General features: G+C 39.0%; 2 protein-coding genes and 2 long non-coding RNA genes across 5 annotated transcripts; 1 reads left to right on the top strand and 3 right to left on the bottom strand.

Annotated features, from left to right (window-relative positions):
- Nucleotides 1-16888: 16888 nt before the first annotated feature.
- LOC135146084 (uncharacterized) lies at nt 16889-17879 on the bottom strand. Its single transcript, XR_010283669.1, has 3 exons — nt 17673-17879; nt 17556-17614; nt 16889-17507 (listed from the first exon to the last, which is right to left on the bottom strand). It is a non-coding gene; the product is annotated as an uncharacterized LOC135146084 (long non-coding RNA).
- Nucleotides 17880-62195: 44316 nt separating this feature from the next.
- LOC135120642 (uncharacterized) lies at nt 62196-63134 on the bottom strand. Its single transcript, XM_064044981.1, has one exon. It carries the CDS (start codon nt 63132-63134, stop codon nt 62196-62198), a length of 939 nt encoding a protein of 312 aa, XP_063901051.1.
- Nucleotides 63135-68405: 5271 nt separating this feature from the next.
- LOC135121318 (ADP-ribosylation factor-like protein 5B) lies at nt 68406-143962 on the bottom strand. Of its 2 annotated transcripts, XM_064045637.1 has the most exons (7): nt 143564-143950; nt 143304-143512; nt 143019-143254; nt 75965-76644; nt 69593-69662; nt 69039-69546; nt 68406-68733 (listed from the first exon to the last, which is right to left on the bottom strand). In XM_064045637.1, the coding sequence occupies exons 1-4, from the start codon at nt 143607-143609 to the stop codon at nt 76596-76598; spliced, it is 540 nt and encodes a 179-aa protein (XP_063901707.1). In that variant the 5' UTR covers nt 143610-143950; the 3' UTR covers nt 68406-68733; nt 69039-69546; nt 69593-69662; nt 75965-76595. The 2 variants fall into 2 exon arrangements, with proteins under 2 accessions (XP_063901707.1, XP_063901711.1); XM_064045641.1 differs by lacking the exons at nt 69593-69662; nt 75965-76644 and having other exon boundaries at nt 143564-143962.
- Nucleotides 70578-71568, top strand: LOC135121367 (uncharacterized). The gene is made up of 3 exons (XR_010278946.1): nt 70578-70784; nt 70843-70901; nt 70950-71568. It is a non-coding gene; the product is annotated as an uncharacterized LOC135121367 (long non-coding RNA).
- Nucleotides 143963-144179: the final 217 nt, after the last annotated feature.

Raw genomic sequence — 144179 nt, 5'->3', positions numbered from 1 at the left:
ATTTTGTTTATGGGGAGTGTGGAGGCAATGCTAGAGCTGCAGCAAGACGGTATGCTGAACGTTTTCCTGAGCGTCGACAACCGTATCGCGAAACCTTTTCAGCCGTGGATAGAAGGTTGCGGGAGACAGGATCAGTTTTACCTAAAAATCAGGAGATTGGACGAGGTCGAGATCCAGATATGGTCAACATTGAAGAGCACATTATCAATCGTGTTGAAGAAGACCCGTCAGCTAGTACGCGTGAAATTGCTCGAGAAGTAGGTGTTAGTCACTGGACTGTGTGGAGAACGCTACGAGAATCTCTTTTGTACCCGTACCACCTCCAGCGGGTCCAGAGTTTAAGTCCGAACGATTTCATTCCTAGACAAAACTTTTGCCGATGGGTAGTGAACAGCAATAATGAAACTCCCGGATTTCTTTCTTCCATACTGATGACAGATGAATGCTGTTTTACTAGGGATGGAATACTAAATTTTCATAATACTCACCGCTGGGCAGATGCCAATCCTCACGCGATTTACGAGACGCACTTTCAACAACGTTTTTCATTAAACATTTGGGCCGGAATAATAGGAAATCAAATGATAGGACCATATGTTCTACCGGAAAGACTGAACGGAGACAATTACTTTCATTTTTTGGAAACACATTTGCCATTGTTATTGGAAGATGTACCTTTAGACATTCGACGAAGGATGTACATTATGCACGATGGTGCCCCTGCGCATTTTAGTTTACAAGTGCGACAATTCCTGACGAATGTTTATGGTGAGAGATGGATTGGAAGAGGTGGACCCATCGCTTGGCCACCCCGTTCTCCCGATCTTAACAGTTGTGATTACTACTTATGGGGTTATATGAAATCAATTGTTTATCGAACTCCAGTTAATAATTTAGAAGATTTAGAAGCAAGAGTTATGATGGCCGCAGAACGGATTCGAAACGATCCTGAAGAATTAAATAGAGTCAGTAACTCATTACTCAGGAGAGCAGAAGCTTGTATTCGTGCAAATGGTGCTCACTTCCAACATCTGCTTTAATTTGCTTGTTTTGTTTTTGCGTTTTTTGTTTTTTATTTTCGCTTATTCGTTTTGTTTGTTTATTATAATTAAAGGTTATTTTTCTTTGTGTTGAAAATTATATTTAACAAATTGGCTTAAATTTTAAAATCGTTGGAAGATTTTGAACAAAGTTTTTAACTTATACAATACATTTCTTGTATTTGTTTTTCCGCAAAGCAAAAGTAGAATATAAATTTATTAAGAAAAGATAACTGCTGGACAATCGAAAAATAAAAAGATAATGTTGGACGTTGGAGTGCTAAGCTGTGTTTAACACCAATTTTTACCTGATTTTTGAGAATATTTCAACTGCTTAGACTATTTCTAGGATCTTTTTTTATTTCCTAATATTAAAAAAATTCTTAAAAACAAGAACAATTAGTATATGGTTAACCATTAAGAAGTAACAAAGAAAATACCTTAAGCGTTCTATGATTTCGGTACTCTAAGGGTACCTTTTTATTATCAATAATGAAATCACTTCCATTGCAAAGAGGATACTAAACGCAGTTTAAGATGAGGGAATTGGCAGGAAACCCGACAGTTATCGTACAAAGGGCAAATGCGTATAAAATGAGTTTTTCTGTCATTTCAGTAGTAAGTGTTCCTTGCTACGGTTCACTTTCGCGTACACGGCTTGCGCCGGGATTGTTTGCTGATCTTGTTCGTACGCAGGAGCCTCATGTACATTGTGTAAGTTCGGATTTTTACCTACAAGCGGCAAATTATTTTGTTGCAATTTTCATAACGAGTAGTATACGAACGATCAACAAGCGGAGTTAGTTGTCCTACATTCCCAACCGTTCCGCTGCTACATTAATGGACCACATTAGGCGAGTGATCAGACCGGACTCGGAAATATGGACCGACGAACTTACGTCCTACAGACTCCTCCGAATCTTGGGTGGAGCGTCCTTATTTGTTCATCAAACAGTTAACCATAGTCGCTTTTTTCAAGATCGAGCAACAGGGGTCTGTACTAATCAAGTCGAAGGGTAGTGAGGAGGATGAAAAGTTTTATCACGAGGTTGGGTGCCATGAGTTGTCCCTTTTTGCCGTAGTATTAGATCAACTGGGAGCGCTATTGCGCTGAGTTGACGAACTATTTCAACATTTCATTTACCACACTGCTGAATAGATAGATTTTCCTAATCTTTCTAGTGTTTTCCTTCGGGATTTTTTTCAGGGGAAAAACGCAAAACCCCTTCTTTCTGGTATCACTGCAAGTTTTCAGAGGCCGTTTGTGGTGTTTTCTGAAATTTCCGTTAACAACCGCGTTGGTACCCTTATTAGCGTGTCGGAACGGCGTCTATTTCGTTAAACGTCCGAATAAAACATTTTAAAACTCAAGGTGTTTATTGTATTGATGTAAATGTGACATTTTTGTCAATTTTTGACAAATTAGATTTAATCGTTTCTAAGGAAATAATCATTTTAGTTCCAGAATTTTCACAACTACCTTAGAAAAAAAAAGACAACGTCGGCAGTTCTCAAAATGTGGGGACTGATTTTTCGATACGCTTTTTAGAAAAAACTATTAACCTTTGAAAAAAGTGTTATTAGCATTTTTTGTTGTTCTCTTCTTCAGGAGCCTACCTTCAAATTTTGTTGCAAGCATTCCCTAACACCCTGTATAGTCATGGGTTGCGAATTCTCAGGGTTTTATCCCCGCTTTTATCTAAAGATTTAACTGTTAATTTAAGACTAGTCAACTATAAAATAGCGTATGATACTGGTTTATAATGCGGGGTTCGTGAAATTTTTTACTCATGCTATATAATCCCTATTACGTAAGCCTATTTTTTACCAAACAAATAAATTTATTTTTATTAAATGGTTCTGTATTCTATTGTAGAAATTGGTCTATTTTTCATTGTTTTCGAAAGAAATATAACTCATCGGAAGCTGAGCCTCCCTTCTTAATATATCGATGTTACGCCACTGCTAGCCCGACTACAAGTCGCTCAACTTAAGCCCCGCCCCTGTACCCTTTCGTGGTGAAATTACTTCTAACAAATTCAATTTAGTAGAAACAACAACTAATAATAGGTGTAATAATTTAATTAACCACTATTAAAATAAAAAGCTATTACCTTCGTTTTGAACTGTTTGAAACTGAGTGAAAAGATATCCAAAGCCTTAAAGTTCTTATTAAAAAGGAAACACATTATATTTAAAGGCGATTTTATTAAAATATTTATACGAGCTAAAGGCACATAAAAAGGCAAATCACTTCTGCAATTTAAGCGTGGAACATGAAAGCAAATTTTTCCCAATAACTCGGCACAATCAATCCTTGAATGAATTAATTTAAAGAAAAATAAAGTAATGGCAACTTCTCTTCTGCTAACTAATGATAACATGTTGAATTCACTTAGCAGCAAAACATTATCAATTCCTCTATCAGGATAAGTACCATATTTTCTAAACCATACGTATTTCATGAATTTTCTTTGAATGGACTCAATGACATTATTTATGTAGCATTGATATAATGGATTCCAAATAAGACAACCATACATCAGACATGAGATAACACATGATACAAAGACTTTAGGTATGCTACTCCGGTGGACGAGTTTGTGCAATATACCCCGCCACATATCGAAGTCCTTCTGTTGAAATTTTATTGTCTTGTACATCAACTTCGACTTCGACTTCAGAAAAATGATGAGTATCAGTATCAATAAACTGCAATTTGACCAAGTGGCTATCTTCATTGCTTGGAAGTACACATTTGGTGTCAATTATTGATGAGAAAAGAGATTCCGTTAGACAAATTTCTTTCTCTTCCAAGGGAGTAAGCAATGATTCATCATCATCTTTCTCACAGTTCTTATTTATGGATATGGCAGCTGAGGAGTGTCTACCCAGTATGTACCACCTCAGCCGATATTTAAAATCAATGGGGTTGGGATGATCATTACTGTCTCCCATTCCCCGAATCAATGAAAAAAAATTTTCGAGTACATCTTGATTTAAACGTCGGGTTAAAATGTAACTGATATTGTAGAATTTACTCATATACTCAAACAACGCTTGTAATGATTTGTTACTGATGATGACACCTTTTTGAAATGGTAATAATGTTGACTTTCCGATGGCTCGAACATTTTTCATTGTCTCTGTCATCATATTGTAAGGAACACGCTTTAATTAAATCACACACACAGATTACGCTAACTATACTTTATTTAACTAATTCACAAATACACCCTAATCACTAATACACTTAACTAACTCTCCTATCTCTACGCACTCTACGTACTACCCTCGGTGGTTCCTACCCATGGTAGAAGGAGACATGGTATAGGCATCCGATGTACCAATTTAAAAATGGTCTGCGCATCCATTTGTGACGTTAGGTGGCATCAACGACCTTGTGACTCTTGTGAGCTTCTCTAGGGAAGTCTAGGGAATTTCAGCTTGAGTTGTCATTGCTCTGTCCAATACGTCAATTAGTTGTCGGATAACGAAAGTTTGTATTTTAAATTTCGCGCTAATTTCACCCCACCTGACGTCACACCCGATGCGTATGCCTATACCATGTCTCCTTCTACCATGGTTCCTACCCGCGAACTCCCCTAAAATCCTCTTGCTCACCCGTAGCGTCACCCCCACCCTGTTGGCTTACCCAGATTCTCCCTCAATTATGGGTTGCCTACCTATAGGTCAACGACATTACAGGTCTAACCCTTACATCGCGTATTATGGGTTGCCTGCCTACAGGTCAACGACACGTACTACAGATCTAACCCTTACAATATTTATTACTAAATTTTGCTTGTCAAGTTCAATGCCATAAGCACTTACTCCCGATGGTGAAAATTTTAGGTAGGTGTTGAAAATGTCAAACCACTCATTGACAAGTTGAATAAATTTCGATGTTTCTGAGCAGTTCCCATCAATTATTTTGTTATCGCCACACCACTGTATGGCTTTTGCAACAGTATGTGATAACCCAATCTTCCCGCCTTTGAAATTGACCTTGAACCAGTTCGAAAGGCCCGCGAAAAATTCAAAAATTCAAAGTTTGGCCTTGGCTGTGATCGTCTAACAAATGAGAACCTACGTTGTGTGTTTTTTTTTTGTGTTTTTGAAAAATGGCGGGAAGAAGTTCTTTCATACAAGTGCATACACTGTCGAGAGCGCAAGAAATAATAGACAAAATTAGGAGCCTTCCTAAGGAGGAAAAAGAAACGAAGAGCGACAGACGCTCGATTTGCCCTCCTGGCGAGTCCGCAGGGCCAAGGTGTCATCGGTCTTCATTCCCCAAAACCCCCTGGGGTTTTATTCACCGACATATTACATGTCAAACACCTTAAGATATGTGAAAGGAAAAACACTCGCGAATTGACAGACATACACATATGAAAACCGAACAAACACAAGACCTACACATATGTAAATTGGATGGCAGAACCCGAATCATTATGAGAGTGTGGCGATCGAACAAACATAGAACAAAATATAGCAATTTCATTTGTGAGCACAGCAAAATACCCAGAGGGGGTGTCGTAGCGTGAGCGAAGTTTGGAGCTCCCGGTCTGGGCTGGTTTCCCCCGCGACGGTGATTCTATCTACACCAAGCCTGCCAGACAGCACCCCTCCATGACGAACATGCCGTCCAAGCAGGCCGTTTCGGCCTAAAACTAGCGGTGAAGTCTGGTCAACTACTACCTCGTCGTCAAGACCGTTCCCACTGAAATCTAGTTCAAAAAAATATTGACTGTTCTGTGGTTCAAAGCCTGCACATATGTGCAGAGAGCGCGACACATTCCGCTACCTCAACTAGGAACTGCGCCCATCGCCGACACTACGTGTTATCGTGTTATTTACCTCCAATTCTATTTAAATGTTCAATCTCTATGACTCTAATATTAAATGACAACCGAACAAGTGTTAAAGTTTCAACAAAGAGCAATACACAACATTTAAATTCGCCACACACTCTTACGAAAATTCAACAACAAATGATTCTTAATTGAGATTAAATTTGGACATCAGATAATTTACATGATAGAAATATTCATCAACAAAACATTTACATGATCAAAACTTAGCAAGGATTTATAAAACAAAGATCTGGTGTGAAATAAACTTGTGCAAATAAAATATCATGTTAGGTCAGAACTGCAGAGCATGGAAATTTACGTTCACTTCAAATTATACAGCAAGGAAAATTACTGAGGCTAAAATTGTGAGACAAAGAAAAATTGCATGAGGTGAAAAATTGCATAGTTAACAAATTTACATGAGATTAATAATAATTCGTGTCCAGTCAAGTTATTGGTTAAAATTCAAAACGTGAAATTATTCAGCTACATTGTGGGCCATTATTACACATACATTTCCCCAAACAAAACACATAAACAAACATGGCAGACAATCTGCAGTTGCAAAATGGCGTTGGACGAATTCGTCATTCCAAATAATAGGCGTCGAAAATATGCGATGCAAAAATACGATGAATCCTGTGGCGTTGTATAAACGATGGGCTAAATAAAAGGAATAAAGGCACGTCCCCCCATGACCCACAATGTTGTTAATTTGTTCAATAGATTTAACAGTTCAAACATGTGCTCGTTTAAAAGAAAGAAAATGGACGCTTCAAAATGGCTGCTGCCTGAACAAAGAACGGTGAAAATAACAACTCGTTTGCCGCCATCCAAAATACAGACTTCACAAATATAGCTAAATAAAGCATGGCCCGAACTAGAAATCACTTCCTGTAAAGCCCTACTGCGATGGATTTTAAATGAAAGATAAAAAAAACGAGATTAGTGGAAAAAAGCGCACGCGTCGCTGTGTCACGAGGTCAGAAGTATCGTCGGGACTTGAAACTCGCCGCGAAACAGGTGTTCAAAACATACCTCTCCAAAGATGCGAAGATTTCGACACGGCTTACCGCCAAAAGGAACACAAAAACCTCGTCGTAAGAACGATGAGAAATCAGGAACACCCAATGGCTCAACGGGGGCTGCTAGGTTTTCCAATGGAACGGATCAACACTGGAAAAACAAAACAACAGCAAAAGGCACAGAATAATTCACAATTAAAAATACAACCTGTTGCTCGAAGCGCTCGAACGGAAGTCGTCTGTTTGCTCGAAGCGGTCAGAACGAAGTGCTCTGTTTTACAAGAAACAAAATCACCCTCGCTTTGCGCATGTCTGTTTCTTTGGGGTGGTTGGTTGCCAACCTCTCCTTCTTCTCACTAACCGTTTCTTGTGCGCGCGGAATTCGTTTGAAATTTAAAAATTCGAATTGGATCCTTACAAGTATTTGAAAAGAGTTGTGCAGCAGGTTTGACCTTCTGCCTCTGACTGCCTTTAACATCAAGGTGATACCAGAGAACATAGAGAAGCGACATAGAGGCTGATTTTACAAAACCACCCTTATTGACATTGGAGTCCTCAACCGCCAAAGGCAAGCGCCAAATTTAAATAGTCGATGCCAATAAAAACCTTGGTTCACTATAATTAATTGTAATTCGTGTGACTTGCATGAAAATGAAGGAAACTGTAAGCAGCTTGTAATATTCTGGTAAATCTAGTGTCATTTTGTCGAAAGTAAAACGCGTCGTTAAAAATATTGTGACATTTCTTCTAGTTAATTTTATTCCTTGTTAGAACCAAACACTGCTGCCAACATAAATTTCGGAGTCCTCAACGGTCATTTAATTTAAACTATGGCCACAGTAGATCAGTAACGAAACTTCAGCAATATTTGCGGAACGGGTGTGACCTTGGGAGCCCGTTCCCGGGAAACACGAAGATTCAAATATTTCGTAGCATTCGTATGTGATTCATAGTTATAATACTAATAATTGTACACAAAAACAAAAATGGTTGGCATGTACTAGTGACATTGGTCATTTTTTTCTTTCTTATAAATTGTTAATATACTCAAGCAAAACATTTTTATGCAATTTTGACGTTTTAAACTGCGTTTATTAAAGCCTTAACAAGTCTGACAAATAAGTTGTTATCCACAAGTGAATTGCAAAATTTTTAATTCACTCTTAATATTTTTAAATCACTCACAAAAAATAAAAAACAACTTCAGGAACATAAACATTTTGCTTATTATTTTTAATAGTTTTCACAGAATACAATTTGTTTGGCTCTGTGAGGCGTCAATTTGGGAATTGTATAAATCCCACACCAATAGAATTCCAAAGAACGTTTCGGAAAGTATTTACTACAGATTATTTCGATACAAGTGCAAGAACCAACTGTGAAACACTATTTTATTTGAAATGAAAAATTTGCCAAGGTGTTCTTTTAAACAAACTTCCACAACACACCTTCCCTGTATTCCGGCCTCTTCAACAATCATTAAGTGATGTGAGTTACCGGAAACTCACCTTGAAAGAACACAACTGTTTATGGTATGTTTGTGGATACTCATTAATACGAAAATTCTTACACCACCATTTCTGCGAAGTTTGTGTGAACTTTGCACATTCTTACGAAGTGGTATATACATCCTGTTTTAATTGTGTGACATTTTAAAGTTTTCAATGAAGATGTGATTTTTGGCGATTTAATGATGCCATCTGAACATTTTGCAGTTTATACTCCAGTAGTGGGTAATATATTTTGTGAGTTTTTCCCAATTTATGCACTGTATTCGTTAACTGGTTTGCGGCTAAAAAACGAACCATACAAAAATACTATTCCACCAGCCCTGCAAAGACTTTCCTCTTGATTACCTCGTCTCAGCTTTTATTAGAGTTAGAATTTTTTACACACTAAAATTTAAAAATAAATCTTGGACCGCTCAAACACGCACACAGCGAAAATTAAACTATTTCGTTTAACCTGCAGTTTGTTGACCTCTTTAGCCTGGAATTTTCTAGTATTTTTTACATGTATCGTAAGACTGTGTCGTAAGTATGTTATCTCTGGTAAGTATCTATTACTTTGTTAAAATAAATTTTACGTTTGTTTTTAACCCCATAACCCAACATTCCGTATGATTCCGTAAATAATATGACATTTCTTGTTGACAAAACCAGACAAAACGTTCACCGAAAACCTTAAAATGAAAAAGAAACTATGTTCTTCAAGGTCGGAGCACCTTTAGAACGCTAGTGACCTCTTTATGTCGTTCCGTAAGCTCCCCATGTATTTCTTATGGAATCAGCTGAGACTTTCATAGTCCTGCTATGGCGCTTCTCTATGTTCTCTGGTAATACTGAGTAATTTTATGTGCAATTTTTAAGTCAGATGATTGTGACGTTTTCAATAATGATTCAACATATGTTTTAGTGATGATTTCTCCATTAATTTCAAAACCTTTGTAATAACCCAAACCTCCCGCCTTTTATTTGACATTGAACAAAATTTGAAAAAGCCCGCTAAAATTTGAAATTTGGCCTTGGCTGTGATCGTCTACAAAAGTGGGACCCTACATTGTGTTTTGAAAACTGGCGGGAGGCGTTCGTTCATACAAATTGGCGCACTGCGGAGCGGGAAGAGTGACGGATTTAAAAAAACTTATATTTGAAAAAAAAAACTATGAAAAATAAATCCAATAAGAGCTCAAGAGACCTTGGCCAAGGGCCCCAGAAGAGCCTAAAGAATTTATTCTTCAGAGAAAAAAAACCCTTATTTTCACTCGAACCTGAGAACATAGAATAAATATTAACAACCTTACAAGTACAACAAGCAGCAAAATAAAAGGTCGCGGAATTCTCAGAAAGTAAATGGATGGCAACGTTCCAGATATTATGGCAGTGTGGCCTCTATAAACAAAATGGGGGCGCACAACGGGTGCAGGGCGACGGCCACACTCCCCGTGGAGGTCCACATAGTCCTACCTCACCACTTCACGCGCGCGGTCTTACGCACCCGCATGACATAGGTTGACCTTCCTGTTTCCCGCAAATAAGGTAGCTGTGTAAACTCCGAGTCCGCTAGGGCCGGAAGTCTAGCAAGACCCGCAGACACTCGCACGGAGACGCCGACGCCACTGCGTCCACGCCACACGACCCCCGAGTTAACTAGCGTTATTAAAATGAGTATTTGGATTTCAGACAAGCAATAAACAAAATTTAATTGGCCACACTCCATCAACACTTGTTTAAATAACAAAGAAATTTAAATGAGATTAAATTATGCACGTGTGATCAACAATCTTATACAATAAGGAAAATGAAATGAGGAATTATTCATGTTTTATCAATGACTTTAAAGAACAAGAATTTTGAAAGAGATTAAATTATTCACATTTTGGCAATGATTTTATTAAATTAAGCTACATTTACGTCGCTGATTCTTATCAAAGAAAATAAAGAAGCTATGGATTTTATTGAAATATTTATCTGACATTAAACAAAGAAGTTACGACTGCATTAAAATGATCTGGGCAAAGTTACGTTGTTGACCAAATTAAACACGTCATTGACCGAATTAAACAACCCCCCCCCCCAACACATCCCCAAACAAAATACACATAAATAAAAACACATACGAAATAAACAAAACAACACAAAAAATATACCACACATAAAATATGCAAAATAAATAAAATATAGGCAATCGTGGGTGCAACATTCGCTTTGAATTGTGCCTTTCTTTCAATAACATTCATTTTCAAATTCATCAACAGTTTTCGGTCAACAACAAATCCCCAATGACTAATACAAAAATTCACAAAGGTTGCCCTTGAAATTCCCCGGTCAACACCCCGTACTTGCACCCTACCACTTTCTCTTTCTATTTTGAACGGCTGAATATTTGAAAACTACATGAAATTTTCCAGCATTAGAGTTTACAACAAACGAATAATAAATCGAGGAAAAGCCATTCAAATATCTCAGATCTTATAATGTCAGTCAAATTGATGTGCCTAATTAATTGATGTTACTAACACAAAGAAAATCCCCCGCCCCCACAGACTATGATATTATTAATTTTCTGATGACGTTCTCAACGTTATTTTTTTATTTTTGTTAAAGATTCACTTGTTCAGATTACGTTTGAATTTACTTTACTCACACGTGCTCAAATTATGCAACGCAAAATAATACCTCGAAAATTGCCATCCAACTTTCCGCATAACATTCGCTAAATAAAACTGCCCTAGCTAACGTAATTCCCTGAAAAGCCCTACTAAAACGGATTGAAATTATGTTGAAAAGGTTAGTACGAAAATTAACGCCCATTGCGTCATCCGGAAGCGCCGCCGTTTTGTGGCGTCCGTCCACACATGAATCACACACGCGAAGCTCACATATGTGTGATTCCCGCGTCTCACATACTCCGTAACCATCGAGAAGTAACGCCGCTTCTTCCACCAGCACACACGGAATCACGTGGAAAACATACCTCTCGGATCTTCAAACCAAATACGTGCTCACCACCGAAATAACCTCTCTGTGTTCGAACGTAGCAGAGAATTCTTACGTTCGCTGGTTCGTCAGGGGGGTGGAACTCCGTTAGAAGAAATCAGCACTAGAACAGGAAACAAACAGCGCACAGACATTTGAGAAAACCACAGAGAGCACCAACCTGACGTCTTACTCGAAAGAAAGACCAAGTCGAACTGGCTGCGACTCACCCTGCTCAAACACACCCTTCTGCGCATCTCCCTCTTAGTGGTTTTCGTTTCTTTCCATTCCTACACCTTTTCTTACCAAAAGTTCGGCGCGCGGAAATTTGGTTCGAAACGGCTTACTACACCTTGGTCACGAAAATGATTTCGCAATAATTTTAGCAGATGTGGAATGTCAGCGAAAACAAAAATTAACTTTTCTGAATCAGATGGATGTGGAAACCAAACACTGTCTATATTTATTTGGAGCTGTTTCCACAGTGCCATATTTCCTGACCCCATATCACTAACAATTGCTACAACGGTATATTGGCATTCATAAAGGTGACTGACAATGTTCAATAATATTTCTTTTTACTTCCCGAGCGTAAGCAAAGGAAGTATTGTAATCGAGTCCGTCGGCCGACTCTCTACTTTTACGTTTTCTCGATCTTTAATGACCCCTAGAAGACGAAGAAATAGGTCTCCCATTTCCGTCTCCCATTTCCGTCTGTCTGTCCGTCTGTCCGTCCGTCTGTCCGTCTGTCCGTCTGCCGTCCCGGATTTTTTTTAGACAGATAATCTCCGAAAGTACTCGACCGATTGTTGTGAAATTTTGTACTTATATTAAGAATATCATGTACATGGTAAAACGCTAACCAAAATTTGTCTAATCATCCCCACCACTAATGCGATGACGTCACTTCAAAATTGTACATAGTAAATGGGTTTTCAATTGTATAAAATAACATAGTCCTACACATGTAGTTTACAACTCTGAATCGACTTTTCACCCGAAACGTCCAGATTTTTGGAAAAAAAATCAAAATTATAAAACAACATTTTGAAATTTAATTTTTAATCTGCTAACCAGAATGCTTTGAAATGTTGCAGATGTTTTAAGGCTATAAAGAGCATCATAAATCTTTAGTCAAAAAATATTTGCTTATCCCCTCCAAAAACTTGATGACGTCAGCTCAAAAGTTTGTGGAATAAATCATATCTTTAGATATGATTTATTCCACAGACTCATCATATTTTGTACATTTTAATGTACAAAATATGACGAGTCTGTACTTGTGATCTATCACTCCATTCATATTTTTTGGATTTGCATATACAGGTGACTCAAAAAAATTAATGAATGCGTAAATTTATTTTACTGATTTACTCAGAAACAACAAAACCGAATGCTTTGAAATCTTGCAGATGTTTTAAGGTTATAAAGAGCATAATAAATATTTAGTCAAAATATATTTGCTTATCCCCTCCAAAAAATTGATGACGTCAGCTCGAAAGTTTGCCTAATAAATCCTATCTAAACTGTAAAAATATGATGAGTCTGTACTTGTAATTTATCACTCCATTCATATTTTTTGGATTTGCATATACAGGCTGACTCAAAAAAATTAATGAATGCGTAAATATATTTTATTGATTTAATCAGGAACTACAAAACCGAATGCTCTGAAATCTTGCAGATGTTTTAAGTTCATAAAGAGCATAATAAATGTTTAGTCAAAATATATTTGCTTATCCCCTCCAAAAACTTGATGACGTCAGCTCGAAATTTTGCCGAATAAATCATATCTAAAATGTACAAAATATGATGAGTCTGTACTTGTCATTTATCACTCCATTCATATTTTTTGGATTTGCATATACAGAGTGACTCAAAAAAATTAATGAATGCGTAAATATATTTTATTGATTTAATCAGGAACTACAAAACGGAATGCTCTGACATCTTGCAGATGTTTTAAGGTTATAAAGAGCATAATAAATGTTTAGTCAAAATATATTTGCTTATCCCCTCCAAAAACTTGATGACGTCAGCTCGAAAATTTGCCGAATAAATCATATCTAAAATGTACAAAATATGATCAGTCTGTACTTGTGATCTATCACTCCATTCATATTTTTTTGATTTGCATATACAGGGTGATTCAAGAAAATAAATGAAAGCGTAAATTTATTTTACTGATTTACTCAGGAACTACAAAACCGAATGCTTCGAAATCTTGAAGATATTTTAAAATTATCATAAGCATGGTAAATTTTTGATCAAAATGTATTTGGTCGTCCCCCCTAAAAAATTTATGACGTCACCACAAAATTTTGCTGAATAAATCCTATCTAAAATGTACAAAATATGGTGAGTCTCTTCTTGTGATTTATCATTCCATTCAAATTTTTTCGATTTGCATATACAGGGTGACTAAAAAAATTAATGAATGCGTAAATTTATTTTATTGATTTAATCAGGAACTACAAAACCGAATGCTTTGAAATCTTGCAGATGTTTTAAGGTTATAAAGAGCATAATAAATTTTTAGTCAAAATATATTTGGTTATCTTCTACAAAAAACTGATGACGTCAGCTCAAAAGTTTGCCGAATAAATCGTATCTAAAATGTACAAAATATGATGAGTCTGTACTTGTGATTTATCATTCCATTCATATTTTTGGATTTGCATATGCAGGGTGACTCAAAAAAATTAATGAAGGCGTGAATTTATTTTGTCGATTTAATCAGGAATTACAAAACCGAATGCTTTGAAATCTTGGGAATATTTTAAAGTTATTATAAGCATGGTAAACTTTTGTTCAAAATGTATTTGTTCATCCCTCCTAAAAAAATTGATGACGTCACCCTTACATTTTGCTGAATAAATCCCATCTAAAATGCAAAAAATATGATGAGTTTGTACTTGTGATTTATCATTCCATTCATATTTTTTAGATTTTCTTAAGAGGTGGTTCAAAAAAATTAATGAAGTCAATTTATTTTATTGATTAAATTAAAGGGAACACTTATTATTAGTATTACACCCCAACCAACCCAATTTGGTAGACACAAAATTTGTTAAAGGAAAAACTCGGTTGAAACATAAGGGTAGCACGCTTATTTACATCGACTTTAACATTACAGACCTGCATTTGTTTTATGCGCTCACTTGGTTCCGCGAATGTGGAATAGACATGTTTATAATCAACCAATTGTGAATTTCACCGTCAAGAATTAAAATAAAACCCAATGTTTTATATAATAAGCGGAAGTCGAAGCAATAAAACCGATGGTCGTTTTGTTTACAGTTTCTCTGTTTGACTCTCACGTATGCTGTTACGCTTGTCATCTTAAATTAAGAATGTTTATACATAAACGATTTTCAGTTGCCTTTCATATTACTAGACAGCGGATTTTTGTCGGGCTACGTCACGGTTATAGGTGGGGACGCGCTGGATCGCCGGGACTCAGTAGCGGGTGATAGATAATCATTGGATTTAATCGGTACTAATTCCATAAATATAATTAACGATTTATTAATCAAACGGCTAAGTAAATGAGAACGGGAATTAACAGCAGAGTGCAACGAAACAGCGTTCTTCTAATCTCAAATAAACGAAGTGCAGTCCGCAACCGCAATGAATTCGCATCCCGTACGAGCCATACCGAGTTTGGCCTTGCCTAGCCCGACAGAAATCCGCTCTCTAGATATTACACACCGGCGCCGTATACGTGAGTAAATTGTTTCGTTATTTTATTGATTATATAGTTGGATTCATGTATCTTTTTACACACGTGACCAAAAGCTAACGTCCGAACTAATAACTGTTACTTTGTAGTAATTAGTCAAAAAGATGACAATGTTCATAACGTCAACATGACACAAATGTGTAAGCTCAGGCAGGTCTTTTGGTTTCGGTGCTTTCCGATTGGGTCGTGATTTTGCCGGACTGGGAAGGACGCCGAGTCTTTCTTTTCGAGTTTTAATCTTCGAAACCGTTCGGCGAGTAACGCCTAGAGCATCTGCAACTAGCTAAAAATTTGAGCGAAATTATTAACCATGAACCTTGTGGTGGTGGTTTTTACTTACTTACTCGTTCTGTACCATTTAATGAGATTAAAGGACCACCGTTTTCCTTCTCAAGAGCAAAATACTCTATAAAGTTGGACACGATGTCCTGGGCACGGGAACTCAAACGTTTGTCCGTCATGTTGTAGACCAAACACGAACAAGAAATAAGATAACAAAACATAAAAAATAGGACAACGAAACAAGAATCCTAACAACCAACGAACTTTACGAAAAACTGAATAGAACGAAAAACTGCGATTAATCACTCTGAGTAAAACCAAAAATGACAGTGACGTTTGATGAAAAATCGATAAATTATTATCAGTCACTAGCACGGTGGTAGAAGTAAGGTGTGGAAACAAGCCGCTCCAATTTGTTGAATAAAACACGCATCCAGTAGGCTTATTTACTACGAAATAGTATGCACAAGGCCAACTAGATTCATATCGCATAGCGCTGTATAAGACCTCGTCACTCCACTGAAAATTGGGTTCCAGGATAGCAAGCCATGGAATCCCGAAAGTGGTGTCATCTATTCTCAAATTACGATACTGTATTTGAAATGAAAACAAGAATCATGTTCGTCAAGATCATTATAATTATTTGTGATAATTACTATCACCGGTTCCACGCTGTCACAATTGTCATATCGAATCAATCTTTTGCTACTTTTGTGTGTTTTGGGTTTCTTGGTCGTTTGTTCTCGTTCTGTATTTATATTGTTATTGTTAAGGTTCTCTTGGCATTTTGAATGGAACAAACAATTTAATAAAAGAACGCTTGTATGCAGAACTACAAAATTTAAAGCACCCTGCACAAAGATTGTGTTCCTTGATTATTGACGACATGTCAATAAAAGAGAAGATGATTTATAGTAGAGCAGAAGACCACATTTATGGACTGGATAGTAATTCAAATTCTATCGGTAGTTAACCAAAAATTGCAAACAAAATGGCATGTTTTGTAATTAATGGCTTATCAGCACGATTTGTTATTCCAGCTGGGTATTTTTTTCATTCCACATTACAAGCTGCAGATTTCCATTCATTAACTTTGCAAGTTCTCAAACTTCTGACAGACTGTGGATTTCTAGTTTTACGCATTGTTACGGACAATCATCCCTCTAATGTAGGACTGTTCAGAAATTTATGTGGAGGAACACTCAGATATTACATTGAGCATCCATTTCTTCCACCAATGCCTTTATTTCTTTCTTTTGATTTTTGTCATGCGATGAAAAATGCAAGAAACCTTTTTTTGCACCATAATATGAACTCCTCAGCTGGCATCATTTCTTCGTCCTATTTGAAATACTTATATGGCCTACAAAAGGAATGGCCTGTGAAACCTGTCAGGTACCTTACCAAAAAACACCTATTTCCAACAAATCTGGAGAAGATGAATGTGTTGCGAGCTGTACAGGTTTTTTCACCGCCAGTTACTTCAGCGCTTAAATTATTAAAAGAAGATGGATATGATAATTTTATTGATGCTGATGGGACTATCTTATACATGGAAAACATGTATCATTTCTTTCAAGTGCACAATGTTTCAACTCGCAGGCACTACATTCATGCCCTCGATAGCACTGTTGCACCATATGTGAACGTTTCGGACGAACGCCTTCACTGGTTGAATGTGACTTTCCAACATTAAGTCAAGGATATTTAGTCTACTTCAAGCAGGACTGGTTATTCAGGCTTAAGCGACGAAACGGCACATGCTTTGTGTTTCACAGCAAAAAGCACATTTTTGTGCATTCAGTTTCTTCTTAAACAATCTGGATTTTATTATGTATTAACTAGATCATTTAGCTCGGACGCAGTTGAAGCAACATTTTCCCATATTCGCCTAAAAGGAGGCTCAAATGACACCACTGATGCTCGTGCTGCAGAATATGCTTTACGGCAAATTCTACGAAGTGGCATTTTAAAATCATCTTTATTTGCTAACACCGCAAGTACTGTTAGTCATGTATCTTTGAATCAACTGTCTCATCAGAGAAATCAAACAGCAGAGGACCAACTTGAAGAACTACTTCTGCCTGCAGATTTACGTTACAAAATTGATAGTTTAAAACGGAATCAAGTACCTGAAAGTAACCTCTACTCTGCATCCATAGCTTTCTTAGCTGGATATGTAATTCTTAAGCTGCAACAAAAAATTCGATGTGATAATTGTATTGCACCATTAGTATCAAGTACAATACCTGGACCTCTGCTAAAATTAATAACCCTTCAAGACCATGGTGGCTTAATACACCCAAGTGAACTATTTGTGGGACTTGTAAAGCAAATAGCCGATGTCATCCAAGAAATTTTACCACACTTAAGTTTTAACAAAACATGTGACCACCTGATTAAGCTCTTACAACCAAAATTACTAAAAAATCCATTACTACCTTGCGTTGAACACCAACAAGACCTCAGCGTGATCATTATACTAAAGTAGCAAAACCGGTCTTGTCGAATATATGTCTAGAAAAAACAGATTCTTTAAAAAGAAAAATAATAGACAACAAACCCCAAAGCAGGAAACTATTGAAGCTTTAATAAATGGTTTATTCTTATTATGGTATTATTTCTTGCTTGTTTTGAGTTTCTATTTAACACTGACATCAACCACTTCTGGCAGTGACACTTGGTCACATCACAGTGACAGTGACACTTGGTGTTTGGTGGCATATCAAAGTTGTTTAAAATCCCACAAGGTTGCTCCACTTTCGGTACGTTTGATAGGAACTTTAAAAAGCGCGAGTGACGAGGCCTTATACAGCGTTTAAGCAGTATGAATCTAGTTGGCCTTGAGTATGCAGCACAGAATGTCCATCTATGTATTAACATTTCAACTTGTCAGTGTATTTATCGTCGTCTTCGTTGATTCACTATTAAAGTCTCTCCAATTGATTACAATCGTCCGACTTGTCAAAAGGGAAAATATCAAAAGATGTCACTCCCTTCGGGAGTTACAGGAATCTGTAATTAATCCGTTTTGTTACGCGCCAAAACAGTTTGTGCTTGAATTGATATTATCAAAATGTCCAAAAAATATTGCTCTGTGCCTGCTTGTGAGGTAATCAAGGATCCTAGAGACCACAAAATAATGCACAGATTCCCTTCAAACACTGTGAACAAAAGGTTGTGGTGCAAAAAGGTTTTTAATGCTACAAGTAGGTACCCCCACATGAGTCTTTTACCTAAGGGAATGTATAGCCATTAAAACCATTTCAGGTGATAATATTGCAAATAATTTATACATTTGTGGTAAACACTTTGAGAGAAGTTGTTATTACGCAAATAAAAGACTTAAACCCGGCTCTGTTCCTACTTTGTTCCTCCATGGTTCCAAGTCACCACTACCTACTTCTTCAAGCTCCCCAGCAAGTACTAAACGTGATCCAGAATGCAGCTTCATAATTCCTGAGACACATTCCGATAACAATGTAAACACCTCAAAGAAAAACTTTCCTACTGCATATCCCTTTGCAGACCATCCACGCCCATGGCGTTGTGACTTTGGTGCCGGTACCGAAATTTTGCCTCTTTTTCAAGTAAAAACTGAAATACATGATGTCAAATTGTGTCAAAAAGTCAGACCACGACAGCATTTAGCCGACATTACAGATTCCTTTCCCTCCCGACGTATGCGCCCTCACATGTCACATTTAAGGGATTGGAGAGACTTTAATAGTGAATCAACGAAGACGACGGTATTTATGAATGAATTAAGTGACAGATTCGTTGGAGGGAAAATAAATCACAGCACTACGGTTTGTGGTTGGTCTTTGGTGTGAATCGTGTGATTGGTGGATGATTCGACATTCGTGATTGGGTAATAAATGACATTGGCATAAATGTCAAAGATTTAATGCAGTTTTCTATTACTTAATTTCAACTGATCTCTCTAGACGTCGCTGCGGTGTGGACAGCTAATGACATATAATCCAAACCACGCGATTTGTGTTTTCCATCAATGATTTTGAGGAAAGTTATGAATGAGGTTTCCACACCTTACTTCTACCACCGTGGTCACTAGATTGACTACATCAGTGCCTGTCGCACTATGTGGACGCATTTATTACGTATTTTATCTTTTTCTAATTCAAGGAACTTTGTGGAAGAGAATAACTGACGTAGAGCGTAATTTGGCCTAATTTCGGTAGACATACTTGTTAGGTCATAAATGGGTGACCTGACGGAAATTGTGACGATCCGGCTCGAAGGACCAAAAGTTTGGTCATAAATGGGTGACCTAACGGTAGTTGTGACGATCCGGCTCGTAGTACCAAATGTTAGGTCATAAGTGGGTGACCTAACGGAAGGTTTTTGTATTTGCTCGAAGGACCAGCGATCACAAATAGGTGACCACAAATGTTGGTCACAATGGATGACCAAAAATGATGGGGTCACAATGGATGACCAAAATGATGTTGTTGAAACTATAAATATAGTTTCAATGAGACACGACCTTTTCACTTGACGATTTATTCGAATCTGCTACTATTTTAATGTACATATTTACAAGTGGTGGTGGTGGGTGAGAGGGTGGAGTCTGCTGCACCCCTTCTCCTTCGGTCTACCTGCCTGGACCGAACATCCCGGCCCGCATTGAACCGCAGGATCAATCTACCTAAATTAATTACTATATGAACATGTGAATATGTAATTAATTTCCTAACATAATAACATCGCTAATTATAATACATGTTAATCTTGAAATGATAATACGATATGAATTGATCAAGATAAAAAACAACCGCGAAAGTGTCTCTAATGGTTAAACGTTTGATCACTCGGACGGCAACAAGCATAATGTTCGTAACGCTCGCCTCACAATAGCATCTCCCGTTCGTACGGATACCACTCTGATGTGTCCGTCGGCCCCTGGGTGTAGCTCCACTATGCGGCCGCGCCGCCAGGTCAAGGGTGGAGTTGGCTCCTTGAGAACCACTAGCATCCCTGGTCTTGCTGCCGTTGTTCCCTGTAGCTGCCACTTGGTCCGCTGCTGCAAATGGTGTAAATAATCGCGGGACCACCGGTTCCAGAAATGTTGTCGAATCTGTTCGGTGTGCTGCCACCGTGACAATCGATTTACGCGTAGGTGTGTAACTTCTGGTTCAGGAATTGCAGTTAACGGTGTTCCAATTAAAAAGTGACCCGGGGTTAGCACCTCTTCGTCGTTAGGGTCTTCGCTAAGAGGACACAAAGGCCGCGAATTCAAGCAAGCCTCTATACCCGTCAACAAAGTATACATTTCCTCGTACGTCAACCTAGTCTCCCCTACTACGCGTTTCAAGTGGTACTTCACGGATTTTATCCCCGCTTCCCAAATACCGCCAAAATGCGAAGCCCTGGCCGGTATAAAATGCCAATTGATCTCCCTTTTACTAAGATGCTGTTCAATTAGTGCAAAATTAGTATGTTTAAAAATATCTTTCAGTTCATTCCTGGCTCCTACAAAATTAGTCGCATTATCCGAATAAATATTTTTAACAATACCTTGTAATAACCCAAACCTGCCGCCGAATTTTTCACATGCGCACTCTGAACACAAGAAAACCGCGCAAATTCAAAAGAATAATTTGGCCAATGATCGTGAACGTCTAGCAAGGTTAGGACCTACGTTGTGTTACTTTAATATGGCGGCAGGCGGTTCAGATCTATAGCGAGTGAGCAAACAAACGAGTGAGGGAAGAACACAGGTATAAAGACACATAAATTTTTAACGGGAGGGCGCCTTTAATGTTTAATGATTACACAATAAACGAGTTAAACACATTGCAGTTTGCAATTACAATTATTTTGCGACACATTTCTTCTTGTTTACTAAATTTAATATCATTGTGTTTACAAATTGAAAAAAAAAAACAAGGTTCGGGTCCAAACCTCCCAGAAAGACACCGAACAGGCCCATTAAATTACATCTTTTCTAACAATAAATTTTACTTATAATTTTTGTACGCGGAACAATGACTCCCATTCGCACCTTCGCCGTGAAAAACAAAAAAAAAACGTAGCGCTTCGCCAGTGGAAGAACAGGAAGGTTATTTGACGTGCAAGGATATACAAGTGTCACATTCGAGAGAGAGATATAGGGGGGAGAGGGAGAAAGATAGATAGTTAGGGCCGGGGGGACGCCCCCCCGTCCAAAAGTTTCCTGTCCGGGCCCGCCGGCTTCGTGGCGCGATGTACCATTGACTACCGGCCGTTCCACGAGAAGCTGCTGTCCCCGAATACAACTGCCACCCCGTCTACAAGGTCCGATGGCCCCGCAGTAACCAGGTCGCTGCTCAGTAGTATCGTGTACCGTCCGATCAACGACGGGATTAAAGTCGGCGGTACATCACGCATCGATCACCCGCGGAACGGAAAAGAAAAGGGAACCGGACCTATCAATCATGCCTTGTACTAACGTGAAAAGAAGAGAAGTCAACTACAAAAGACACATAAAAAAACACCCGCGTTCAGGGCAGACGATAAACACACAAATTTAAAAATAATGGGTGGGGGATTTCCCCTGGGGTGCTTCCCCTATTGCCGTTTTGGCTTTTTGGCGAGTACATATTGGAAATTCAGCTGTAGGAACTAATAGTCACGTGCGCATACATTAATTATTAGTTACCTTTACACAAAAAAAAACAAAGAAAGAGAGAGAACGAAAAATGAGAGAGAGGAGGAGAGAAAGCTCTGCGCCACGGGTCGTAGTTGAGTGCAAGCGAATCAGATTACGAACAGAGGAGTCATTATTTTCACAGGTTCTAATTTACGTGTTACGACAACACTTCAATAAATAAAGAAGCCAATAACAAAGCGTCACCGTCGCGTCGGTCGCCATTTTGTTCTACGTGAAGCGTCACATGTTACCTCTTTCTAAAGAATACAAATAACAAAGATAGACAAACGCCACCATCGCGTCGGTCGCGATTTTCGCTTGTGCGCAGCGTCACTCGGTTTCTCTTTCTAGCTAACAAAACGACAAAGACAGCAAAACGCCGGCACCGCGTCGGTCGCCATGTTACTTTTCGTGAAGCGTCACAGGCTGTCTCTTTCTAACTAACGCAATTAACAATTACCCGGTATCCACCACCTAGCTACGCTAACCCAAAACAAAACAATGCTATTTACCCACGTTCTATGTCCGTCTTAAATTTAACCCTTCCCTTCCTAGCCCACTTTGATACAACTTTCCGACACCTGACCGCGCGAACAACAAATTTATTATTCTTATACCAACACCGCTTCCGCATGCATGCACACTTCTTACAATAATTCGCCTCTAACATCATATGTGATAATCGAGCCTACCAATAAGCCACCGAGTTGGGAAAGGGTTAATCCAATCGGCGTCCTTTCAGCTTCGGCACTTAAGTCGCAGTCGCCGTGCGGGCGTCGCACTAAATTTCACCTCACTGGGTAGGAAATAGTTTATTGGTACACCGCACCCGTCCCAAATGTCTCGGAGGAGTCGGTGGTTTCCTATTTCCAGACGAAAAACTCCAGAAAATCACAAAAATTGAAGCCAGTAATTTGTTCGATCTCGCACCCTTGAAGGTAGTACTCTGACTGACTTCTCTCCCTTCCTTTTCGCCTCGTATCTCCGCATCCCCCGGTACGTCCCGTACCACCCAACAGATGGCGTAACAAGTATCGTTCTGGCATAGATAAATAATACTACGTAAATAGAATGCGAACTCCCACTTGATTTTTGGTCTCAATAAACGCCCCCTGGTGCCTTGTGGCCGGTGCTAAAGCATGAACTACTAGATGCGTCATTGCTGCATATTTTATAATTAATATTTTATTTTTATTATCACTAATAATATCAAAAACACAAAGTAGAATAATATACAATTTATTAGTATTGTCTACGATTTTTTGACTTTAATTTTTTTTGGTACATTATACAAGCGTTTTGATATAATGCATTTTTATGTGTGGAAACTCTTGTATCGCGACCGCTTAAAATTAAATTCAAACCTTTTACAAACGTAAAAATTGTTAAATATATAATTTTATTACATATTTCACTTTCAATTAATTCCTTATGTTCACAATGAAACGAAAATTTGACATGATGAGATACTATAAACGAAATTTTGTTTTTGATGTTGTCGAAAGATGTACAATTGTTTAAAACGATTCTTGAAATATTATAAATTCTGTTAATGTTTTTTATAAAATCTAACTTACAATATTGCAATTTTCTGTTATTACAATTGTATTCTCTTATACGTATTAATTTGTAACATTGTTCGTGTTCCGAAAAATTGTTTAAAATTTGGGTTTTACAATATTCACACTTCAAATTTCTTAATGTTTTCGCAACCCAGCCAGACACATAACCAACAATACTTTTATGAAGATCTTTTTCTAAATTATATGGAGACAGTTTTGAAATGTACATATTCACGTTTAAAATTTCGTAACTCGTTTCATTTACTGAAGGTTGATTTATGTTTTTATCCACAAGTCTTTTAATATGAAATAAATCCGGTATGTTCGTTTTCTCACAGTTTGCGCCCACTGAATTTGAACTATAAAAATTGCGTAATAATAGAGATTTGAAACTTTCCTTAAATTGGGCTGCCGTTAGATTAGTTGCTCGATTTCTTTGACTTCTGATTTTGCCAAAATAGTTTTCAATAACATCTTGATTTAAACATCTAGGTAAAAAATATTTGCACCTGCCCTGTTCTACTAAAATTGTATGTAAATCCACAAAACCTTCTAACGTTGCAATCCAGTTTTTTATACACGGAGGTACTACCATTTTTCCGGCCTCATCGACGAAATACATATCACCCAAAATTTTGATAGCTTCCTTCCAAAAATGTTTATGACCAGAAGATTTAAATACGCCCCCAGAAAATGGTTTTCCGCACCGTGGTTGAAAAGTACTGCCATTTACACTGTCGAAGAGCTTGTCAAAAAATTTTATAATTCGTGCTGTTCCCATTGCCTCGTGTGTTAAACTGCATTCGGCTGTAAAATTAAATTGTAAATGAATCTGTTAATTATTTTTAAATTTGTATTTACTAGATTTAACCAATAGCGTAATAGTCGATGCCACTGAGTGACTCAAAACTTGTGTCGCATAGCACACCTTCATCTTTTGAATTTTTTCCGGAATTACATGGAGATCCGTAATTTTGTGTAGAGCCCGTAATTCTCCACATGTTTGATCACTGTAGTACGCATCGATTATATGTTTCCAATTTGCAACCAAAATTTCCTCGCTTGTTTTCCACACTAAATTTTTAGTAAGCAGATTGTTCCTAATACATTTAATTAAATGAGGCGTGTCATATAAGGGAATAATTTCTTGATCCCCTAATAAAATTCTTCTTTTAGGTTCCATCCCTTTATGTATATAACGTTGTTTCGACTCCTTTAGCAGAGAATTTATAGCTGCTTGGTTTGGTTGGCCTTGATCACAAATTGTAACCAGAATTTTGAATCCACAATTTTGTATTTTTTCAACCAGAGTTTTTATAATAGTTGTCAATATGTAAGATTTTGTAGACGAAAAAGAAAATGCAAAGTATATTGGCTGTTGCCATTTTTTAAACACTCCGCGAATGAAAAAAACAAGAACATGATCTGCTATCTGTAAATTTTGTTCAAATCCAAAATTTTGAAATCCGAAAAATGTATCCGTATATTTGTCATAGTCTATGTGGGGCATTATGGACATTTCATCAAAAATTAATGCACATATTCTATCTTGGTTATTTAATTTTGAAGCAGATTCTTTAAGATTGTCGAAAATTATTTTGTTTATACCAACGTCTACTGGAATTTTGTTCAACATAGACATAATTGTTTGACGTGAAGGCAGTGCAAAAATCTGTCTCATTTTTCTATAACATCTCCCAGACTGTTTATAAAACATTAATGCAAATAATTTATCTTCAGTGGTAAACCTGCGACCCTTTGGTTTGACATTTCGTCTTTTTAATTGTGATAAACAAAAATTTATAGCATCCTGACTTAAAATTTTGCTTTCTAATTTTACTTCAAATTTGGAGTATAATTTCAATCGTTGGCGATACGAAGCTACCTTAATTTTGTTTCTACGGGCTGTACGCGAAATATTCCTAGAATTTGAATGTAAATTTAGTATTCGAGAAGATTCTTGGTTTAAAGTTTCGTTTAGGGTTTCTCTGGAATTTCGAGATACTTCAGTACAAAATTTTTGAGAATCCAGTATAGAAATGGGGTTTACGGGATCATGGGTGTGTCTTTCGGGGTCGTTCATATTATCTGAAATTATTGTAAAAATTATCTATGGCATTCACTTGCACACTAATATTTACCATGCATAATTTGAATTGTAGGAATGGCAGTATTTTTAAGTTTTTGATTGGGGCCAAAATCCGTTTCTTTAAAATGTACATCGCAAAGAAAATATCCATTTTTATATATTTTCGTGGGATCTAATTTGCCTAAATTTGGATTTCCTGTCCGTTCCAACCAAATTTTCAAACGCTCGTTGTATTTGTAGGGGTTGGGAAAACGATGGCGTTTAATAATTTTAGTGTTTAGACATTTCAAAACACTGCATAGTTTCATATTTTACGCTTTGTTATCACGTATAATCACACAAATGACACTTTTATACTAATCATAAATGACATTAGTTTTTTTATTGTTTCTTAAAATTGGCTGTGGAAGTTGTTGCCAAGTAATTTTTGGAAAAAAATACTTTACTGCTATCAGTGCTATCTCTTATTATGTGGCCGGTACATAAGCCTAGACACAAACCTGGGACACGCATTACAGCCGAGTTTGCATTCTATTTTACGTAGTATTATTTATCTATGCGTTCTGGGATAAATTCGGATGTTGCTTTGGCGCTGATCTTGTTTCGATTTAAATTTAAAGCGGGATATTACAACCTCGTCGAGCAATGAATCTCTTCAACGCACTCAAGAAAGCTGATGCCGTTAGATCGCCGACTAATTCCAAATGAATAGCTTTTGTTGACAAGCAGATAAAAAGTGCTACATATGCCTTAACTGTTCGCTTATTACGTGTTTTACCATCTTTAATAAGCATAGGTCCTGCAAAATCGATTCCCGTGTTACCGAACGGTCGGTCTGGAACTACCCGAACTGATGGTAGTTCTCCCATTATCGGATTAAATTCTATAGGTTTTACCCGAGCGCAATTAAAGCATTTATGGATTACTTGTCTTACCTGGTTTCTACCTGCTAATGGCCAGAACCTAAGGCGTATCGATGAAAGGGTCGCTGTTGGACCAGCATGTAATTGAGCGACATGTATTTCCTTAATAATGAGATTTGTTATGTGATGTTTCGGTAATACCATAGGGTGTTTTTGATCGTACCTTAAGTTAGCATTACGTAAACGCCCTCCTATGCGTATGATACCATTCGTATCAATAAAAGGATTGAGTCTCCTTAGTTTGCTGTTGTTGTTAACTGATTTATTAACGCTGAGGTTTTTAATTTCATCGGCAAATTCTACCCCTTGTAATAATTTAACAATTGCATTAGTGGCTCGTGTGTATTCATCAGGTGTACATTCTCCAGTCTTTTTATTAGCTTTATTTTTACAATTATGAACAAATCGGAAACAATTGATAATGACACGTTGCAACTTAAGAAATGATGAGAACCTGAGAAGAAACTCTAATTCTGATATATTAACTGTTACTAATGAGGCGGTTTTTAATTCCAGCACTTCCGATTTAAGTGATTCAGTTTGAGGCCAGTGTGCTTCGTTGTGTTTTAGCCAACCAGGGCCTGAAAACTACAACTTACAAGAAATCAATTCGCTTGGAAACATACCTCGCGAAATTATATCTGCTGGATTATCTTTTGTACATACATGCCGCCATGCATCAATATTAGATAATCGCTGAATTTCGCTTACTCTGTTCGCAACAAAGGTGTTTAACATAGACGGAGATGTGGCCAACCATGCTAACACTATCGTAGAATCTGTCCAATAAACAATGGTGTCTATCGAAATTCTTAAATTTTTGACTACAGCACTTATTAACCTTGATAATAGCAATGCTGCACATAATTCTAACCTCGGGACAGTTATTGTACGCAATGGTGCAACTCTTGATTTACTACATAGCAACCGTACCATTCATGCTTATGGTACGTATATAGACAGACGCTCCATACGCCCGTTGTGACGCGTCGCAGAAACCGTGTATTTCAATTTGCTGATATGGATAATTGTCAATTACAGTACGCTGAATTAAGATATTATTTAAGATCGGTAATTCTCTTAATAATTGTAGCCAAACAGTTAAACTTGCATCGGGAATTGTTTCATCCCAGCCTAACCTTAACTCCCATAGTTTTTGAACAATTAATTTTGCCTTGATAGAAACTGGACCAACCAGGTTTAGAGGATCGAATATTTTCGAAACTATGGACAGAATTTTTCGTTTAGTGTACTTTTCATCTGACCTATAATCGCAATTAATGTTGTATTTTAATGAATCCTGTTTACAATTCCAATAAAGTCCCAATGTTTTAGCTTTCCCATTTTTATCAAAATTAATTAAACCTGATTCTTGTTGATCAGAACTTGCATTGGTTACATTAGTAATAAGTGATTCGTTATTGCTGGCCCATTTTCTAAGTTCAAAACATCCCTGACTTAAGACTTCTACTAAACCATCGCGTATATTTATTAACTCTTTAGTGGTATTTGCTCCACTTAATACATCGTCCATGTACATATCGTGAATAATAATTGGATAAACATTTGCATGATTCGTCTTATTTTCAATTGCTAGTTGTTGTAAACACCGGACTGCTAAAAAAGGTGCGCACGCTGTGCCATAGGTAACCGTGTTTAATTGATACGTCTGTATTGGTTGTTGCGGGTTGTCGCGCCATAATATCATTTGATACTTACGTTCTTCCGGAGTGATAAGTATCTGCCGGTACATTTTATTGATATCGGCAGTCAGCACAAATTTGTATAACCTGAATCTTAAAATTGTTGCGCAAAGATCGTCTTGAATTTTTGGACCAACTGCTAAACACTCATTTAGACTAACTCCGGAAGAAGTTTTTGCACTCGCATCAAACACCACACGTAACTTTGTAGTACTACTCGTCTCTTTCATAACTGCATGATGAGGTAAAAAGACGCATTCATCTTCCAATGGGTTTGATACTAATTGCATATGATTAAGTTCATTGTATTCGTGTACAAATTCATGATAACTGGATTTTAAAGACGGATGTCGTTTGAATTTGTTTTCTACTGCCATAAATCGTTTTATGGCCCGGTCTTTGGATTTACCCAAAATTGTGGGATTAGTCTTAAATGGCAAAGACACCTGAAACCGCCCAGCCGGGTCTCGTTTATGACCCTTTAGAAATTTTTCCTCGCATAGTATTTCCTCTGGAGTTCGACAAACTTTATTTGTAGTTGGCCATTGTTCGATATCCCAAAATGCCTCTACCTGCTTACTTAAACTAATTAGGGTTAAATTGCATACTGGTTTAGTGATGTTTTTATGTTTATTTAAAATACTTCCGCCCAGAAGGTACCCAAATACAGATTCTTGCAGGTGTACCGAATTATTACTTATTTTAAGCTGACCTGTTCTAATGGATTTCCAGAACAGCTCAGCCCCCAATAAAATATCTATTGGACCACTTTTGTGAAAGTGGTCATCCGCAAGTTGGATCCCAGATGGTAATTGTAAAGAGTTTTTGTCAATGGATATTGCCGGTAAATTTTGTGTTATGTGATTTAAGACCAAACATTTTACATTAAAATTGTAATTATTGTACCTTGATTTTACCTTGATTTGCACCAATTTTTGTGATTGTACACTCGTGCCATTGATTCCTATTATCTCACCATGGAGATGTTTGGGAGACAATCCTAATTTATTACATAATTGTTCCGTAATAAAGTTGGACTGCGACCCCATGTCTAATAGCGCCCTACATACGATCCACTCATTAAAATGATTTTGAATTAAAACTTGCACTGTAGCAGAGCTGTTCAAAGTACTCAAAAAAAGTACTTGAAGTACCAAGTACAAAGTACTACTTGAAATAGTGTTCAAGTAAAGTACCAAGTACTTACTTGCAGCAAGAGTATTTCAAGTATCAAGTACTTTTCAGATGTACTTGAAGTACAAGCCAAGTACATTACTTCAAGTACTTACGAGTACTTGAAGTACTGGAGGTATACTTCAAGTACTTACAAATACTTGAAGTACTGAAAATGCTTCAAGTACTTTCTAATGATTTGAAATACTGTAGAATTAGATAACTTTTCCTGTTTTTTTTAAAAAAGTTTAATATATTTTAGAACTGAATTCTTTAATACTCAGAATTTAAGTATACAATAATACATATTTCGCCACATAAAAAATTGCATAAGCATCAACTTAAATGCAGAATGGTAGCTCACTTATTAATAATACTATGTTATTTATAAACAATATTCTTTTGAAATACTTTTACATCTTTCTGTTGACACAATGCCTTCGACAAAATTAACGTCTACTTCTAATTTAAAATTTAAAATAAAATACATGACGGCGTTGTCTATGTATACTTTTATTAATTTATAACAAAAACATCGGCGCTGTATGGTATTTTCTCAGGCTTCTGTTGCCTTTTTTTAATATTTTGAATTTTGGTTAACCACCAAAACGTTCTGATTTTTTAATAAAGTTGTGTTAAAAATATATGAATTTTATGAACCGGTTCCGTGTTTAAGTTGTGCATACATATACATGCTCGTGACATAAAAATGTTTAAGTCACTATGTTGCATCTTCAAAAAAAAAGTATGAATTTTTTAAATAAAAAATAAAATGCCTAAAACGACAGTCCATTTTCAGCGAAAACTATAACTCTTGAAAAATATCAAGGTGATCAAAGTAATTAGTCGTTTTTTACTTTTGCGGTTAGCAACAATGCTGAGAATTTTCTTGGAATGAATGCCCCATATTCCTGAATATATCTGTCTACCACTTACTTATTCTAAAAATTATTAAATTAACCTAAATACTACAGTGACTAAATAGTAAACACTAATCACTACAATGTTTGTCTAACTAAGTATGTAACTTTACACTGACAAATCACAAATAATAGGTTCGTAATGCTGTTCTGTCCATTTATACAAAATTTTGTTCCTCTAATGCCACAATACTTTCAAAATTTTCCTTTACATTTTCGATTGGCTTATTTTTTATTTTTACCTGAAAACCCAAAGAAGATGACATTAGTAACTGATAACCACAATGACTTCAAGGAATGCCTAACAACGGCTTTTGCGAAAATTCAGGTAAATATGTACTAAATTTATTATTGTTAAAATATTTCGTAGGGGTGTATTTATCTAGGCAATTATACTAACTAATCGCGAATTTCATTAACTTTGTATTTTTTTATAATGTGAATATGTATTTTGTTCCATTTACGGAAGCGGCCACTGACCCTTTTGGGTATCTTTACCTGATATTGTAAATACAAATGTAAATTCAGTACTTCTGTAACCGTCCTGTATTTAAATATCGAAACCGAACGCTGTCTATTATTTCGCACACAACAAAACAGAGGTCCTTCGAGCAATATCAAAGTACAATTCGGTACTCATCAAAACCGTACAATCATGGTCGTATCAACTGGATTACAAAAAACATTGGTACTACGGGCCGAGTTTCACAAAATATATTTCATTTTAAACAATATTGGGTTTATGTAATAAGCGATGCAATGTAATACGTAAAGTTGTTGTACGGTAATAAATAAAATCCGCACAGGAAAGATAAATGACACTAATTAGTGTGACTTTTAAAATCATTGTTTTTCTGCATTACGTCTTTTTAAATTGTTGGTGTTCAAATGATTCATACAATTTAACAGATTATTTGAAACTGTAATGTGAGAAAATATAAGTAGTAATAACAAACTAAGTTTATATGGCTGAACCATGTATAAACAAAAAAAGAAAATTTAGTAAAAAACGAGTGTCTAACATGATAAAGAAAATTCAACTGCAAAATATTTAACATAAAATTGTGTTTAAATTCTACGAGGAAGAGGCGAATATGAAAGTCTGTACCTGCCATCAGCTATTGCTATTATAATAAAAGGGATAATCCCCTGCCGAGTTCTCCGCCCTGACCAGGCTTCTTACTGACAAATACACGGCGGGGTTAAGAAACTAATGAAAGAATAAATATCTTTTTGAACGAGTACTGAATCATTTCTCAAATATTTTCAAATCCGACCTTGCACTTTACCAGGTACGTCAACAAACCCGATTCCCTTTGGGGCACCGGGAAGGTACTGAAAAACTACCCGCAAAATTAAGTTCCAGACCAAAATACAAAAAAAACAAAATTCATATATTCACAAGTTTACATCGCTGAAAATTTTACACAGATCTCCGACCCTTCTGCTGTCGTCATCCACTCTCTAAAATGACATATTTATGACATTAATTTTCTTACCTACCTATCTATCGGCATTATGCAAGTACCTATGAAATGTACGTCATATTGTGGATAAGATATTGTTACGATTGACGGACGAATAATAAATCGGGTGTTGGTAAAACTCAAAAAATTTATTTCTTCAGGTCGAATTACAACACTATCTATTGCGACGAATATGTACAGAAATTATTCCGGCGCTCTCGACTGTCTTCACTGGATGAATGAATCCATTACCTACGGTCGCCTCTATTTAAACTCATATTCTTTGATCGAGATCCTTCACGAACATCCATCGCGACTCCGCTTCGCGATTCCCCTGGACGCCGCTTCGAGACGGCTCCAGATCTGTCTTTATGCGCCCGCCTCTCGGCCGTCAACAGCGATGATTCACCCATCAGCGCCGTGCGTACGTCCAGAAGGCTCTCGACCGCCATAGGCGTCGTACTGGGGCGGCGTAAGGGTGTATTTCGTAACACTGCCCCCCTCTTCAAATCCGATCGTCCCGATCGGAAGCGTCTTCGTTGTTTCCTTCGTACCGTTTTAGTCGATCGAGATGAACGATCTTCATCCTCGTCTTTGGTCCACGTTGGATCCGATAAACTACGTCATTTATTCTAGTGACGATAGTGTATGGACCTTCCCAGTCAGGAGCCAGTTTTGGGCAACGTCCCTTCTTCCGTCGGGGGTTATACAGCCATACTAAGTCATCTTCCTGGAATCCGCCACAGTTGGCCTTCACATCATAACGGGTCTTCATTCGGTCACTGGCAATCTTGATCCGGCCCCTCACTAGTTCATGCACGTTGACCAACTTCTCTTTCAGTTCGTCCACGTAGTCACGTACTTCCATTGGTTCTTCGGATGGCAATCCAAAGACTAGGTCACAGGGCAGCCGCAGTTCCTTCCCAAATACAACGTGAGCAGGTGTTTGGCCCGTGGTGTCGTGGATAGCTGCGCGGTAGGCCAGCAGGAATAGTGGAAGGTGCTGGTCCCAATCCCTTTGGTGCTCTTCTACCACTTTCGAAAGGTGTTGCTCCATAGTCCGATTGAACCTTTCCACCATGCCGTCGGACTGTGGGTGTAGTGGCGTTGTCCTTGTCTTACGTATTCCCAGTAGCTGCATCACTCTTTGGAAGACGTTGGATTCGAAATTGCGTCCTTGGTCTGAGTGAAGTTCCAAGGGGACGCCAAACCTACTGATCCAATTGTCAACCAGTACTTTCGCGACCGTGACGGCTTCCTGATTTGGAATGGCATAGGCATCTGGCCACTTGCTGAAGTAGTCGCTAGCCACCAGGATAAACTTGTTGCCGTCGTTTGTTACAGGGAACGGACCGGCCACATCGATGGCGATTCTTTCGAAAGGTGCCCCAACATTATATTTCTTCATCTTTCCCCTCGCCCTGGTATGAGGACCTTGGCTGGCCGCACACGTCGTACACTTGCGACACCAACTTTCGACATCGTCACGATAACCTACCCAATAAAACCTCTCCCGGATTTTCGACAAAGTTTTGTTCACTCCGAAGTGGGCTCCAGATGTTCCGGCATGAACTTCCTCTAAGACCTTGGAAACCTTTACCTTGGGGAGTACCAGCATCGTCTTAGAGGTACGCCCATCAGGACTCTCCCACTTTCGCTTCAAGAGCCCATTTTCCATGACCAGGGAATCCCATTGGGCCCATAACGCCTTCAAACTGGGGGATTGGTCGGACAATTCTGCCCAGCCGGGTCGTTCGACTCCTTCCTCCTTCCACTTTAGTATTGGTCCGATTATGTCGTCTGCTTCTTGCTCACGCTTTAACCGCGCCGTTGTCCATTCTTCATCTTGCTCAAAAATCGTCCGACGAACGGGCAGGTTCCCTTCTTCCGCGTCGATCCTGTCGCAGTGCTTGCACTCTCCACACGGACGCCTTGACAAAGCGTCAGCGTTGTTGTGAAGTCGACCCGCTCGGTGTTTGATCCTAAAGTGGTACTGCTGTAGTCGTTCCAGCCAACGCGCTACTTGGCCCTCGGGATTCTTTATCCGCAGTAGCCACGAGAGGGCAGCGTGGTCGGTCCTGATCAGAAACTCCTGTCCGTATAGATACTTGTGGAAGTGGTTGACGGCTTTGACAATGGCTAGTAGTTCCTTCCTTGTGGCACAGTAATTTCTCTCTGGTTTGGAATGTAATTTGCTAAAATATTCGATAACCCTTTCCTCCCCATCTTGTATCTGCGACAATACGGCCCCAATTCCCGAGTTACTCGCATCGGTATCGAGGACGAACATTCCTTTGTCCCTGGGGTAAGCCAAAATGGGGCTGGTGCACAAAGCCGTCTTCAGTCTCTTAAAGGCCATCTCACATGTACTGCTCCACTTGAAAGTCGCCTTCTGCTCCGTCAGTTGGTGTAACGGTGCTGCGATGTCGGCATACCCTTCTACAAATCGTCGGTAATATGTGCAGAGTCCCAAGAAGCTTCGTAGTTCATGCTTGTCTCTTGGTATGGGCCAATCCCGGATAGCAAGAACTTTCGTCGGGTTGGTTTCTATTCCTTTCTCCGACACGATATGGCCCAGGAATTCGACTCTTTTCTGGAAGAGCGAGCATTTCTTGGGATTTAGTTTCAAACGAGCCTTCTCCATTCGTTCTAGCACCTCCTCGAGATTCTTCAGATGGTCGTCAAACGTTTTGCCCATAATCATGACGTCGTCGAGGTATACCAGACAGGTCTTCCATGTCAATCCTTTCAGCACCATCTCCATCAGCCGCTCGAATGTTGCTGGCGCATTACATAATCCGAAGGGCATAACGGTGAAGTGATAGAGGCCACTTCCGGTGGAGAACGCAGTCTTTTCTTTGTCGTCCGGGTGCAAACCTACTTGCCAGTAGCCACTCTTCAAGTCCAAGGTCGAAAACCACGCCGAGCCGGATAAGGTCGTCAAGGTATCGTCTATTCGAGGAAGGGGGTAACTGTCTTTCTTCGTGACGTCGTTCAGTTTCCTGTAATCGACGCAAAATCGGGTAGTCCCGTCCTTCTTGGTAACCAAGACTACTGGAGATGACCACGCGCTGTTGGATTCTTCAATTACCCCATCTCTCAACATGTTGTCCACGAGTCTTGTAGCTTCTTCTTGTTTGGCTAGGGGTAGTCTTCGAGGAGCCTGACGGATCGGTTGCGTGTCACCAGTGTTTATTCGGTGTTCTACGATGTTGGTCTTCCCGAATGGTTCCTCCTCTGAGGCGAAGACATTACGGTGCCTACGAATGAGTCCTTTGGCCAGTTTTCTCTCACGAGCAGACAGCTGGTCCCAGTTGACCTCCAAGCCTTTGGTATCCCCTTCCTTAGACTCATTCTCAACGTCTTCTTCCTCGCAGTTCAATACTCGGGCGACTGGCTCACACATTCCGATAATCTCCCCTTTTCTAATATTGACTGCATTGGGAAACACGTTTGCCACACGTAAGGGTATGTCACGATCGGTTTTGACTAGGGTGCTCGCGATCAGGAGCTTGTGGGTCGAGTCATGTGCCGGCTGCACCATCCCCAAACTGTATCCGGGGTTCGTCTCTACTCTGGCGGGGACGATGACTTCTGCATTACCATCTACCTTCGTTGTCTGACAGACCACTAGTCTGACCGTTGCAGCTTCCACATTCGGACGTCCCAACACAAATTCTTCGGCTCCGAAACGCAGAATTTTCTGTTCTGGGTCGATCATTAAACCATACCGGCTGATTAGGTCCATACCCAGAATGAAATCGTCAGCGATTTCCGCCACCAGAACTTCATGCTTTATTCGGAGTCGACCGAGCTCTACATTCACCACCGCTGTACCCAGAACCGGTGTTGTTTCTCCCGTGACCGTCTTCACATTCGTGGCGGTACGTACTGATTTAATTTGGCAATTTTGTAACCTGGATCTGCGTGCAAGGGACACTTCGGCTCCTGTGTCGATGATGATCTTCGATTCCCGTCCATTGATTTTTCCGCTGATTGTCGGACTGTCGACGCTCCCCGCGATACTTCTAACCATTACAGTTGTTGGGGCTTCTCTTTTAGCAGCCAGTACGCGCCCCGAGATACCGACTGCCTTTAGTTTTCCTGCTCCTGATGTAGAGGAGGTCGCGGCTGCGATCTCCTCATCGGCGCTGGCGATCTAACACGGCAATCCCTCCTAACATGCCCTTGACGCCCACACCTGTAACATTCTAGGCGCCCTCCATGTTGTCTAGAACTGCCCGTCTTGATTTCGGCAATTATTTCGCGGGCGAGTTTCTCAAAGTTCTCGCTCATTTTGTCGAGACTCTCTTGAATAGGGTTTACTTCGCCCTCAACCCCAATGCCTCGTATCTTAACGTTGGAACGAGGTGAGCTGTTGTATGCGGCGTCCACTTCTAACGCTCGAATCAGCGCCTCGGATGGTTTCTTGAACCCGGAGATTTGCAGGACTCTTCTTACCTCACTATCTCTTACGCCGTTTACGAAGGTTTCTGCTGCCAGTCTGTCTTGGAAGTCTTGCGGAGCTTCAGGATAGGCGAGGTGTACCAAACGTTTAACATCAGCCGCAAACTCCTGAAGAGATTCACTACTCTTCTGAATCCTAGATTTAAGCTGCGCTACGAAAACTTGCCGGAGGTCTCATTCGTAGGCACCGTAATGTCTTCGCCTCAGAGGAGGAACCATTCGGGAAGACCAACATCGTAGAACACCGAATAAACACTGGTGACACGCAACCGATCCGTCAGGCTCCTCGAAGACTACCCCTAGCCAAACAAGAAGAAGCTACAAGACTCGTGGACAACATGTTGAGAGATGGGGTAATTGAAGAATCCAACAGCGCGTGGTCATCTCCAGTAGTCTTGGTTACCAAGAAGGACGGGACTACCCGATTTTGCGTCGATTACAGGAAACTGAACGACGTCACGAAGAAAGACAGTTACCCCCTTCCTCGAATAGACGATACCTTGACGACCTTATCCGGCTCGGCGTGGTTTTCGACCTTGGACTTGAAGAGTGGCTACTGGCAAGTAGGCTTGCACCCGGACGACAAAGAAAAGACTGCGTTCTCCACCGGAAGTGGCCTCTATCACTTCACCGTTATGCCCTTCGGATTATGTAATGCGCCAGCAACATTCGAGCGGCTGATGGAGATGGTGCTGAAAGGATTGACATGGAAGACCTGTCTGGTATACCTCGACGACGTCATGATTATGGGCAAAACGTTTGACGACCATCTGAAGAATCTCGAGGAGGTGCTAGAACGAATGGAAAAGGCTCGTTTGAAACTAAATCCCAAGAAATGCTCGCTCTTCCAGAAAAGAGTCGAATTCCTGGGCCATATCGTGTCGGAGAAAGGAATAGAAACCAACCCGACGAAAGTTCTTGCTATCCGGGATTGGCCCATACCAAGAGACAAGCATGAACTACGAAGCTTCTTGGGACTCTGCACATATTACCGACGATTTGTAGAAGGGTATGCCGACATCGCAGCACCGTTACACCAACTGACGGAGCAGAAGGCGACTTTCAAGTGGAGCAGTACATGTGAGATGGCCTTTAAGAGACTGAAGACGGCTTTGTGCACCAGCCCCATTTTGGCTTACCCCAGGGACAAAGGAATGTTCGTCCTCGATACCGATGCGAGTAACTCGGGAATTGGGGCCGTATTGTCGCAGATACAAGATGGGGAGGAAAGGGTTATCGAATATTTTAGCAAATTACATTCCAAACCAGAGAGAAATTACTGTGCCACAAGGAAGGAACTACTAGCCATTGTCAAAGCCGTCAACCACTTCCACAAGTATCTATACGGACAGGAGTTTCTGATCAGGACCGACCACGCCGCCCTCTCGTGGCTACTGCGGATAAAGAATCCCGAGGGCCAAGTAGCGCGTTGGCTGGAAAGACTACAGCAGTACCACTTTAGGATCAAACACCGAGCGGGTCGACTACACAACAACGCTGACGCTTTGTCAAGACGTCCGTGTGGAGAGTGCAAGCACTGCGACAGGATCGACGCGGAAGAAGGGAACCTGCCCGTTCGTCGGACGATTTTTGAGCAAGATGAAGAATGGACAACGGCGCGGTTAAAGCGTGAGCAAGAAGCAGACGACATAATCGGACCAATACTAAAGTGGAAGGAGGAAGGAGTCGAACGACCCGGCTGGGCAGAATTGTCCGACCAATCCCCCAGTTTGAAGGCATTATGGGCCCAATGGGATTCCTTGGTCATGGAAAATGGGCTCTTGAAGCGAAAGTGGGAGAGTCCTGATGGGCGTACCTCTAAGACGATGCTGGTCCTCCCCAAGGTAAAGGTTTCCAAGGTCTTAGAGGAAGTTCATGCCGGAACATCTGGAGCCCACTTCGGAGTGAACAAAACTTTGTCGAAAATCCGGGAGAGGTTTTATTGGGTAGGTCATCGTGACGATGTCGAAAGTTGGTGTCGCAAGTGTACGACGTGTGCGGCCAGCCAAGGTCCTCATACCAGGGCGAGGGGAAAGATGAAGAAATATAATGTTGGGGCACCTTTCGAAAGAATCGCCATCGATGTGGCCGGTCCGTTCCCTGTAACAAACGACGGCAACAAGTTTATCCTGGTGGCTAGCGACTATTTCAGCAAGTGGCCAGATGCCTATGCCATTCCAAATCAGGAAGCCCTCACGGTCGCGAAAGTACTGGTTGACAATTGGATCAGTAGGTTTGGCGTCCCCTTGGAACTTCACTCAGACCAGGGACGCAATTTCGAATCCAACGTCTTCCAAAGAGTGATGCAGCTACTGGGAATACGTAAGACAAGGACAACGCCACTACACCCACAGTCCGACGGCATGGTGGAAAGGTTCAATCGGACTATGGAGCAACACCTTTCGAAAGTGGTAGAAGAGCACCAAAGGGATTGGGACCAGCACCTTCCACTATTCCTGCTGGCCTACCGCGCAGCTATCCACGACACCACGGGCCAAACACCTGCTCACGTTGTATTTGGGAAGGAACTGCGGCTGCCCTGTGACCTAGTCTTTGGATTGCCATCCGAAGAACCAATGGAAGTACGTGACTACGTGGACGAACTGAAAGAGAAGTTGGTCAACGTGCATGAACTAGTGAGGGGCCGGATCAAGATTGCCAGTGACCGAATGAAGACCCGTTATGATGTGAAGGCCAACTGTGGCGGATTCCAGGAAGATGACTTAGTGTGGCTGTATAACCCCCGACGGAAGAAGGGACGTTGCCCAAAACTGGCTCCTGACTGGGAAGGTCCATACACTATCGTCACTAGAATAAATGACGTAGTTTATCGGATCCAACGTGGACCAAAGACGAAGATGAAGATCGTTCATCTCGATCGACTAAAACGGTACGAAGGAAACAACGAAGACGCTTCCGATCGAGACGATCGGATTTGAAGAGGGGGGCAGTGTTACGAAATACACCCTTCCGCCGCCCCAGTACGACGCCTATGGCGGTCGAGAGCCTTCTGGACGTACGCACGGCGCTGATGGGTGAATCATCGCTGTTGACGGCCGAGAGGCGGGCGCATAAAGACAGGTCTGGAGCGTCTCGAAGCGGCGTCCAGGGGAGTCTCGAAGCGGAGTCGCGATGGATGTTCGTGAAGGATCTCGATCAGAGACTATGGGTTTAAATAGAGGCGACCGTAGGTAATGGATTCATTCATCCAGTGAAGACAGTCGAGAGCGCCGGAATAATTTCTGTACATATTCGTCGCAATAGATAGTGTTGTAATTCCAACTAAAGAAATACATTTTTGAGTTTTACCAACACCCGATTTATTATTCGTCCGTCAATCGTAACACTCCATGTTGGCTGTTTGCGCTCTTGTGGTAGTCGGCATAAAATTTTCTTCTAGAAACTTCTAGAGCCTTGACAGATGTCAATTCTCGAAGCCAATCTCAGGTGATGAAAGTCTAATTCCGTTATTCCACTCTTACCGCGGGAGAGAATTCTGCAGGGGTCGCAATTGTAGGTCGTGGTGTTTGCAACCTTTCTTCGAGCTCCTTGATCTTGTTTTCCATTTCATTTCTCACCTCGTCCACTTCATTTCGCACGACTTGGAGGATTTCGCTTCGGCTGTTCAAAAGTGTAGTTTGCATAGCTTTTAAATTTTCTTCTAGAAACTTCTAGAGCCTTGACAGATGTCAATTCTCGAAGCCAATGTCAGGTGATGAAAGTCTAATTCCGTTATTCCACTCTTACCGCGGGAGAAAATTTTCTCGAAAGTTCACTTTGTTCCGGTCTCCCCTAGTAGCACCAACCAAATTTGAATCCCGATTTATTTCACAATTAATCCCACTTCTGACACCAGTGTTACGATTGACGGACGAATAATAAATCGGGTGTTGGTAAAACTCAAAAAAAAAATTTATTTCTTCAGGTCGAATTACAACACTATCTATTGCGACGAATATGTACAGAAATTATTCCGGCGCTCTCGACTGTCTTCACTGGATGAATGAATCCATTACCTACGGTCGCCTCCATTTAAACCCATAGTCTCTGATCGAGATCCTTCACGAACATCCATCGCGACTCCGCTTCGAGACTCCCCTGGACGCCGCTTCGAGACGCTCCAGACCTGTCTTTATGCGCCCGCCTCTCGGCCGTCAACAGCGATGATTCACCCATCAGCGCCGTGCGTACGTCCAGAAGGCTCTCGACCGCCATAGGCGTCGTACTGGGGCGGCGTAAGGGTGTATTTCGTAACACTGCCCCCCTCTTCAAATCCGATCGTCCCGATCGGAAGCGTCTTCGTTGTTTCCTTCGTACCGTTTTAGTCGATCGAGATGAACGATCTTCATCTTCGTCTTCGGTCCACGTTGGATCCGATAAACTACGTCATTTATTCTAGTGACGATAGTGTATGGACCTTCCCAGTCAGGAGCCAGTTTTGGGCAACGTCCCTTCTTCCGTCGGGGGTTATACAGCCACACTAAGTCATCTTCCTGGAATCCGCCACAGTTGGCCTTCACATCATAACGGGTCTTCATTCGGTCACTGGCAATCTTGATCCGGCCCCTCACTAGTTCATGCACGTTGACCAACTTCTCTTTCAGTTCGTCCACGTAGTCACGTACTTCCATTGGTTCTTCGGATGGCAATCCAAAGACTAGGTCACAGGGCAGCCGCAGTTCCTTCCCAAATACAACGTGAGCAGGTGTTTGGCCCGTGGTGTCGTGGATAGCTGCGCGGTAGGCCAGCAGGAATAGTGGAAGGTGCTGGTCCCAATCCCTTTGGTGCTCTTCTACCACTTTCGAAAGGTGTTGCTCCATAGTCCGATTGAACCTTTCCACCATGCCGTCGGACTGTGGGTGTAGTGGCGTTGTCCTTGTCTTACGTATTCCCAGTAGCTGCATCACTCTTTGGAAGACGTTGGATTCGAAATTGCGTCCCTGGTCTGAGTGAAGTTCCAAGGGGACGCCAAACCTACTGATCCAATTGTCAACCAGTACTTTCGCGACCGTGACGGCTTCCTGATTTGGAATGGCATAGGCATCTGGCCACTTGCTGAAGTAGTCGCTAGCCACCAGGATAAACTTGTTGCCGTCGTTTGTTACAGGGAACGGACCGGCCACATCGATGGCGATTCTTTCGAAAGGTGCCCCAACATTATATTTCTTCATCTTTCCCCTCGCCCTGGTATGAGGACCTTGGCTGGCCGCACACGTCGTACACTTGCGACACCAACTTTCGACATCGTCACGATGACCTACCCAATAAAACCTCTCCCGGATTTTCGACAAAGTTTTGTTCACTCCGAAGTGGGCTCCAGATGTTCCGGCATGAACTTCCTCTAAGACCTTGGAAACCTTTACCTTGGGGAGGACCAGCATCGTCTTAGAGGTACGCCCATCAGGACTCTCCCACTTTCGCTTCAAGAGCCCATTTTCCATGACCAAGGAATCCCATTGGGCCCATAATGCCTTCAAACTGGGGGATTGGTCGGACAATTCTGCCCAGCCGGGTCGTTCGACTCCTTCCTCCTTCCACTTTAGTATTGGTCCGATTATGTCGTCTGCTTCTTGCTCACGCTTTAACCGCGCCGTTGTCCATTCTTCATCTTGCTCAAAAATCGTCCGACGAACGGGCAGGTTCCCTTCTTCCGCGTCGATCCTGTCGCAGTGCTTGCACTCTCCACACGGACGCCTTGACAAAGCGTCAGCGTTGTTGTGAAGTCGACCCGCTCGGTGTTTGATCCTAAAGTGGTACTGCTGTAGTCTTTCCAGCCAACGCGCTACTTGGCCCTCGGGATTCTTTATCCGCAGTAGCCACGAGAGGGCAGCGTGGTCGGTTCTAATCAGAAACTCCTGTCCGTATAGATACTTGTGGAAGTGGTTGACGGCTTTGACAATGGCTAGCAGTTCCTTCCTTGTGGCACAGTAATTTCTCTCTGGTTTGGAATGTAATTTGCTAAAATATTCGATAACCCTTTCCTCCCCATCTTGTATCTGCGACAATACGGCCCCAATTCCCGAGTTACTCGCATCGGTATCGAGGACGAACATTCCTTTGTCCCTGGGGTAAGCCAAAATGGGGCTGGTGCACAAAGCCGTCTTCAGTCTCTTAAAGGCCATCTCACATGTACTGCTCCACTTGAAAGTCGCCTTCTGCTCCGTCAGTTGGTGTAACGGTGCTGCGATGTCGGCATACCCTTCCACAAATCGTCGGTAATATGTGCAGAGTCCCAAGAAGCTTCGTAGTTCATGCTTGTCTCTTGGTATGGGCCAATCCCGGATAGCAAGAACTTTCGTCGGGTTGGTTTCTATTCCTTTCTCCGACACGATATGGCCCAGGAATTCGACTCTTTTCTGGAAGAGCGAGCATTTCTTGGGATTTAGTTTCAAACGAGCCTTCTCCATTCGTTCTAGCACCTCCTCGAGATTCTTCAGATGGTCGTCAAACGTTTTGCCCATAATCATGACGTCGTCGAGGTATACCAGACAGGTCTTCCATGTCAATCCTTTCAGCACCATCTCCATCAGCCGCTCGAATGTTGCTGGCGCATTACATAATCCGAAGGGCATAACGGTGAAGTGATAGAGGCCACTTCCGGTGGAGAACGCAGTCTTTTCTTTGTCGTCCGGGTGCAAGCCTACTTGCCAGTAGCCACTCTTCAAGTCCAAGGTCGAAAACCACGCCGAGCCGGATAAGGTCGTCAAGGTATCGTCTATTCGAGGAAGGGGGTAACTGTCTTTCTTCGTGACGTCGTTCAGTTTCCTGTAATCGACGCAAAATCGGGTAGTCCCGTCCTTCTTGGTAACCAAGACTACTGGAGATGACCACGCGCTGTTGGATTCTTCGATTACCCCATCTCTCAACATGTTGTCCACGAGTCTTGTAGCTTCTTCTTGTTTGGCTAGGGGTAGTCTTCGAGGAGCCTGACGGATCGGTTGCGTGTCACCAGTGTTTATTCGGTGTTCTACGATGTTGGTCTTCCCGAATGGTTCCTCTTCTGAGGCGAAGACATTACGGTGCCTACGAATGAGTCCTTTGGCCAGTTTTCTCTCACGAGCAGACAGCTGGTCCCAGTTGACCTCCAAGCCTTTGGTATCCCTGTCCTTAGACTCATTCTCAACGTCTTCTTCCTCGCAGTTCAACACTCGGGCGACTGGCTCACACATTCCAATAATCTCCCCTTTTCTAATATTGACTGCATTGGGAAACACGTTTGCCACACGTATGGGTATGTCACGGTCGGTTTTGACTAGGGTGCTCGCGATCAGGAGCTTGTGGGTCGAGTCACTTGCCGGCTGCACCATCCCCAAACTGTATCCGGGGTTTGTCTCTACTCTGGCGGGAACGATGACTTCTGCATTACCATCTACCTTCGTTGTCTGACAGACCACTAGTCTGACCGTTGCAGCTTCCACATTCGGACGTCCCAACACAAATTCTTCGGCTCCGAAACGCAGAATTTTCTGTTCTGGGTCGATCATTAAACCATACCGGCTGATTAGGTCCATACCCAGAATGAAATCGTCAGCGATTTCCGCCACCAGAACTTCATGCCTTATTCGGAGTCGACCGAGCTGTACATTCACCACCGCTGTACCCAGAACCGGTGTTGTTTCTCCTGTGACCGTCTTTACATTCGTGGCGGTACATACTGATTTAATCTGACAATTTTGTAACCTGGATCTGCGTGCAAGGGACACTTCGGCTCCTGTGTCGATGATGATCTTCGATTCCCGTCCATTGATTTTTCCGCTGATTGTCGGACTATCGACGCTCCCCGCGATACTTCTAACCATTACAGTTGTTGGGGCTTCTCTTTTAGCAGCCAGTACGCGCCCCGAGGTACCGACTGCCTTTAGTTTTCCTGCTCCTGATGTAGACGAGGTCGCGAATGCGATCTCCTCATCGGCGCTGGCGATCTAACACGGCAATCCCTCCTAACATGCCCTTGACGCCCACACCTGTAACATTCTAGGCGCCCTCTCTCCCGTGACCGTCTTCACTTACAATATAACATGCACTTTCATCAATGTCACTATTTAACGTCCGCTGTTTGTTTTCTGCCATTTGTTTCTTGTACTGTATTGTTACGAAATACACCCTTACGCCGCCCCAGTACGACGCCTATGGCGGTCGAGAGCCTTCTGGACGTACGCACGGCGCTGATGGGTGAATCATCGCTGTTGACGGCCGAGAGGCGGGCGCATAAAGACAGGTCTGGAGCGTCTCGAAGCGGCGTCCAGGGGAGTCTCGAAGCGGAGTCGCGATGGATGTTCGTGAAGGATCTCGATCAGAGACTATGGGTTTAAATAGAGGCGACCGTAGGTAATGGATTCATTCAGTCAGTGAAGACAGTTAAGAGCGCCGGATTAATTTCTGTACATATTCGTTGCAATAGATAGTGTTGTAATTCGAGCTAAAGAAATAAATATTTGAGTTTCACCAACGCCCGATTTATTATTCGTCCGTCAATCGTAACACTGGTGTCAGGAGTGGGATTAACTGTGAAATAAATCGGGATTCGAATTTGGTTGGTGCTACTAGGGGAGACCGGAACAAAGTGAACTTTCGAGAAAATTCTCTCCCGCGGTAAGAGTGGAATAACGGAATTAGACTTTCATCACCTGACATTGGCTTCGAGAATTGACATCTGTCAAGGCTCTAGAAGTTTCTAGAAGAAAATTTTATGCCGACTACCACAAGAGCGCAAACAGCCAACATGGAGGAACAACTGACAAAAATGATGAAAATGTTGAGCGAAAATCAAAGAATAATGGAAGAAAGTAGAAAAGAAGATCGAAGAATAATGGAAGAAAATAGAAAAGAAGATCGCAGAATAATGGAAGAAAATCAAAGAATAATGGAAGAAAGTAGAAAAGAAGATCGAAGAATAATGGAAGAAAATAGAAAAGAAGATCGCAGAATAATGGAAGAAAATCAAAGAATAATGGAAGAAAATTTAAAAGCTATGCAAACTACACTTTTGAACAGCCGAAGCGAAATCCTCCAAGTCGTGCGAAATGAAGTGGACGAGGTGAGAAATGAAATGGAAAACAAGATCAAGGAGCTCGAAGAAAGGTTGCAAACACCACGACCTACAATTGCGACCCCTGCAGAATTCAGTCCGGTGAGAGTTCAACCCCCTATTTTCGATGGGCAGACGTCGTGGACTACTTATAAGAAGCAATTTGAAGCTGCGGCCTTGTCGAATAGCTGGAATGACCAACAGAAAGCGACCGCTTTGGTAGTAGCACTACGAGGTGCGGCCCTGGAGATTCTACAGACATTATCAGAAGAGAACCAGAAGGACTATACCGCTTTGACGACCGCCCTCGAACTCAGATTTGGAGATGAACACCTCCGGCAAGTTTTCGTAGCGCAGCTTAAATCTAGGATTCAGAAGAGTAGTGAATCTCTTCAGGAGTTTGCGGCTGATGTTAAACGTTTGGTACACCTCGCCTATCCTGAAGCTCCGCAAGACTTCCAAGACAGACTGGCAGCAGAAACCTTCGTAAACGGCGTAAGAGATAGTGAGGTAAGAAGAGTCCTGCAAATCTCCGGGTTCAAGAAACCATCCGAGGCGCTGATTCGAGCGTTAGAAGTGGACGCCGCATACAACAGCTCACCTCGTTCCAACGTTAAGATACGAGGCATTGGGGTTGAGGGCGAAGTAAACCCTATTCAAGAGAGTCTCGACAAAATGAGCGAGAACTTTGAGAAACTCGCCCGCGAAATAATTGCCGAAATCAAGACGGGCAGTTCTAGACAACATGGAGGGCGCCTAGAATGTTACAGGTGTGGGCGTCAAGGGCATGTTAGGAGGGATTGCCGTGTTAGATCGCCAGCGCCGATGAGGAGATCGCATTCGCGACCTCGTCTACATCAGGAGCAGGAAAACTAAAGGCAGTCGGTACCTCGGGGCGCGTACTGGCTGCTAAAAGAGAAGCCCCAACAACTGTAATGGTTAGAAGTATCGCGGGGAGCGTCGATAGTCCGACAATCAGCGGAAAAATCAATGGACGGGAATCGAAGATCATCATCGACACAGGAGCCGAAGTGTCCCTTGCACGCAGATCCAGGTTACAAAATTGTCAGATTAAATCAGTATGTACCGCCACGAATGTAAAGACGGTCACAGGAGAAACAACACCGGTTCTGGGTACAGCGGTGGTGAATGTACAGCTCGGTCGACTCCGAATAAGGCATGAAGTTCTGGTGGCGGAAATCGCTGACGATTTCATTCTGGGTATGGACCTAATCAGCCGGTATGGTTTAATGATCGACCCAGAACAGAAAATTCTGCGTTTCGGAGCCGAAGAATTTGTGTTGGGACGTCCGAATGTGGAAGCTGCAACGGTCAGACTAGTGGTCTGTCAGACAACGAAGGTAGATGGTAATGCAGAAGTCATCGTTCCCGCCAGAGTAGAGACAAACCCCGGATACAGTTTGGGGATGGTGCAGCCGGCAAGTGACTCGACCCACAAGCTCCTGATCGCGAGCACCCTAGTCAAAACCGACCGTGACATACCCATACGTGTGGCAAACGTGTTTCCCAATGCAGTCAATATTAGAAAAGGGGAGATTATTGGAATGTGTGAGCCAGTCGCCCGAGTGTTGAACTGCGAGGAAGAAGACGTTGAGAATGAGTCTAAGGACAGGGATACCAAAGGCTTGGAGGTCAACTGGGACCAGCTGTCTGCTCGTGAGAGAAAACTGGCCAAAGGACTCATTCGTAGGCACCGTAATGTCTTCGCCTCAGAAGAGGAACCATTCGGGAAGACCAACATCGTAGAACACCGAATAAACACTGGTGACACGCAACCGATCCGTCAGGCTCCTCGAAGACTACCCCTAGCCAAACAAGAAGAAGCTACAAGACTCGTGGACAACATGTTGAGAGATGGGGTAATCGAAGAATCCAACAGCGCGTGGTCATCTCCAGTAGTCTTGGTTACCAAGAAGGACGGGACTACCCGATTTTGCGTCGATTACAGGAAACTGAACGACGTCACGAAGAAAGACAGTTACCCCCTTCCTCGAATAGACGATACCTTGACGACCTTATCCGGCTCGGCGTGGTTTTCGACCTTGGACTTGAAGAGTGGCTACTGGCAAGTAGGCTTGCACCCGGACGACAAAGAAAAGACTGCGTTCTCCACCGGAAGTGGCCTCTATCACTTCACCGTTATGCCCTTCGGATTATGTAATGCGCCAGCAACATTCGAGCGGCTGATGGAGATGGTGCTGAAAGGATTGACATGGAAGACCTGTCTGGTATACCTCGACGACGTCATGATTATGGGCAAAACGTTTGACGACCATCTGAAGAATCTCGAGGAGGTGCTAGAACGAATGGAGAAGGCTCGTTTGAAACTAAATCCCAAGAAATGCTCGCTCTTCCAGAAAAGAGTCGAATTCCTGGGCCATATCGTGTCGGAGAAAGGAATAGAAACCAACCCGACGAAAGTTCTTGCTATCCGGGATTGGCCCATACCAAGAGACAAGCATGAACTACGAAGCTTCTTGGGACTCTGCACATATTACCGACGATTTGTGGAAGGGTATGCCGACATCGCAGCACCGTTACACCAACTGACGGAGCAGAAGGCGACTTTCAAGTGGAGCAGTACATGTGAGATGGCCTTTAAGAGACTGAAGACGGCTTTGTGCACCAGCCCCATTTTGGCTTACCCCAGGGACAAAGGAATGTTCGTCCTCGATACCGATGCGAGTAACTCGGGAATTGGGGCCGTATTGTCGCAGATACAAGATGGGGAGGAAAGGGTTATCGAATATTTTAGCAAATTACATTCCAAACCAGAGAGAAATTACTGTGCCACAAGGAAGGAACTGCTAGCCATTGTCAAAGCCGTCAACCACTTCCACAAGTATCTATACGGACAGGAGTTTCTGATTAGAACCGACCACGCTGCCCTCTCGTGGCTACTGCGGATAAAGAATCCCGAGGGCCAAGTAGCGCGTTGGCTGGAAAGACTACAGCAGTACCACTTTAGGATCAAACACCGAGCGGGTCGACTTCACAACAACGCTGACGCTTTGTCAAGGCGTCCGTGTGGAGAGTGCAAGCACTGCGACAGGATCGACGCGGAAGAAGGGAACCTGCCCGTTCGTCGGACGATTTTTGAGCAAGATGAAGAATGGACAACGGCGCGGTTAAAGCGTGAGCAAGAAGCAGACGACATAATCGGACCAATACTAAAGTGGAAGGAGGAAGGAGTCGAACGACCCGGCTGGGCAGAATTGTCCGACCAATCCCCCAGTTTGAAGGCATTATGGGCCCAATGGGATTCCTTGGTCATGGAAAATGGGCTCTTGAAGCGAAAGTGGGAGAGTCCTGATGGGCGTACCTCTAAGACGATGCTGGTCCTCCCCAAGGTAAAGGTTTCCAAGGTCTTAGAGGAAGTTCATGCCGGAACATCTGGAGCCCACTTCGGAGTGAACAAAACTTTGTCGAAAATCCGGGAGAGGTTTTATTGGGTAGGTCATCGTGACGATGTCGAAAGTTGGTGTCGCAAGTGTACGACGTGTGCGGCCAGCCAAGGTCCTCATACCAGGGCGAGGGGAAAGATGAAGAAATATAATGTTGGGGCACCTTTCGAAAGAATCGCCATCGATGTGGCCGGTCCGTTCCCTGTAACAAACGACGGCAACAAGTTTATCCTGGTGGCTAGCGACTACTTCAGCAAGTGGCCAGATGCCTATGCCATTCCAAATCAGGAAGCCGTCACGGTCGCGAAAGTACTGGTTGACAATTGGATCAGTAGGTTTGGCGTCCCCTTGGAACTTCACTCAGACCAGGGACGCAATTTCGAATCCAACGTCTTCCAAAGAGTGATGCAGCTACTGGGAATACGTAAGACAAGGACAACGCCACTACACCCACAGTCCGACGGCATGGTGGAAAGGTTCAATCGGACTATGGAGCAACACCTTTCGAAAGTGGTAGAAGAGCACCAAAGGGATTGGGACCAGCACCTTCCACTATTCCTGCTGGCCTACCGCGCAGCTATCCACGACACCACGGGCCAAACACCTGCTCACGTTGTATTTGGGAAGGAACTGCGGCTGCCCTGTGACCTAGTCTTTGGATTGCCATCCGAAGAACCAATGGAAGTACGTGACTACGTGGACGAACTGAAAGAGAAGTTGGTCAACGTGCATGAACTAGTGAGGGGCCGGATCAAGATTGCCAGTGACCGAATGAAGACCCGTTATGATGTGAAGGCCAACTGTGGCGGATTCCAGGAAGATGACTTAGTGTGGCTGTATAACCCCCGACGGAAGAAGGGACGTTGCCCAAAACTGGCTCCTGACTGGGAAGGTCCATACACTATCGTCACTAGAATAAATGACGTAGTTTATCGGATCCAACGTGGACCGAAGACGAAGATGAAGATCGTTCATCTCGATCGACTAAAACGGTACGAAGGAAACAACGAAGACGCTTCCGATCGGGACGATCGGATTTGAAGAGGGGGGCAGTGTTACGAAATACACCCTTACGCCGCCCCAGTACGACGCCTATGGCGGTCGAGAGCCTTCTGGACGTACGCACGGCGCTGATGGGTGAATCATCGCTGTTGACGGCCGAGAGGCGGGCGCATAAAGACAGGTCTGGAGCGTCTCGAAGCGGCGTCCAGGGGAGTCTCGAAGCGGAGTCGCGATGGATGTTCGTGAAGGATCTCGATCAGAGACTATGGGTTTAAATGGAGGCGACCGTAGGTAATGGATTCATTCATCCAGTGAAGACAGTCGAGAGCGCCGGAATAATTTCTGTACATATTCGTCGCAATAGATAGTGTTGTAATTCGACCTGAAGAAATAAATTTTTTTTTTGAGTTTTACCAACACCCGATTTATTATTCGTCCGTCAATCGTAACACTGGTGTCAGAAGTGGGATTAATTGTGAAATAAATCGGGATTCAAATTTGGTTGGTGCTACTAGGGGAGACCGGAACAAAGTGAACTTTCGAGAAAATTTTCTCCCGCGGTAAGAGTGGAATAACGGAATTAGACTTTCATCACCTGACATTGGCTTCGAGAATTGACATCTGTCAAGGCTCTAGAAGTTTCTAGAAGAAAATTTAAAAGCTATGCAAACTACACTTTTGAACAGCCGAAGCGAAATCCTCCAAGTCGTGCGAAATGAAGTGGACGAGGTGAGAAATGAAATGGAAAACAAGATCAAGGAGCTCGAAGAAAGGTTGCAAACACCACGACCTACAATTGCGACCCCTGCAGAATTCTCTCCCGCGGTAAGAGTGGAATAACGGAATTAGACTTTCATCACCTGAGATTGGCTTCGAGAATTGACATCTGTCAAGGCTCTAGAAGTTTCTAGAAGAAAATTTTATGCCGACTACCACAAGAGCGCAAACAGCCAACATGGAGTGTTACGATTGACGGACGAATAATAAATCGGGTGTTGGTAAAACTCAAAAATGTATTTCTTTAGTTGGAATTACAACACTATCTATTGCGACGAATATGTACAGAAATTATTCCGGCGCTCTCGACTGTCTTCACTGGATGAATGAATCCATTACCTACGGTCGCCTCTATTTAAACCCATAGTCTCTGATCGAGATCCTTCACGAACATCCATCGCGACTCCGCTTCGAGACTCCCCTGGACGCCGCTTCGAGACGCTCCAGACCTGTCTTTATGCGCCCGCCTCTCGGCCGTCAACAGCGATGATTCACCCATCAGCGCCGTGCGTACGTCCAGAAGGCTCTCGACCGCCATAGGCGTCGTACTGGGGCGGCGGAAGGGTGTATTTCGTAACACTGCCCCCCTCTTCAAATCCGATCGTCTCGATCGGAAGCGTCTTCGTTGTTTCCTTCGTACCGTTTTAGTCGATCGAGATGAACGATCTTCATCTTCGTCTTTGGTCCACGTTGGATCCGATAAACTACGTCATTTATTCTAGTGACGATAGTGTATGGACCTTCCCAGTCAGGAGCCAGTTTTGGGCAACGTCCCTTCTTCCGTCGGGGGTTATACAGCCACACTAAGTCATCTTCCTGGAATCCGCCACAGTTGGCCTTCACATCATAACGGGTCTTCATTCGGTCACTGGCAATCTTGATCCGGCCCCTCACTAGTTCATGCACGTTGACCAACTTCTCTTTCAGTTCGTCCACGTAGTCACGTACTTCCATTGGTTCTTCGGATGGCAATCCAAAGACTAGGTCACAGGGCAGCCGCAGTTCCTTCCCAAATACAACGTGAGCAGGTGTTTGGCCCGTGGTGTCGTGGATAGCTGCGCGGTAGGCCAGCAGGAATAGTGGAAGGTGCTGGTCCCAATCCCTTTGGTGCTCTTCTACCACTTTCGAAAGGTGTTGCTCCATAGTCCGATTGAACCTTTCCACCATGCCGTCGGACTGTGGGTGTAGTGGCGTTGTCCTTGTCTTACGTATTCCCAGTAGCTGCATCACTCTTTGGAAGACGTTGGATTCGAAATTGCGTCCCTGGTCTGAGTGAAGTTCCAAGGGGACGCCAAACCTACTGATCCAATTGTCAACCAGTACTTTCGCGACCGTGAGGGCTTCCTGATTTGGAATGGCATAGGCATCTGGCCACTTGCTGAAATAGTCGCTAGCCACCAGGATAAACTTGTTGCCGTCGTTTGTTACAGGGAACGGACCGGCCACATCGATGGCGATTCTTTCGAAAGGTGCCCCAACATTATATTTCTTCATCTTTCCCCTCGCCCTGGTATGAGGACCTTGGCTGGCCGCACACGTCGTACACTTGCGACACCAACTTTCGACATCGTCACGATGACCTACCCAATAAAACCTCTCCCGGATTTTCGACAAAGTTTTGTTCACTCCGAAGTGGGCTCCAGATGTTCCGGCATGAACTTCCTCTAAGACCTTGGAAACCTTTACCTTGGGGAGGACCAGCATCGTCTTAGAGGTACGCCCATCAGGACTCTCCCACTTTCGCTTCAAGAGCCCATTTTCCATGACCAAGGAATCCCATTGGGCCCATAATGCCTTCAAACTGGGGGATTGGTCGGACAATTCTGCCCAGCCGGGTCGTTCGACTCCTTCCTCCTTCCACTTTAGTATTGGTCCGATTATGTCGTCTGCTTCTTGCTCACGCTTTAACCGCGCCGTTGTCCATTCTTCATCTTGCTCAAAAATCGTCCGACGAACGGGCAGGTTCCCTTCTTCCGCGTCGATCCTGTCGCAGTGCTTGCACTCTCCACACGGACGTCTTGACAAAGCGTCAGCGTTGTTGTGTAGTCGACCCGCTCGGTGTTTGATCCTAAAGTGGTACTGCTGTAGTCTTTCCAGCCAACGCGCTACTTGGCCCTCGGGATTCTTTATCCGCAGTAGCCACGAGAGGGCGGCGTGGTCGGTCCTGATCAGAAACTCCTGTCCGTATAGATACTTGTGGAAGTGGTTGACGGCTTTGACAATGGCTAGTAGTTCCTTCCTTGTGGCACAGTAATTTCTCTCTGGTTTGGAATGTAATTTGCTAAAATATTCGATAACCCTTTCCTCCCCATCTTGTATCTGCGACAATACGGCCCCAATTCCCGAGTTACTCGCATCGGTATCGAGGACGAACATTCCTTTGTCCCTGGGGTAAGCCAAAATGGGGCTGGTGCACAAAGCCGTCTTCAGTCTCTTAAAGGCCATCTCACATGTACTGCTCCACTTGAAAGTCGCCTTCTGCTCCGTCAGTTGGTGTAACGGTGCTGCGATGTCGGCATACCCTTCTACAAATCGTCGGTAATATGTGCAGAGTCCCAAGAAGCTTCGTAGTTCATGCTTGTCTCTTGGTATGGGCCAATCCCGGATAGCAAGAACTTTCGTCGGGTTGGTTTCTATTCCTTTCTCCGACACGATATGGCCCAGGAATTCGACTCTTTTCTGGAAGAGCGAGCATTTCTTGGGATTTAGTTTCAAACGAGCCTTTTCCATTCGTTCTAGCACCTCCTCGAGATTCTTCAGATGGTCGTCAAACGTTTTGCCCATAATCATGACGTCGTCGAGGTATACCAGACAGGTCTTCCATGTCAATCCTTTCAGCACCATCTCCATCAGCCGCTCGAATGTTGCTGGCGCATTACATAATCCGAAGGGCATAACGGTGAAGTGATAGAGGCCACTTCCGGTGGAGAACGCAGTCTTTTCTTTGTCGTCCGGGTGCAAGCCTACTTGCCAGTAGCCACTCTTCAAGTCCAAGGTCGAAAACCACGCCGAGCCGGATAAGGTCGTCAAGGTATCGTCTATTCGAGGAAGGGGGTAACTGTCTTTCTTCGTGACGTCGTTCAGTTTCCTGTAATCGACGCAAAATCGGGTAGTCCCGTCCTTCTTGGTAACCAAGACTACTGGAGATGACCACGCGCTGTTGGATTCTTCAATTACCCCATCTCTCAACATGTTGTCCACGAGTCTTGTAGCTTCTTCTTGTTTGGCTAGGGGTAGTCTTCGAGGAGCCTGACGGATCGGTTGCGTGTCACCAGTGTTTATTCGGTGTTCTACGATGTTGGTCTTCCCGAATGGTTCCTCCTCTGAGGCGAAGACATTACGGTGCCTACGAATGAGACCTCCGGCAAGTTTTCGTAGCGCAGCTTAAATCTAGGATTCAGAAGAGTAGTGAATCTCTTCAGGAGTTTGCGGCTGATGTTAAACGTTTGGTACACCTCGCCTATCCTGAAGCTCCGCAAGACTTCCAAGACAGACTGGCAGCAGAAACCTTCGTAAACGGCGTAAGAGATAGTGAGGTAAGAAGAGTCCTGCAAATCTCCGGGTTCAAGAAACCATCCGAGGCGCTGATTCGAGCGTTAGAAGTGGACGCCGCATACAACAGCTCACCTCGTTCCAACGTTAAGATACGAGGCATTGGGGTTGAGGGCGAAGTAAACCCTATTCAAGAGAGTCTCGACAAAATGAGCGAGAACTTTGAGAAACTCGCCCGCGAAATAATTGCCGAAATCAAGACGGGCAGTTCTAGACAACATGGAGGGCGCCTAGAATGTTACAGGTGTGGGCGTCAAGGGCATGTTAGGAGGGATTGCCGTGTTAGATCGCCAGCGCCGATGAGGAGATCGCAGCCGCGACCTCCTCTACATCAGGAGCAGGAAAACTAAAGGCAGTCGGTATCTCGGGGCGCGTACTGGCTGCTAAAAGAGAAGCCCCAACAACTGTAATGGTTAGAAGTATCGCGGGGAGCGTCGACAGTCCGACAATCAGCGGAAAAATCAATGGACGGGAATCGAAGATCATCATCGACACAGGAGCCGAAGTGTCCCTTGCACGCAGATCCAGGTTACAAAATTGCCAAATTAAATCAGTACGTACCGCCACGAATGTGAAGACGGTCACGGGAGAAACAACACCGGTTCTGGGTACAGCGGTGGTGAATGTAGAGCTCGGTCGACTCCGAATAAAGCATGAAGTTCTGGTGGCGGAAATCGCTGACGATTTCATTCTGGGTATGGACCTAATCAGCCGGTATGGTTTAATGATCGACCCAGAACAGAAAATTCTGCGTTTCGGAGCCGAAGAATTTGTGTTGGGACGTCCGAATGTGGAAGCTGCAACGGTCAGACTAGTGGTCTGTCAGACAACGAAGGTAGATGGTAATGCAGAAGTCATCGTCCCCGCCAGAGTAGAGACGAACCCCGGATACAGTTTGGGGATGGTGCAGCCGGCACATGACTCGACCCACAAGCTCCTGATCGCGAGCACCCTAGTCAAAACCGATCGTGACATACCCTTACGTGTGGCAAACGTGTTTCCCAATGCAGTCAATATTAGAAAAGGGGAGATTATCGGAATGTGTGAGCCAGTCGCCCGAGTATTGAACTGCGAGGAAGAAGACGTTGAGAATGAGTCTAAGGAAGGGGATACCAAAGGCTTGGAGGTCAACTGGGACCAGCTGTCTGCTCGTGAGAGAAAACTGGCCAAAGGACTCATTCGTAGGCACCGTAATGTCTTCGCCTCAGAGGAGGAACCATTCGGGAAGACCAACATCGTAGAACACCGAATAAACACTGGTGACACGCAACCGATCCGTCAGGCTCCTCGAAGACTACCCCTAGCCAAACAAGAAGAAGCTACAAGACTCGTGGACAACATGTTGAGAGATGGGGTAATTGAAGAATCCAACAGCGCGTGGTCATCTCCAGTAGTCTTGGTTACCAAGAAGGACGGGACTACCCGATTTTGCGTCGATTACAGGAAACTGAACGACGTCACGAAGAAAGACAGTTACCCCCTTCCTCGAATAGACGATACCTTGACGACCTTATCCGGCTCGGCGTGGTTTTCGACCTTGGACTTGAAGAGTGGCTACTGGCAAGTAGGTTTGCACCCGGACGACAAAGAAAAGACTGCGTTCTCCACCGGAAGTGGCCTCTATCACTTCACCGTTATGCCCTTCGGATTATGTAATGCGCCAGCAACATTCGAGCGGCTGATGGAGATGGTGCTGAAAGGATTGACATGGAAGACCTGTCTGGTATACCTCGACGACGTCATGATTATGGGCAAAACGTTTGACGACCATCTGAAGAATCTCGAGGAGGTGCTAGAACGAATGGAGAAGGCTCGTTTGAAACTAAATCCCAAGAAATGCTCGCTCTTCCAGAAAAGAGTCGAATTCCTGGGCCATATCGTGTCGGAGAAAGGAATAGAAACCAACCCGACGAAAGTTCTTGCTATCCGGGATTGGCCCATACCAAGAGACAAGCATGAACTACGAAGCTTCTTGGGACTCTGCACATATTACCGACGATTTGTAGAAGGGTATGCCGACATCGCAGCACCGTTACACCAACTGACGGAGCAGAAGGCGACTTTCAAGTGGAGCAGTACATGTGAGATGGCCTTTAAGAGACTGAAGACGGCTTTGTGCACCAGCCCCATTTTGGCTTACCCCAGGGACAAAGGAATGTTCGTCCTCGATACCGATGCGAGTAACTCGGGAATTGGGGCCGTATTGTCGCAGATACAAGATGGGGAGGAAAGGGTTATCGAATATTTTAGCAAATTACATTCCAAACCAGAGAGAAATTACTGTGCCACAAGGAAGGAACTACTAGCCATTGTCAAAGCCGTCAACCACTTCCACAAGTATCTATACGGACAGGAGTTTCTGATCAGGACCGACCACGCTGCCCTCTCGTGGCTACTGCGGATAAAGAATCCCGAGGGCCAAGTAGCGCGTTGGCTGGAACGACTACAGCAGTACCACTTTAGGATCAAACACCGAGCGGGTCGACTTCACAACAACGCTGACGCTTTGTCAAGGCGTCCGTGTGGAGAGTGCAAGCACTGCGACAGGATCGACGCGGAAGAAGGGAACCTGCCCGTTCGTCGGACGATTTTTGAGCAAGATGAAGAATGGACAACGGCGCGGTTAAAGCGTGAGCAAGAAGCAGACGACATAATCGGACCAATACTAAAGTGGAAGGAGGAAGGAGTCGAACGACCCGGCTGGGCAGAATTGTCCGACCAATCCCCCAGTTTGAAGGCATTATGGGCCCAATGGGATTCCTTGGTCATGGAAAATGGGCTCTTGAAGCGAAAGTGGGAGAGTCCTGATGGGCGTACCTCTGAGACGATGCTGGTCCTCCCCAAGGTAAAGGTTTCCAAGGTCTTAGAGGAAGTTCATGCCGGGACATCTGGAGCCCACTTCGGAGTGAACAAAACTTTGTCGAAAATCCGGGAGAGGTTTTATTGGGTAGGTTATCGTGACGATGTCGAAAGTTGGTGTCGCAAATGTACGACGTGTGCGGCCAGCCAAGGTCCTCATACCAGGGCGAGGGGAAAGATGAAGAAATATAATGTTGGGGCACCTTTCGAAAGAATCGCCATCGATGTGGCCGGTCCGTTCCCTGTAACAAACGACGGCAACAAGTTTATCCTGGTGGCTAGCGACTACTTCAGCAAGTGGCCAGATGCCTATGCCATTCCAAATCAGGAAGCCGTCACGGTCGCGAAAGTACTGGTTGACAATTGGATCAGTAGGTTTGGCGTCCCCTTGGAACTTCACTCAGACCAAGGACGCAATTTCGAATCCAACGTCTTCCAAAGAGTGATGCAGCTACTGGGAATACGTAAGACAAGGACAACGCCACTACACCCACAGTCCGACGGCATGGTGGAAAGGTTCAATCGGACTATGGAGCAACACCTTTCGAAAGTGGTAGAAGAGCACCAAAGGGATTGGGACCAGCACCTTCCACTATTCCTGCTGGCCTACCGCGCAGCTATCCACGACACCACGGGCCAAACACCTGCTCACGTTGTATTTGGGAAGGAACTGCGGCTGCCCTGTGACCTAGTCTTTGGATTGCCATCCGAAGAACCAATGGAAGTACGTGACTACGTGGACGAACTGAAAGAGAAGTTGGTCAACGTGCATGAACTAGTGAGGGGCCGGATCAAGATTGCCAGTGACCGAATGAAGACCCGTTATGATGTGAAGGCCAACTGTGGCGGATTCCAGGAAGATGACTTAGTATGGCTGTATAACCCCCGACGGAAGAAGGGACGTTGCCCAAAACTGGCTCCTGACTGGGAAGGTCCATACACTATCGTCACTAGAATAAATGACGTAGTTTATCGGATCCAACGTGGACCAAAGACGAGGATGAAGATCGTTCATCTCGATCGACTAAAACGGTACGAAGGAAACAACGAAGACGCTTCCGATCGGGACGATCGGATTTGAAGAGGGGGGCAGTGTTACGAAATACACCCTTACGCCGCCCCAGTACGACGCCTATGGCGGTCGAGAGCCTTCTGGACGTACGCACGGCGCTGATGGGTGAATCATCGCTGTTGACGGCCGAGAGGCGGGCGCATAAATACAGGTCTGGAGCGTCTCGAAGCGGCGTCCAGGGGAGTCTCGAAGCGGAGTCGCGATGGATGTTCGTGAAGGATCTCGATCAGAGACTATGGGTTAAATAGAGGCGACCGTAGGTAATGGATTCATTCATCCAGTGAAGACAGTCGAGAGCGCCGGAATAATTTCTGTACATATTCGTTGCAATAGATAGTGTTGTAATTCGAGCTAAAGAAATAAATCTTTGAGTTTTACCAACGCCCGATTTATTATTCGTCCGTCAATCGTAACACTCGAAGATCGAAGAATAATGGAAGAAAATAGAAAAGAAGATCGCAGAATAATGGAAGAAAATCAAAGAATAATGGAAGAAAATTTAAAAGCTATGCAAACTACACTTTTGAACAGCCGAAGCGAAATCCTCCAAGTCGTGCGAAATGAAGTGGACGAGATGAGAAATGAAATGGAAAACAAGATCAAGGAGCTCGAAGAAAGGTTGCAAACACCACGACCTACAATTGCGACCCCTGCAGAATTCAGTCCGGTGAGAGTTCAACCCCCTATTTTCGATGGGCAGACGTCGTGGACTACTTATAAGAAGCAATTTGAAGCTGCGGCCTTGTCGAATAGCTGGAATGACCAACAGAAAGCGACCGTTTTGGTAGTAGCACTACGAGGTGCGGCCCTGGAGATTCTACAGACATTATCAGAAGAGAACCAGAAGGACTATACCGCTTTGACGACCGCCCTCGAACTCAGATTTGGAGATGAACACCTCCGGCAAGTTTTCGTAGCGCAGCTTAAATCTAGGATTCAGAAGAGTAGTGAATCTCTTCAGGAGTTTGCGGCTGATGTTAAACGTTTGGTACACCTCGCCTATCCTGAAGCTCCGCAAGACTTCCAAGACAGACTGGCAGCAGAAACCTTCGTAAACGGCGTAAGAGATAGTGAGGTAAGAAGAGTCCTGCAAATCTCCGGGTTCAAGAAACCATCCGAGGCGCTGATTCGAGCGTTAGAAGTGGACGCCGCATACAACAGCTCACCTCGTTCCAACGTTAAGATACGAGGCATTGGGGTTGAGGGCGAAGTAAACCCTATTCAAGAGAGTCTCGACAAAATGAGCGAGAACTTTGAGAAACTCGCCCGCGAAATAATTGCCGAAATCAAGACGGGCAGTTCTAGACAACATGGAGGGCGCCTAGAATGTTACAGGTGTGGGCGTCAAGGGCATGTTAGGAGGGATTGCCGTGTTAGATCGCCAGGGCCGATGAGGAGATCGCAGCCGCGACCTCGTCTATATCAGGAGCAGGAAAACTAAAGGCAGTCGGTATCTCGGGGCGCGTACTGGCTGCTAAAAGAGAAGCCCCAACAACTGTAATGGTTAGAAGTATCGCGGGGAGCGTCGACAGTCCGACAATCAGCGGAAAAATCAATGGACGGGAATCGAAGATCATCATCGACACAGGAGCCGAAGTGTCCCTTGCACGCAGATCCAGGTTACAAAATTGCCAAATTAAATCAGTACGTACCGCCACGAATGTGAAGACGGTCACGGGAGAAACAACACCGGTTCTGGGTACAGCGGTGGTGAATGTAGAGCTCGGTCGACTCCGAATAAAGCATGAAGTTCTGGTGGCGGAAATCGCTGACGATTTCATTCTGGGTATGGACCTAATCAGCCGGTATGGTTTAATGATCGACCCAGAACAGAAAATTCTGCGTTTCGGAGCCGAAGAATTTGTGTTGGGACGTCCGAATGTGGAAGCTGCAACAGTCAGACTAGTGGTCTGTCAGACAACGAAGGTAGATGGTAATGCAGAAGTCATCGTCCCCGCCAGAGTAGAGACGAACCCCGGATACAGTTTGGGGATGGTGCAGCCGGCACATGACTCGACCCACAAGCTCCTGATCGCGAGCACCCTAGTCAAAACCGATCGTGACATACCCTTACGTGTGGCAAACGTGTTTCCCAATGCAGTCAATATTAGAAAAGGGGAGATTATCGGAATGTGTGAGCCAGTCGCCCGAGTATTGAACTGCGAGGAAGAAGACGTTGAGAATGAGTCTAAGGAAGGGGATACCAAAGGCTTGGAGGTCAACTGGGACCAGCTGTCTGCTCGTGAGAGAAAACTGGCCAAAGGACTCATTCGTAGGCACCGTAATGTCTTCGCCTCAGAGGAGGAACCATTCGGGAAGACCAACATCGTAGAACACCGAATAAACACTGGTGACACGCAACCGATCCGTCAGGCTCCTCGAAGACTACCCCTAGCCAAACAAGAAGAAGCTACAAGACTCGTGGACAACATGTTGAGAGATGGGGTAATTGAAGAATCCAACAGCGCGTGGTCATCTCCAGTAGTCTTGGTTACCAAGAAGGACGGGACTACCCGATTTTGCGTCGATTACAGGAAACTGAACGACGTCACGAAGAAAGACAGTTACCCCCTTCCTCGAATAGACGATACCTTGACGACCTTATCCGGCTCGGCGTGGTTTTCGACCTTGGACTTGAAGAGTGGCTACTGGCAAGTAGGCTTGCACCCGGACGACAAAGAAAAGACTGCGTTCTCCACCGGAAGTGGCCTCTATCACTTCACCGTTATGCCCTTCGGGTTATGTAATGCGCCAGCAACATTCGAGCGGCTGATGGAGATGGTGCTAAAAGGACTGACATGGAAGACCTGTCTGGTATACCTCGACGACGTCATGATTATGGGCAAAACGTTTGACGACCATCTGAAGAATCTCGAGGAGGTGCTAGAACGAATGGAAAAGGCTCGTTTGAAACTAAATCCCACTTCTGACACCAGTGTTACGATTGACGGACGAATAATAAATCGGGTGTTGGTAAAACTCAAAAAAATTTATTTCTTCAGGTCGAATTACAACACTATCTATTGCGACGAATATGTACAGAAATTATTCCGGCGCTCTCGACTGTCTTCACTGGATGAATGAATCCATTACCTACGGTCGCCTCTATTTAAACTCATATTCTTTGATCGAGATCCTTCACGAACATCCATCGCGACTCCGCTTCGCGATTCCCCTGGACGCTGCTTCGAGACGGCTCCAGATCTGTCTTTATGCGCCCGCCTCTCAGCCGTCAACAGCGATGATTCACCCATCAGCGCCGTGCGTACGTCCAGAAGGCTCTCGACCGCCATAGGCGTCGTACTGGGGCGGCGTAAGGGTGTATTTCGTAACAATATCCACAATCACAGATCAAAATATAACCTCACAGGAAACAAACACGATTTTACTATAAAAATACATCTAATCAAATAATTGAATTAATAACGTCAAGTATTTAACAGACCCTATTTTGAGATGTGAAAACTTCGTAAAATAGAGACTAAAGTATTTGAAATTTCCACTTTCATACTTCAAGTAATTCAAGAGTATTTAAAATACTGAGTGAAGTACTTGGAGTAAAGTACTTGGCAATATCAAGTACTAAACTCAAGTACATTTTAGAAATACTCCAAGTACCAAGTACCAAGTACCTAAATATAAAAGTACTTCAAGTAAAGTACTTGAAGTACTTAAAGTACTTGAAGTATTACTTCAAGTACTTTTACTTCAAGTACTGAACAGCTCTGCACTGTAGTCAATAAAACCATTGAAGATTCATCGTTTTTTACGTGTGAGACAATGACAGATTGATTGGGTTCGGGATCGGTACTTTGAGGTTCCGTGTGCAATAAAGAATTGTGTTTTTTATTACAATATTTGCAAGTCCTACCTCTGCATTTATCAGTTTGATGATTACGCTTAAAACAGTTTGTACATAACTTAAACCTTTTGACTTGATTCCAGCGATCTGTTATTGGTAATTTCAAAAACTCGAGACACTGATATAACGCATGTTCTTGTTTACATAAAAAACATTCAATTTGATGTCCTTCCTTAATGAAGGTAGCATTACACGTAACAGATGCTTTATTAGAATTATTAGACGATCTGAAATTATTCTTTAAATTTGAATGCACTGAATGTTTTGCATGAGAGATTCTCCGGCAGTTAGCGATTCTAATAATGTGGTTTTCTTTGTCAAAAATGTAATTAATTCCTCTAATGTTGGAACACTGGTATCCAATGTACACTCCCAATCCCTCTTTGTAATAAAATCAAATTTTAATGTGATAAGTGGTACAATTAGCGCGTCCCATTGTTGAACTTGTATACCTACATTTTTTAATTCCGCAATATTTGTCAATATGTCGTCCAATAATTTACGCATGGCCACGGCTGAATTTTTGACTAAATTTGGGGAATTAATGATTGCCAAAACATGCTCTTGGACAATCAAACGCTTATTGTTGAACCTTTTTTCTAACAGGTCCCATGCTGATTTGTAATTTGCTTCTGATACTTTTATGGCCTCGATTGTTTTATGTGCGTCGCCCTTCAGGCACGATTTCAAATAATGCAGCTTTTCAACATCACTATCTAATCTACTGTCATGGATTAATGATTTGAAAATGTCTGAAAATGCTGTCCACTCTAAATATGATCCTGAAAATATGGGTAATTCTAACGACGGCAGTCTAACTGGATTTAAACGCGCCTGATTATTGTCGTTATTAGTACTAGACGTTGAAGGAATAGGTTCTGTAACACGTGACTCGATTAACTTTAGGATCCTTGCTTCTAAATCATAATACCGATTTTCGAATTCATCGCGCTCGCTTGTTTGTTCCTCGGTATCGCACTTTAACAATTCAATATCCCGCTGTATGGCATCAAATTCCTTGAATGCATTTTGGAGATTCGGTAGCCTAGTTTTTAATTGATAGATATCATCGCCTGCTCTAAATTTATCCACGAATGTTTTAATTCGAGTAACCGAACCCTTGATTATTCCCCGTTTAGTTACTAATGTTTTTAACGCGTCGTTTGTTTCGTTAGTCATGTTTTTTATTGCGTATGAGGAAATGCAGTACAAAGTTGATAGATATAGATTCCTACCTTTACGTCCTTGTACCCTCGCTCGTGTGTGTCCTGGATCTCGTTGTCCGCGGAATAAAGCTCAGACCACACTTGTCTGACTTGATGCTAAGCCACTTAAGTTCGACACTTCGATTACGTAACACTGGATGACGATCCGGCTCGAAGGACCAAATTTTAGGTCATAAATGGGTGACCTGACGGAAATTGTGACGATCCGGCTCGAAGGACCAAATGTTAGGTCATAAATGGGTGACCTAACGGTAGTTGTGACGATCCGGCTCGTAGTACCAAATGTTAGGTCATAAGTGGGTGACCTAACGGAAGGTTTTTGTATTTGCTCGAAGGACCAGCGATCACAAATGGGTGACCACAAATGTTGGTCACAAAGGATGACCAAAAATGATGGGGTCACAATGGATGACCAAAATGATGTTGTTGAAACTATAAATATAGTTTCGTGAGACACGACCTTTTTACTTGACGATTTATTCGAATCTGCTACTATTTTAATGTACATATTTACAAGTGGTGGTGGTGGGTGAGAGGGTGGAGTCTGCTGCACCCCTTCTCCTTCGGTCTACCTGCCTGGACCGAACAATACTATTTGTCTGGCTCTTCGTTTTTGTAATCCTTAGAACAAAGATTCTTATGGTAGGTGCTGTCTGAGCTTGTATGATACTTCGATCACGTGTGTCAAAAGATACATGAATCCAACTATAGTTGTTGACGTTTCATGTTATATTTTTTGTTAGAATGTGTTACTTTATAATTTGAATGTTATTTTCATTTTTATTTGAGTTTATTGTCGTTATTTTATTATTATAGATGGCTTATATTGTATATACAGGCTGACTGCGAAATACATGCAAAAAAAAAATGGGGAATAGGTCACAATATCATTATGTCACTGGCAAAAATTCACGGTCCTAAGTGGTAGCAGTGTCTAGAAAAAATTATTTGAAATTAAATGTAAATTGTTATACGCGCCACTGGTAATGTTTCGTGCCCTACATAATTACTGCAATGAATGGCAGGCGGCTCGGTTTAAGAACCAAAAAAGTAACTTTATCAGGCACTTTTTTAATCGCAACGTGAAAAACACGAAAAGGGCCAGTGATTATCGAGCGGTCATTGAAATCGGTGTATGGTAGAGTTTTCCAATGCAGAGTGTGTGCGCGAACATTTGCATCAGTGGTACAGCATCTCCGAGATCATGGTACCTTCAACCTCAAACTCACGATCGTGGTCGTGATGGGACAGAAAGAAGAAATTGGATTTTCGCAGCTTGTAGTGCATCCTACATTAAAAGAACACGATCACATCCATACCATGTTGACAAAGTGCACGGTTTGGAGCCCGCTGATTGTCCACGTTGTGTAACTCACTTTTTGTCCGATGGAACTCCACATATTCGTCAACAAGTACGATTTCAAGAGACGGTTTTCGAGAAACGTGTATTGGTTGGATGAAACAATTCGTTTGTGGAAATCAACAGTGTTCAGAAATTATCGAAGAGCTTCAACAAGTGAAAGTGGCAGCCGCTACTACGGTGTTTTTTTACCTATCAACAAACCTCTTGCGACGCTCTGACGCCTGTATTGCTAGTCAAGGACAACATTTTCAACATTTCTTGTAAAAAGGTAGTAGCATTCTAAGTTGCTCTTATTTCTGTTCCAATAAACAATGTAAAATCGTTGTGACAAGGACCAACCATCCGTCAGAATCAAAATTACCAAAAAACTTTCACACTGACCTTTAACGATGAATGAGTAAATGAATGAACGAATGATAAGCAGCAAAAAGTCGGTTGTACTTTTCATTGAAACTGAAAGTGTTTAGGTCGTTTTTATTCGAACGTTTCTGTTTACAAGGTGGCTCAGTGCCTTCGTATTGAGGGTGGTTCATGGGGGTTTTGCCCCATTCGATTTGTAATTTGTTTTTTCTATATTTCGGCTCTACTAGGGTGGGGGATGCCGTGGTTAAAATATTTGCACATATTTCGCAGTCACCCTGTATGCTTTACTTTATACCTGTTTGAAGAATATTTTTTATTTTGTTTTACCAAGTTGTTAGGACTATATGAATAAACACCATACAGGTAGCAAATTATAGATAATGAGTAACTTGAGATCCCTCTTTCTTGTATTCTACAGGGTGTTATTGAAAGGTACTGTGATAACCCAAACTTCCCGCCTTAAAATTTGACCTTGAAACAGTTTGAAAGGCCCGCGAAAAATTCAAAAATTCAAAGTTTGGCCTTGGCTGTGATCGTCTAACAAATGAGAACCTACGTTGTGTGTTTTTTTTTTGTTTTTTTTTTAAATGGCGGGAAGACGTTCTTTCATACAAGTGCATACACTGTCGAGAGCGCAAGAAATAATAGACAAAATTAGGTTGGTCAAAAGCCTTCCTAAGGGGGAAAAAGAAACGAAGAACGACAACGGCTCAATTTGCCCTTCTGGCGAGTCCGCAGGGCCAAGGTGTCATCGGTCTTCATTCCCCAAAACCCCCTGGGGTTTTATTCACCGACATATTACATGTCAAACACCTTAAGATATGTGAAAGAAAAACACTCGCGAATTGACAGACATACACATATGAAAACCGAACAAACACAAGACCTACACATATGTAAATTGGATGGCAGAACCCGAATCATTATGAGAGTGTGGCGATCGAACAAAATATAGAACAAAATATCAAATTCCTTTACGAGCACAGAAAATACCCAGAGGGGGCGTTGTAGCGCAAGTAGAGGTTGGGACTCCTGATCGTCACTGTTCTCCCCACGACGGTGATTCTATCTACACCAAAGCCTGCTCACACGCACATCTCCATTACGAACGTGCCCTGCGAAACGAGGCGGTTACGATCGCAGATCCGTAGTTGGGTCTCGACTATTGGGCCAAGTCGACAGCGTTAAAGACCCGCGATCGCCCCCTGAAGCTATACAAACCCGCGGATTTGTGCAGGTGCCGCGATTGATCCCGTCAGTTTGAGAAGGAGTCGCGCGCCCCACGTACACTACGAGTTATGTGTTATTTACCTTCAATTTCATTTAAATGTTCAATCTCTATGACTCTAATATTAAATGACAACCGAGCAAGTGTTAAAGTTTCAACAAAGAGCAATACACAACATTTAAATTCGCCACACACTCTTACGAAAATTCAACAACAAATAATTCTTAATTGAGATTAAAGTAGGACATCAAATAATAATTTATATGAGAGAAACATTCATCAACAAAATATTTACATGAGCAAAACTTAGCAAAGATTTATAAAAACAAGATCTGGTGTGAAATAAGCTTGTACAAATTAAATATCATGTTAGGTCAAAACTGCAGAGCTTGGAAATTTACGTTCCATTCAAATTATACAGCAAAGAAAATTACTGAAGCTAAAATTGTGAGACAAAGACAAATTGCATGAGGTGAAAGATTGTAAAGTTAACAGATTTACATGTGATTAATATTAATCGGTGTCCAGTCAAGTTATTGGTTAAAATTCAAACGTGAAATTATTTAGCTGCATTGTGGGCCATTATTACACATACATTTCCCCAAACAAAACACATAAACAAACATGGCAGACAATCTGCAGTTGCAAAATGGCGTTGGACGAATTCGTCATTCCAAATAATAGGCGTCGAAAATATGCGATGCAAAAATACGATGAATCCTGTGGCGTTGTATAAACGATGTGCTAAATCCAAAGAATAAAGGCACGTCCCCCCATGACCCACAATGTTGTTATTTTGTTCAATAGATTCAGTTAAAACATGTGCTCGATTAAAAGAAACAAATGGACGCTTCAAAATGGCCGCTGCCTGAACAAAGAACGGTGAGAATAACAACTCGTTTGCCACCATCCAAAATACAGATTTCACAAATATAGCTAAATAAAGCATGGCCCGAACTAAAAATCACTTCCTGTAAAGCCCTACTGCGATGGATTTTAAATGAAAGGTAAAAAAACGAGATTAGTGGAAAAAAAAAGCGCACGCGTCGTTGAGTCACGAGGTCAGAAGCACCGGCGGGGCTTGAAACTCGCCGCGAAACAGGATCCAGTCCAAAACACGTGTTCAAAACATACCTCTCCAAAGATGCGAAGATTTCGACACGGCTTACCGCCAACAGGAACACAAAACCTCGTCGTAAGAACGATGAGAAATCAGGAACACCCAATGTTTCAACGGGGGCTGCTAGGTTTTCCAATGGAACGGATCAACACTGGAAACGCAAAAACAACAGCAAAAGGCACAGAATAACTCACAGATAAAAGTACAACCTGTTGCTCGAAGCGCTCGAAGGAAGTGGTGTGTTCTCTCGAAGCGATCAAAAGGAAGTGGGCGGTTTTACCCGAGACAAAACCACCCGCACATTTTTTTGCGCATGTCATCTTTCTTGGTGTCGTTGGTTGCCAACCTCTTCTTCTTACCAACCGTTTCTTGTGCGCGCGGAATTCATTTGAAATTTAAAAATTCGAATTGGATCCTTACAGTACGTACAACAAAATTTACAGTTCTTCGCGAGGTCTAAGAAATCTGAAAAACTTATTTTGTGTTATCAAAATTATAAGGGGAAAATTAACCCTTATCCAACCTTTTTAGACGCTACTGAAAGATAAATAGGTAAAGTTAATCTATTTTAATAAACCCTAGCAACTGTAACAATAAAACTTTTGTCAAGACTAAATGTTACTATAGAAACGAGAGATGTTTTTATCAGAGGCGTACAACGAATTTGGACATAAATTTTAATAATTGTTATCTCTAAAAGGAGAACACTTTTACCTGAACTTTTTTTAACTTTTAGCACCCATACTTCGAGACCAATTGCCGATTTTATTTTGTACGTACCTTTTAATAACACGCTGTATGTCTTAAAACTTTGGCTCACTCACTGCTGGCCGACCCAATCAAAATAGTCACGAGCCGCCACTGATATGTGCGACACAAAACAAAGAGCCCAGCCACAGTATACCATACAGTAGAGACAGCTCGTCAAATATTGGAACAACGTGTCCTTACCCAACCGTTTTGATTAGGTGGGATTTTTAAAACGAAGTGGAATATTGGTTGCCTAAATTACAAATACAGCTTGTCCGTAAAACAATGTAAAAGGAACTGATATAAACATCGGATGAATATTAATAAACTGAAACCAATTTTTGGTGTGTGGTATGAAGAAGACTACGAAGAAAATACCATTTTGAACAATAAAAAAGAATTGTGCTTATATTTAATTTATTCATTAATAAAAGTCACTTTACTAAGTTAATTTCAACATAAACATATCAACTACTTATTTTGTCAATGCCTTCAATTTTCGCCAAGTGTGAACCGTTTGAAGAGTCAGAAAGTGAACGCTGTTGTTTTCATCTTCCTTGAGAAAAGTACTTTGATGTTTTTGGTTGAATTTTTGTTGTTAGTTAAATTAGTGAAGTGATTCTGAGAACCTTTTCATAGTAACATGGACTACAGTGGTAGACCACCTCGTGATTGCAGGCACAATGAAAAAATCTGCTTCAGGGGCTTCTTCAAATTTCCCTTGGAATCTGTAAGATAAGAAATATAAAGAAGTATATTATTCTATAATCAATAAAAAATTATTTGGTATGCAATTTTTACAGCACAGTGAAAATCCCAATAGTTGTAATGATTTAGGATCTATTTTAATAGCAATTGAATCTAAAGAAAGTAACCAGTGTCAAATTATTAATACAGTTTTAAGCTGAACAACTTTTGCACATAAGTCTGTGGAAGTAAATATGACAGACTACAGACATCTGGACATGGGGGAACAAAATTCTTTAAGTTATGTCTGTGTATACTTAATGAAGAAATGTTTGATGAAATATACCTGTGAAACATGTAGTTATTTTGCCGTTGCACGTAATGTCATCATATATGATAAACTTCTCTGTCACTTCAGCGCCTTTGATGATGATCCACCATTTTGGTAATCCTAAAGCTGGCCATTCACGTTCCAACGTCCCAATACGATTGTATTGGATGCAACTGGTGTACAATTCTGTTAAAAAGCAGCAGTACACACACACGTTACGACCTTGCAGTTAAAAATTTGCGATCGTGATGACAACATGTCTGATGAAATGACGAAAATGTACTTTTATAACTGCTCTCACGGTTTGAATAACATACACTGTCGAGTCATGTCCACACATGATCAAATTTCCATCCAATACAACACGATTGTACTGCTGCAGACAGACTTGTTCGCCAACCGTCCACATCCAACCGATTTGCTTGATCGCATACACAGACGTTCAAAAACTGTACTGCGGCGTTGGAACGTGAGTGGCGGGCTTAAGATGCTACATGAAGCATTCACCTTTTATGTTGCAGCCCTAGAAAAACGATTTGTTTCACTACTTTCTACCAACTCAATTTTACCTTCATTTGGCCGACATATAAAAGCAGCCCTCGTAACTGTGTCCATACCAGCATACCGCACCCCTGTGCCCTGTGTACAGTTTCCACAAGATTATTTATTCTATTTATTTGTTCGAACACGCATTTTCTATTCAGTAAAAATAATAATTCACAGTTACAATATTAAATACCAAACATCTAAAATGTCAAATTTGACGCACAATGTTGACATGGTGGTAAATTTTATTTAGTAACAAGGTTTGCCACTAGTTTCAAGCCAAAATTCAAGATAATGTCCTTACCCAACGGTCGATTATTGTTGTTCTGGTCCGTTACGTGTATTTCTTATGGGGCTTTCAAAAGCTGTCCTTACTGTATGATATTCTGTGATTCAACTCAACTTGAAAGCGAAGTGTTAGTAAATAAAAGTAAGGGTATTTGATATATAGGAGGTCGGCAATCGATTCTTGATTCCTTAGTATTTGAATCCAGAATGCATACTCGAAATCACGAAGTGGTCAGTAATCATACATTGACGAATAGTAACGATTACTTTTCAACTTCGATATTCGGTAGTTCGGGTCTCATAGTGTACTGAATACTTTGTAACGAATAGCAAGGCCAACTAGATTCATACTGCTTAAACGCTGTATAAGGCCTCGTCACTCGCGCTTTTTAAAGTTCCTATCAAACGTACCGAAAGTGGAGCAACCTTGTGGGATTTTAAACAACTTTGATATGCCACCAAACACCAAATGTCACTGTCACTGTGATGTGACCAAGTGTCACTGCCAGAAGTGGTTGATGTCAGTGTTAAATAGAAACTCAAAACAAGCAAGAAATAATACCATAATAAGAATAAACCATTTATTAAAGCTTCAATAGTTTCCTGCTTTGGGGTTTGTTGTCTATTATTTTTCTTTTTAAAGAATCTGTTTTTTCTAGACATATATTCGACAAGACCGGTTTTGCTACTTTAGTATAATGATCACGCTGAGGTCTTGTTGGTGTTCAACGCAAGGTAGTAATGGATTTTTTAGTAATTTTGGTTGTAAGAGCTTAATCAGGTGGTCACATGTTTTGTTAAAACTTAAGTGTGGTAAAATTTCTTGGATGACATCGGCTATTTGCTTTACAAGTCCCACAAATAGTTCACTTGGGTGTATTAAGCCACCATGGTCTTGAAGGGTTATTAATTTTAGCAGAGGTCCAGGTATTGTACTTGATACTAATGGTGCAATACAATTATCACATCGAATTTTTTGTTGCAGCTTAAGAATTACATATCCAGCTAAGAAAGCTATGGATGCAGAGTAGAGGTTACTTTCAGGTACTTGATTCCGTTTTAAACTATCAATTTTGTAACGTAAATCTGCAGGCAGAAGTAGTTCTTCAAGTTGGTCCTCTGCTGTTTGATTTCTCTGATGAGACAGTTGATTCAAAGATACATGACTAACAGTACTTGCGGTGTTAGCAAATAAAGATGATTTTAAAATGCCACTTCGTAGAATTTGCCGTAAAGCATATTCTGCAGCACGAGCATCAGTGGTGTCATTTGAGCCTCCTTTTAGGCGAATATGGGAAAATGTTGCTTCAACTGCGTCCGAGCTAAATGATCTAGTTAATACATAATAAAATCCAGATTGTTTAAGAAGAAACTGAATGCACAAAAATGTGCTTTTTGCTGTGAAACACAAAGCATGTGCCGTTTCGTCGCTTAAGCCTGAATAACCAGTCCTGCTTGAAGTAGACTAAATATCCTTGACTTAATGTTGGAAAGTCACATTCAACCAGTGAAGGCGTTCGTCCGAAACGTTCACATATGGTGCAACAGTGCTATCGAGGGCATGAATGTAGTGCCTGCGAGTTGAAACATTGTGCACTTGAAAGAAATGATACATGTTTTCCATGTATAAGATAGTCCCATCAGCATCAATAAAATTATCATATCCATCTTCTTTTAATAATTTAAGCGCTGAAGTAACTGGCGGTGAAAAAACCTGTACAGCTCGCAACACATTCATCTTCTCCAGATTTGTTGGAAATAGGTGTTTTTTGGTAAGGTACCTGACAGGTTTCACAGGCCATTCCTTTTGTAGGCCATATAAGTATTTCAAATAGGACGAAGAAATGATGCCAGCTGAGGAGTTCATATTATGGTGCAAAAAAAGGTTTCTTGCATTTTTCATCGCATGACAAAAATCAAAAGAAAGAAATAAAGGCATTGGTGGAAGAAATGGATGCTCAATGTAATATCTGAGTGTTCCTCCACATAAATTTCTGAACAGTCCTACATTAGAGGGATGATTGTCCGTAACAATGCGTAAAACTAGAAATCCACAGTCTGTCAGAAGTTTGAGAACTTGCAAAGTTAATGAATGGAAATCTGCAGCTTGTAATGTGGAATGAAAAAAATACCCAGCTGGAATAACAAATCGTGCTGATAAGCCATTAATTACAAAACATGCCATTTTGTTTGCAATTTTTGGTTAACTACCGATAGAATTTGAATTACTATCCAGTCCATAAATGTGGTCTTCTGCTCTACTATAAATCATCTTCTCTTTTATTGACATGTCGTCAATAATCAAGGAACACAATCTTTGTGCAGGGTGCTTTAAATTTTGTAGTTCTGCATACAAGCGTTCTTTTATTAAATTGTTTGTTCCATTCAAAATGCCAAGAGAACCTTAACAATAACAATATAAATACAGAACGAGAACAAACGACCAAGAAACCCAAAACACACAAAAGTAGCAAAAGATTGATTCGATATGACAATTGTGACAGCGTGGAACCGGTGATAGTAATTATCACAAATAATTATAATGATCTTGACGAACATGATTCTTGTTTTCATTTCAAATACAGTATCGTAATTTGAGAATAGATGACACCACTTTCGGGATTCCATGGCTTGCTATCCTGGAACCCAATTTTCAGTGGAGTGACGAGGCCTTATACAGCGCTATGCGATATGAATCTAGTTGGCCTTGCGAATAGTTACTACCCGCCCCACCTCTGCTCTGCTGGAGCCGCACACACAGGACAGCATTCCGAGACTAGAAAATCTTTAACCTCAGAAGAGGGTGAATTTTCAGCGGACATCTGGCAAATAGGACAATGAGGAATTGCAGCCGAAATTAAAATGATAAATAAACAAAGAAATATCAACAACAATGGCGGCCGCAGACGTCGCCAAAGCGACCTCGCGCGGCCACTAAAGTAACAAAACACGTAAATAATGACTTTTATAACACAAAAGGCTATGTAAAAGCGTAAAATTGAAATCAAGCAGATCAAAAGACTGCTCGGCGCTCGGCTTAAAAAAGCAACGCTTGTAGAACAAAATATAAGAGATTTACAACAAAAGGAGAGAATTCTCTTCTTTAAATATGTAAATAACCAAGGACATTGTAACAAACCTGACATATAGCACAAACGCACGCGCATTATTTTAGCTAGAAAAAAAATAATTCTGGGAATTCGCGTATCCCGAGAGGTGGAAATAACCTTCGTCCGTAAAAAACGCCATATCCAAAATTTCATCTTCTAACGGAGCTTCCAAAGCGCCCCGCTAGTACCCTCTCGAGGGTGATGTCCTCGGCAGCGCCAGTATCAACCCCACCATGCTCACCCCCACTGGAACGCAATCCACCTGAAGCTGCGTCACTACGCAGGTACTCCCACGCAACTCAACCCTGCCTATAAAAGGGCCAAAGTGGCCACTTTTCAGGCAGATGGAACTCCACCATCTCCACCTTACGGGCTGCACTGTCTCGGTCCCCTTTTGGTGAGCACCGCACAGATGGAACTCCACCATCTTGTTGTATTTTGAGGACCTTTTCGCGGCGCGAGGGTGATTAGTCAAACGCTTATTCCCTTTTTTTAACGTTTATTTTCCCAGCCATGTACAGTCTTTCCCATCTCCGCTATGACTTCTTAAAAAACTACCTGCTTGGTCCAAGATAGAGGGTGACATCCCCACTCTGCTATTTGTACCATAAATATAATATTGCCCTTACAACAATCTCCACCTTAAAGGCTGCACTGTTTCGGTCCCTTTCTGGTGTTCACCAGGGCTGCACTGTTTTACGGGCCCCTGCGCCGCTTCGAGATCATCACCAGGGCTGCACTGTTTTACGGTCCCCTGCGCCGCTTCAACGACGTCATCTCCAGGATCGCACTGTCCAGGTCCCCTGTGCCGCATCGCCGACATCGTCATTTCCAGGGTCGCACTGTCTAGGTCCCCTGTCCCACATCGCCGACGTCTTCATCAGGGTTGCACTGTCCAAGTCCCCTGTGTCACATACACCGCCGCCGTCATCCCCTACGACACTCCGAGTCCCAGGAGCCGCCACCATCCCCGAAGAAATTGCCGCCCCTTCGAGAACCCATACCCATACTTTCGATTTGTATTATTTGTATTATCAATAAACCGCTGAGCTACCACAATCTGAATTTATATTGTCAAGGACCCAGCGGCAGTCTTGAACACGGGCTCCAAAGTTTTGGGGGAGTAGATGTTGAACCGTAATCACCTTGTATCATGTGGAGTTTTTTTTTTTTTTAAATTGTTTGACGACTTCCGTAAGACACCTGTCTGTTGAGACAGTCGCCTAATAGATTTGTTCGGACTATGTTGCATTCTTTCTTCAACATTATGAACTGCCTGTTCAGTTACCACCGATGCCAGTCTTCTAGTTGACTTTTTTTGTTCTATACTACCGGTTTCACGAAACCGCTTAACACTATGTGTACAATGCTTTGCGAAAAGATGAAATGTTTTGTTATGCCCATGAACTGGCCATAACAAAACTCTATATCGAATAATTCCAGTTCACAAATTCATCTTGAGTGCCACTGCGAAAATATGCTATTACTATAAAGGTGTAGGTAAGCGAAGAAAAATGTTGCTTCTCCGGTGGGAATCGAACCGCACGTTTACCGCTTGCCGGGCGGGTGCCCTTACTACTAGACTAGACTACGGAGGAGCTTATCTTTCTTCGCTTACTACTACGTATTATTGTGTCGCCACAGTCCCCCTCCCCCAGCGACCCAGTGCGCGCGATCGTGCGGGGGTGCGAAGAAGTGGTGCGTGCGTGTTGCCTGTTTGGGTCATCAACGTAGGTAAGGGAAGAAAAATTTTGTTTTTTCACTAGCAGCCATGAAGCATGCAAATGTCGACTCATTTAGAGGTAGCAAATTCAACTTTTGCGACCACGGGTTTAAAAAGAAGATTGAGGTTATGTACGCAATACTTGATGTGATTATTTCTTAAAAAATGAATACATTTGTGATACTAACATTACTTGAGTATACGCATGGTAGTTGGTAGACGGTGGAAGATAAAATGATTAATTCAGCGACAAGTGTAAACGGTTTTCTTTGTGCTGAAGATTTAGATCAAGTTTGATTAGAAATCAAAACATAATCATGTTGCGTCAAAAAATTTAACGTTTATTTTTTCAATTTATTGTCTTATGGTTTCTACTAGTGAAAAAAATAGTATATTAACCACGGTTGCAAAGCCACTTCTAGACCTTGCGCTTCAGAGCCCTCGACGCTGCGCGTCTCGGGTTCTAATTTGCGCTCGGTCTAGAATGCTTGGCGTTGCAACCTTGGCTAATAATATACTAGTTATTTCAACCATGGCCGACTAGTATAAAGATTATGGCCTGTCCAAAGGAATGCCAAAGGTACCATACGTGCTGCCATCTATTAATAATTCAAAATCGACAAAAGAATTATTAACACCTTTTGAAAGGCACAAAGGCATTCATACCCAAACAAACCACCATTACACGTTTTGAAGTCCCATAATGTCAAGTCAAATTAAAATTTTGCTAAATTATTAAGTGTAATTATAAATAGATGGCAACACGTATCGTACCTCTTGGACAGGCCATAATCTTTATACTAGTCGGCCATGTTTCAACCTAGCAAACCATAGTTACGATGATGTAAACAAATTAATTTTTTGACATTATTAAAAAATGGGTTCATTTGCCAACAATTCTTTCGTAGAAAGTGAATTAAAAATACAGAAGAAAATTGTTTATAATTATTGTGCTTTAGTACTAGCTGCATGGAATAGTCTTGCAAAATACAATTCGTAGGATGAATATTTTTATAATTCAGACTTTTATTAGCAAACTCATTTTGTGTTGCGCTCAGGAAATACCACTCGTTGCTGCGCAACTCGTGATATTTCCATCGCAATACAAAAATCGTTTAGCTAATAAATCGTCTGAATTATCACAAATATTCATCCTACTCATGGTATTACTATTGACAAGCTCTCTGATACCTTTAAAGAGGGTAAACAACAAAGTTGTCTGAACTTTCAATAGAATCATGTTACTTACGGTAATTAATAAAATGTAGTCCTACCTTGTGTGCCCTAACAATTGAAACGGTACACACTTTGTATTGATGACATTGTAATTTCTCTTAAGAAAAAAAAAGGAGGTTAAATTTAAAAAAACAAAAGTTGACTTCACTTTCTGTGACGAACACCTACTTAGATTCTTCATTATCTAGTTTTTTTCAGTCCAGGTAATAATTTTGAAGTAATAAATCAGTTGACAAGCAAAGTCGTCATACTAATTACAACGTGGTTGAGATGTGATACCTTTTATATTGAATTAACATGGCAAGTGGTAACAGATAATTTATTTTTACTTACTATTGTTACTGTACAATTAAAATGCTTATCAAAGTAACAAAAAGTACATTTCAAACAAAAAATACTAGAAAATAGTTTTATAATGATGTGGATAAAAAGTAATATATCTCATAACAGGTTCGTTAAATTTATAGACTTCTTAAAAATTACATAATGTGTATGGATAATTGACAATACAGACATTTGTTTCCAGTAGATAAATTAATAAACAGGTAGATTTATAATTTTTGTAGCATAAAAAGCAAAATAACACAACCTCATTTCTCAATATGAGAAAAACCAATAGATTGTTATTGTATAACAGATTTTTTACATAGGTGGTTAATACTAAGGGTGTCATTTATTTTTTAATCGGTTAACTATCCATTCTAATCCTTGGTATAACCTGCAAAAAATGAAAAAAATTAATTAACATTTACTATTGTTAAAAGTTGATAGAATTACACAAAAAGATACATCTTCATTTGATCAAAAATATGACATACGTATACTCCTTTACAGAAACATGAAAGTAGAATTATAACTATCACGTTGACAACAATAGAAACCTTCCTAATTCGTCAAGCTCTAGTTATAATTTCCATAAAGCTGATCTAAATTCTTTATACGAAGCTCTCATGGAAGTAAATTGGAAATCTTTAGAAATGTGCTCAGATGTAGATACAGCTTGTGATACATTTTATAATATCTTATACTCTGTACTAGACAAGTATGTGCCGAAGTACACAAATCGGAAATATACATTCCCTCCTTGGTTTACGCCAGAAATAATAAAAATGGTTCGCAAAAAGTATCGGATTTATAGAAAATGCCGAAAATACAACAATCAAGATGATTGGCAGGTTTTCAAGGAGTTGCGTAAACAGCTTAAAATTAAAATATCGGGTGAATACAAAATTTTTAATGCAAAGGTTGAAAAAGATATGGTAGATAATCCTAAGGAATTTTGGAGGTATGTGAATTTGAAAAAAGGCAGTAGTAACATCCCGTCCACAATGACATATGACAAATCTCTGATATCAGGTCCAAAAAATATTGCTGATGCTTTTGCAACATATTTTCAATCGGTTTTCAATCCAGCTTCAAATTTCAGTGGTGATGGACCAGATATTTGTAGTGGAGTGTTACACATTCCTAACATAACTGAAAACGAAATCAGTGCAGCCTTGGAAAAATTGAAACGTAAAAATACCGCTGGTCCAGACAGAATTCCATCTATTTTCTTAAAAGACTGTTCTCCCACATTGGTAAAGCCGTTGTTTATCTTGTTCAATAAAATCTTAACAGGTGGTGTAATTCCGAAGTTGTGGAAGATTTCTAAAATTGTTCCGATATTGAAGAAGGGTGATCGTAAGGCTATCGAAAACTATCGACCAATTGCTTTAATAAATAACTTCGCTAAAATCTTTGAAATGGTGATTTTTAATAACATTTATTTTCACTTAAAAAGTAATATTTCTGAAAACCAACATGGATTTATGCATGGCAGGTCTACAGTGACAAATTTAGTGTCTTTAACTCAATTCCTAAGTGAGTCAATTGATGAGGGCGGTCAGACGGACGTCATTTACATGGACTTTTCGAAAGCCTTTGACAAAATAAGTCACAATATTTTGTTGTATAAACTTGGTGTCATTGGATTCTCACCAGCGCTACTTAAGGTTTTTCACTCTTATCTTTGTGCTAGGAAACAGTTTGTCTATTGCAGTGGATGCTCATCAAAGGATGTATTTCCAACTTCTGGAGTTCCACAGGGGTCGGTGCTGGGGCCACTTCCATTTTCCGTGTTTATCAATGATATAAGTCACATCCTGAATGTTGATTATTTGCTATATGCGGACGATTTAAAAATATTCACAAAAGTGAAGTCATCGGCAGATTGTGTAAAGTTACATGGCAACCTAAATCAAGTCTTAAATTGGTGCAAAGTTAATGAATTGCCAGTCAATAAAACAAAATGCTACGTTATGTCCTTCTCTAAAATGAAAAATTCTATAGTAGCCTGCATAGATATTGTAGCCGTCCATAGAATCGAAATTTGCGAATAAAAATAAAATAAAACCGGTTCAAAAGGAGCCGACGGTGGCTTACAAATTCTGACGTCACTCTGGCACACGTTGCACAGAGACGTATTTAATATTAAATGTCATCTTTTCCGTTATGATATAATCTGTTTCATTTCTGAGCTCAATCTCGTCAATAAAAACGAAGCTCTGTTCACTGTACATAAGTTTTGGTATGGTATATTCATCGTTGTGGTAGTAGGTGGAGCGAAAAACCTGGTCATCTTAGCAGCAAACACGGCTATAAACTAGTCCACGTGGACTGTTTGTTTTCTGTCATATTTTACTTTGCTTGAACCAATTGCGTTGCACCAAACGGTTATTACACTTGTTGAAATACATTTTCAAACTTCCATCTTTCTCTAGATCGTCGGTTTCGTAGCTGTGTGACAAATCGTTTGTCGTAGACAGAAAATAGTAAGATTACAGTGACCCTAAGATTTTGTGCAATCGGCCTTAAATACACCCCTGTGTGATGTCACGCGTGCCGTAGTGACAGAACTTGCAAACCGTCGTCGGCTCCGTTTGAGCCGGTTTTATTTTATTTTTATTCGCAAATTTCGACTCTATGGACGGCTACAACATCTCTGCAGGCTACTATATCTATTTTGATTACAGCATATTAGGTGAGTTAGTCTCTAGACCGAACATTGTTCATGACTTAGGAGTTAAGTTTGACAGTAAATTGTCTTTTAATGCTCACTTCGATTATGTAGTCTCTGCGTGCTTTAGGTCCCTTGGTTACATACTCAGAAATTCAAAGGATTTTGTGAATACAAAGACGTTAATTTCACTTTTTATTGCACTGGTTAGAACCAAAATGGAATACGCAAATGTGGTCTGGTTCCCTTACTATAATATACATATAAACAATATTGAAAAGGTGCAGCGTAGGTTCCTTAAATATCTGTATTTTAGAGAGGAGAGAACGTATCCTCCGGTTGGATTTCCACAAATTATACTTTTGGAGAGATGACAGCATTAGAAAACCGTAATAAATTATTTTTGGAAGTCACTATTTATAAGCTTGTTAATAACAGATTCGATTGTCATGACATATTGAGAAGAATATGTTTTAATGGAAGTCCTAGATTACTTATATCTAGAAAACCGGAGTTATTTGCGTTACCAACACCTAGAACGAATGTTCTGAAGTTTTCACCAGTGTACAGATTGTGTTACATAGGTAACTGGCTTAACCGTCAGGTAGATATTTTTAATACAAATATGTGTACCATTAAGAAATTAAAGTTTGAATCGGTTTGAATTAAACAGAAATATATTCCATAAATGGGGTTCGCCCTGTCGAATATATAATAATAATAATAATAATAATAATAACAATATTTTTCTAAATTTCGATAAATAATAAGAGCTTCCACTAAAGCTGACGTTACACACTTGATTTATCGAAACGTTTGCCTAGATTCTACACCTGGGGGTGCTTATTCTCGAATCGTGGGAATCATAATATCGGGATAAAAGAGGGGGAATGAGATGCGGTTGCTCATGAAATTGCCTGAATGCTTTTAAATCTTGGAGATGTTTTAAAGTTATCATAAGAAGCATGGCAAATTTTTGATCAAAATGTATTTGTTCATCCCTCCTAAAAAACTGATGACTTCAAAATACTGCTGAATAAATCTTATCTTAAAAGTATAAAATATGATGAGGTTATACTTGTGATTTATCACTGCATTAATATTTTTTCGATTTGCTTATACAAACTCTCAAAAAAATTAATGACTGAGTTAATTTATTTTATTGATTAAATCAAGAACAGCAAAACTGAATATTTTGAAATCTTGTACACGTTTTGAAGTTATTATAAGCAAGGTAATTTTTTAATCAAAATGCATCTGTTTATCAAACCGAATAAATCCTATCTAAAATGTGCAAAATATGATGAGTTTTTACTTGTGATTTATTCATTCATACATTTCAGATTTGCTTAAACAGGTGGCTCAAAAAATTAATGAATGAGTCAGTTTATTTTACTGATTAAATCAGGAACGGCTCACTCCATTTTTCCGGAAAATTTTAGGGAATACAATACAGTTATTTTTAGTATTACACTGCACCAATCCAAGTTGTCCTTGCAAAAATGTTGATGATGTCATTACAAAATTGTGTAACGGAAAAACTCAACTTGAAAATGCTGGATATGTTTCATTGTGCTTTAGGTGCGAGGGAAGTTCTGTCCAAACAACTTTCGACCAATTTTTGTCAAGAGAAAAGTCGACATTTTGAAGTTTGTCAGTTACGTCAGTCCATCAATAACGTATTGTGTTCGTTGTGTTTAAAGGTGTGTTGTCTTAGTTTAAATTGTTTCAAATCGATTATAAATAATTACAAAAGGTTGATACATTGTAAAATTTTATTCTATGAAAAAAAAAAAAAAAAAACAGACACGCAATTTTTAGAATAACACATGCAATGGATTTCGCTTTATTTAATCGAGTCCTGAACGGTCTTGATGATGTCAAGAGCAAGTGGAGCGTCCACTTCGGAAAATGCAGATGCGGCATCAAGTTGACCGTGTCTTGTACAATTAAACAATGAATAGTCAATCATGGAACATAAATTTCTAAAATAACGTTGTATGTAGCTGTTATAGCATATTTCGTAAGAAGTGTTGAAAGTAACAAATATCAAGCGAGTGTTTATAACAGATATACGAGTGCGGAACGGAGCGACTGTAGCACAATAAAAAATTTGAACGAAAGACTGAAAATTGAAATTATTAACAAATTTAAATTAGTATATTCTGCAACCTTCAAAACAATAGGGTAGCTTATTTGCCGCCTCCAACACTGCAGGCGGTGTACAAGTGATTTCTCCGTCACAATCACTCATTTGCATTGTGGCTAGACATGTACCGACTATAGTCGGCCGACTGTTCCGCTTTGCTAAAACCGGTTTATAAATGCAACAGACAGTGTTTTTTTTTTCTATTTCTCTGACTACCTTAAAAACTTGTTTTATTTTAATAAAAGGAATAATTAAAGTTTCTTTGTTTTCCAAAAAATGTGTTAAATTTGTTTGGATAATTTTAACATTTAATTTTTTGCAGTAACTCAGTACAAAAATAAAGAATAACACAATTTAGGGCACTTTATACAATACTTTAACCAGTTTTAACCACTTGTTTGGAAAATTTTTGGAAATTTTGAATTCGCTTTGCGTGTTTATTGGACCAGATATCCTGACGGCGACTTCAGAATCGTAACTAGCGGAACTTGGACACCAATTTGCGGTCGATTAAACCAATTTTAACCGGTTTTAACAAAGCCGACTAGTCGGCCGACTATAGTCGGTACATCTCTATTGTGGCATAAAAAACTGTCAAAGAAATGTCAAATTTGTCTGCCTAGTTACTTGATTTTTTAAAATAAACGTGCAAGCACATACGTTGCTAAGGCGTATCGAAGGCGATAAAAAGTCACTAATATGATCGCTACGCCCGTGAATCAAATCTTTTTACTCCCTGGAAAACTAGCACTTTTCTAACGAGTACAACATGCTATTTTTTTGTATCCTTGATGGAAAGCCCTAAATCGAAGAGTTTTTTTAAAAAACCATCAAGGTGCAAAACGTAGAAACCATTGAAATAATTGCAAACCTCCATGGTGACCAGTCAATAAGCAAAAATTTCACGGAAAAATGAACGATTGTACGAGTTATTCTCGAGATTTTCAACGGCAAATTGCGGCAACTGCACGAGAAGCAGTTAGAAATTTGCTTCCTGATAAATCAAGAGAAAAATATTTAAAAACCTACGAACAATTTAACCACTGGAGACAAGGCAAAAATGTGACGGCGCCGGCGGTTAGCGAGAGGGTCTTTTTAGCGTTCTTTTTGGAAAAGGTAGGAATGTGTACATTTTTAAATTAGATTTGTTATGTATTTTTGCAGAGTAAAAGTCTAAAGACATCAACAATATGGTCTGCATGCGTCAAACATCGGCTACGCTGCTAATTGACAAAGGTGGTAGTATTTCGGATTTAAAAAGACTTGGAGCGTGGTCTTCTACAACTTCAGCCGAAGGATACATCGAAAACAGCATTCAAAATAAAATTCAAACATCAAAGAAAATCTTCAGTGACCTGACTCAAAACAAAGAAATTGTAGATCAGCATTCCTTTCAGAATCCCCTTCAGCATTTGCCACAGTCTTCATCAAGTTTAAGTTTAAACATATCCGACAACCATTTGTCTACGAATGCTTCAAGCGGATTGACTTTTAATAATGTAACAAACTGTACATTTCATATTTATCAAAATCAATGCATTGAATGACTATTATATTGGAAGTAATTATATTAGATGTTTCTCTTCCGAGGATCTTGTTCCGGACAAATAAACGGTCGCTAATGAGAAAAGTATGGTCGCTAACAAGAAAAGTGTTGCTAACGAGAACAATGACACATTTCTTTATTAATGTCACCATAGTAAAGTTGATGGTTTTCCATCAAAGATACAAAAAACTAACATTTACTAGGTACCATCGCCAAAGAAGATTAGCAAAAGCTAAACAAGAAGCGTCACTCGTATCGGTGGCTTTAGTCATTTGCTGGTCATTTTTGGTGACCTTCAGCCATTTTGTTGGGGTGTTTTAACGCGGGAATTTTAAAAGTTTGTTTTTAGAAAAGATGAATGTTGACATTACTAATTTGTCTATCATTTATGTCAAGAAAATTTGTAAATTTGTCGCATAGCCAATTGAGCGCAAGGTAAAATTCATCGCAAAGTATTTTCTTTTCATAAAATAAAATTTTAAGTTACAATAAACGTAAATAATACAATGAAATTAAAAAAAAAACTTAATACTATTGATGATGAGCAAGATGGGCAAATCAAGTATTGACTTTTAAAGTGTAAATTTAGCTGGCATTGTTGAAAAAAATAAATTCAAAGTACTAAAGTTTCAGATTTATTCTCAAACGTCAGTCAGAATGATAATGGACCATTTACAACTATGGTTTTTAAAATGTGAGAGCCTTGTCGTTTGAAATTTTTTGTCCGGGATGGTACACGAACATTTAATAAATATATATTTCTTATAAATACTTATAGTTTTTCTTATGTTACACACCCGTGAAATTAACCTGCATAACTCACTTGCTGGTAAGCTGAAATCTTCATTATTTTGTTGGTAAATTTTCTCTCTACTTGTAACATAAATAATCATTTTAAAGTGGATTAAATGGGATTAAAAGGGTAAAGAAACATAAATAAAGTGAATCATAAATATTTAATTTTACAAAGTAAAATGTTTACTATTTTCCTATCTTTTCTGGGAACACTTTTAAATTTGAGGTTTGCATGTTTTAAAGTGCGGAATATACCTTCTACAAAAAAGTATGGCTTTTCCTTAGTGACATTAAGAAGGATAGTTTTCGTCAATTCATGAAAATTTGAACCTTGATCAGAAATAACCACTCTTGGATCAACTTCAGAAATATTGCATAACCTGTCAATTGTCCCTTCTAAAATATTTTTCAAAGACATTCCAGAAAATGTCTGTGCCGGTTTAACACACTGTTTGTGTGTTTAGTAAAGCTGGTTTAGTTTGGTGAACCTGCGCACTAGAAATCGTTTTCTCGATTTGGTGACAATGACGCTTCTTGTTCAGCTTTTGTTAATTTTCTTTGCCATCGCGCTCAAATAATTCTAAGACACTGAAATATTAGTTAATTAAACTTGGCTTAAAACCAATGAAGCGATTAGTAAGTAAACAAATTTCAAAATGTTGAAGTTTCAAAAATGCAACAGGCAAAAATTGGCACTTGATGAACACAGCATATGGCAAATGGCTATGAATTAAACATTAATAAAAACACTCATGTTAATTAAACATAGGATTCATGAATATGGATATATCAGAAGAAAACCTGGTTCGTCAGGTTCGAGGGTTTCAAGGGCAGCAGAAGATAAGGAATAATAATTTTTTTGAGAGAAAATCCTTTTCGGGCAGCTGTTTCTGCTGAGGAGGCTCTCTTCAAACAGCCCGCAGAAGAATTAGAGAAACAGAGTTAAGAAATCGTTGCCCTAAGGATATTTTTTATTAACTCAGGCAAATAAGCAAGCAAGATGAGTTTGCCCAAGAATACATAAACCGAAATGATTATTATGTTATCTTTTCGGATGAAAAAATATTTCAATCTTCACTAATGGCCGTCTTCGTGTGTACAGACCTGCAAGAGCAAGGTATGATGCACCATATATCAGAAAAATGATCAGAAATTCTAACTTCTCCGTAAATGTTTGGGGATATGTAAGTATACGAGGTCCAAGTGTGTGTGTATTGTGACAGAAAAAAAATTAATACCCAGATGTAATATCGTCGACTATTTGATGAATGCAAGTTGCCTTCAGTTCTGCCAGTTTTCGGAGCCAATTTTAATATCAATAAGTGAGTAATAATTTTATAACAATTGATATTACTTAAAAACTATGGATAACTGTCCAATATATTGTGCAAGGATCATCAGAGATTATATTGAAGAGCACTACATTAATGTCTGACCTTAGCCTGACCTGACCTTGGCGGTCGAACAGTCCCAACTTAAACCCCAACGAAAACCTTTTATTATTATTATTAATTGAACACCAACAGGCGTTAACCCAATTACGGTGTCCAAATGAAAATGGAAAAAAAATTACATATATATCTTAACACAATGTTCCTGAAAAGTTTACACGTACCAGGGACATATCTGGCGGAACTTCAGCTGCGTACTTTAGCGCGCGGAATTTCAGCTTCAACCACCCCTCCATAAATCTATGCGGAAATTTCGCGAGGTGTCAGTATCAGCTCTACGAAGCTCTAGAAAATGACAAAAAAAGAAGAAAATATGCAGTACATCCATTGCATTTAAAACGCCTAAGCATTGGCCAGTTCAATTGCCAACATGAAGAAAGAAGACGCCATCCAGAGAATTTTTTTAAATATTATCGAATTGGAAAAATTCGGACATTGTATAACCGGACACAAAATTTAAACAAGCAATAACACCATACACATTCACGTGATTGTAATTCAACGAGAAATCGTTCTGTGTCAAATCACTCTAAATCAAAATATTATAAAAATTCACACAAATACACAATTACGCCGCGGACTTTCGGTGCTAATATGGCGTGTTCCTATACAACACGTGGATGGGTTACAAGGTTGCCGAAATTACGCGTCAGCGTGCCGAAACGCCGACAAGCGGAATGATGCGCGAGTACAGCGTTTTGTCCGCACAGATCTGGCGCTTTCAATGTATTAACATTTGATACCATGGAGCGAAATTCCGCGCGCTAAATTACGCAGCTGAAGATCCGCCAGATATGTCCCCGGCCTTAAGAACCCCTAGAACGCTTAATTAAATCGACAACTCTAGTTTGGGTTATATGGTAAAAATAATTCACCAAAAGGACTAACTTTCAACCGCAAAATCTATTCGAATTGAGACAAAAAATTGCGAATACGTGGCAACAAATTACACCAGAATATATTCAACCGTTAGTTTTCTCAATGCCGCAACGATTACAGAGCGTGATTGACAAAGGTGGTGAAGCTACAAAGTATTGAAATCTATCATTTGTAAGAAATGTGGATATAAAGAACATTTATTCTTGAAAACAGCAACAATTGCATACAAAAACAACAACAATCTCATGCGTCTTGCGCGGTTAGTTGGCTACTGCCTCTGTCCTCACCAGGCGTCTCTTGAAGGTCGAGTGACGTTTTCCTCAGCTGGAGTTCCCCGAACTTCTCGAGCATCCGCGTCTTACACTCGGCCTTCCTGACACGCGGGCTGTCCTCAGTCCGCCAAGCTCTATAATGAAAACATCGCTGAACAATTTCCCTTGTTCTGCCTACCGGCGCACTACTTTGCAACCGTACTTCATCTGCACTCTTTTGCAAATTACATCCATACGCACTACTTTGCTTGCTCTAGGAGAGAACCAAGGAACTACTTTTCCTTACGAGAACTGCTCTTCTCGTTCATGAGGTCATCTTCCTCCACTCCCCCTAAGCCAGGGCTAGTCACTTCGTGAGAACTACTTTCCCCACACCGTGAGAACTACCGTCCTCACAACTGCCTATGAGAACTACTTTTCTCATACCGCGAGAACTACCTTCCTCACAACTGCCTATGAGAACTACTTTTCTCATACCGTGAGAATATCCTCCTCACGACTGCCCCTGAGAACTACTTTTCTCATACCGCGAGAACTACCTTCCTCACAACTGCCTATGAGAACTACTTTTCTCATACCGTGAGAATATCCTCCTCACGACTGCCCCTGAGAACTGCTTTTCTCATACCGCGAGAACTATCCGCCTCACGACTGCCCCTGAGAACTACTTTTCTCATACCGCACTATTGCAATCACTCTCAACCATGCCACCTCTACTTGGTCGCCACTCACTTCGTTCGTTAGCAAACCCAGCCACGCTATGCGCCCCTTCGCACAACACTTATCAATGGACTGCTACTTCTGCATATAAACCTATTTGGGTTAGCTACTTTTCCGTTTCTGGCATCCGGTACGGACGATAGTCAATTGGCTGGTCTGTAGTACATCGGATCACCATTTGCGTGCCATCCGTCTTGCCCAGGTTGCCCAAGGACGAACACACGCGATCCGAGAATTCCTCCAGGAGTTTTTCACACTGGCGTTTACACTCTGATGATACACCATCACCACACGATAGTTGTCTCGAACAAGCAGGTTCGATTGCAGCACACAGATGAGCACGATCAGTTTCTAGGTCTCTTAGTTGACGTACGCAAACATCATTACCGACGGTAATCACTATAACGTTCGGCAGATTTAAAAAGTCCACACCGACAATAACATCATGCCGCATACGGTCTTTTGGAAGCACGACAGCCCGTATTGTGGCTACAGCCTGTCCAACTTGAAGGCTTATAACCACAGTACCCACGCTCCGAACAGTCTCTCCTGTAAAACTTCGCAGAATGGCGTTTGTCGTATTTGGCATTACAGTCAACTTTAGGGCTGAGGCAACCGATTGTCTCAGTAATGTACATGAACTTCCCGTGTCCACCAGACATCTGACTCGCTTGCCGTTTACCCGCGCCAGCATCAGATAAGGATTTTCCGCCGCCAATTTTACCGGCGTGACCTCATTGACATTTCGGGATTTGGTCGTAGCCGTTTTGCTACCTGTAGCAGATTAGTTTGGACAATTCACTTTTAAATGTCCCGGACGTTTACAGCCATAACACGTCACTGGTGGTTTCGGACAATCCCGCGCGAAATGCGATCCTTTGCAATTATAACATTGCACCGCGCACTTCGACCTTGCTGATACAGCCACTGACTCAGAGTCGCCCGCCGCCGCGTCCTGTGACGTCCCCGGTGTGTGCCCGCCGGCGGCGCGTTGCACGACCACAATTGACGGCATGAGACCGACGGTACTTAGGTACGCATACAGTTCATTGCTGTCGCTACATTTAGCTGACCGAGCCGCCCGCGAAATGTTTTCGTCGCCGACTCCTCCGATCACACCGTCCACCAAGTATTCTTCCGGAGTGTTCGGATTTAAGTTTCTCAACAACGTTATCTTGTTAAAACAATGTTCAGTTAAGTCTTGGCCTGGCTGAGCCTCATACAGCGCGGCCTCTCGCAACATTTTCGAATACGGCACCGGCTTGTAAAATTGTTTAATTAACGCCGTTTTCATCACACCCCAATTTACACTCAATGTGTCCTGGCTGTCGTACCAGCGTCTGGCCATACCCTTAAGTCGATCGGAAATCAACTTAACCACTGTGGCGTCGCTCCACCCGTTGGCTTCAGCCAGCATGTCCACCCGCTGAACCCAGGTGTTGATGGAAGGCGCGCTGCTCTGTGGATCGAACACAGGGATGACGTTGGCGTCGGCCTGGCTCGGTGCGGGTCTACTCTCATTCGCCCTCCGAGTTCGCTCCATTCTCTTCAGCCGCTTCTCCAGCCGTTTCAAACGCACCTTTGCATTTGCCTCCGACGAACTGGACGAACTCGAAGTCGAACTACCCGAACCCGAAGTACTCGAACTCGAACTCGCGTCCCGTCGCTGTTTCTTGGGCGCACGCCGCCTTGCACCCCGACGACCCATTGTTAGTTTTTTTGCGTACTTCGCCACAACACTCACGATTGCACAATATGTGCCAATGTGCAATGTTTCGCTCTTGGCCACTCAGGTGAGCCCTCAGGTAATCCCACTTCTGATTTTGTAAGAAATGTGGATATAAAGAACATTTATTCTTGAAAACAGCAACAATTGCATACAAAAACAACAACAATCTCATGCGCAGTGGCGGCTGGTGCAGGAAGGGCAAACGGGCAATGCCCCACCAAAATGAAAGCACATTTTTAAATGTGAGAACTTCGCGCTATTAAAAATATCAAAATGCATTTAATTACCAAACCTACAAGTTGCCTATGTTCAGAACACAATCTGACAACATCTCGGCAGGGTATCATACACCTTTGCCCGTCCTGCATGTTGCCAAATTGTGAATATTTTCATTGACCCGTACTTGGCAATCTTCGCGATTATATGCACAAATGCACGATATTGCAACATCTGGGCAGGGCATAGTAATCGCTTCTTCTTAATTATACAAGGTGACTGCGAAATACATGCAAAAAAAAAAATGGGGAATAGCTCACAATATGATTATGTCACTGGGTAAAATTCACGGTCCTAAGTAGTAGCAGTGTCTAGAAAAAATTATTTGAAATTCAATGTAAATTGTTGTACGCGCCGCTGGACTGTTTTGTGACCTACATAATTACTACAATGAATGGAACAGAGCGAGTCGGTTAAAGAACCAAAAAAGTTACTTTATCAGGCACTTTTTTAATCGCAACGTGAAAAACACGAAAAGGGCCAGTTAGCATCGAGCGGTCGGTGAAATCGGTTTAGGGTGCAGTTTTCCCATGCAGATTGTGTCGATATGGTAATGGGTGCATCAGTGGTACAGCATCTCCGAGATCATGGTACCTTCAACCTCAAACTCACGATCGTGGCCGTGATAGGACAGAAAGAAGAAGTTGGATTTTCACAGCTTGTAGTGCATCCTACATTAAAAGAATACGGCCACATCCATACCATGTTGACAAAGTACAGGGTTTATAGCCCGCTGATTGTCCACCTTGTGTAACTCACTTTTTGTCCGATGGAACTCCACGTAGTCGTCAACAAGTACGATTTCAAGAGACGGTTTTCGATAAATGTGTATCAGTTGGATGAAACAGTTCGTTTGTGGAAATCAACAGTGTCCAGAAATTATCGAAGAGCTTCAACAAGTGAAAGTGACACCCGCTACTCCGGTGTTTTTTTACCTATGAACAAACCTCTTGCGACGCTCTGACGCCTGTATTGCTAGTCAAGGACAACATTTTCAACATTTCTTGTAAAAAGGTAGTAGCATTCTAAGTTGCTCTTATTTCTGTTCCAATAAACAACGTAAAATCGTTGTGACAAGGACCAAACATCCGTCAGAATCAAAATTACCAAAAAACTTTCACACTGACCTTTAACGATGAATGAGTAAATGAATGAACGAATGATAAGCAGCAAAAAGTCGGTTTTACTTTTAATTGAAACTGAAAGTGTTTAGGTCGTTTTTATTCAAACGTTTTTCCAACTCTGTTTACAAGGTGGCTCAGTGCCTTCGTATCGAGGGTGGTTCATGGGGGTTTTGCCCCATTCGATTTTTAATTTCTTTTTTCTATATTTCGGCTCTACTAGGGTGGGGGATGCCGTGGTTAAAATATTTGCACTTATTTCACAGTCACCCTGTATACTGCAACTTAAGTACTTAAATGCATATACGATTGCATACACTTTTATCGATTTAGTCATCGATTTTGAAACAAAACGGTCGAGTGAAATTTGCTAACTTTATCAGTTTTAGTTTTCTGTGCGTTTGCAGTGATTTTAAGAAACTTAAAAAACTGTGTTGTAGAGTTGTCAATAATATCAATATGAATTCAATTGAAAGAATTTTGCGGCTACAATCTGAAAATAAATTAAGCCATGATGAAAAACTATTAATAAAAAACGTTGGACCGCCAAGACCCGATTTGGACATTGCTGTGTCGTCTAAAGTTAAAGACAAAATCGTGCATCGAAAATTTAATAAGACTATGTATCAAAGTGAGTGGTGGTTATGTGGTTGCAACGTGAAGAACGCCCTTTTCTGTTTTGTATGTACCCTTATGAATAACGGAGATGTTGATAAAGCTTGGACTGAAACCGGAATCACAGATTTAAAACATTTGGGGTAAAAAGTGAAAAAGCATCACTCGAGTAAAAAACACTTAAATCTCAACGTATCGTTCGCAGTGTTAGGTAAAGTAGACATAAGAAATCAGTTAAATAGTGCTTATAGAAAGAACGTCGAAAAACATAACGACCAGGTAAAACAGAATAGATACATTTTAAGTAAATTGATTGACGGTGTAAAATTTTGTGGAATCTTTGAGTTGACTTTAAGGGGGCATGATGAAACGCATGGTTCTACAAATCCGGGAATTTTCAGAGGTTTAATTAATTTAATGGCAGAGCTTGACACTACATTAAAATCTCATATAGAAAAAACGAACAATCGCGTTTTATGGGTCTTTCAAAAACCATACAAAACGAACTACTTGATTCAATTTATGCTGTTTGTATTAATTTAATCAAAGATGAGATTTTGGAAGCGGACTATATATCTATTTTAGCTGATGAAACTACAGATGTAGCTTCACAGTCGCAGCTGGTTTTTGTCGTTAGATATGAATTGAAAGGTAAAATATTTGAAAGATTTTTAGGATTCATTAATCCAACAGATCACACAGCTGATTGTATTTCTAGTATTATTTTAAATGAGCTCGAAAAACTTGAAATCAATCAAAATCCAAAAAAAACTTATATCTCAGTCTTATGATGGTGCTTCGGTTATGAGTGGAAGACACAAAGGGGTACAAGTAAAAATCAAGGAACATTACCCTAAAGCTCAGTTTATTCACTGCTATGCTCACCAGTTGAATTTAATTATAGAAAAGGCGCCATCAGCACACAGCCAAGTACGAATTTTTTTTTTTCAAATTTAGAATCATTTTCTTCGTTTTTTTCAAGATCTCCTAAACGTATAAAAATACTTGATGATATCGTTTCTAAAAGATTACCAAGAAATTGTCCGACTAGATGGAACTTTAAGTCACGAATAGTTAATACTGTACATAGTTTTAAAAATGATTTGATTAACTGCTTTGAAATTAGAATGGAAGATAAAAATAGTGATAAATTAACAATTGCCAAGGCAAGTAGTTTACGGAAAACATTAGAAGATTACGATTTTAATTTTTGGTTATACTTCTTTCACAGAATCATGCCTAGTACCGAGATACTTTTCAACCAACTTCAAATTCGCGAAATGGACTTAATTAAACTTCAAAAAAACATTACTTCTTTTCAACTTGCCATACAACATGTAATAGATTCTATCGACTATGATTATTACCGAGAAGAAAACGAAGAGGGTGAATCTTCAAAAAAGCGGTCTCGTTTTAATGACAATAAAATTGCAATTGCTAAAGAAATTTGTGATAATATTAAATTTAGTGTTGATGATCAATTTTTAGAAGCAGATTATATTACAGCAACAAATTTGTTTCAGACTAGCTTATTTTCATATTTTCAGCTAAATTTTCCATCAAAAGAAGTTGAATTATGTGCTACAAAATATGATTTAAATTTTAATGTGTTAAAAAATGAGTTAAATGTTATTTATAATCATCCCGATTTTCCAACAGCAAATGGTGCCTTAACATTCTTGAAGTTTATGTATGAAAACAATTTATTAAACGTATTTTCAGAAACAAAAAAATTATTGAAAATTATTTGCACATTACCGATGGTGACAAGTGAATGCGAACGATGTTTTTCGACGTTAAAACGTATAAAGACATTTTTACGAAATACAATGTGTCAAGAAAGATTGTGCGCCTTGGCAATGTGTTCAATAGAAAAAAAACTAGTGCAAGAAACCACCAATTTCAATGAACTAGTTATAGAACATTTTGTTCGTAACAAAGATAGACGTATGGATTTTATATATAGAAATATTAATTAAAAAAATTGATAAGAATTTAAAGTGGGGGATAACTACTGCATCTACTGGGCACGCGAATAACAAAATTTTATTTATAATTCTTATGCCAACAAATTTAAAACGAACTTTGAGTTCGCCCCATCACCGTTGGGGAAGTGTGGAATTAGGTCCACCTCCTCGTGGTTCTAGATGGTAAACAGAAATTATGGATTTTCAATTATCAATTTTCAATCGATAATAATTTCTGGCTAACGGACCTCTAACTTGACATTTTTCTAAATTTTTAATAAAAAGAAACAATAATTTTTACCTAGGGTAAATTTTAAATTTAGCATAATACTGTGTATTAATTTTGCCCCCCCAACAGAAAAAGTCACGAGCCGCCACTGCTCATGCGTCTTGCGCGGTTAGTTGGCTACTGCCTCTGTCCCCACCAGGCGTCTCTTGAAGGTCGAGTGACGTTTTCCTCAGCTGGAGTTCCCCGAACTTCTCGAGCATCCGCGTCTTACACATTGTTCATTTAATATAAAAAATATGTATTTATTTTCAAACGTCATGCTCGTATAATTCACACTTATATGACGTTGTCAGCGGGGTTTAAGTGCCATATCTATGAGAGCGTCTTTGAGCGTCGCATAACTACTTTTTATACTTATCTGGAGTATAAATACAGTATAACCTCTATAATCCGAACCCACGATTATCCGAACATCCAGTAATCCGAACAGAGGCTAGTTGAAGTCGATGTCTCTTTAATTTGAACAAAAACTCTGCAATCCCAACTGAACTTGCAAACATGCACCGGAATGCAAAAATGACGCAATATCTTCTGCATGTAAACACACCACACAAACTGTCCAACAGAAGTGACATATAATAACCAAGTTTAATAATGAAAGAACTGTGACAGATTTATTTATAATACAAATACATAAAAAAACATCTATACGTCGAATGAAAAAGTTGTCTAAAAATTCTTAAAAGATTCAGGGTTATAGATCTTGACGCCCTGACTCCTAAAATGTAGCGTGTTTAGGATCACGGAGCAATATTTTTTTGGAATAATTCGGAGTAAAATTTGAATTTTTTTAAATTTTTAAAAATTGCGATATTTCAATGCACAATTCTGGAAAAACGTTTGGCATTATCGAAAAAATGAGGTCGGAAGTGACTTTGCATATGAGAAAATTTCGTTTTTCAAAAAATCATCTAAGAATTCTCAAAAAATTCAGAGTTATAGACCGTTCATGTGCTGATTCCACAAATATTGCGTGTTTATGGTTACGGACTAACATTTTTTTTTGAAGGATCTATCCATTGTTGCTTAAGAAAACTTCATTTTTGTTTAATAAAATTAAGGTTTATTTCTTGAAGTTTGTTTTTGGCAATTGATGAGATTGTTATTTAATTCCCGTTCAGATTTTTGGGAAATTCGCTGATCCGAACAAATCGACAACCCGAAGATCCCTTTTGCCCAATTGATTCGGATTATCGAGGTTGTACTGTAAAACACTTATACTCCGGCGCAGTATAAATAGAATACGGTTATGTGAAAATCATCGTGGTTGTCAACCATAGCAACCATGATATTCATTGAAAAGCAAATTTTTAATGAAGCAGGAGATAGGAAATAATCATTTCAAAAGAAAGTTAATAGCTTGAAAATAAAATATTGTATTTTATTTGGAGTTTAAGTGACTTGATGTGACTCGTATGGAGTTAATTCGCTTCGCTCGGCGTTTAAGGGGGAACGCTAGACGAGAGACAAGTTTGAATTGGGTGCCATTTGTTGCCTTAAACGCAACCAGCAATTCTTCTTTAAATCTACCTGACGTGCTGGGATAGACCGGACGTGGGTCATAAAAACATCGTAAGCCGACAATGAAGAATAATGATAATTTATGACAGACGGCCCACAACATACCTTCAGCACAGAATAAAAATTTCTCATATTCTTTTGACATATTAATTTTAAAATTCGAGATAATTATTATATTATTCAAACACAATTTAGACACTGTAGAGCAAATGAGGCTTATCAAGCCCGTCTATTAGTTTATTCGCCTAAACGTATTATTAATACCGTTTTCTTGTTATTTAGATAAGGGAACAAATTAAATGCACAGTTCTATTTTTAAACGAGATATTGAACAATCAAAAAATCAAAACATTGAAATCCCAGTAAGTTGATAAATAGGAAAATTTAAAAAACAAAAATTTTAAAAATCCAAAAATTGAACACAAAAAAAATCTAAGCCTGAAAACTCAGAAAATCGAATGATCGAAAACTCAAAATATTAAAGAAAACAAATAATCTAAAATTTAAAAATTCGACAAATTGAAAAATCATGGAACTGAAAAATTAAAATAGCGAAAAATTTAAAAACCGAGAATAATAATAATAATAATTTTGTTCTACCCTTTAGCATACAATATAAGTACATTGGGTCGTCAAAATATTACATTTAGAGAATACAGACACAAGTTTAAAATATAAAAACAAAAATATGACATTTACATACAACCACTCTAAGTAGGCTTAAAATTTTGACTTATATGGAAGTAGTCATCCCATGAATATAACGCGAACCCTGTTAAATTTTCTTTAATGACAGATTTAAAATTTTGTCCATTTAACTCCCGAATGTTCTGAGGTAAAGCATTATAGTTAGAAGTTAATGCCTAGGTATTCAACTCCATTACGAGACTTTGTCAGTCTAGTTTTCTTTAAACATAAGTGTTCACTGTATCGTGTATTATAATTATGAATCTGATTATGACATATGTAATCACTCAAATTAACTTTAACATACATTAGACAAAGATATATGTATAGCGATGGCAATGTCATGATTTGCATTTTAGTAAAGGTGTCTTTACAGTCAGCCCTGTAAGGTAAATTAGCTATTATTCTTACTCTTCTCCGTTGCAACTTAAAAATTCTGTGAAAAATGCTAGAGTGTCCCCACATTAATAAGCCATAGGTTATGTGAGGCTGAAAGAGTGCAAAATATGCTGTATACAGTGTTTCCAGCGGAACCTTGTCCCTAAGATTTCTTAAGAGAAATGTAATTTTACATAGTTGGTTTGCCAGTACATCACCTTGAGCATCCCATCGCAAAGTATTGTCAATCGTTATACCTAAAAATTTGTTAGAGGTTACAAAGTCATCGGGAACGTGTATTCTTTTCTTTAGGGAGAATAACATTCTTACAGTTTTTGATGTATTTACTGTTAATCGGTTAGCGACGAACCAACTTTCGGTCTTTGATTGTGCCAAAGCCTGGTCTGTGAGTACCTGTAAAAGATCCCTTCCGCTGCAAATCAAAGTCGTATCATCTGCATATAGAATGCTCTTGCAGTGAGTCCTCATATACATTGGAAGATCGTTAATGTACATTAGGAACAAAAGAGGTCCAAGGACAGAGCCTTGAGGTACCCCATGCAAAACTGGTAGTTGCTCAGACCGTTTTGAATTTATAGAAACTAACTGAGATCTGTCACTTATGAAAGATGACAATAATCTGCAACAACAGGGACTTAAATTGTACATATATAATTTTCTCAATAGCGTCAGGTGATGGACACAATCGAATGCCTTAGTAAGATCAAGAAAGGACACTGCTGTTATTCCGCCATTTTCCAAAACATTACCAACCTCTCTGATAAAATCTAGCACTGCTCCAACCGTAGAGTGGTTCTTCCGGAATCCATGTTGTGAAGGTGACAGCAAGTAGTTAATTTCGAGATAATTACTTAATTGGTTATACAAGATTTTTTCCAAGATCTTAGAAAATAGTGGAAGAATAGAGATCGGCCTGTAGTTGGAGGTGTCGTTTATATCACCTTTCTTATGTATGGGAACAACTCTAGCAATCTTCAGACAGCTAGGAAATACTGATTGCACAATACAAATGTTAATTAGTTTAGTTAAAGGGGAGATCAAAATGTCTTTGATGCTTTTTATGATCGTAACATTTAGTCCATATAGATCGTTGGATCTACTATTTTTTATAGAGTTTATCACATCTCTAACAGTTGCACCGGAAACCTGGCAAAAACTAAAATTAGACATACAGTTTTTAGGAATGGACATACTCTCACTCATCAACATTATTGGATCATCACGAGAAGGAGATAGATTATTGACTAAATTAGATGCAACATTAGTAAAATAGATATTAAAATCATCGCATGTTCGAATACAGTTCAACATATCAGTATTTTTACTAGAAGTGCTGTCACGATACTTGTTGACAATATTCCATAGAGCTTTACTTTTATTATTTGCAGAATCAATAGTTTGTTTATTGAAATTTATTCTACTAAGCCTAATTTCTTCTCTATACAATTTCCTATAGCTATTCTTTATTTGCTAGACTCACTACTATTAACAATTTTGTCAATATCTACAAGTGTTTGTAAAATATTTTTCATTCGGGCCAAATTTTCAGTAAACCATTTGTCACAATTCGGCTTATTGCTACCATTGAACAGTCTTGTAGGAAAAGACTTATTGACATGATCAGATATTATATTTGTAAAACATAGAAATTTATCATTAATGTCTTGGTTACTATTCCCAATAAAGGACCAGTCAACGGTATTAAGTGAATGATATAGACTGAATTTACCGAGAGCCGTAATCGGCCTATACATTTTTGTCATGTGATAGATTATCTGATTACTTAAGTTTACAGAAAGAGTTAGTAATATTGCGTTGTCGTGATCAGAAAGTAGAGTATTCAGTGGTTTACAATTACAATACTTAAGATCGATATTTGTGAACACGTTATCTAGACAGTTCGCCTTTCTGGTTGGAAAATTTACTAAAGGTATAAGACCGAAACTACTCATAAAATCACAAAGCCTAGTTGTCATAGGATCTTTGGTGTTAAATTTGACATTGAAGTCCCCTGATATCACTACATTTGTGTGAGGAATGTCAATTTCGCCTAAAACTTTACTCAAATTTTCCAAGAAACGGTTTAAATTTCCTGCTGGGGGGCGATAAATATTAATAAAAATTATACCCAAAGTTGGCAATGACACGCCAGCAATTTCTGTCATTTTTTCTTCTGAAAATTTCATGCATGAAGGAAGTGGTACACAAGTTAGTTTCTTTTTCGTCAGGATCATGGAACCTCCATGCAAATCATTGCTTCTAGAAAAATGTGCCGAAACAGAGTAGTTTTCCAAAGTCAAAGAGTTTGATTCGTAGTCATTTAGCCAGTGTTCAGATATACCAACCAGTTGGATATCTTCCGTATGAAGAATAACTTCTAACTCATTTAATTTATTTTTAATCGATTGAATGTTAATAATTAATATGTGAAGGAGATGTGCAGCACCATCTTTAAGATCCTTCTCAGATTGATGTGTTTTTACACTGGTAGGGTTTTCATTGGTCTTCTGTGAAAAAACCTTGATACATGACATCCATATGGCCATATTAGTGGATCCATTGCTTGGTTAAAATTTTCAAGATGAACACTTAATTTGTAGGAGGCATAATGTTGCGGGAATTTAGACAGATTTTCTCCCATACACTTTACTTCTGGGAACTTAGGTTTTAATAATAATTCTATATTAGTTGGTAATGTGTCCGGATGTAGTCGGGACACATAGATAAATGCCAATTTAGGGATTGTTTTTATTGTCTGTTGTTCTTTGAATTGGCCAACAATTTTTGGTTGTCTGCTATTGTATTTGATCATGGGGTTTTTATGTTTTTTCTTACCGGCTATAGACCAGTCATCGTCTTTACTGCTAATATTATTCAGCATCAATTTAGAGTGGTCCTGTTTAGTTTTGGAATCCTTTATAGTTAAGGATTCAATAACTTCATCCTGTATCTTGCTTTGCTTTGGTCCAAACTGCCATAAATTACTTTCCTTGATGATACTGGAGGATGGTAAACTGCAGTTTTTTTCCGGCAACATTGGTTGTTTGGGTGACGCTGATTTGATACATGTGTTGTTAGCGGTCACTTTTTCGTATCCCTGATTCGCACCTATATCAGTTGTTTTTGTAGATTTTGTAGATTTGTTATCAAAGGATTTGTTCTTGTCGCAGCAAAGCGTGTCTTGTATCTGCTGTACATCATTTGTTAGCTTGAGCATCTTTTCCGATATTTCGGTCTTTATAGACTCCAGAAAATTGGACAATTTAAGGTCCAGAAATACCGATAAAGCAGTATTTTCTGATGAAAATTTTTCTTCAAGTTTAAATTTTTCGTCATGAAGTATCTCAATTTGATCTTGCAAATGAATTACTTGCTTACGTAGATTTTTGTTTTGCTGCTTTAATTCAGCATTTTCTAGCGCCGTAAGTGTCATTTTCATGATCTTCTATTTCTTCAGGCATCAAGCACTGGCGTTCGCAACACTTTTTGTTTTTTTGTGCACAACTATTATGGAGATAGTGTTTGCAATTTACACAAAGAACACGCTTTTTTACAGCGAATTTTGTGCATATAGCACAGAGCGTTTTATCAACCGTTTCGTTCGACATGCTGCTTTAATGCATGAAAACACAATATCAAAAATTTGAAAAAAAAATCGAAACAGTGAAAAAATCCCAAACTGAAACATTGAAAAATTGAGAAATGGAGAAATGGGAAAAGCAAAAAAATTGGTCTAAAGAGTTTAGACAGTACTTCCCTCGCTATCGGAAACGTGACGACTGCATGATTATTATGTTTTTTTTTTCGCAGTAGATTTCATTATTTTTTTTGAGTCACCCGGTATATGCAAATTCAAAAAATATGGATGGAATGATAAATTACAAGTACAGACTCATCATATTTTGTATATTCTAGATAGTTTTTTGTAGAAGACAACCAAATATATTTTGACTAAAAATTTATTATGCTGTTTATAACAAAACATCTGCAAGATTTCAAAGCATTCGGTTTTGTAGTTCCTGATTAACTCAATAAAATAAATTCACGCATTTATTAATTTTTTTGCGTCACCCTGTATATGGAAATCGAAAAAATTTTAATGGAATGATAAATGACAAGAAGAGACTCACCATATTTTGTACATTTGAGATAGGATTTGTTCGGCAAAATTTTGTGGTGACGTCATAAATTTTTTAGGGGGGATGAGCAAATACATTTTGATCAAAAACTTACCATGCTTACGATAACTTTAAAACACCTTCAAGATTTCAAAGCATTCGGTTTTGTAGTTCCTGAGTAAATCAGTAAAATAAATTTACGCATTCATTAATTTTTTTGAGTCACCCTGTATATGCAAATCCAAAAAATATGAATGGAGTGATATATCACAAGCACAGACTCATCATATTTTGTACATTTTACATAGGATTTATTTGGCAAACTTTTGAGCTGACGTCATCAAGTTTTTGGAGGGGATAACCAAATATATTTTGAGTAAAGATTTATGATGCTCTTTATAGGCTCAAAACATCTGCAACATTTCAAAACATTCGGATTAGCGGATTCAAAATTAAATTGCAAAATGTTGTTTTATAATTTTGATTTTTTTTCCAAAAATCTGGACGTTTCGGGTAAAAACTCAATTCGGAGTCGTAAACTATACTGCGTACGGTGAGAGATTGAGTGACAGGAAAGTCACTAAATCTACGCGAAGAAAAGTGTACCATCCGCGCGAAATTTGAAATTTCAATATCATTCTAATCTTAAGCGCTACAAAACATAAGTTTTCCATTACTCGAGAATTTTTGTGGTGTTTCTTAATAACAAAAAACGATAACTATTATCATTATACCTCTGTATTCTCCTGAAAATTGTTTCAAATATTTCCTAGAACATTCATCTTTAGGGTACGTGTCAACTGGAGAGCAACTCTCACCAGAGTTCTGGTTTTGATTTTATACCATCTTTAGTCTTTAAGTTGTCATTTCAAATTTCAGAGGTCTATTATTGCAATTAATTGAGTTATTACCAAAAAAATATACGTAAAACAGACTTATCGGAGATCATTGTCGCACTACGAAAGGCGTTCGTATTGTGAGAGTCGCTCACAAACTCGGAGAAACCAGATAGAAACCCTGGGCAGCGATACGCTTACCCAGTTGAGGGCAGGCCCGAGCATGGCCTTACGGGCTGATCTTGGAATTATTTTTCGCAAGCGCCCTCTCAAATGGACACGTACCTTAAAGAAGCCCTGGACATGAGAGTCAGAAAAGTGGCCTAACCTTAGTAATGGAATTTTCAGTAGTTTTACATTTGTAACAGAGACAGTGACAGACAGCTGTTAGTGACAGCGTAGGAATTTCAGTGTATTTTATAGTGTTGGGTTGCTGCCAACTTACATGTCAACTGTCAAGAAATTCCAATCTCTCACCGGAACCACTATACATGTTTAGGACTATATTATTTTATACAATTTAAAACCCATTTACTATGTACAATTTTGAAGTGACGTCATCACATTCGTGGTGGGGATGATTAGACAAATTTTGGTTAGCGCACACCACCTCAATTTGATTGGTTGAAAACCCAACGTAACGGCGAAAGATAAAAGTTGGTCATCTCGAACGTCATCCCAACGGCGTGCCAACTTCCAACGGCAACCTCAACGGATGATATAAACAACGCATACTTTTGCTGCATATTTATCTTCCAACGGCAACGTCAACGGCGAACAGCAACGTCAGTGTCAAGTTTATAAATCGACCTTATAAGTGGTAGTGAGGGACGTTGTTTGAGAATGGAACCATTAGGATCGTCTTGTCATGTTAAATAGAAAAGAGTTCCAGTACTAGAACAGTTGCGTTTTTTCTATCGAAATGTGAGTAAAGACAATAGAGATGGAAGAAAAGGCGTTAATGTGGGTTAGTAAGTCCAACAAGTTAGATAGGTTGCAAAATGTTTCTTTAAATTAAGGGTAGAATTTAATAGTCAGCAGAATAGTAGTGAGGTAAAAAGGTGGTAGAACTAATAAACACACATTTTGCTGCAATAAAAAAATACACTAAATGAAAGATTTAATGGTAGAAGGTACCACAAATTCTACAAAGATGTCTGAAAAATTTCACAGTCTGAAGGCAACGACGAAGCAGTTCAAATTTTGCGTAACGCGAAAGAAAAAATTGCTATAAATGTATTCGCAAATGGGCTTCAAAACAGAGAGTTGAGAACCATAATTAAGGCATGAAATTATTCAAAATTAGGTGATGCAATACGGAGAGCGAAAGAGCTGTCGAGTCAAGGTACCTCCCAGGTTCTTCATTATCAAGGCAACCAAAATTTCAGGTGAGGATCTGGTAATCTCAGAAGAAATTTTAGTTCTCACTCAAGATTTAGAGGTAGTCGAAATTTGCCAAGTAATTCAAATCGTTTTGGTAATTCTCAAAGAGGTCGTGGTAGCAATTATAGCAGCAGAGGAAATAACTATACGAGAAAAGGTTTCCAAAACACTCATAATCGAAATAGTTTAACAAATAATAATACGCAGAGTTTATCACATGAGAAACCCAGAGCAAAGTGAGCTGAAACTTCGACACAATCTAATAGAAATAACGCATCAACATTTTTTCGAGACTAAAGAAAAAGATGACAACAATGTAGTTATTTTAGATTTAAATGAGTTAAATTTTGTCCGAGTGATATATAACAAAATTGAATTATTATTCTTAATAGACACGGGAGCTTCGGTTAGCGTTTTTTTTTTCAAAAAGTATTTAGGTTAAAATGAAAAAATTGACACAGATAGGAAAGTAACAATTAACGGTATTGCTGGGTCAGTTATTTCACAAGGAACTGTAAGCATTTCTTTACAAGTACGCAACACATATGTGGATCATAAATTTTTGCTGATAGATGGATTTGATTGCGAATTTCATGGCGTAATTGGGTCTGATTTTTTTCGGAAATATGTTGCAACTATAAACTATGAAAAGTTTAATTTTTCCTTTTGGGTCAATGAGCGTAACTAGAGACCCTAGATATACTTTGGAAAAGAGTTGTGACACGAAACGTCAAAATTAATGGTAAATTTTATTTTACTCTGCTGGCTACGGATGCTTTTTTTGAGTCATGTTTTGACAATTTGTAATTGTCATTTAGTACATAGACGTATGCAAATTGCTTTGAATCATAAATTTCATTTATGATTTCCACTTTCTAATGTTTATGTTACTGTAATTTAGTTATTTAATTAATTTTAATAAAGTATTTACGCTATTGGCCATGTTTTACTGAAAAAAAAATACAGCGGTCAAATGACCGCAGGCCGTCCTCCTAGTGTTAAATACAAGGTACTATCAGTGACAGTACTGTCAACAAAATTTCAAAGGAACTATTTGGAGCACTACGCCACTGTTTGAAAATGTAACTTAACCTATAAATTTCTTTTGAAGTTTTTGAAACTAAATCACTAAATTAGATAAAGACAGCAATCACTATAGCTATTTCATAACTGACCGTCATGTAATAAAGATAGAGACAGAAAATGTCAGTGTCACAACTCTTTTCCAAAGTATATCTAGGGACACTAAGCGTAACATATCCGTACCAATGGAAACAAAACGCGAAGTTGGCATAATATTACGGGCACGTTGTGAAATTATTAAATACTAGCTATTTGCCCGCGGCTTCGCTCGCGTAGACGATTCGTTGTGTTGAAGAGCATTATTTCCAACCTTCAAGTAAAAAATATGTTGAAGGACATTTCAATTTATAGCAGAAATATTTTTCCTATACAAACTCGGCCGCCCAAATTTAGACACCATTTTTCACCCCCTTAGGGGTCGAATCTCCGAAAATGCTTAAATATTAGAGATGTACCGACTGTAGGTCTGGCCGACTAACCGACTAACCGACTAGCCGATTGTTCGGCCAGTAAAATCCGACTAGTCGGCCGACTGTTCGGCTTTGCTAAAACCGGTTTATAAATTCGACAGACAGTGTGTTTTTTTTTCTATTTCTCTGACTACCTTAAAATTTTGTGTTATTTTAATAAAAGGAATAACTAAAGTTTCTTTGTTTTCCAAAAAATGTGTTAAATTTGTTTGGATAATTAATTTTTTTAGTAGCTCACTACAAAAATAAAGAATAACACCATTTTGGGCCAGTTGATGTGTGGGTATTGTTGGTGATTTAAAAGCGACGGTAAGGTTTTCAGATTTTATTTCGTTCTTTACTGGTCGAGAGTGCCAGGGAGAAGAAGGAAGGGTGATTTAAAATGGTACACAGGTAAGCTCGGTTTCGAAGAGGTGGAAGTAGGTAAAGAAGGAGTATAGAAAAGTCTAGAAGCGAGAAGAGAAAGTGTGTAGGAGCGTAGGGCAGGTAGACGAAAGACCGGAAGTATTTACATTTTTACAATTATGTACTATGAATGCCCTCAGGTAGAACACCTGATTTTGTGGGAACTCTTGTTCCTATAGATGCAATATTTTAACTGCGATTAAGTTGATCGCGCATTCAACAAGGCCATTAGCGACGTCTGATTGGCGTAGAGTCGGTCACATGGTACTTTAACGCGGGGTTAAAAATTAAATCGCAATTAAATATTTAATTGAGGTTCTGTAAAGCGGGTTTAATTGTTTTATATACTATTTTAATTTTAATAAAAAAAGCCGACCGATCGGCTGTTTAGCCGACCAGTCGCCGACTGCCAGCCGACGATGAAAAACGGCCGAATAGTCGGCTTATCCGACCGGTCGGCCACTAGTCGGTACATCCCTATTAAATATTCCTTTTTTGTATTGAAGAGAATTAAAATGTACCAGGTTTCACGTAACGATGTAAATTTACAGTAGATATATTGGTTCTATACCAATTTTATCACCCCTTTTTAACCCCCATAGGGGATGAATTTCGAGAAATCGCTTCTTAAACGATGCCTCCAGTATAAAATGAACATTCTCTGCAAATTCCAACTTTTTAGCATTAGCGGTTTGGGCTGGGCGTTGATAGGTCAGTCGGGACATTGCCTTTTATATACAGTGTATCTTTTTTAAAAGTGGCCATAGGGATTCCCATGTTAAATTTTAGACCCTATGTTAACTTTTGTTAGGGTGAAAACCCAGAGATGATTTTTGCGGAGAAAATAACCTTAGGGTTCTACTTTAATTTTCAGTACCACTGTTTGCAGTAATTTGCTAATTTGTGCTTTAAAAAATAAAAATTATTTTGATTAAAAAAGTTTGGTACATCCATGGCCGACTAGTAAAGATTATGGCCTGTCCAAGAGGTACGATACGTGTTGCCATCTATTAATAATTACACTTAATAAATAATTTTGCAAAATTTTAATTTGACTTGACATTATGGGAGTTCAAAACGTGTAATGGTGGTTTGTTTCGGTATGAATGCCTTTGTGCCTTTCAAAAAGTGTTAATAATTCTTTTGTCGTTTTTGAATTATTAATAGATGGCAGCACGTATGGTACCTTTGGCAGTCCTTTGGACAGGCCATAATCTTTAATCTTTATACTAGTCGGCCATGGTACATCATAAACAGTTTTGACTTATCATTTTAACTTGTCATTTTTGACAGCATAAGTTTGATTTAATCATTAAATACCTTGATTGCAGTTTTTAGAAAAGAAACAGAATGATGGAATTCAAACATAAATGAAAATAATAAAACATAATTTCAGTGAAATTGGGTTTTTAATGTCCAAGATCGAAAAAACCTGTGTTTATAAATCTGCCACAAAATTTTCAAAATGTGCTCTTGTCGGGTATGGAACGATCTGAAAATGCTGCAGCAAAATTTTGCGGAGTTTCTCTGTTGTCGATAAGGCGTTAATGTATCCATCAGTGACTATTTCTACTTTTTCTTTAATTGTGTACTGCGGCATTGTGACGAATTTCGGTCACTAAAAACCAATAATTGAACGAGTAATTAAAGTTTAGAAACGTCAGAGGTAAATGTCTGTTTTTACATGGCTGCCTACAATATTAGCGACAAAAATATCCAAATATTTTAATTTTTTTAAAGAAATGTCCTTTAATTTAAAACATGATTTTTAATAAATTCGACAAAAAATAACCCAAGTTACAACCAGTAAAAATTTCAGCTCTGAATCTTTACTCAAACATAAGTTAACATGGGGTATAAAACTTAACATGGGAATCCCTATGGCCGCTTTTAAAAAAGATGCACTGTATAAAAATTTTTGGGTTAGCCGAGCAGATAAATTACTAAATTCCATAAATACCGAACATCTAAACACGGAGGAAAAATTCTCTCTCCAAAAAGTGTGCGTAAAGTATTCTGATGTCTTCTGCTTAGAGGATGACCCATCAACAGTAACTAATATTTACAAAGTATACATTTACAAAAGACAGCAGTTCCTACGTATGTCAAACCGTATCGTTTACCGCAAGTCCAGAAAAAACAAATACATAATGTTAGCGCCGCTTATGCTGGATGTCGCGACTCGAGGCTGAGCTTGTGCTGAGCATCGTGCGATTGGGAATATGAGAAGCGGTGCGAGGTCAAGAGGCATGCAAGGAAACTACCACGGACTGGTGGAGGCGTCATTCGGTAGCTGAGCTTGTATGGGATACGTTGTAAAGGAGCTGCGAATAAAGAATTTGTTTTGGACGCTGTGTTTTTCTAAATTTGGGGAAAAACAAGCTAATAATAAACAAATCGATAAAATGCTTCGTGACGGTATAATTGAATCAGCAAAATCGGAGTGATCAGCACCAGTATTAATAGTTCCCAAAAAGAAAGATCGAAATGGTATTCAAAAATGGTGAGTAGTAGATTTATCGAATGCTCAGATTCATTGTCAGGTGCAATTTACTACTCACATTTAAATTTATCACATGGATATTATCAAACAGAACTGGATAAAGAAAGCCGTCCTTGTACAGCATTCACTACGAAGCGGGGACAGTATCAAATAACCAGACTTCCATGGGGCTTAAAAGCAGTCCTAGTTCTTTTTCAAGAGCAATGACTATTGCCTATTGCATTGGCTGGATTAAATTATGAACATTGTTTTATTTACTTGGACGATTTAATTGTTTAATAGTTCAGTTAATCATAACAAAAATTTGGTAAAAGTTTTCCAGAAGTAGCAAGTTTATAAATTTATAAACGTCATTTTTGATAAAAATGTACTTTATAGTACCTTGCATAGATATTATAGCCATCCATAGTCGAAATTTGCGAATAAAAATAATATAAAACCGGTTCAAACGGAGCCGACGGTGGCTTGCAAATTCTGACGTCACTCTGGCACACGTTGTACAGAGACATATTTAAGATTAAATGTCATCTTTTCCGTTATGATATAATCTGTTTCATTTCTGAGCTCAATCTCGTCAATAAAAACGAAGCTCTGTTCACTGTAAACAAGTTCTGGTATGGTATATTCATCATTGCGGAGGTAGGTGGAGCGAAAAACCTAGCCATCTTAGCGGCAAACACGGCTATAAACTAGTCCACGTGGACTGTTTGTTTCCTGTCATATTTTAGTTTGCTTGAACCAACTGTGTTGCACCAAACGGTTATTACACTTGTTGAAATACGTTTTCAAACTTCCATCTTTCTCTAGATCGTCGGTTTCGTAGCTGTGTGACAAATCGTTTGTCGTAGATAGAAAATAGTAAGATTACAGTGACCCTAAGATTTTGTGCAATCGGCCTTAAATACACCCCTGTGTGATGCGACGCGTACCGTAGTGACAGAACTTGCAAGCCGTCGTCGGCTCCGTTTGAGCCGGTTTTATTTTATTTTTATTCGCAAATTTCGACTCTATGGACGGCTACAATATCTATGCAAGCTACTATACATCCCGGCGGGAGCCAAAATAGTTTACCTCCCGCCGGGAGATAAAGTGACACTATGTGTCCTTAAATGAGGGGAGAAAATCACATTTTCTATACAATGAGTAGAAAATAGTTATTTATACAGGGTTAGTCACGAGAGAATTACTTCTGAAAATAATTTTTACGCAACCCAAAATACTAATACCCTCTAGCACTTGATATTATCTAAATTTAAAATGAAATGCCTAATCCATGATTGCTTTGACTTTGGCAGTGTCACTTTGACGTTAATTAATTTTTAACATTTTTTTTTTCATCGTTGACTCGCCTCTAGAGCCCCATTGGATCGACGACATACAGTCAGATCAATCTGGGCTATACTGAAGCCGTAAGTGCTCTACCAATGTTGTTCGCCGCTAATGTGCATGTGTTAATTCGTCATCTCTGCGTCACCTAGAGCCTCTTCGAAGTGCAAATCTGCAACCTCTGGACTTCTTCGGCCAACCATTTACAAAAAAGCCTTAGCATCCCCCCAAAATGCCCAACATTTTCAACAGATTAGTAGTTAAATAATTTACTTACTTGTTTGAGTTTGTGTTGTAACCTTTGAATAAAATGCCGTAAAAGGAATTTTTAGAAATAATTTTCTCGTGATTAATCGGCTGTAAAAGATCAAGAGGCACACTGACAAATTTATTAGCGGCGCCGGAGGAGATTTCCGACTGGCTGCGGTACCACCATGGACACTCGCGTAACCTCATTTTCCACAATTGTCAAAATGAGATTGCCAAACTCAAAGCAATCGTGGATTAAGCATTTCATTTTAAATTCAGTTAGTATCAAATGGTACATGGTATTCGTATTTTGGGTTGCGTAAAAATAATTTTCAGAAGTAATTCTCTCGTGACTAACCCTGTATATCAAGGGAGCAAAGTAAAACATTTCCTCCCGCGGATTCAGGTTGAGGCCCGATGCGTAGCGGAGGGCCATAAGAATCCGAGGGAGGAAATGGCACTTTGCTCAAGTGATATATATATATATATATATATATATACTAGCTGACCCGGCCACGCGTTGCTGTGGCTAAAGTTTTTGTTATATTACATTATAGTAAACAATCTAAGAGGAACAATAAGAGAACATCAGTCACGGAGTCCACTATGCTTTTTCACACAGATGGTATTTGTAAAAAAATATGGTGATCTCCTTATTTGACTTTCTACTACTATAACCCTTTAGTACAATGAAATTAATTACGAACAAAGACGAAAATGTTGATGTTGGTATACAAATTCACTGGATTGAGATTTGAAGGGGAAGTACGTTGAACACAATATTTCGTTCACTACAAAATAAATTTAATTAATTTTACAGCGTCAACAACACGTGGTAATTATGCTGTTAAAATGTAGCTTATATGACACGTTCGTAGATTTACCATAGCAGCGCCATCTATTGATTACTTACTCAACCCAGTCGAAAGGTATCGACATCTGTTAGAATCATTTGGAGTTAACAGATAATTGTGACTGTCAAATAATAACAGACACGTTCACTACAAAATAAATTTAATTAATTTTATAGCGTCAACACCACGTGGTAATTATGCTGTTAAAATGTAGCTTATATGACACGTTCGTAGATTTACCATAGCAGCGCCATCTATTGATTACTTACTAAACCCAGTCGAAAGGTATCGACATCTGTTAGAATCATTTGGAGTTAACAGATAATTGTGACTGTCAAATAATAACAGACAAATAATTAGCAATAAATTAAAATTGCGACTATAATTTGAGATTTAAACTATCCTATCTCTCAAGTTGGATCGAACTGCACATGGTGTGCGAATTTTATTATAATCGGTTAAGTGGTTTAGGAGTCCATTGAGGACAAACATTGTGACACGAGATTTATATATATTAAGAAGATATTTCTTCGAACGAACGTTTAAAATCAATTTTATAAAAGTTTAAATGAAAAAACTATTACCGCAATAAACTAAGTCATCTAGATAGTTTCTATGACAATTTTCAAACAAATAAAAAATTAATCGTATTTGAACAAAGCGTCTCGTGAATTGTAGTTTTGTGTTCCTTAAAACGCATTAATTTTGGAAAAAATGGAAGATTTGGATGAAAGTAGTGCTTCAGATAATAATTGTACCTGTCCAGACGTTTTAAAAGTAGCAAGTTTATAAATTTATAAACGTCATTTTTGACAAAAATGTACTTTAGCTTCCGGCGGGAGCTAAAATAGTTTACCTCCTGCCGGGAGGTAAAGTGACACTTTGTGCCCTTAAATGAGGGAAGAAAATCACATTTTCTATATAGTGAGTAGAAAAAAACTATTATTTCTTGGAGTGTGTAAAAGCTGGTTCACACTATTCGATTTTCGTATTCGACTTTTTGATTCGAGACCATCGATGGTGCTATCAAAAATTAGAAATCTGTCAAAATGCTGTCATTCTGCTTGCATTGAGGTTGTGTATTTATTATTAGATTGTTGCCTCAGTTTATTGCATTTTTCGGGTTATTCGGTTTGTGCAAGTGGAAACATTAATAAATAAGCATGCCTAGATATAATAATTCATGATGTCTCGTCAGCTGATCGGTGATGGATTGAGCATTACTTGCGCATGCGCTGCAAAAATCTCGAAAGGAAAATCGAACGAAAATAGACACCGTTCTATCTGCGAAATATGGAATGCGAAATCGAACGAAAGATCGAACGTCGCTATGTCGAATCTAGTCGAATGCAGAATCGAGAAGTGTAAACAGACAAATTGGGAGTCGAATGAGGTCGAATTGCAAGTCGAATACGAAAATCGAATAGTGTAAACCAGCTTTTTTAATAAATACTGTGTAAATACTTGGAAACAAAGGGACGCGATTCGAGTGCCGACAACAGCTTTAGAAATTGGACAAGACCTACATACTACGGAAACAGATATCTTGACAAAAGCTTTTCGCACGAGCAGAGAACTTCACGGAGTTGAATATAAGAAAATGATTGTGAATGGCGACTACAGTAACTTCAAAAATATAAGGCAAAAAGTATCGTACGAGAGAGAACTGTTTAAAATTGAATTTGCCAATCATACTGTAAAATGTTACACAATAGTATATTAAAGAACGAGTTTCATAAGGCAAATATTGGGGCATAAATCCAAGTTTATAGAACGAACGGCGAAGCCGCGAGTTATATAAAGGATGAGTGTCACAATGGCCTTATGAACGGTTATTTATACTATTTTTTCTACCGCGCACGTATTTTCGCAAAATTTAATAGAAATTGCATTTTTTTAAATCTGGGGAATTTTGTCGCGTCTATCCAGAAAAGCCATCGCTGTGACCATATCCAGTGAGGAAAATCTGTTAAATGACGACCAAAAAGACATTTCACACCATGTGTTAGGTTTTGACTGTTTAAATTTCAAAAACATTGTACTCCTTGTAATAGGTTTCGTGCACATAATCTGACCGGGCAGTTATTATCACACTATAGATATATAACTAACGTATACAGTAATGACAGGAGGTTCAAAATTATTTGTTTTTGGTGTGTCAAAAATGTTTGACGTTGGAGACGTCGGCCATCTTCCTGAAAGTATGGAAAGTATGAAATATACAGGTTCACATTAAAACCTCCACTGTGCGTTCATTAATTATTTAGACTAGTGCTGATTGTGCTGAAAGATTTTGATTGTATTTGGTGAGATTCAGTGCCGAAATCAGAGAATATTTAGGTATAGGCGAACCTTGCGTTGTAAAAAGTTAAATTTTTTTTTAATCCTTTTAATTATGCGTACAGTTTATTATCTAAATGACAATAATTCTGATTCGAATTCTGCACTAACAGAAATTATCATAACAAAGTTTATAAAAAATTCAAAGTCTTGTTTTTCTTGGAATTGTTTTTACAGTCGGAATAAGCACAATTGAAACTACTACGTTCAGTCGTTTTCGATGGCAAATACATATTTAAAATTTGTTTGTGAAGATCCATATATTGTTTATATGTCACTAGCTGACCCAATTTTTGTACCACCTTAGAACAATTGCGACTTCATCTATTGTTGGAGCACTGAATTGTCGTTCGTGAGTTCCAGCGTGTGATCAAGACTTTATAGTCATCACTTGGCATCACGATCCAACGCAGTTTTGAACAACCAAATCAATGCATGATGTTCATGAAGTATTTGCTGCAAATTTTGAATAATTTATCTTTTCATTGCGTTATTGATCGTTTGACGCCGATCAAGTTGGTCCTACATATTGCCCACGAAGTAAATTTGTGAGAATTTATGTTGTGAGTCTTCAACCGGTTGCCATGATCCAATTCTATGGTGAATTTGCCCTTGAATTTGTAAAGTCGAAACCGAAGTGGTCATTGATGATCTGATCTATAATCACCAAAAATGAAGGTTATTCTCTTATTAACAAAAATTAGCTTAAATGTCAGATTGAATTCGCGCTTTTCGAGAATATTTGCTCCAAATGAAGTCATTTGGAAACACAGTTGTACCTTTGAGCGTTCGAACGAAAATGTGATTCTTGAGTTTCGCCACAAAGCAATGAATGCAATGGCTCAGGTCGCGAAGGCAACAATGGCAATTTAACCCTTCCACTGACACAGCACAATCCAGGCGTCTCTCCAGCGAGCTTCAAGGCACCGCAATGGACGCACACAACCTCCATAGGGCCAATACGAACGAAAGGGTGCGAGCTGTAGTCAATGGTGCAATCGTATTGAAACGTTACTTGATTCAAATTAACACTTGAAGCATTTCTTCTTGCGACTCGACATTGTTGATCTCTGTGTTCTTTCTCATTGCCAATCATTCCGTTTCACGTCTGGTGTCTCTTTGTTCTTGCGTTTTTGAAGCACAAAGTCGGCCTATACTAACACGGCGCTCCTCTCTTGCGATTTCATCTTCATCTGCAGTGGATTGATTCGCAATATTCCGCAGTCTAATTGCATTATGGCTTCGTTGTGAAAGGTTCGATCTTCTCGCTCGCGGCATTAAAAGTAACACCGTGGCGGATATTGTTGACTTTGCTTCTATTATGACATAACAATTATTCATGCACGCACAATCACAAATGTCATAACATCAATTGCCTTTCCGCGCACCATGACAACTGTCGTAGGCTAACAAACTGAACGTCGTTTATTTAATTTTATTTAATCTTTAATTTTTTATTCTCTTAATTTTTTTGAATGTTTTAATAATTATTCCCAACAAATCAAAAATCATGAAAATCGGTCCAGCCGTTCTTGAGTTATAAACGGTGTAACTAACACGACTTTGTTTTATACAGGTGTCTCAGAAATAAGTACAATAATTTTAACCAGTAACAAAACTCGTGAAACGGAACAACTTTTTTATCTAGCATTTTTTCGAAAACTCAAGTTGAATTTCGAATGTTCCCACCCATATATTCACGAGCCGTCTATGTTCACCTTAAATAATAACAACACTACAACAATGAAGAAGGTACCCTAGCAACCGTTTTGACATTGACAATCATTTTTATGTCAAGTGTATGTTATTAAACGTTGTCTCTAAAGTTTGTTTGGCACAGATTTCTAATTTATAGACGAAAAGTGTTGAAATGGCTTTGTTTTCAAATTTGGAATGCACCGATATCGTTTTAACGTACGGTGAAGCTCGGGGAAACGGCGCTCGCGCCCAAAGAATTTCTTCAGAAAGCCTCCCAAATTGTCGTCTGCCAAATGTGCGCACTTTTAAGAACGTTGCAGCATTTTCGAGAGTACGGATTTTTTAAACTTGCACCTCAGGATCGGGGTTAGTTACGTAGTAATAGAATTGCTAATGTTGAAGAGGCTGTTTTGATGAGTGTCGAAGCTCGACTGGGCACTAGCATGCAACACTGTCTAGTGTGAGTTTCGGAGAGTAGTATTTGGAGGATACTCAGAGAACAACTGTACCCCTTTCAGGACCAGAAAGTTTAGTTATTGAAACCAGCAGACTTATCAGTAGGCAAAACTTTTGTGAGTGGGTTAATAGAAAAATAAACGAACAAGCAAATTTTGTATCTCTTATACCATAAACTCACGAGGCCGGTTACACGAGGGAAGGTGTAATCAACACCCACATTTGGGCGGATGAAATTCCGTACGCGATTAGGGAGCAGCCTTTTCAATTTCTCTCTAAATGTTTGTTATATTGACAAGATTAGGAAAATACTTATCCTAGTAACTGTTTTTGACCATAAATTATTAATTATAATAATTATTAGTGTCCATGGGTGACTGAGGATCCATGGGCGGGTAACCTTAATTGGGATAAAACTTTAACAATTTTTAACTTGATAATTAAAAAATTCTTGACAAAACTCTTTTAAAAAAAGTTGTTGAGTTCGATGAGCTCTATAACTGGTTAAAATTAATGTACTAATTTCTGAGACACCCTGTATACATATATGTATAGATTAAATTTTCCAGAAATGACAAAAGATCGAGATATTTTAGTTTGTGTCAGGGATTTTCTGTATAAAGTTTCGTCCAAACTCTTCAATATTTGCCAGTTTTTTAGCTCTTGTTTTCTGCAACCGCCACTAATTTCTATAATCGCCAGTCTTTATCAACATCTAAATCTGGAGCAACGTTTAAAAATGTATTAACTTCTTCTGGCGTTAATGTTTTTGACTGTTTGCTTTTGAAGTCATTTGGCTGTAGTTTTAAAAACGGTCGCAACTTTTAATAATTTTCAAAATATGTAAATATTTTGCTTGACATTTAGTGTGGTCCTTAACATCGAGTAAAAGGACTAAAGAAAAGACGGTTTGAAATTTTGTTTTAACTTATTAAAGTAAGTCAGTAATTTTTTGGGAGAAAGAGAAAAACTTTATTTTGGCCGCGCCAGTTCATAAATTTTTGATACACTATTTCGTACCTTTCTCTTGACTTGGGTGGTATTAGATTTTGTGTGACGTTTAAGTTAATTACGGAATCTCCGGTGGTGTGCCGTGACGATCACTTTCAGAGTCGCTCATTGTACGACTTGGCAAATTAGAAATTTTAAAATGTCACATTTGACGTATTAATAATATCCATGTGAAGCGCGATTTGGGTAAACATTACATAATATACATAGCTTTTTGCTCACGGCTTCGCTTGTGTAGACGATTCGTTTTCGATTTCAGCAATTTAATTTTTTATCTACAATTTTTATTTAATAATGAACGACAAAAACTAATGAACAACCAAAAACTGTAAGTTTAGTTTAATTTTAATATTTTTCTACTCAACGGTTTTTTTTGCATTGATTTTCTTTTCACAAGGTCCGTTTTAGTTGAACAAAAATTATTTAAGACCACTGTGGCAGCAGTTCTTATTATAAATTGGGAAACCTGCGTCCTATGGGTAGAACAATGAAAAATTGGATTTTCTTCTAAATGTGCTGTGATAATTTCTATTAACTGACTGCAAGGATTTTCCATTTCAATGTGTGGTATTAGAAGATGTATAACTTCAGCCAGTTGTTTTAAAACAGCTACAAATTCGAGATTGGGATATGTCAGCCCCCCACGATCTTGTAAATTTATTAAACGCAACAAGAGTGCCAGGGATGGTTTTAGTTAATAATGAAGACACGCAGTAATCACACTTAAATTTATCATTCATTTTTTTTTATGATATAGCCCGCCAAAAATGCCACTGATGCTGAGTAGACAGTATTGTCTGTTAACACTTGAACATTGTGTAAATTGCGAAGTTGTTGTAAAGTCGTAAAAGGTAGTACAAGATCAGAGCAATGTTTATGATGTTCTTGGGTAGAAGAAGAAGTAGAAGGAAGGATATGATGTTCACTAACGAAATCAACATTTGATGCGACATTTGCAGATTTTGAAGTTTTGATAATACCACATTTAAGAATTTATTTTAATGCATACTCAGCTGCTCGAGCATCTGTGGCATCATTTGATCCACCTCTCAACCTAACATGAGAAAACATGGCTTCGATACAATCAGAACTGAAAGTTCGTGTCAGTACGTAGTAAAATCCTACTTCTTCAAGTAAGAATTTTACTGTAAGATACGTACTGCGGGCGATACATTTTAAAGAATGCGCCGTTTCCTTAGATAAACCAGGCAAACCAGCTCGTTGGGACTGCATCTGAATGTCATCGATGTATTGAAGGAATTCATGGATGAGCCAGTGCAAACGCTCATCTGATACATTGACATATGGTGCCACAGAACTATCCAAAGACCGTATGTATTGGTTTTTGCTGCTAACATTATGTATTTAGAAAAAGTGATGCATAAATTCTAAATATTTTGTAGTTGCAGACACATTTTGGAATAGTTCATGGCCATTTTCATTTAAGAATTTTAAAGCAGCAGTTACAGATGGCTCTAAGGACATTCATTTTTTCTAAATTATTTGGAAATACTTAGATGCTTTTTTGTCAGGAACTTCACGGGTTTGACTGGTAAATCTTTTTGTGAATCATGCAAATCTGTTAAAAATGATGCAGAGATCACGCCATCAGAAGACATATCATTTTGCAGGAATAAATTCCTCGCATTTTTTATGGCGTGACAGTAGTCAAAGCTAAGAAATAAAGACAAAGGAGACAAATAGGAATGACTGATGACATTTTGAATGCTGCCGTTTCCAAGAAGCTTAAATAATTTTACTTCCTCTTGTCTTGTTAAAGCTCGTTTACTGTCGTCTGAACTAACTCGGTAAATTAGCCTTTACACGCACCCTGCCTGTAAAGCGTTACCGTGGCAGCTTTACAGGCACCTTGCCTGTAAAACGTTATCATGACAGCACCGGAATCAAACACACATTCGCTGCGTCGGCCTTTTTCTTAATCTCACTAATACTGTGCTAATACTAACGTTAAAATCACCTTCAAACTCTTCATCTTCATCGAATTCCACAATTAACAGAGCTCAGAAACAAAATTAAACTATTTAAATTATTAATCGAATTTACAAATTGACAGTCCCGTTATTTTCAAACAATTCAATTTTCCATAGTTACCGGAGCAAACTATGAAAAATAACTACAATTTCTATGACTGTAATTTCAAGTAAAATTTCTAGAGATGCCAAAGTTGTTCATTTTCAGGATTTTCAGCAAGAGGAAGTAAAACGTTGTACGCGGCTCGCTTGCAACTAGCCTTTACTGGGGCTCACCGGATTACAGAGCTCGCTCCTACGTCGCTCGCCCTGCAAACATTCCGGCTCGCCCGTAAAGGCTAATTTACTAAGCTTGCCACGTAAATAACTATTACGTTCAAGGCTAAATTGTCAGCTACAATGCGTATTATTAAAAATCCACAGTCGGTAACCAGTTTTAAAATTTTTAAGGTTAAAGAATAAAATTCTTCAGCGATAAAAGAAGAGTGGAAAAAATATCCCGCTAGTATCGTGAATCTGGTCGTTAACCCATGCACAACATAACACATCATTGGATGAGCAATTTCCACCTGTCCTCCAATTGTGTTACTGCTGGAAGTACTCAAACCATAAAGTCGATCATCTGAACGACTGTAGATCAGTTTTTGCCTTATAGCCATGTCATCAATGACAAGGGAGCACTCTTTCAATGGGATTTTTGAAATTGGAGACTTCTGTTGTTAATCTCTGCTTAATTAGTTCATTAGAACTGTTAATGTTTCCTAAATATCTCGCAATAGTTGTTTTGGATGGTATTTTCAATAAATTTCGTCTACAAAATTCATACCCTTTTGTAAAGCAAAATCTCCATACAGTACACAATCTGACCGAAGTTTCATTCCATCTTGGCATTTTTCGATTGTAATTAGTTAAAATATTTAACAAAAATATTGGTGTTTCGTCACCATTGGCTGCGTTTTTATTAATTTTTTCCAAAATTTTGTATTCTTCCAAATGTTTTTGTTTTTCTGCTTCCAAAATTTCAATTTCTTTGAGTGATTTTTGATATTTTTGAGTTAATGTGCGTAATTTTGATGTTAAAATTTTAACGTGGTATTGTAAATTTAGAAATTCAGTACCTGTGACATTAGTCTGAGTATCAGATTCTTGAGAAGGGGTGTCAACAACAATATCAGTAGGAATATCAATAGGAGCGTTCTGGAAAAGGTAGGAAAGTTTTATATTGGAATTATTTAAAATTGAAGTATACTCACAAATTCAGAACGTACTGCTTTATTAGTTAATCTTGTTACTTTTTCAAAAATTATTAGTTATTTACTACATGAATGTTACAAATGTTTTATATTTATATACCGCAATAATTTTGAACTGTTTCAAACCATTGTTTTCTTAGTTTTGCTTCTGACGGAAATTCGAAGCAAGAAATATTAGTTTTCTTGCAAATAAAACACTTTCTCGTCATTTTAAAACTAATAAAAATATTTATGCGATACTCAAAAATAATATTTGAAATTTCAAAAATGTTAATACTCGAATTCTATATTTCTATAACAGATGGCGCTGCATGGCGCAAAAAATCTGCCATAAGTCGGTAATCCTGTAATTCAAATTTTTATCAAATCGTTCCGGCCATACAGGAGGTAACGACTGTCAGACTGATGTAGTCGGCCATGATAATTGCAAAATCAGCCCGTAAAGCTATGGTCGGGCCTGGCCTCAACTGAATAAGCGTATCGTTTTTACCTGGTTTCTCCGACTTTATGAGCGACTCCCACAATACGAACGCATTTCGAAGTGCGACACTGATTTCAGATAAGTCTGTTTTACGTGTAGTTTTTTCGTAATAACTGAATTCATTGCAATAATAGCCCTCTGAAATTTGAAATGGCAACTTAAGATTAAGGATGGTATAAAATTAAAATCAGAATTCTCGTGAGAGTTGCTCTCCAGTGGACACGTACCTTTAAGCTCATAGGATATTTCTTCAAATATTGGACCTTCTGGAGTTTTTAATAGTTTATAATAGTTATTTACAAGTGAGAAACAAATAAAATTTTGAACAATACACGCAAGGTAACGGGTTTTTACTGGCGGACAGAAGGACCTGAGTGGCGAGCCGCAGGCGCACCTTCTGGAGCCATTAAAAACCCTTTTAACATGCTAGTAATGTTAAATACTATTTCCTCATACAAACTTTGTCACTTCCTTTCATCTTTTTAGGGGGGGAATCTCGAAACAATCTGAAATACGTGTTTCATTATTTGTGTTAAAAGTTCCACGTAAAAATTTAAATTTACTTACAAATATTATTATTATTATTATTGACATCTTTCCCAACGGGGTAGACCCAATTACAGGGAAAGGAAAAAAAACAAAAAACAAAACATTATAGGAATTTTGTGTTGCTCAATGTTAAAAATTTAGCTAGAATAAAATTAAAATACATAATATTCCACAGATCAAATTTGACCAAATTACTATAAAGCAAATTGTGAATCTGCAAGAAAGACACTAATACGAAATAATTACCAATTGATACGTATGCCTTATATGCCATATTCCTGGATTATCACATTTTGGACAACAGAAATATTATCAGTCAGGTCGCAGGTTTTAAAAATACTATTACATATTTTGCACATTGAAATGATGGGGAATTTCACGTGTATATTACTATTACTTGAAGCTTGAAGGACAGTAAAAGATTTCACGCTGACGCGAATTATGTCTAGGTACTAGAAAATTCAGCTTAACTGTTAGCCATACACTATCTATTTTGTTGTTGATTAAATTAATTATGAATTTGACTCCAGCTGTAATTCTTCTATTGAATAATGAATTAATATTAAATCGGTTCAGAAGAAGAAACTGATGCATCTTCACAATATGACAGAAACTTAAGAAACATACGCTGAACCGACTCAATGCGGTTGATATGGACTTGATAGATAGGTTGCCATACAATCGAACCGTACTCCAACTGAGATCTGACTAACGCAAAGAACAACATTTTCAGAGTTTGTACTTTTGTGAAATCCTTACCATTTCTATAAATGAACCCGTAGATTTTATGCGCTTTAGCAACCAACTGATTAATGTGTGGAACGAACGTGAATTTCTCATCAAATAAAATACCAAGATCAGTAATATTCATAACGCGTTTTAAGTTTGTGTTATTGATTAAATACTGGAAACACAAAGTTGACTTCTTGCGAGAATACGACACAACTAAACATTTCAAAATATTCAAATAGAGTCGATTTCTTAAACACCATTGAAAGATGTTATCAAGATCGGATTGGAGGGCAATGCAGTCTTCCACAGAAGTGATTACTTTATAAATTTTATAGTCGTCAGCAAATAGCAGGCTATCAACAGACACAACATTTGTAATGTCGTTGATAAACAGTAAAAATAGCAATGGGCCCAAATTCGACCCCTGCGGCACACCAGAACTAGGAAATATTTTTTTTGACGCATAACATCTATACCTAATGCATTGACCACGATTTAATAAATAAGATTTAAACCAATTGAGGAGCGCATCTGTAAATCCAAATGATTTTAACTTGAGTAATAAAATGTAATGATCGATTTGATCAAATGCCTTAAGAAAATCAAGGTACACCACATCAACCTGTTTTCTGTCATCAATTGCTTTTGATGTAAACTGTGTAAAGCAGACTAGATTCGTGATAGTGGAACGCTTATCTATAAACCCATGCTGAGAGGGACTAATATATACTTTGACCGCTGAATAAATATGTTTGTATAGTATACTTTCAAAAATCTTGGCAAAATTGCAAAGTAATGAGATAGGCCTGTAATTTTTCACGTCTGCTTTACCACCTTTTTTCAGAACCGGACATATTAAAGCCGCCTTCCACATCGCAGGGAAGGTGGATGTTTTTATTATTAAGTTGTATATATGTTACAGCTAATATCCGAAATCCGTTATTATGCATAATAACTAGACATTTTAGGAATTATGCGTAATAACTAAACTTGTCAGTTATTATGCGTAATAACTGAAATTTTCAGTTATTATGCATAATAACGGAAACGTTTAGGTAATATTGATAATAACTAACAGAGGAACAGGAATTATGCACAATATTTTCAAAAAAGCTACCCACCTTGCCTCCCTTTCCGCTACATATCACATGTACAGTTGATTTAAAAAAAACGGGACAAATTACAGTAACAGAAACTTCATATTCCCATTGCTTTTCATTGATCTATGAGAACCTGAATTGCTCATCTTGTCCCGTTTTTTGTGAAATCAGCTATTATGCATAATTCCTGTTCCTTTGTTAGTTATTATCAATATTACCTAAACGTTTCCGTTATTATGCATAATAACTGAAAATTTCAGTTATTACGCATAATAACTGAAAATTTCAGTTATTACGCATAATAACTGACAAGTTTAGTTATTACGCATAATTCCTAAAATGTCTAGTTATTATGCATAATAACGGATTTCGGATATTAGCTGTAACATATACATACCAACGGCTGTGCGAAAACAGAAGCGCAATCTTTCAACAAGAAATTTGGAATACCATCCGGACCCATGGTTAGTGTATTTTTAGAGTTCTTTAATGCTGTAGTGGAGTAATCAATAAGTAATGTGTGAAAGAGAGTGAATGATTAGAGTAGGGATTAATGTAGATGTAAGCAATAATGTATGTAATAAGACTAATAAGAAATGTATTAAGTAGAGAGTAAGAAGTTAGTAAGTAAGCAGTAAGTGTCTAGGCAAGCAAGCGGTGTAAGAGAGAAGAATAATAAAGATATGTAGTAGTTAAGTAGTGAGTTTCAATAGTGCGTAAACTGGCTAAGCTGCCTACCCCCGGCAAGCACTACAATGCATTAAACACATCTTCTTCTAATATTTGGGGAGGTGAGATACTTAACTACGTGTTTTATTATTTGTACTGAAGAGCATTAATACCATGTTTTAAGTAAACATCACCATAAAAATATTTTGCTCATATAAACTTAGCCACACCCTCTTTTATCCCCTTTGGGGTTGAATCTCGGAAAATGTTTAAATACGTGTTTCATTATTTGTGTCGAAGAGCATTAATACCATGTTTCATGTAAAAATTTAAATATACAATAGACATATTGTCTCATACAAATTTAGCCTCCACATTTCACCTTCTTAGGGGTTGAATTTTAGAAAATGCTTAAAGACGGGTTTCACTATTTGTGTTGAAGAACATTAATACCAAGTTTCACGTAAAAATTTCAATTTATAGTAAAAATATTGTTCCTACACAAACTTAGCCGCCCAAACTTACACACCACTTTTCCCCCCTTAGGAGTCAAATCTTCGAAAATGCTTAAATACGTGTTTCCTTATTTGTATTGAAGAGAATTAAAATGGACCAGGTTTCACGTAACGATGTAAATTTACAGTATACAATATGGGTTCTATACAAATTTTATCATCCCTTTTCACCCCCTTTGAGGATGAATTTCGAGAAATTCATTCTTAAACGATGCATACAGTATAAAATGAACATTCGCTCCAAATTTCAACTTTCTAGCACTAGCGGTTTGGGCTGGGCGTTGATAGGTCAGTCGGCACATTGCCTTTTATTTATAAAGGCAATGTGCTCTTGAAAAAAAAATCGACCTGTTCGAGCATTTTTCACACAATCAAGTACAACGCATACGGTCCTGTCTGTTTCTTTTAGTTGGGCCAGCCTGTATATCCACTGCCGAGCATAAAATTCGGGTCACCCGTAATTTGAAGTTATTTTAGAAATTCTTATTTTTTTCGGATTTTTTTTCGGTTGTTACATACTCTACTAACTCTACTAGCTTGAAAAAAAAAGTTGTTGTTCAAAGCTTATTGAAAGTAATGAAAATGAACAATTTTACTCTGATATGCCAAGTACTGAAAATGAACAATTTTACTCTGAGGAGGAAAATGAGGTTTTGGAAATGCGAGGAAATGGTTGGAAGACGAGCCCGGAGGGCGAGGCTTGCAATTTACGAGCATCTCCAAAAAAAGTTTCCGGACGCGTAAAGCACAACATTTTGTGCGCCGACAATTTATTATGATTATTTATTTTCACTTGTGTTTGAAATAAAAAACAAAAATCTTTTTAGGAAAATTTTATTATTTAGAAAATAGATTTGTAGTACTGCGCGATGTTCAAAGAATTTCACTTTTGCTGAAAACTTTCAAACCTAGGGGAGTAGACATAATCTTCATGTTGTTTGCTGTTGTAAGAATTAGTACGTTCACGCAAATTCAATTAATCAATTAATACTTCACACGCCTTGTCCTTGCCCAAATTTTATTTTAGTTTTTCCTTTAGCATAATAATGCACTCTCATATTTTCGGAGGTCAATAATTAGCACACAACCCATAGCAACTTAAACAGCACACTAAATAGTTCCACTTGCAAATTCTAAACACATTTGCCACAACTGACATTGATTCAGTGATGCCAACCGGCAAAATAAATCTAACTATTTTAAATGTCACGTTTGATTGCCTTCCAAAAGATGATTTTCTTCCCGCAATTGAGTACGACAAACGCTATCAAAAATGATGGAAACGCACAAAAGAAATTTTAAGGACTTGAGTACCGAGTATTGCCTCCTCTTGCAGTGATAACAGCTTGCAAACGACGAGGAATGCTTTGGATAAGATTTTGGATCACATTCTTCGGAAGATTGTTTCATTTCTGCACCAGTATGTTGAGAAGCTGTCTAGAATTTCTGGGGGCCGGCACATGTCTCCGTAAACGTTCCCCCATCTCATCCCAAACATGTTCAATGGGATTTAAATCCGAACTACGAGAAGGCCAAACAAATCGCGTGATTTGAACTTCGTCTGATATTGAGTAACTATCCGAGCGGTGTGGGGCCGTGCATTATCAATAAAAATCGAATGGGGCAAAACCCCCATGAACCACCCTCGATACGAAGGCACTGAGCCACCTTGTAAGCAGAGTAGGAAAAACGTTCGAATAAAAACGACCTAAACACTTTCAGTTTCAATTAAAAGTAAAACCAACTTTTTGCTGCTTATCATTCGTTCATTCATTTACTCATTCATCGTTAAAGGTCAGTGTGAAAGTTTTTTGGTAATTGTGATTCTGACGGATGTTTGGTCCTTGTCACAACGATTTTACATTGTTTATTGGAACAGAAATAAGAGCAACTTAGAATGCTACTACCTTTTTACAAGAAATGTTGAAAATGTTGTCCTTGACTAGCAATACAAGCGTCAGAGCGTCGCAAGAGGTTTGTTGATAGGTAAAAAAACACCGGAGTAGCGGCGGCCACTTTCACTTGTTGAAGCTCTTCGATAATTTCTGGACACTGTTGATTTCCACAAACGAATTGTTTCATCCAACCAATACACGTTTCTCGAAAACCGTCTCTTGAAATCGTACTTGTTGACGACTATGTGGAGTTCCATCGGACAAAAAGTGAGTTACACAACGTGGACAATCAGCGGGCTCCAAAGCGTGCACTTTGTCAACATGGTATGGATGTGACCGTGTTCTTTTAATGTAGGATGCACTACAAGCTGCGAAAATCCATATTCTCCTTTCTGCCCCATCACGACCACGATGGTGAGTTTGAGGTTGAAGGTACCATGATCTCGGAGATGACTGGCCCTTTTCGTGTTTTTCACGTTGAAATTAAAAAAGTGCCTGATAAAGTTACTTTTTTGGTTCTTACTCCGAGTCCCCTACCCATTCATTGCAGTAATTATGTAGGTCACGAAACATTACCAGCGGCGCGTATAACAATTTACATTTAATTTCAAATAATTTTTTCTAGACACTGCTACCACTTAGGACCGTGAATTTTTGCCAGTGACATAATCATATTGTGAGCTATTCCCCATTTTTTTTTTTGCATGTATTTCGCAGTCAGCCTGTATATAATAAAAGCAATAAACTACTGATATGTATGTTAAATCTTGCATTTCGCCGCGCGACACTGCAGTGGCAATGATAATGAGGAGTGGGAGTTATAACCGCCTCCTTGAACTATTTTTGCATCTCTCTAATCATTACTACAATGAATGGCACACAGCGACGAAGTTTAAGAACCAAAAAACTAGTGCAAAAAGACGATAAGGACAGTCGTGTATCAGTTACTTGCCGTAGCTGGGTGTGTTCGGTTGTGTTTGACAATGGTGAATTTTACAAATTCAGAGCGTGCCGACATGGTAATGCTGGATGGGGTGGCGGATGGGAACTCAAGCTTGGCCCGCGAATTGTGGATCGAACGCTTTCCAAATCGCGCGATTCCGTGTGCGCGAACATTTACGTCAGTGGTACAGCATCTCCGAGATCATAAAAAAAAAACCTCAAACCCACGAGCGTGGCCGTGGTAGGACCGAAAGAATACTGCAGGCGGAAGAACACATTTTGGAACGCGTCGAAGAAGAGTCCGAGCTCAGCACTCGCCGACTTGCAGCAGAAGTTGGAGTTTCACTGTTTGTAGTGCATCGTACACTAAAAGAACAAGGCCTACATCTATACCATGTTCAGAAAGTGCAAGCATTGGAGCCCGCTGATTTTCCACGTCGTGTAATCTACTGCGAATGGTTGTTACCCGGAGTTTTTTTACGTATCCGTGAAAACATGTTGCGCCGTACTGAATCCTGTATTGCGAGTCAAGGACGGCATTTTCAACATTTATTGTAAAAAGGTAGTAGTTTTCTAGTTCGCTCTTATTTTTGTTGCAATATACCATGCGGAATCGTTGTGGCAAGGACCAAATATCCGTTAGAAGCAACAGTCCCCCTGCAGCATTACCAAAAATCGGTCCTTTTTAGGACCACCATTTGTCCTTCAACGAATATCTTTCGCACTGACCTTTCACGATGAATGAATGCCTGAATGAGGGAATCATAAGCAGCAAAAAGTCGGTTTTACTTTTAATTGAAACTGAAAGTGTTTACGTCGTTTTTATTCGAACGTTTTTCCAACTCTGTTTACAAGGTGGCTGTGGTCCATGGGGGTTTTGCCCCATTCGATTTTTAATTTGTTTTTTCTATATTTCCACTCTACTAGGGTGGGGGATGCCGTGGTTAAAATATTTGCATATATTTCGCAGTCACCCTGTATAACAGTTTACCATTAACGTAAGATATCCTGATTGTGGTTTAGCGGATAATCGATGCCAAACTTGGCCTGTTGTTTTTTTTCCGTTTTCCCTCGCGTTGTATATTATCTTGTTTATGACGTCGTAGCAAATTTTTTATAAGCAAATTGAGAAAGAGTCACCCCACTTTTTCTCGAAAAGGCTTTATTTAATAAAAATTATGACAGTAATATTCAGAACATTCTGTTCGACTGTGGCTGAATCAATAATTTTAGTACCCCGTTTTGAGGCGACAAACTATTTAAATCAAAACAAATTTCTAAGTGACACTCTTCCGATGTATAAACAAGGAATTTTAAGAGCTTGATTATACATCCGAAGAAGGCTTGTTACTGGGAGGTCATTTTTTCCTGTTGGTTATCTGCGTTAAATATATTTTACTTCCTCTTGTCTTGTTAAAGGTCGTTTACTGTCGTCTGAACTAACTCGGTAAATTAGCCTTTACACGCACCCTGCCTGTAAAGCGTTACCGTGGCAGCTTTACAGGCACCTTGCCTGTAAAACGTTATCATGACAGCACCGGAATCAAACACACATTCGCTGCGTCGGCCTTTTTCTTAATCTCACTAATACTGTGTTAATACTAACGTTAAAATCACCTTCAAACTCTTCATCTTCATCGAATTCCACAATTAACAGAGCTCAGAAACAAAATTAAACTATTTAAATTATTAATCGAATTTACAAATTGACAGTCCCGTTATTTTCAAACAATTCAATTTTCCATAGTTACCGGCGCAAACTATGAAAAATAACTACAATTTCTATGACTGTAATTTCAAGTAAAATTTCTAGAGATGCCAAAGTTGTTCATTTTCAGGATTTTCAGCAAGAGGAAGTAAAACGTTGTACGCGCCTCGCTTGCAACTAGCCTTTACTGGGGCTCACCGGATTACAGAGCTCGCTCCTACGTCGCTCGCCCTGCAAACATTCCGGCTCGCCCGTAAAGGCTAATTTACTAAGCTTGCCACGTAAATAACTATTACATTGTCAGTATTTGTGCAATTTGTACAATTCCTTGTAATTTGCGCCCCCACGGCGCAGGGGCTGCGAGGGTGTTATTTATGCCGCCGGTTTTTACTTTATAGAAGTTATCACAAAACAAACAGTAAAATTTAATTTTATAATTTTTCAAAGAAGCTATGGTTCGACCAATTTTTAATAACTTCTCAAACGATTCACGAAAAAATGAGGTAAAAACAATGAATGCTTTTTTCTCGAGTAAAGTGTAAATAAAACAATAATGAGGTTAAGAACAAATACGATATACGCCTTTAAGAGGATGAGCAACCCCAAGCAAACAAGCCCAAAAAATGCTATTTATCCTACCGTTCCCACAGCTTTAAATACAACGATAATCTAATTTTGAAAACGCACTTTTCTTATTAAAAGATGGATGTACAAAATGACCAGAGTACATTTTTAAAATTTGAACTCTTTCTTCAAGATATTAGGGGTCAAAGTTTGATCAATTTTAACACGCGTTTGTAATGCATTTTTTAAAGATATTAAAAAATTCGGTCTGGTCATTCTGTAGAATAAGCCTTTGTATATTTTAGGTCAAAATATCTTTTAGATATTCCCAGTAATTAATACAAGAGAGGTGCAGGACAAAACCAATATTTCGACAAATTTTCGATTTACAATGCAATGGGTTGCCTACTTTACATGAACATGATGAATATTTGTAGGTACCCTCCTCATTGTACAGTCCCAGACAAAAGTATATTATCCGTAACTTTATTGCTGGTCTTCCCCAGTTTAAATTTTTATTATTGGCAGTAAGTGGCATTGCTGGTCTGTTCGCAAGTTTTAGTTTGAACAGTTGCTTCTCGTATTTCTTGCATTTTTTTTTATTTTATCTTCAAATAATGTCCACCTGAAAGAAGCAAAGTACTATGCCCTAATATTTAAAATGAATGATTTATTTTATTAAAGTTGGAGTTATAAAAAGGGCGTTTCTTGAAGAAATACGGTGCAGAATGACCAACTTCATTCTTCCTGAATTTTTATTTTTTAGAATTACCAACTCGAACTTGAACAACAGGATTCAGTTAGGAAAATTTTGAATATGATTGGACGCAGAATTGTGAAGTTTGAATATATTTTTGCTCAGTTGCAAAAAATAAGTGAAGTCGCTCCGCATCTAAGATGTTCTCTTAGAAATATGTTTATGAAATCTGAGAAAAGACGAGGGCTTTATTCGGATATATATTTTAAATGCGATATGTGCAACGCTGTTTTTTGTATATCGACTGATGACCATATCAGTACAAAAATCGATGTCAACATGGGGGCTGTGTCGGGAATTGTTTTTGTAGGAGGCGGATTCTCCAAATTGGAAGAAATTTTAGCTTGCATGGATATTCCTTGTATGTCCAAGGTGTTCTATTCAAAAATGCACGAAAGAGTAAGTGATGGATGGAAAGAAACCACCATGGAAAAAATGAAAGCTGCTGTTGAAAAGAAGGCTGCTTATGCACCAATTTTTTATGCATATTAAATGTATATCACTACACTTGCTTTTTATTGAATTTTGATCAATTGTTATTATGTGGTTATCTGAAGTCGTTTTGGCTAAACAAAAATTGTAAAAAAATTTAGATATTATTACTACATATATTATTTTGTACAATATACTAATTGTTAATTTTAAAAGAAATCGATTTTAAAAAATTGAGAGTATAGACTGATCATATTTTGCACATTTTCGAAAGGATTTATTCGATAAAACTTTGAAATGGCGTGATCAATTTTATGGGGTTGATAAACAGATACATTTTGATTAAAAAGTTACCATGCTTACAATAATTTCAAAACGTCTGCAAGATTTCAAAGTATTCAGTTTTGCCATTCTTGATTTAAACAATAAAATAAATTGACTCGCTCATTAATTTTTTGAAGACACGCTGTATAAGCAACTCTAAAAATTATTAATGCACTGATCAGTATAGACTAGGGATGTACCGACTGTAGGTCTGGCCGACTAACCGACTAGCCGATTGTTCGGCCAGTAAAAACCGACTAGTCGGCCGACTGTTCGGCTTTGCTAAAACCGGTTTATAAATGCGACAAACAGTGTGTTTTTTTTTTCTATTTCTCTGGCTACCTTAAAGGTTTGTTCTATTTTAATAAAAGGAATAACTAAAGTTCCTTTGTTTTCCAAAAAATGTGTTAAATTTGTTTGGATAATTTTAACATTTAATTTTTTTTAGTAACTCAGTACAAAAATAAAGAATAATACAATTTAGGGCCAATTTATACAATATTTTAACTGAGTTTAAGTTGATCGCGCATTTAACAAGGCCATTAGCGACGTCTGATTAGCGTAGAGTCGGTCACATGATACTTTAACGCGGGGTTAAAAATTAAATCGCAATTAAATATTTAATTGAGGTTCTGTAAACCGTGTTTAATTGTTTTATATACTATTTTAAGTTTAATAAAAAAAGCCGACCGATCGGCTGTTTAGCCGACTAGTCGCCGACTGCAGCCGACGATGAAAAACGGCCGAATAGTCGGCTTATCCGACCGGTCGGCTACTAGTCGGTACATCCCTAGTATAGACTCATCAAGTCATCACACTTTGCACATTTAAAATAGGATTTGTTCAATAAAATTTTGAGGTAAAGTTATCAATTTTTTAGGGGAGATGAGCAAATACATGTTGATCAAAAATTTACCATGCTTTTGATAACTTTAAAACATCTCCAAAATTTCAAAGCATTGGGTTTTGTAGTTTCTGATTAAATCAATAAAATAAATTCAAGATTCATGAATTTTTTTGAGTCACCCTGTATGAGCAGATCCAAAAAATTTGAATGGAACAATAAATCACAAGTACAGATTCCTTATATTTTGTACATTTTAGATAGAATTTATTCGGCAAAATTTTGAGCTAACGTCATCAATTTTTTGGAGGGGGTAAGTAAATATATTTTGATTAAAAATTTATCAAATGCTTATCATAACTTTTAAAACATCTACAAGATTTCAAAGCATTCGGTTTTGCAGATTCAAAATTAAATTGCAAAACGTTGTTTTATAAATTTGATTTTTTTTCCAAAAATCTGGACGTTTCGGGTAAAAACTCTACATGGCTTCATAAATTATATGTGTAGGACTAGATTATTTTATTACAATTTCTTCGTACTGTAGTGGTCATGAAAGCTCCAGAAAACGTAAAAGTAGAGAGTCGCCCGACAAACTCGATTACAATACTTCCTTCGCTTACGCTCGGGAAGTAAAAAAAGTTGTTATTTCTTAGTCAAATTAATGAATAATAAATAAACTGCCTAGCTAAAATCGAACTGAGCGGTGAGAGCATGAAAGGACAGTAGTAACGATCTTGGGATTTCTTTCTTTTCACCAGGTATCTAAGAATGAATCGGACAGCAGTTGTACCTACTTGCTGCCCGGAGTTCATCTGCCATTATTTGTTAATCACTTATTGTCGCCAAACTCCACCCAACTCAGGGCAAAATCTTAGTCCCTTTGCACGTGGGCGAGCGCTGCCTCAAGGTCATTTGGAGTTGCTCATCCTCTTAAAAGTCAAAACATGAAGTAATATCGCGAATACTGTTTCTTTTGCACTCGTAGTATTAATAATGAATGATGTTTAACCATAGTTTTACTACTTAAATACCGATTTTTGGTTAAAGTTTTGGTAAAAATGTAACCATCGTTTGTTAACTCCCATTTTAACCAGCAAATAAAATACGGGGCCTAATTTAAATCAAATTGAAATCTATCTATAATTAGAAACTTTTTATAGTAGATATGGTTACTCTAACTCTATTCCCCTACTTGTTTTTTTTTAATATAAAAATTCAAAAAAATTGGTCTAAAGAGTTTAGACAGTACTTCCCTCGCTGTCGGAAACGTGACGACTGCATGCCTATTATGTTTTTTTTTCGCAGTAGATTTCAAAGCATGCGGTTTTGTAGTTCCTGAGTAAACCAATAAAATAAATTTAGGCATTCATTATTTTTTTTTAGGCAGCCGGTATATGCAAATTCAAAAAATATGAATGGAATGATAAATTACAAGTACAGACTCATCATATTTTGTACAGTTTAGATAGGATTTATTTGGCAAGCTTTTGAGCTGACGTCATCAGTTTTTTGGAGAAGATAACCAAATATATTTTGACTAAAAATTTATTATGCTCTTTATAACCTTAAAACATTTGCAAGATTTCAGAACATTCGGTTCTGTAGTTCCTGATTAAATCAATAAAATACATTTACGCATTCATTAATTTTTTTGGTTCACCCTGTATATGCAAATCCAAAAAATATGAATGGAATGCTAATTCACAAGAAGAGACTCATATTTTGTACATTTTAGATAAGATTTATTCAGCAAAATTTTGTGGTGAAGTCATAAATTTTTTAGGGGGGATGAGCAAATACATTTTGATCAAAAACTTACCATGCTTATGATAACTTTAAAACATTTTCAAGATTTCAAAGCATTCGGTTTTGTAGTTCCTGAGTAAATCAATAAAATAAATTTACGCATTCATTAATTTTTTTGAGTCACCCTGTATATGCAAATCCAAAAAATATGAATGGAGTGATAAATCACAAGTTCAGACTCATCATATTTTGTGCAGTTTAGATAGGATTTATTCAGCAAAATTTTGTGGTGACGTCATCAATTTTTTGGAGGGGATAAGCAAATATATTTTGACTGAACATTTATTATATCTTTATGGTGGTCAAAGGTTGGTAAAGGATCTCGGAGGCAGGTTGGGATGTCGATGCCCACCTTGCAATAAAACTCCGAGTAAAGTCCACTGTTTCTGACAAATGAGTCGGAGCTTCTAGAAATAGAAGTCAGCTCTACCAACAAATCCTACTCTCACGGCCTTGAAGGCCTATAGCCGCGTGGCCACCGAGTGCGTGACGTACAATGGGTGTACGTAATGCAGCCGACGAGAGAGGGTGAACGACGAGTCTCTGGCGCCGTTAAACTGGAACATATCGACTAAGGGAGTAAACTCCTACAGAAAATCCGGCCCTCCAAGTATGGGGGTTGAGGCGTTGGGCCTGCTACCCATCACTCATAAAAAAATCTCTAACGCAAAAAACTCTCCAATAAGCCTCGGAACTAGGACGGAAAATTTACGACAACGACTGGCAAGAAAAAGGAAAATGAGATTGGCAACCTGGAATGTTCAAAGTATGACAAATAAGTACACAGAAGTGACAGACGCCCTGAATCAATTAAAGATAGACATTGCTATTCTCTCTGAAACAAAAAAGAAAGGGACTGGCACCGAATGTTTCTTGGACTACTTCCACCTCTGGAGTGGAGTCAATAAGTCGGAGAGAGCAGCAACCGGAATAGCTATAATGATTAATAAAAACCAAAGAAAATACATAAAAAACTACAATTTTATATCAGAAAGAATAGTCACTTTAACCATTTCTATGTACCGTCACGAGACCGTTATTATCGGCATATATGCCCCAAATAATGATGCAAATGCACAAACTAAGGAGATGTTTTACCAACAGCTGGAAGGTGTTCTAGATCGGGTGAAACAACACAACGAAGTTATTTTGGCCGGAGATTTCAATGCTAGAAGTGGTTCAAAACAGGATGATGAAGTGATAGGCAAATATGGTGAATCAGTAACTAATACCTCTGGAGAAATGCTAATAGAATTTTGTAAACAATATGAATTGAAGATATTGAACGGTTATTTCGCCCACAAAGATATACATAAGTATACATGGGAACGACCCAGTGTAAAACAGCGTTCAATTATTGACAAAAAACTGATATGGTGATACAGGATGTTAGAGTGAAGAGTGGTGTCAACTGTGAGTCAGACCACTATTTGGTAACAACAGATATAATATGGACATATGACAGTGTCCCGAGAAGAAAAATAACATACAAGAATGGTTTAAAAATGGGAGAGTCTGATTTGTCCGAGAAGAAATACAAACTTCATTTACTTCAACAAGACAGTATTAAGATATTGTATAAGAACAGACTAGATTTGGAACTCACAAAAATATGAAATATCAGAAAACATCGAAATTGAGTATGACAACATCAAACGAGCCATACACTCGGCTGCTGCACAGGCACTAGGGTTACAGGGGACTCATAGGAGGAAAAGAAAATCTTATTGGATTACTGACGAAATACAACAACTAATAATTGAAAAAAATTAATTATACATTAGATGGTTAACTAAAAAGAATGATGAGAGGCTGAAACAGTATAAAGACAAAAATAGACAACTACGTAGATTAATTAGAGAAACAAAAAATAAATTTTGGGAACAACAGTGTTGTAAAATTGAAAGCTTGATAGGTGGAGCACAGAGTTCTGAAGTTTGGAGGTCGATTAGACAAATGAAATCCAACAATAACGACAAAAGTAACCAAATGATCAAATTGGATGAATGGGTGAAACACTATATAATCCTATTGGTTGAAAACGCAGAAGAATTCTTGCAAAATAACTCACAACCTAACACACCCAAAGAGAACTACAACAATGTTCAAATAACTGAAGACGAATTTATACAATTAAATAAGATGAAAAATGGGAGATCTTCCGGTCCAGGAAACATAAATATAGAACTAGTTAAATACGGAGGAAAGAAACTACAATATCGTTTAACAAATCTAATGAATGCCTGCTGTGAACAGTTGCAAATACCCCAGGAATGGAAGATTTCATTTATCACTTCTATATTCAAGAAAGGTAACAAAAGGGATCCAAATTGTTATAGGGGACTTAGTGTTAACAACAGCATTAGTAGACTGTTTACAAAAATTTTACAAGAGAAAGTAAGACAGGACATTGGTGATAATATCAGCGAGGACCAGAGTGGTTTCGTGCTGGGCCGATCCTGTGTGGACAATCTATTTATTTTACAACAGGGGATTAGACAGTCAGCACTTGGCTGTATAACATAGAATAACAGATAATATTTTGGATGTACATATGTAGTCTAAATAAATAATAAGATATAACCTTAAAACATCTGCAAGATTTCAAAGCATTCGGTTTTGTAGTTCCAGATTAACAAAATAAAATAAATTCACGCATTCATTAATTTTTTTGAGTCACCTGTATATGCAAATCGAAAAAATTTGAATGGAATGATAAATCACAAGAAGAGACTCACCATAGTTTGTACATTTTAGATAGGATTTATTAAGCAAAATTTTGTGGTGACGTCATAAATTTTTTAGGGGGGACGACCAAATACATTTTGATAATTTTAAAACATTTTCAAGATTTCAAAGCATTCGGTTTTGCAGTTCCTGAGTAAATCAGTAAAATAAATTTACGCATTCATTAATTTTTTTGAGTCACCCTGTATATGCAAATCCAAAAAATATGAATGGAGTTATATACCACAAGTACAGACTCATCATATTTCGTACATTTTAGATAGGATTTATTCGGCAAACTTTTGAGCTGACGTCATCAAGTTTTTGGAGGGGATAACCAAATATATTTTGACTAAAGATTTATGATGCTCTTTACAGCCTTAAAACATCTGCAACATTTCAAAACATTCGGGTTAGCAGATTCAAAATTAAATTGCAAAATGTTGTTTTATAATTTTGATTTTTTTTTTCAAAAATCTGGACGTTTCTGGTAAAAACTCAATTCGGAGTCGTAAACTACATGTGTAGGACGATGTTATTTTATACAATTTAAAGCCCATTAACTATGTACAATTTTGAAGTGACGTCATCACATTAGTGGTGGGGATGATTAGACAAATTTTGGTTAGCGTTTTACCATCTACATGATATTCCTAATGTAAGTACAAAATTTCACAAAAATCTGTCTAATAAAAATCCGGGACGGCAGACAGACGGAAATGGGCGACCTATTTCTCCGTCTTCTAGGGGTCATGAAAGAGCGAGAAAACGTAAAAGTAGAGAGTCGGCCGACGGACTCGATTACAATACTTCCTTTGCTTACGCTCGGGAAGTAAAAACATCATCTCATTTATTCGTATTTTTTATTAAATCTCTACGGAAGAACGTTATTAACATAAATTTCAGAAATTTGACTACAGAGAATCTTGTGTTTATAACGTGTGATCAACAAAAATCTCATGTATTGATTTGGGCCAAGCAAATTGTTTTTTTAATCCCTCATTATACCCAGCAGAACGAGAAAGACAGTTTGTTTGTACGAGGCTAAGTTTAGGATATTTTAATTGACTGAATGCTAGAAAGGACTACATAGCCCGATAGGAAACAAATTAGTGTTTAAGTACGTGTTTGCGCTCTAACCATATCTACAGCAATTGCATGATAATAGTACTCTAAACATGAAGATCCAAATAAATTTTGGTAAGAACATCTTTAGAATAGCCACATATATATAATTTAATTTATTTGTAACGGAATCTCCAATTTACATTTTGAATTTTAAACTAAATTAACTAAATAATACATATTCTAACAGTGTTCCCTAATAAGTAAATTCAAAACAAAATATTCATGGCTTGGCGATTACTAATAAGAAAACAATAAATAATGAACTAAAATCTACGGTTATAAGACAACGAATTTTGAATTTAAATTTGGTCAAAGGAGAATCAAACATCGATTTGTTGCTGTTCGAATAAATCATTTGCAGCTAACATCATTATATGTAAAGGATGATTACGACCTATATTCGACGTCGATAGTGCTACCCTATAAATATGTATCTTTACTTCGAGTTGTGCGGCTGTTGATGGCAGGGTACAAGTTTATCCTACTTTAAAAATAATATAGTTGGATTCATGTATCTTTTGACACACGTGACCGAAGTATCATACAAGCTCAGACAGCACCTACCATAAGAATCTTTGTTTTAAGGATTACAAAAACGAAGAGCCAGACAAATAGTATGTCTACCGAAATTAGGCCAAATTACGCTCTATATACGTCAGTTATTCTCTTTCACAAAGTTCCTTGAATTAGAAAAAGATAAAATACGTAATAAATGCGTCCACATAGTGCGACAGGCACTGATGTAGTCAATCTAGTGACTGATAATAATTCATCGATTTTTCATCAAACGTCACTGTCATTTTTGGTTTTACTCAGAGTGGTTAATCGCAGTTTTTCGTTGTTCTATTCAAGTTTTCTATTCAGTTCTTCGTCAAGTTCGTTGGTTGTTAGGATTCTTGTTTCGTTGTCCTGTTTTTTATGTTTTGTTATCTTATTTCTTGTTCGTGTTTGGTCTACAACATGACGGGCAAACGTTTGAGTTCCCGTGCCCAGGATATCGTGTCCAACTTTATAGAGTATTTTGCTCTTGAGAAGGAAAACGGTGGTCCTTTAATCTCATTAAATGGTACAGAACGAGTAAGTAAGTAAAAACCACTTGAAGGTTCATGGTTAATAATTTCGTTCAAATTTTGACCGAGTTGCAGATGCTATAGGCGTTACTCGCCGAACGGTTTCGAAGATTAAAACTCGAAAAGAAAGACTCGGCGTCCTTCCCAGTCCGGCAAAATCACGACCCAATCGGAAAGCACCGAAACCAAAAGACCTGCCTGAGCTTACACATTTGTGTCATGTTGACGTTATGAACATTGTCATCTTTTTGACTAATTACTACAAAGCGTCGTCTTCGTTGATTCACTATTAAAGTCTCTCCAATTAGTTACAATCGTCCGACTTGTCAAAAGGGAAAATATCAAAAGATGTCACCCCCTTCGGGAGTTACAGGAACCTGTAATTAATCCGTTTTGTCGCGCGCCAAAACTGTTTGTGCTTGAATTGAATATTATCAAAATGTCCAAAAAATATTGCTCTGAGCCTGCTTGTGGGGTAATCAAGGATTCTAGAGACCACAAAATAATGCACAGATTCCCTTCAAACACTAAACAAAAGGTTGTGGTGCAAAAAGGTTTTTAATGCTACAAGTAGGTACCCCAACATGAATCTTTTACCTAAGGGAATGTATAGCCATTAAAACCATTTCAGATGGTAATATTGCCAATAATTTATACATTTGTGGTAAACACTTTTGAGAGAAGTTGTTACTATTCAAATAAAAGACTTAAACCCGGCTCTGTTCCTACTTTGTTCCTCCATGGTTCCAAGTCACCACTACCTGTTCCTACTTCTTCAAGCTACCCAGCAAGCACTAAACGTGATCCAGAATGCAGCTTCATAATTCCTGAGACACATTCCGATAACAATGTAAACACCTCAAAGAAAAATTTTCCTACTGCATATCCCTTTGAAGACCATCCACACCCATGGCGTTGTGACTTTGGCACCGGTACCGAAATTTTGCCTCTTTTTCGAGTAAAAACCGAAATACATGATGTCAAATTGTGTCAAAAAGTCAGACCATGACAGACATTTAGCCGACATTACAGATTCCTTTCCCTCCCGACGTATGCGCCCTCACATGTCACATTTAAGGGATTGGAGAGACTTTAATAGTGAATCAACGAAGACGACGCTACAAAGTAACAGTTATTAGTTCGGACGTTAGCTTTTGGTCACGTGTGTAAAAAGATACATGAATCCAACTATAGTTTATGATTAACGTGGTCGAACGTTTTTGCGAAATCAATATACACTGAATCGACTTGCAAATGATTAATCCTTGCTTCGTTTAGAAATGAAATCGATATTCAAGGAGATTCGACAGTGTGGACCTGTTAGAGACGAAACCGTGTTGTTTAGATGAGATAACTGAAGAAGAAGCCAATTGAAGTTGCCTAATTACAATGGAATCAAGTAACTTTGGAATTGCTGATTGACAACATATAACTCTGTAATTTTCAACTACGTTACGTTTACCAAATTTAAAAATGGGCATAATGTAGCTGTTCTGCCATATTTTAGGGAAAATACCATCCCTCAAAGAGGTTGTAAACAACAAATGCAATGGTAAACAAAGAGCAAACTTACAGTTTTTTTATAAGAATGCTTGGGATACTGTCAGGACCTGGAATGCACGAAGATTTCAATTTAGAAATTTCATCGAAAATATCAGACAAACAAATCTTTAGACCCATATCATTTACATCGTAGTTGGATTTGAAATCACAAACAAATTTATTATTGTTTATTAGCTGTTGTTTTCAACCGGTATAATTCTTTAAGTTCTTTATTAAACCAATAAGGGTATTTATTAGTTTTACGACTGATCACTTTATAGGAAATAAATTTCTCTAGGCCATAAAATAAAATCTCATAGAAGGCAGCAACTTTTTCGTCAAGGTTTTGACCCACCAAACACGATTCCCAGCAAACAGATGCGCAAAAATGGTTTAAAAATTCATAGTTACCATTAATAAAATAAAAAATACGAAAATCAGATTTCAAAGAAGGTGCAGATAAACAGGAAAGAGACCAAGAATAAGGAGAATGATAACAACTACTAGAAAATATGGGATCTAATGCAGAGCAGACATCAAGATTATCAACGTTTGAAAATATAAGATCTAGGAATACATTTCTCATATTAGGAATTTTACTAATTTGTATCAAATTCATTAGAGCACATGCAGAACTAATTAAATCATATTCAAGCGAATTGTTGAGACCACAATCACCATCATCATTCCAATCAATACAACGTGATTGCCAAATACATGCAAAAAAAATTGGTCTAAAGAGTTTAGACAGTACTTCCCTCGCTGTCGGAAACTTAACGACTGCATGCCTATTATGTTTTTTTTTCTCATTACATTTTTGTAGTGGGAATTTAAAAAAAAATTGTGATGACGTCATCAACATTTTTGCAAGGACACGTATATCAGTTGGGATAGATGTAGTGTAATACTAAGAATAAAATTATTGTGTTCCCAAATTTTCGGGAAAATGAATTGGGTCGTTTTGAATATTGATTTCTTATAATCAATAAAATAACGAAACAATTTACTCACGTATACGGCGCCGGTGTGTAATATCTAGAGAGCGGATTTCTGTCGGGCAAGGCAAGGCCAAACTCGGTACGGCTCGCACGGGATGCGAATTCATTGCCGTTGCGGACTGCACTTCGTTTGTTTGAGATTAGAGTAACGTTGTTTCGTTGCACTCTGCTGTTAATTGCCGTTCTCATTTACTTAGCCGTTTGATTAATAAATCGTTAATTATATTTATGGAATCCAGCACGTCCCCCCCTATAATCGTGACGTAGCCCGACAGAAATCCGCCGTCTAGTAATATGAGGGGCAACTGAAAATCGTTTATGTATAAACATTCTTAATTTAAGATGACAAGCGTAACAGCATACGTGAGAGTCAAACAGAGAAACTATAAACAAAACGACCATCGGTTTTATTGCTTCGACTTCCGCTTATTATATAAAACATTGGGTTTTATTTTAATTCTTGACGGTGAAATTCACAATTGGTTGATTATAAACATGTCTATTCCACATTCGCGGAACCTAGTCAACGAACAAAACAAACGCACGTCTGTAATGTTAAAATAGATGTAAATAAACGTGCTACCCTTATGTTTCAACCGAGTTTTTCCTTTAACAAATTTTGTGTCTACCAAATTGGGTTGGTTGGGGTGTAATACTAATAATAAGTGTTGCCTTTAATTTAATCAATAAAATAAATTGACTTCATTAATTTTTTTGAACCACCTCTTAAGAAAATCTAAAAAATATGAATGGAATGATAAATCACAAGTACAAACTCATCATATTTTTTGCATTTTAGATAGGATTTATTCAGTAAAATTTAAGGGTGACGTCATCAATTTTTTTAGGAGGGATGAACAAATACATTTTGAACAAAAGTTTACCATGCTTATAATAACTTTAAAATATTCCCAAGATTTCAAAGCATTCGGTTTTGTAATTCCTGATTAAATCGATAAAATAAATTCACGCCTTCATTAATTTTTTTGAGTCACCCTGCATATGCAAATCCAAAAATATGAATGGAATGATAAATCACAAGTACAGACTCATCATATTTTGTACATTTTAGATACGATTTATTCGGCAAACTTTTGAGCTGACGTCATCAGTTTTTTGTAGAAGATAACCAAATATATTTTGACTAAAAATTTATTATGCTCTTTATAACCTTAAAACATCTGCAAGATTTCAAAGCATTCGGTTTTGTAGTTCCTGATTAAATCAATAAAATAAATTTACGCATTCATTAATTTTTTTGAGTCACCCTGTATATGCAAATCGAAAAAATTTGAATGGAATGATAAATCACAAGAAGAGACTCACCATATTTTGTACATTTTAGATAGGATTTATTCAGCAAAATTTTGTGGTGACATCATAAATTTTTTAGGGGGGACGACCAAATACGTTTTGATCAAAAATTTACCATGCTTATGATAATTTTAAAATATCTTCAAGATTTCGAAGCATTCGGTTTTGTAGTTCCTGAGTAAATCAGTAAAATAAATTTACGCTTTAATTTATTTTCTTGAATCACCCTGTATATGCAAATCTAAAAAATATGAATGGAGTGATAGATCACAAGTACAGACTGATCATATTTTGTACATTTTAGATATGATTTATTCGGCAAATTTTCGAGCTGACGTCATCAAGTTTTTGGAGGGGATAAGCAAATATATTTTGACTAAACATTTATTATGCTCTTTATAACTTTAAAGCATCTGCAAGATGTCAGAGCATTCCGTTTTGTAGTTCCTGATTAAATCAATAAAATATATTTACGCATTCATTAATTTTTTTGAGTCACTCTGTGTATGCAAATCCAAAAAATATGAATGGAGTGATAAATGACAAGTACAGGCTCATCATATTTTGTACATTTTAGATATAATTATTATTATATCCAAATGGACTGTTTCTGAGGCAAAGGGGATAGGAATGGATGTAAAACGCATAAAAGTGACAAATCATTCCAACCGTTCCAGTGCCGTATCAAATTTGGCAAAAAGTGGTGTTGGCGAACACCAAATAACGAAAATTACAGGTCACACCAGTGTGAGCTCAATCAATTCATACTTAAAACTGGATGAAGAACATCAAACCGAATTGATTTCAAGAATGAGAAATGAAAATTTGCCAAGCGAAGCTACAAGTAATAAAATTGCAACTAATAACTATTATAACTGTGTATTTCAGTATTCGAATAAATAAACTTTTAAAATAATTTAGTCAATACTTATTTTTGTAGAATGTCAAAAATATTCACTATAAGCACACGTGAAAATACCCGGGTATTTGCATAATGCATCGAATACTCGGTCATATTCTTCCGTTGCTAGATTTTGGCAAAATGCTTTAATATGATTGGTTGAAATTTTCTGAGAGAAATAGTCGAGTTATATTCAAAGCTTTATCGTATCATTAACAACGCGTTGCTAAAATCATGGTCGACTAGTATAAAGATTATGGCCTGTCCAAGAGGTACCATACGTGTTGCCATCTATTTTTTTTTTTTTTATAATTACTTTCCAACAGGCCGAGAGGCCCAATTACAAGAAAGGGGACATACAAAAACACCCAGAGGCAGAGCGGGAATCGAACCCACGACCCAAGGTGTAGTGGGCAGATGGCAAGCCACCTCACCCACCGGGTCCTCAATCTATTATCTATTAATAATTACACTTAATAATTTAGCAAAATTTTATTTTGATTTGAGATTATGAGACTTCAAAACGTGTAATGGTCGTTTGTTTCGGTATGAATGCCTTTGTGCCTTTCAAAAAGTGTTAATAATTCTTTTGCCGTTTTTGAATTATTAATAGATGGCAGCATGTACGGTACCTTTGGACAGGCCATAATCTTTATACTAGTCGGCCATGCTAAAATAAACATTTCTAATTTTATCGGCTGCGTCAAAAATTTCGTTATTTGTCATAATTTGTCATCGAGAAACTCCTCAGGAAGAAAAGATTCTGAAGTGCCTCAACTCGTTACAACAGCAGCAAACGTCAGAAGACATCTTATTGGCGTAGTTCCTGCATCTCACAAGTCAGTATTTCCCATTTTCTTTGTGGCCAAAATATTCAGTGCTGCGAGCAGTTTCGAATTCAATGAAAGGCTTGCCATCGACAAGTGTGGTGCGTTGATAAGGTTCATCAAAAAGAAGATTGTTGATTACCGAATTAAAAAATCGCAAGTATTCAGTATGATCCATTTCCACAAATAATTTTGTTGTAACTAATGTATTATGTCCATGTATCTAACGTATTATGACTTTTAGTACTATTATGATGTACTTAATTAAAGTTTTCAATTAAATGACTATAATATGCAATGATACGATAAAGTATATTATTATTATAGTTGTTTAAATTTAATTCAGAACTAGTAATATTATCACTAAGCCAAGTTTCAGAAATAATAATAACGTCATAAACACAAGAGTTAACCTTAATTGCGAAATCCTTTAATTGAGACCTTAAGCCACCAGCGTTTTAATTTAGCGGTAATAAAAACTAATTACTTTTTTGGATGAGCAATCCGAGAAATGTTTTTTTCCACAATATATGGCATCTTGTTTTTATATCTCAACGTAACGTTAGTATTCCTTTGTGCAACCTTATCCTTAAATTCTTTCCGTATTGAATTATTATAATCTCGCTGTATTTTCGTCAAATCAGGCCGGGAGTGGTGATTACGATTATTATTATTCTTATTTGATCGTAGGACATCTTTAGCTATATCTTCGTTTTCATAGGCGATCTTTAAAGCGCGAACTACATTAGGCTTAGGTATACCAGCACGAATGATTTTCTTAGGCTGCGGAAAAGAACCTAAAGGCGTAAGAATAGAATTTACTTGTAAAAGATCACCCTACAACTTTTCTTCTGCATTCGATGAAATAGATTCACTTATATTGAACAGCAAAACGTTAGTACTCCGTGATTTACGCTCTTCAATTTCTGATACAACAGTATTAAAATCCAAAGGATTATCCATTTTTACGTTGGATTTTTTAAATTTTGCCCACACGTCTTGAATCAAGCGTACATTTTCTTCAACTCCAGATAATCTATCCTTAATTATTTTAAAATTATTATTATAGTTTGTTTAAGCTTAATAGTCATCAATTGTGATTTAATAATTTCCTCTAACTTTTCAGCAGTAATAGATGCACGACTCGAACTAGAAGCTGTAGCACATTTCGAGCACACCCAATGATAGTTTTCATTTATTATATTGGCCATATCAGAATCTCCTAATTTCAAGCATTTTAAGTGACAGTATTTTTTACATGAGCCATTACATTTCGTGGAGGCTGTTGGTGTTATGGCACCCTCACAATGTAAACAAAAGTTGGTCATATTGAAAAATAAACAAGACGGGGACACAATTCTTCTCGCACCAACGGAGTCCGTCGTGGTGACTAACAGAGTGCAGCAAACATACTTGGACTATGGTAGTGTAAAAATTGCAGCATAGAACAAATTATTTCAATTAACAGTGGTTTAATGACGTTATCCGCGAAATAATTGAAAAAGATATAATAAAAAGGTGAACTCAATTTAGTTAATACTGAAATGCCACAGTGCCACTCTATCAAAAGTGGAAGAAACTCACACAGCACATGGATCACCAATACTCAGATGCACTCTGAGGATATAGGTGTAGTTGCAAAAAACTGTTGAAAATAATGCCATACTTCTAAAATACAGCTGACAGGAAACCACACAGTGTACTTATGAATACTACAGGAACATCACTTTACACAGTCTGATGCTTTCAAGTGGAGAACATTTGACATTAAAATTGTTTTAACTTGCTTTGAAAAACAATTAAACATTTATCAATGTGAGCCTATCTTTTGGGGCAGTGTAAAATTAATTATAATAAACACAAAGTATAATTACCCTTCTCCTGTTAGAGCGCAACACGATTGTATGTGCCACTGCTGTTGTTTGATTGAAGTTAAATCCAATTCTTTGGAAATTTCTGATGCACCCATTGATCCTTTAACATCCTGTTTGTTTGCATATATAAGCACACCTGCTTTAGAAAGTTCTTCGTTCGCCAACATTTTGTATAATTCTTCTCTAATAACACTTAACCGTTCTTTATCTGTTGAATCTATTACTAATATCACAAACTAAAAATTCAAAATTTAATAAAATTGTATACTTTTCATCATTAGTTACCTCTGTGTTGGCATAGTAAGTACTCCACGCTGCCCTTAATGATTGTTGACCCCCTAAATCCCACATTACAAAGTGAATATTGCGCCATACAACTTCTTCAACGTTTGAGCCAATCGTAGGGCTAGTGTGAACAACTTCATTCATTAAGAACTGATATAGAATAGTTGTTTTACCTGCATTGTCTAGTCCAACAATTACAATTTTATGTTCTAATCAAAATGAAAATTTTAATAAAACATAATGTACATTTTACACCTTACCTTCATTCCCAAAAAAACTCCACAGTTTTGAAAACAGTAAACCCATTTCCTGTTCAAATTCGATTTAAAATGAAATATACAAATGCGAATTTATAAAACACCTACGACATTAATAGGTGTTGAAACTAGTGATTGAAACTAACACTGTTAATTAATAAACATTTGATGATCCTGACAGTGGCATTAGAAAATAATAAAAAATTCTCTTGGGTGTGATTCATTCATTAATTTATAATTCTTCATAAACAAAAATAGTTAAATCTGCCAACATTCAAAGAAATCATTACAACTTTAACACAAAATCATGTAAACTAGAAGCAAATGAGAAAAATTGGAAAATGAAGCAACTGACAAATCACGATGACACATCGCGTACTATCATGAGCATGACGTCAAATTCCAGTCGGCAGGTGGCGGGCCAGTATTTCAATACCAGAGTCAAGGAATATACAATAAGACGAAGCGACAGCTACTGTAAAATTGGAACTAGTGTTTCTGCAACTACTTGCTACTAATTGACCACTCAAGTAAGGTTAGAATTTACATTGCGGGGCAATTCATAATTCAAAAATTCTACCAGAGATAATAGAGACGCGACAGCTCGCAAAATTAAGCG

Source organism: Zophobas morio, unplaced genomic scaffold (assembly GCF_036711695.1).
Source record: "Zophobas morio isolate AGI-343-1 ecotype UQ-CSIRO unplaced genomic scaffold, CSIRO_AGI_Zmor_V1 ptg000005l, whole genome shotgun sequence".
Taxonomy (NCBI): domain Eukaryota; kingdom Metazoa; phylum Arthropoda; class Insecta; order Coleoptera; family Tenebrionidae; genus Zophobas; species Zophobas morio.
The sequence above is the reverse complement of the archived record's forward strand: the minus strand, read 5'-3'. Positions and strand labels throughout refer to the sequence as shown.

What these genes read in the sequence shown, in the direction of transcription:
- LOC135120642 (XM_064044981.1), bottom strand. Translation starts at nt 63,134, where the DNA reads ATGACTAACGAAACAAACGACGCGTTAAAAACATTAGTAACTAAACGG.
- LOC135121318 (XM_064045637.1), bottom strand. Translation starts at nt 143,609, where the DNA reads ATGGGTTTACTGTTTTCAAAACTGTGGAGTTTTTTTGGGAATGAAG. An exon ending in GAGTTTTTTTGGGAATGAAG is followed by an intron (nt 143,513 to 143,563) that starts GTAAGGTGTAAA and finishes CATTTTGATTAG; the next exon opens with AACATAAAATTGTAATTGTT. An exon ending in CTTACTATGCCAACACAGAG is followed by an intron (nt 143,255 to 143,303) that starts GTAACTAATGAT and finishes TTGAATTTTTAG; the next exon opens with TTTGTGATATTAGTAATAGA.